We start from the raw sequence: 144179 nt of genomic DNA on the forward strand, positions 1-144179 counted from the left end.
ACACACACACACACACACACACCTGTCCCAAAGCAACAGACACAACAGCCGCTCTGCCCCTGACGGTCGAGCAGCACAAACCCGTCTTTGTGTGTTAGCAAACTGCTGACCACTCAATACACAGACTTTGCACACATACCGTCAGCTGAGCAGTTAAAGGCCGCAGATGGGTGTGTTAGTGTAAGGCTTTAACATGCTCGAGCATGGCACGGACCACAGCTTTCATTCCACACAGAAGACAGATGGCTATATCACACACTACAGGTCACCAATTCATTTGACTTGGGTTTCAATCCCAGGCAAGCATGAAAGATTAAGGAACAGTAAACTGGGCTGTGCTGTGGCAACCGAGTAGGTTCTGTCCCTCACTGGGTGCAAACCAGTTACGTTCTGCACAACAAGACTTTGATTCCATATCAGCTATTATGTACAGATCTAGGATCAGCTTCCCCTACCCCAATCATTAGTGGGGGAAATGCAAAACTGACCCAAGATCAGCAACTTCATTCTACACCACATGAGCTACACTGTCATAAACCAATAACCCGCTTAATTTTCAGCAAACATTTAGTATACAGTGGAGAGGGGATGATTTCCATACTTTATACATTTTGTACACATTTATTTCACAAATATTACAAATACATATACAGTGCCTTGCGAAAGTATTCGGCCCCCTTGAACTTTGCGACCTTTTGCCACATTTCAGGCTTCAAACATAAAGATATAAAACTATATTTTTTTGTGAAGAATCAACAACAAGTGGGACACAATCATGAAGTGGAACGACATTTATTGGATATTTCAAACTTTTTTAACAAATCAAAAACTGAAAAATTGGGCGTGCAAAATTATTCAGCCCCCTTAAGTTAATACTTTGTAGCGCCACCTTTTGCTGCGATTACAGCTGTAAGTCGCTTGGGGTATGTCTCTATCTGTTTTGCACATCGAGAGACTGAATTTTTTTCCCATTCCTCCTTGCAAAACAGCTCGAGCTCAGTGAGGTTGGATGGAGAGCATTTGTGAACAGCAGTTTTCAGTTCTTTCCACAGATTCTCGATTGGATTCAGGTCTGGACTTTGACTTGGCCATTCTAACACCTGGATATGTTTATTTTTGAACCATTCCATTGTAGATTTTGCTTTATGTTTTGGATCATTGTCTTGTTGGAAGACAAATCTCCGTCCCAGGCTCAGGTCTTTTGCAGACTCCATCAGGTTTTCTTCCAGAATGGTCCTGTATTTGGCTCCATCCATCTTCCCATCAATTTTAACCATCTTCCCTGTCCCTGCTGAAGAAAAGCAGGCCCAAACCATGATGCTGCCACCACCATGTTTGACAGTGGGGATGGTGTGTTCAGGGTGATGAGCTGTGTTGCTTTTACGCCAAACATAACGTTTTGCATTGTTGCCAAAAAGTTCAATTTTGGTTTCATCTGACCAGAGCACCTTCTTCCACATGTTTGGTGTGTCTCCCAGGTGGCTTGTGGCAAACTTTAAAGGACACTTTTTATGGATATCTTTAAGAAATGGCTTTCTTCTTGCCACTCTTCCATAAAGGCCAGATTTGTGCAATATACGACTGAGTCTCCCACCTCAGCTGTAGATCTCTGCAGTTCATCCAGAGTGATCATGGGCCTCTTGGCTGCATCTCTGATCAGTCTTCTCCTTGTATGAGCTGAAAGTTTAGAGGGACGGCCAGGTCTTGGTAGATTTGCAGTCGTCTGATACTCCTTCCATTTCAATATTATCGCTTGCACAGTGCTCCTTGGGATGTTTAAAGCTTGGGAAATCTTTTTGTATCCAAATCCGGCTTTAAACTTCTTCACAACAGTATCTCGGACCTGCCTGGTGTGTTCCTTGTTCTTCATGATGCTCTCTGCGCTTTTAACGGACCTCTGAGACTATCACAGTGCAGGTGCATTTATACGGAGACTTGATTACACACAGGTGGATTGTATTTATCATCATTAGTCATTTAGGTCAACATTGGATCATTCAGAGATCCTCACTGAACTTCTGGAGAGAGTTTGCTGCACTGAAAGTAAAGGGGCTGAATAATTTTGCACGCCCAGTTTTTCAGTTTTTGATTTGTTAAAAAAGTTTGAAATATCCAATAAATGTCGTTCCACTTCATGATTGTGTCCCACTTGTTGTTGATTCTTCACAAAAAAATACAGTTTTATATCTTTATGTTTGAAGCCTGAAATGTGGCAAAAGGTCGCAAAGTCCAAGGGGGCCGAATACTTTCGCAAGGCACTGTATGTATGTATGTATGTATGTATATGTATATGTATGTATATATATATATATATATATATATATATATATATATATATATATATATATATATAAACGGAATGTTGTAGAGTACTTTAAATATTTTTTTGTTAAGTAATTTACACAACTGGACTTGAAAGGAACGTTGTTACAAATGAAAACTTGTTGTGAACCTGGTTTAACAATATTGAACCTGTGCTGACACCTAGTGGACATTAAGAACTACACCACACACACACAATAACCTTAAAACAGATGGATGCTTTACATTCATTGGTCGTTTTTTATTGGACACTACTATATCTTCAATAAAGACATTCAAAAGTCAGAATGTAAAGCACAAACGACTGGAAAGTTCTTCAAAAGCAGCTGTAGTGAGTCAAGCATCTTGAGGTTACCTGAAATAGGTAAAAGCATATCTTTTTTATTTTCTAATTTATTTAATATCTATTTAACTAGACAAATTGAACTCAACAACATCGACACAGACACACATTACCTGCTATATTTAGCCAACAGGATTAACACAGAGAGAACTTGTCAAAATGCAATGCATGCTTCTGTAGTACGAGTAGGCTGGTATATACAGCATCATCGGTAACAATTGTGTACAAGCCACCTAGCTTGTAAAAGAATGGAGCTAGCGGTCATTAGTTACATTTCAACCATAGCGATAGTTTAATTGAGGCGCAATAGAGTTCACCGGCGAATTTCGAAACACCGGAAATAATAACCAAACCAACGAACGAGAAATGGTGGAGGCTTCCAGAATGAAGAGAGACATTTGGCGAGTGAAAAACTTAGTTACATCGCCCACTCCCTACCAGATCTCTCATTATACCGCTATATGACTTTGTATGCGTTGTTTGTTGGCAACCTTGTTACGGATTCCTGTTGGAACGTTCCACAAATTACACACACCCCGTTTAATGATTGGAGTAAGGACAGTGGATTAACCATTTATGTTTGGTTTATAATTAATATTTTTGGATTGCTGATTAAGATGTAGCATATTGAATGCTAACGAAATGTACACTCTTTTCCAGAAGAGGGGTTTCATTATCTCGCTTTGGAATGTTTCCCGAGACTGTGGTTTTGGGTAGGGTAGTGAGTGAGATTGAGGCCGTAAACTACCAAATTAAATAAAGCCTGTCCGTTTTTACCTTAATTAGAATTACCGGATAATTGTGAAGATACGCGTGGCATGTGATGTCTACTATATAAAGTTCCACTCCACATGTAACTCTAAATGCCTACTGCTTGCTAAATATATTTTTTCAACAATATAATGAATGTTTATTTTAGACATTTTTGCAAATTTATTGAAAATCAAATACAAAAGGTGAATGTGTCTCCCAGTGTAGGTTAAAAAGCAGACTGAACCAGGTTTTCCTCTTGGATTTTGCCTGGTGTTGGATTTACCCCAAACGTAACACTTTGTATTCAGGACATAAAGCTCCTTTCTTTGCCACATTATTTGTACTTTAACTTTGGTGCCTTTTGCAAACAGGATGCATGTCTTAGAATATTTTATTATGTACAGGCTTCGTTTAATTATTATTTTATTTAACTAGGCAAGTCAGTTAAGAACAAATTCTTATTTACAATGACGGCCTACACTGGCCAAACCCGGACGACGCTGGGTCAATTGTGTGCCACCCTATGGGACTCCCAATCACAGCCGGTTGTGATGTAGCCTGGATTCGAACCAGGGTGTCTGTCGTGTGTTCAATTAAAACTTCAGAAAATTCTATGTGTGTGCGTGCCCCTTTAAGATACCTTGGCACGAAGACACATGTAAAACTCAGTAAACACGTGAAAAAAGAACACTCACAATAAATCAAACATAGTATTTTAAAACACCAACAAATAGTCATAACTGTGTTGTGTGTGTGGGTATTTGCAAACCTTAAAAATATAAAACACTGCATCATCATTTGTCGCGATAAAGAAAGTAAAAATAAAATGACACCCCTGTCGAAACATAACATTTTGTTGATCTTTACTACGTCTCCTAATGCCGCTTCCATTACATACGTCACAGTGTTTTTTGAGACGATGCTTTTGTTGAATAACCCTGGGTCAATGGAAACCGGCCTACTGATATGCATAATACGTTATTGCAGTGGACAACGGTGTCCATTATTTTCAGCATGGGGCACTAACAACGTTGGTTTAACTGCTGCAACAATTTAAGATTGGCAACTCTGACAAAACCAAAGTTCAATGTCCTTCAATGCAGTCTCGATTCAATGGCCTATCAATAATGAAAAATAATCAGCCATATTTATATCTCCCAGTTAGATATACAGAAATGAGTGAAGTTGCTGGAGCTTCATCCAGGAATGAGCGAGTTGCTAAAATGGACTGCTCACTTAGTCATTTATGTAACTAAATAGAGAGGTGTCGTCATCATATGACTCAACTCTGTGAAAGAAGGCATACATCATCCTGCAAGTAACCCAGTAAACGATACTCAATATTAAATGTTTTCCATTGCAAACATGATGGTAGATATACTTTAGGACGCTGATACTTCCTCAAATCACAGGTGTCAAAATCCATTACTGAAGGTGCCATTCTGCACTGCAGGTTTGTCTTCTTTTCCTTTGAAAAGCTCTGCATTAGACCTGGAAAAACCATGGGTGTGGACTCCCGCTTAGACCAGTAGTTCCCTACTCCTGGGCCCAATGCAGGCTAAAATATTGGCCCCATGTAGGTTGCCCACGTTGGGCCAATGTACCTTTGCTCATTGGCTCCACATGGGCCCTAAAGCAGTTGGGCCCCAAGGGCATCCCTCTCCATTTGGACTCCAATATGAGTTTATGGTATTGGCCCTATGCAAATGTATCAGTTTTATCTATTATTTATCTACAATTTCTTTACCATTTATTTATTACAATTTAACTAAAATATAAAGTGTACAATTTCCAAGTGTTATAGGTATTTAGTGAACGTGTATCAGAAAGACAATCAAGTTGTTACCATCATACTGAAACTGTATTTGTACAATTTTTATTTTTTTAACAAGGCAAGTCAGTTAAGAATAAATTCTTATTTACAACGACAGCCTACACCGGGGCAACTGTGCACTGCCCTATGGGACTCCCAATCACAGCCGGATGTGATATCGCCTGGATTCGAACCAGGGACTGGCCCCTTGAACCACCTTCTTGAACCGAGGTGCCTTAAACCACTGCGCCACTCGGTAAACCATGAAGTAGCCTATTATCCCTCAATTTACAGTGATGATGGTCTATTTTGAAATGAGGTATGCCTAACTTGGTGTCTTGACGGTATTAAAAATATAACATGTTATTGAGACTGTGGGCATAGGCAGACACTAATTGGAGAATGCATTTCATGGCTAATGGGCAAAAAATGTCAGTACACATTTTGATTGAGAAATGATGCAATAGCCAAAATAAAAAAAATAGCACTACACCACTGCCTAGTACACACCAGCTAGTACCTAGCTTCTAATTCTAAATGTAATTTCACCACCAATGCTGTTGGTGGCTGTAACATACCATCCTCTCTGGCACCATTCAACATCTCATATCGTATCTCTCACTGCATCTGTGGCATGAGAAGGTACACTACATGGCCAAAAGTATGTGAACACCCCTTCAAATTAGTGGATGCGGCTATTTCAGCCACACCGGATGCTGACAGGTGTATAAAAATCAAGCACACAGCAATGCAATCTCCATAGACAAACATTGTCAGTAGAATGGCCTGTACTGAAGAGCTCAGTGACTTTCAATGTGGCACCGTCATAGGATGCCAGCTTTCCAACAAGTCAGTCAAATTTCTGCCCTGCTAGAGCTGCCCCGGTTAACTGTAAGTACTGTTATTGTGAAGTGGAAATGTCTAGGAGCAACAAAGACTCAGCCGTGAAGTGGTAGGCCACACAATCTCACAGAACAGTGTCCTCGGTTGCAACACTCACTACTGAGTTCCAAACTGCCTCTGGAAGCAACGTCAGCACAATAAATGTTTGTTGGGAGCTTCATGAAATGGGTTTCCATGGCCGAGCAGCTGCACACAAGCCTAAGCTCACCATGCGCAATGCCAAGCGTCGGCTGGAGTGTTGTAAAGCTCGCCACTATTGGATGATGAATCATGCTTCACCATCTGACTAGAGTCTCCTGACCCAATGTATAGTGTCAACTGTAAAGTTTGATCTGGGACTAAGGAATAATGGTCTGGGACTAATTTTCATGGTTCAGGCCCCTTAGTTCCAGTGATGGGAAATCTTAACGCTACAGCAAATAATAACATTCAAGATAATTCTGTGCTTCCAACTTTGTGGCAACAGTTTGGGGAAGGCCTTTTCCTGTTTCAACATGACAATGCCCCTGTGCACCCAGCGAAGTCCATATAGAAATGGTTTGTAAAGATCGGTGTTGAAGAACTTGACTGGCCTGCACAGAGCCTTGACCTCAACCCCATCGAACACCTTTGGGATGAATTGGAATGCCGACTGCGGGCGAGGCCTAATCGCCCAACATCAGTGCCCGACCTCACTAATGATCTTGTTCTCGCAGTCGGCATAGCAATGTTACAACATCTAGTGGAAAGCCTTCCCAGAAGAGTGGAGGCTGTTATTGCAGCAAAGGGGGGACCAATTCCATATTAATGCCCATGATTTTGAATGAGATGTGTAGTGTAAATTGAGTACTGAGAGAGACTTGGTCATCTCTTCAAACAATCATACTTATTTAATAGGGACTTAATTATTGCAATAATGAAACCGTCAGCCCAACAGTCTTATATAGTTTATATAGCTAATACCCAGAATGCTTGGTTCCACCCATCCCATATGGATTGGGGGCACCATAAGCCACTTTGGATTCATCCTCTGGTCATCTGCCTCTGGTGCTGTCTCCCAGATCCCAGGATAACTAGGAATACTAAGGCCTTTGTTCTGTTCCTTCAGGCTATCTCGGTTACAACCACCCCACATCCTGTCCATGGAATACATTTTCCTCAGTGCACCACTGATCATAGAATGGAATGTGGCTGTAAAGTGTTATCACCCTCTAGTAAAACCTATTTCCTCGACTCCCAGACTAGCTGCAGGAAGACAGAGTGAACACCAAAAAAACGCAGGCCAGTCTTACTCTTAGTTAAAGATATAATCGTTTACTATTAATATCGAACAAATCAGGTAAGTATGTCATTTTTCTATCACAGATGTTCAATGCCATATAGTGTATCTGCTGGAGCCAGACCTTTTTGAGGAGATGTGAGTATACCGTTGGTGTGTGTGCATGAGAAGTGAAGCACATCACAAAAGCCCAGATTCTTCTCTTCCCAGCCATACCTTCCACTCATCATCAGTGGAATCTCCCTGTTTTGTGTTTTCCCAATGTGGTTAATAAGATGGGCCTTGACAGTCAGCTGTGTATGTATCCATTTATTTTCTCGATAGATTTACTTTGAAAACTTGCTTCCTTTACTCCATGCTTGTAATCCTTATATTTATATTCTGCGAGTAAATTCATTACACACACACACACACACACACACACACACACACACACACACACACACACACACACACACACACACACTGGGTATTTGTTGGGTCATTCCACCAATTAAGTAGCCTACCTTTTTAGGGTAGTGTACCTTTGTAAAAAAAAAAAAACATTTGGTGAAAACCTGGAGAACTGTTGGAGATAAGTGGGTTAAAGTATTCCTAGGAGTCACAGCAGTTTTGACACTTTAGCAAGTCTATAAAGAATCAGATTTACAGTGCATTTGGAAAGTTAGAAACAAGACCAGTTTTTTTGCCGAAATGAGACCGTAAGAGATTAGTTGTTTTGGGGGTTGGTTAATCCGTTTAGGGACTCAGATACTCCCAGGATAATCAGAAGCGGGTCTGGGTCTATTGAAGTCTCCAAAACTTTAGAGAGGATCCCAAAAATTACACACCAATAACCATGCAAGCTAGAGCATAAGGCAAAGCAGTGGAGTAGTGTACTCTGCGCAGCCTGACATTTATCACACGTAGGGGATGCAATTTAGTTTTGGAATAGTGTAATCTGTGTAATACCTTGAATTGTATGAGACGATGTCTGGAATTAATGGAGCAACCCCCCTTGGGTTGTGCCGTGGCGGAGATCTTTGTGGGCTATACTCGGCCTTGTCTCAGGATGGTAAGTTGGTGGTTGAAAATATCCCTCTAGTGGTGTGGGGGCTGTGCTTTGGCAAAGTGGGTGGGGTTATATCCTTCCTGTTTGGCCCTGTCCGGGGGTGTCCTCGGATGGGGCCACAGTGTCTCCTGACCCCTCCTGTCTCAGCCTCCAGTACTCATGCTGCAGTCGTTTATGTGTCGGGGGGCTAGGCTCAGTTTGTTATATCTGGAGTACTTCTCCTGTCCTATTCGGTGTCCTGTGTGAATTTAAGTGTGCTCTCTCTAATTTTCTCTTTCTCTCTTTCTTTCTCTCTCTCGGAGGACCTGAGCCCTAGGACCATGCCTCAGGACTACCTGACATGATGACTCCTTGCTGTCCCCAGTCCACCTGGCCATGCTGCTGCTCCAGTTTCAACTGTTCTGCCTTATTATTATTGGACCATGCCGGTCATTTATGAACATTTGAACATCTTGACCATGTTCTGTTATAATCTCCACCCGGCACAGCCAGAAGAGGACTGGCCACCCCACATAGCCTGGTTCCTCTCTAGGTTTCTTCCTAGGTCTTTCTAGGGAGTTTTTCCTAGCCACCGTGCTTCTACACCTGCATTGCTTGCTGTTTGGAGTTTTAGGCTGGGTTTCTGTACAGCACTTTGAGATATCAGCTGATGTACGAAGGACTATATAAATACATTTGATTTGAGGTGTGGATATACTCCAAGCTATCTTCCCAGTCTGCCACAGAAATGTCAGTCCCTAGTTCTTCCTCCCATTTTGCCTTAATGGAATCTGTAGAAGGTGTGCTAACAGTAATAAAATATAACATTTGGGAGAGACAATCCTCCTTCCATCTTGGATTTACAGAGTTTTTTTTTAACCTATCCTGTGTGTTTTATAATCCCTGATGAAAGGATTGATAATTGAGTCCAGTTGTTTATGAAAGGATTTAGGTATGAATACAGCGATGTTCTAATATAGGTAGAGCAGTTGTGGGAGGAAGACCATTTTAATGGCATTATTTCTTCCGAACAGAGAAATTGGGAGAGTTCTCCAAAATAGTATGTTTGCCTTGAGTTTTTGCATCAGAGAGGGGAAATTATCTTTAAATAGTAAGGAGTATTGTTTTGTAACTACAATTCCTAGGTAGGTACATTTTTCTGAAGATAACTTAACTGGGAGATGTTCTAGCCAGGAGGTGTTTTGCGACCGTATGGGCATTAATTCACTCTTGTTCCAATTTATTCTGTATCCCGAGAAGGTACCAAACAAATTGATCACATCAAGAATAGCTGGGATACTAGCCTGGGGTTCTGTTACATAGAGGAGGATGTCATCTGCGTATAGGGAAATCTTATTTGGAGTATCTTTAGTATTATAGCCGTGTATTGCTGCATGAGATCTAATCGTCTGAGCGAGAGGTTCGATATTTAGGGCGAAGAGCATAGGCGACAGAGCACAACCCTGCCTTGTCCCTCTGTACAGGTTAAATCGGGGGGACAATGATTGGTTAGTGAGTATTCTGGCACAGGGGTTCCTATATAAAAGCTGGATCCAATTTATGAACCCATCTTCAATATTACATTTCTGTAGGACCTTGAATAGATAGGGCCACTCAACTTGGTCAAAGGCCTTTTCGGCATCCAGAGGTATGACGGCAAGGTCGACGTTGGGTAACCTCTGAGAATACATAATGTTGAAGAGGCGCCTGAGATTGAAGAATGAGTTTCTGTTAGGTATAAAGCCGGTCTGATCCGAATGGACCAATTTACCAATTAAAGTGCTAAGCCTGTTAGCAAGAGTTTTTGCAAAAATCTTTTGGTCTGTATTAAGGAGAGATATTGGTCTGTATGACCCTACCTCTTCTGGATCTTTACCCTTCTTATGTATAAATGTAATGAACGCTTCGTCCAAAGTAGAAGGGAGAGCTCCATCCTCATTGGCCTGAACCAACATTTTGTGCAGGTAGGGAGAGAGCATGTTGCTGAATGTTTTATAGAATTCACCAGGGTATCCATCTGGGCCCGGGGTCTTGCCACTCTTTAGAGATTTAATTGTTTCTCGAATTTCATCGAGATATTTCATATTCAGGAAGTTAGAATCTTCCTGGTTCAGGGCAGGAATATTACAGTCCTCCAAAAATGTTTACATAATTAAGGGGTTTAGGATCCACTTTAGATGTATATAGAGTCTCATAAAACTGACGGAATCTGTCATTGATGTCTTTGGGGGAAGAGAGTCATTCCCCAGATGCAGATTTAACTTTGTGAATTATTCGGTCACTCACATTTTTTTGAAGTTGTCTGGCGAGTAATTTGTATGGTTTGTCACCAAACTCAAAATATTTTTGCTTGACATAGAGAAAAGATTTAGCAATTTTAGCTGAGAGAATCTGATTATATTCAAATTTTAAAGAGGTAATTTTTTATGTTTCTCCATAGATGGATGGCTAGCATTCTCCCTATCCAGTAAGTGAATTTGTCCCTCCAGTTCTTCCAGTTTTCCTCTGTTTTGCCTACTCCTGGCAGCCTGAAAGGAGATGATACAGCCTCTCAGATAAGCCTTCAGTGTTTCCCACAATAATGCTGGGGAAGTCTCTGTGTTGTCGTTGGTATCAAAGAAAAATTTAATTTGGTCTTTAAGATATTCACAGAATGTTAGTTCTGTGAGGAGCTGAGAATTCAACCTCCAGACCCTCTCGTTTGGTACAATGTCACCCAATCGCAGGGAGAAGGTGAGTGGACTGTGGTCCGAGATTATAATATCATGATACCTCACATTACAGGTATAGGGGAGTAGTCTAGCATCCAACAAAAAGTAGTCAATTTGAGTGTAAACATTGTGAACATGAGAGTAAAAGGAGTATTCCCTACCCGTAGGGTTAGCGATCCTCCATATATCAAATAAGTTAGAATTTTTTATGTAGGTATTCAAGAATTCACTTGAATAGGAGGTAGGGGTTCGCCGGGTAGAGGATCTATCCAAATATTGGTCTAGCACACAGTTAAGGTCCCCTCCAATGACCAGGTTAGTATGGGAGATATCTGGAATCATGGCAAGGACTCTTTTGAAAAAATAGGGGTTATCAATGTTTGGCCCATAGATATTTAGTAGAGTTACTGAGGTAGAGTGGATTTCTCCTATTACGATCACATACCGACCCTCTTAATCCGCAATAGTGGTTTTATGTAGAAAGGGAATTCCTTTCCGTACCAGAATCGCTGTTCCTCTCGTTTTGGCAGAGAAGTTAGAGTGATACACTTGCCCCACCCACCTACAATTAAGTCTGCTATGAGAGTTATTTTTCAGATGGGTTTCTTGCAAAAATATAATATCAGACGAGAGTGCTTTCAAGTGGGCTAGGACCTTGCCTCTCTTAATTGGTTTGTTTAAACCCTTGACATTCCAGGAAGTGAATGTAAGCCCCGCCCTCCTCTCGTTTGTAGTTCCTATGGTGGCCTGCATAACATGTAACTCGATACAAAGGTAAGAAAGCGCACCAAGCCATCACGATCAGCATATGTAGCACCTACACCCGAGCAGTATCCAACCCACCCCTCCCCCCCTGCTCCCCTAATTTTCCCAACACATACCCCCCCCCCCCCCCATCAACCCCCATTTAACAGGCATGCACAAACAGGAGAGAAAAATAATAATAATAATAAACACATTGTCTGGCCGATGCCAAAGAAGCACGGCGCGACCTCGAACAAGAGGTAAAACCAAAATAAAATCCCAACTATACATTCACCTCTCACTATCCTAGAACTTCTACTAACATATGAACTGAGGAGGCTCCCGAGAATAAAGTGTTCAGTTAGCATCTAATAAACCTAAACAGAATAAGTTGCAACTTAAACATATTGCGCAATTAAGCGTCATCCTGGGTCAATCCCAGAGATAAGCAAGATATAGCCTCACAAGATTATATTGCTAAGCAATGCCGGTCAAAACATAAACCATCCGCAACCGACATAAACAGCCGTACCTTTACATACTGTGGGTCAGGAGATCGGAACAAGGATTTTGCTAAATTAAACGTACCCCCCCCCAATAAATAAAAAATATATTAAAAAATTATACATATATATATATATACACATACATACATACATACATACATACATACATACATACATACATACATAGATATATATATGTATACACACATACATACATACATACATATATATGTATATATACACACATACAGACACATTTCTTTCCTTTTTAAGATTAAATAAATAAAATATATATATATACATATCCAGACACACATACACACACAAAAAAATGCATATATAAAAATATATATTTAAAAAACATGTATATATATATATATACACATACACACATTCATACCCCACTGATTTAAAATATACACATACATAATACTAAAATGCTAAGAGAAAATAGTAATAAAGTACAAATAGTAATTATATGTACGCACACCTACACAGACACAAGCACTACAGGGGGCTGGTGGGACTCTAGTGGGGAGAGCGGCCCACAGCTAGACAAAGGCAGAATGGCACAAAACATGAACTTGCTAACCAGGTGTCTGCATCTGCCCCTTCCCAACCATCACCCCCAGTCCCCTGCAAGCAATAAATAAATGGTATGGTAATAAGAATAGTGTAAGGATTGCAAAATAAATAACGAAACAAAACAAAAAGTGGGGGAATATAAGTATATCCATCCAAAGGTGTCAGTGATCAAACCTGGAAGTAAAAATATGCATCGCTCTGAGCACAGCCGGGATGAAAGTGAATTTAACTTTAAATGAGAGCTCTGACCGCCCTCCATTGGTCTGCTCAGCGTCTTACATGTTCGGGAGCCCTTGTTGAGCCCGTTTAATACGGTTTCAGCCATTATGGTATAGTATGGATTCGAGTCCATGAGCAGACCCTAACACACAATGACAAGGCACTCTAACCTGTACGGGGGATTGGCGTATATTCCCGGATAAACTTCTCTGCGTCCAAAACCGAGGAGAGCCAAATCTTCTCACCGGAAGGCGGGGTAATTCTTAGTCTTGTAGGGAAGAGCAAGGCTGGGCGAAGATGGAGTTTGTAGAGTTTGGTCATGACATCTCTGTAGTCGGTGCGATGCTTTGCCACATCGGGCGCATAATCCTGATAGAAATGGAATGGGTGCCCTTTATGTGACAGGTTGCCCCTCATTCGAGCTTCACGCAGGATAAGATCCTTGGTCTTGAAACTGTGACAACAGATGATTACTGGACGAGGATGTTGACCCGGTCCAGGGACTGGGACAAGGGAGCGATGTGCACGGTCCAGCTGGGGATCCGAAGCCAAAACATCCGATCCCATTGCATCCTTTAATAGCTTGGCGAAGAAGTCGGTGGGTCAAGAGCCCGCCTCCACCCCCTCTGCCAGACCAACAACGCGAAGGTTATTATGTCTGGATCGGCCCTCCAGGTCCACCACTTTCACAGAAAGCCTCTGCACACTATCCTGCAATGACGTGCATAGCTTCTCTAACTCGTCGATCCTACCAGCGTTGAATTCAGAAGCTTTCTCACGGTCCATAATACTCTGGCCATGCGAAGCGACCGTTCGAATGATGCTCTCGATTTTGGTGTCCAGTTCAGCAATAGTGGCCTTAAGATCCTCAGCTATGGCAACACGTAGCTCCCCCAAAGCCCGGGTAAGTTCTGTAAGTGTCACGTTGTTGCATGTGCCTTCCACCATGTCTTTCTCATTGTTTAGTGGGGAGTAGGCCTCCGCTGTGGATTTATTGTCCTTTGGTCGCTTATTACTCGGCATTTTTATATAAAAAGTTACAATCTTGTATTAGAAAGAAACGTTTGTTGTAAAAAGTGCCATAAAGTAGGTTAAATTAGATTATTTCGCAAAAAAGTTGCAGGAGCCTCTCACACACAGCCGTTCACTCCAACATGCTAGCTCCGCCCCACTGGAATACGCAGATTTAAAGAGGAGTCCGTAATTTGCTTTCTAATAATCATGATCTTTTCCTCAAAGAAGTTCATGAATTTATTACTGCTGAAGTGAAAGCCATCCTCTCTTGGGGAATGCTGCTTTTTAGTTAGCTTTGCGACAGTATCAAAAAGGAATTTCGGATTGATCGAGCAGCAGTAAGGGCTCTTCGGTACTGCACGGTACTGTCTTTCCAAGCTAGTCGGAAGACTTCCAGTTTGGTGTGGCGCCATTTCCGTTCCAATTTTCTGGAAGCTTGCTTCAGAGCTCGGGTATTTTCTGTGTACCAGGGAGCTAGTTTCTTATGAGAAATGTTTTTAGTTTTTAGGGGTGCAACTGCATCTAGGGTATTGCGCAAGGTTAAATTGAGTTCCTCAGTTAGGTGGTTAACTGATTTTTGTCCTCTGGCGTCCTTGGGTAGTCACCAAAGATTAGAATATTATCTGCTATGACTACAAGGTCCGATAGGAATTCAGGGAATTCAGTGAGGAACGCTGTATATGGCCCAGGAGGCCTGTAAACAGTAGCTATAAAAAGTGATTGAGTAGGTTGCATAGATTTCATGACTAGAAGCTCAAAAGACGAAAACGCCATTTTTTTTGCTATCGTAAATGTTAGCAACACCTCCGCCTTTGCGGGATGCACGGGGGATATGGTCACTAGTGTAGCCAGGAGGTGAGGCCTCACCTTGCGCAATACCCTAGATGCAGTTGCACCCCTAAAAACTAAAAACATTTCTCATAAGAAACTAGCTCCCTGGTACACAGAAAATACCCGAGCTCTGAAGCAAGCTTCCAGAAAATTGGAACGGAAATGGCGCCACACCAAACTGGAAGTCTTCCGACTAGCTTGGAAAGACAGTACCGTGCAGTACCGAAGAGCCCTTACTGCTGCTCGATCATCCTATTTTTCAAACTTAATTGAGGAAAATAAGAACAATCCGAAATTCCTTTTTGATACTGTCGCAAAGCTAACTAAAAAGCAGCATTCCCCAAGAGAGGATTACTTTCACTTTAGCGATAGATTCATGAACTTCTTTGAGGAAAAGATTATGATTATTAGAAAGCAAATTACGGACTCCTCTTTAAATCTGCGTATTCCTTCAAAGCTCAGTTGTCCTGAGTCTGCACAACTCTCCCAGGACCTAGGATCAAGAGAGACGCTCAAGTGTTTTCTCTTGACACAATGATGAAAATAATCATGGCCTCTAAACCTTCAAGCTGCATACTGGACCCTATTCCAACTAAACTACTGACAGAGCTGCTTCCTGTGCTTGGCCCTCCTATGTTGAACATAATAAACGGCTCTCTATCCACCGGATGTGTACCAAACTCACTAAAAGTGGCAGTAATAAAGCCTCTCTTGAAAAAGCCAAACCTTGATCCAGAAAATATAAAAAACTATCGGCCTATATCGAATCTTCCACTCCTCTCAGAAATTTTAGAAAAGGCTGTTGCGCAGCAACTTACTGCCTTCCTGAAGACAAACAATGTATACGAAATGCTTCAGTCTGGTTTTAGACCCCATCATAGCACTGAGTGAAGGTGGTAAATGACATTTTAATGGCATCGGACCGAGGCTCTGCATCTGTCCTCGTGCTCCTAGACCTTAGTGCTGCTTTTGATACCATCGATCACCACATTCTTTTGGAGAGATTGGAAACCCAAATTGGTCTACACGGACAAGTTCTGGCCTGGTTTAGATCTTATCTGTCGGAAAGATATCAGTTTGTCTCTGTGAATGGTTTGTCCTCTGACAAATCAACTGTAAATTTCGGTGTTCCTCAAGGTTCCATTTTAGGACCACTATTGTTTTCACTATATATTTTACCTCTTGGGGATGTTATTCGAAAACATAATGTTAACTTTCACTGCTATGCGGATGACACACAGCTGTACATTTCAATGAAACATGGTGAAGCCCCAAAATTGCCCTTGCTAGAAGCATGTGTTTCAGACATAAGGAAGTGGATGGCTGCAAACTTTCTACTTTTAAACTCAGACAAAACAGAGATGCTTGTTCTAGGTCCCAAGAAACAAAGAGATCTTCTGTTGAATCTGACAATTAATCTTAATGGTTGTACAGTCGTCTCAAATAAAACTGTGAAGGACCTCGGCATTACTCTGGACCCTGATCTCTCTTTTGAAGAACATATCAAGACCATTTCAAGGACAGCTTTTTTCCATCTACGTAACATTGCAAAATTCAGAAACTTTCTGTCCAAAAATGATGCAGAAAAATTAATCCATGCTTTTGTCACTTCTAGGTTAGACTACTGCAATGCTCTACTTTCCGGCTACCCGGATAAAGCACTAAATAAACTTCAGTTGGTGCTAAATATGGCTGCTAGAATCCTGACTAGAACCAAAAAATTTGATCATATTACTCCAGTGCTAGCCTCTCTACACTGGCTTCCTGTCAAAGCAAGGGCTGATTTCAAGGTTTTACTGCTAACCTACAAAGCATTACATGGGCTTGCTCCTACCTATCTCTCTGATTTGGTCCTGCCGTACATACCTACACGTACGCTGCGGTCACAAGACGCAGGCCTCCTAATTGTCCCTAGAATTTCTAAGCAAACAGCTGGAGGCAGGGCTTTCTCCTATAGAGCTCCATTTTTAGATGGAGACGCAAACTCGGTCTCAACCTTTAAGTCTTTACTGAAGACTCATCTCTTCAGTGGGTCATATGATTGAGTGTAGTCTGGCCCAGGAGTGGGAAGGTGAACGGAAAGGCTCTGGAGAAATGAACCGCCCTTGCTGTCTCTGCCTGGCTGGTTCCCCTCTTTCCACTGGGATTCTGTGCCTCTAACCCTATTACAGGGGCTGAGTCACTGGCTTACTGGGGCCCTCTCATGCCGTCCCTGGAAGGGGTGCGTCACCTGAGTGGGTTGATTCACTGATGTGGTCATCCTGTCTGGGTTGGCGCCCCCCCTTGGGTTGTGCCATGGCGGAGATCTTTGTGGGCTATACTCGGCCCTGTCTCAGGATGGTAAGTTGGTGGTTGAAGATATCCCTCTAGTGTGGGGGCTGTGCTTTGGCAAAGTGGGTGGGGTTATATCCTTCCTGTTTGGCCCTGTCCGGGGGTGTCCTCGGATGGGTCCACAGTGTCTCCTGACCCCTCCTGTCTCAGCCTCCAGTATTTATGCTGCAGTAGTTTATGTGTCGGGGGGCTAGGGTCAGTGTGTTATATCTGGAGTACTTCTCCTGTCCTATTCGGTGTCCTATGTGAATCTAAGTGTGCGTTCTCTAATTCTCTCCTTCTCTCTCTCGGAGGACCTGAGCCCTAGGACCATGCCCCAGGATTACCTGACATGATGACTCCTTGCTGTCCCCAGTCCACCTGGCCGTGCTGCTGCTCCAGTTTCAACTGTTCTGCCTTCTTATTATTCGAACATGCTGATCATTTATGAACATTTGAACATCTTGGCCATGTTCTGTTTTAATCTCCACCCGGCACAGCCAGAAGAGGACTGGCCACCCCACATATGCTCTCTCTAATTCTCTCTTTTTTTTTTCTCTCTCGGAGGACCTGAGCCCTAGGACCATGCCCCAGGACTACCTGACATGATGACTCCTTGCTGTCCCCAGTCCATCTGACTGTGCTGCTGCTCCAGTTTCAACTGTTCTGCCTTATTATTATACGACCATGCTGGTCATTTATGAACATTTGAACATCTTGGCCATGTTTTGTTATAATCTCCACCCGGCACAGAGAGAAGAGGACTGGCCACCCAACATAGCCTGGTTCCTCTCTAGGTTTCTTCCTAGGTTTTGGCCTTTCTAGGGAGCTTTTCCTAGCCACCGTGCTTCTACACCTGCATTGCTTGCTGTTTGGGGTTTTAGGCTGGGTTTCTGTACAGCACTTTGAGATATCAGCTGATGTACGAAGGGCTATATAAATAAATTTGATTTGATTTATTCTATTACAAAGCCTAAACCTCTGTTTTGGAAGATATTCACTTTATGGCAAAATTAACCCTTTTTTTTGTCAATTTTGCCACTGGAATAAAGGTTTCTGATTCAATATCGATGTCACTTATGCCATTTTTCAACGAGATAACTCAGTTCTCGAGTTCAGTTCTGCTTTAATGTTTCCCAGCAATACTTCTGTAACCCACGTACACTGTCTGTGCTGATCTCAACATACAGAATAAGAGAAGGCAAATGTCAGAATACTTTCACATGTCAAAATCAAATATAAGTATTTGTAAAGGAAAGGATGCTATTTTAGACCATTCATAAGGATCATTTATCTGAAAGGAATTCTCAATTTACAGTAGCGAGACAGATAAGCACAGTGATATACACACACACACAACGCCAGATGCCTCACATCTGATCTAAAAACAAATAATAATAACGCGTTTCATTTTTTTTATTTTTTTATTTTTTTTATTTCACCTTTATTTAACCAGGTAGGCTAGTTGAGAACAAGTTCTCATTTGCAACTGCGACCTGGCCAAGATAAAGCATAGCAGTGTGAGCATACAACAAAGAGTTACACATGGAGTAAACAATTAACAAGTCAATAACACAGTAGAAAACGAAGGGGGGGTCTATATACAATGTGTGCAAAAGGCATGAGGAGGTAGGCAAATAATTACAATTTTGCAGATTAACACTGGAGTGATAAAAGATCAGATGGTCATGTACAGGTAGAGATATTGGTGTGCAGAAGAGCAGAAAAGTAAATAAATAGAAACAGTACGGGGATGAGGTAGGTGAAAAGGGTGGGCTATTTACCAATAGACTATGTACAGCTGCAGCGATCGGTTAGCTGCTCAGATAGCTGATGTTTGAAGTTGGTGAGGGAGATAAAAGTCTCCAACTTCAGCGATTTTTGCAATTCGTTCCAGTCACAGGCAGCAGAGTACTGGAACGAAAGGCGGCCAAATGAGGTGTTGGCTTTAGGGATGATCAGTGAGATACACCTGCTGGAGCGCGTGCTACGGATGGGTGTTGCCATCGTGACCAGTGAGCTGAGATAAGGCGGAGCTTTACCTAGCATAGACTTGTAGATGACCTGGAGCCAGTGGGTCTGGCGACGAATATGTAGCGAGGGCCAGCCGACTAGAGCATACAAGTCGCAGTGGTGGGTAGTATAAGGTGCTTTAGTGACAAAACGGATGGCACTGTGATAGACTGCATCCAGTTTGCTGAGTAGAGTGTTGGAAGCCATTTTGTAGATGACATCGCCGAAGTCGAGGATCGGTAGGATAGTCAGTTTTACTAGGGTAAGCTTGGCGGCTTGAGTGAAGGAGGCTTTGTTGCGGAATAGAAAGCCGACTCTTGATTTGATTTTCGATTGGAGATGTTTGATATGAGTCTGGAAGGAGAGTTTGCGGTCTAGCCAGACACCTAGGTACTTATAGACGTCCACATATTCTAGGTCGGAACCATCCAGGGTGGTGATGCTAGTCGGGCATGCAGGTGCAGGCAGCGACCGGTTGAAAAGCATGCATTTGGTCTTACTAGCGTTTAAGAGCAGTTGGAGGCCACGGAAGGAGTGTTGTATGGCATTGAAGCTTGTTTGGAGGTTAGATAGCACAGTGTCCAGAGACGGGCCGAAAGTATATAGAATGGTGTCGTCTGCGTAGAGGTGGATCAGGGAATCGCCCGCAGCAAGAGCAACATCATTGATATACACAGAGAAAAGAGTCGGCCCGAGAATTGAACCCTGTGGCACCCCCATAGAGACTGCCAGAGGACCGGACAGCATGCCCTCCGATTTGACACACTGAACTCTGTCTGCAAAGTAATTGGTGAACCAGGCAAGGCAGTCATCCGAAAAACCGAGGCTACTGAGTCTGCCAATAAGAATATGGTGATTGACAGAGTCGAAAGCCTTGGCGAGGTCGATGAAGACGGCTGCACAGTACTGTCTTTTATCGATGGCGGTTATGATGTCGTTTAGTACCTTGAGTGTGGCTGAGGTGCACCCATGACCGGCTCGGAAACCAGATTGCACAGCGGAGGGACGGTGGGATTCGAGATGGTCAGTGACCTGTTTGTTGACTTGGCTTTCGAAGACCTTAGATAGGCAGGGCAGGATGGATATAGGTCTGTAACAGTTTGGGTCCAGGGTGTCTCTTGGAACGTTGCCCGAACATTCCTGTGTCCATGGACGTTTAAAACACAGGACATTCTGTCATGGTCCCCTGGAGGTTTTTTGTTTAGTTGCCGGCTTGTTCCGGGTATGTAAAGACATTTTCAGGACCTCCACCGATGGTCCTAAAGAATCGTCTCCAAAAAAAACGTTTCATTACACATCACCCCTTGTTACTGTTGCCGAGCCCAGCAAGGCCCTGATTGGTGAACCACTAATCCATTCACAGCTCTTCGTCCGTTGGTAATGTTAGGTACACCCCCCACACAAACAGCACTTTCAACATACAGCGTTTGTATGTTGAAAGTAGCAAGAGGTGGTGTGTAAAGAAACACATTTATTTTTAGAATGTTTCTTTGGGACCATTAGGTGTTTAAAAAAAACACGAATTTAGGCATGTCCCCAGAACAAGCTGGGAACTAGACAAAAAAAAACATGGGATCATGAGAGAACGTCCTATGTTTTAAATGTAATTTGACACAGGACTGTTCTTGCACCTTTTGCCATGAAACATGTCTAGAACACTAATATCTTATATTCTGAGAACATGGCAACCATGTTCTGTGTGTGTTTGGTGTGACATTGTGAGAATGGTCTGTTGGAAACAGCCCTTGGGAATGTTTATTTTTGGGAAGTTGGTGTCTACATGTCAGCTAAGCCTAGTTATTTCTACTTGTATGTCTTCATTCCTTAAAAACAACAAAATATAATATAATGCATGATTTACTAACTTGATAACAATTCATCCTATGAGCTCTACTTATTTGGTTTCTTCTCATTTGTATTATGGATGCTCGATGCTGATTGGTTAAAACCACATTCCAGCAGTTTTTTATCCTGGTTGCGGTCTCTGTTCAGCTATTACATTCCACTCCTTGCCACCTTGGAAAATGACAGGATCGGCAAGGAGTGGAATGTAAGCTAAAAAGACTGGTACCCAGACTAGTAGTTTCGACACCAAACAAAAATATAAACACAACATGTAAAGTGTTGGTCCCATGTTTCATGAGCTGAAATAAAAAATCCCAGAAATGTTCCATACACACAAAAAGCGCATTTCTCTCATATTGTGTGAACCCATTTGTTTACATCCCTATTGGTGAGCATGCTGGAGAGTATTCTGTCTGTAATAAAGCACTTTTGTGGGGAAAAACTCATTCTGATTATCTGGGCCTCGCTGCCAAGTGGGTATGCCTATATGCCCTCACAGGCCCACCCATGGCTGCACATCTGCCCAGTCACCCCTAAATTAGAGCCTAATGAATTTATTTCAATTGACTGATTTCCTTATATGAACTGTAACTCAGTAAAATTGTATTTTTGTTCAGTATATTTCATGACTACCTATGATGACGAAATGCCTATCTGCTGTTCCATCTAAAAAGTAAATGTGTATCCCTGTCACATCAGCCCAGCCAGGCAATTGATGAACAAGATCTCCACTTTAAAAAAACATCTAGACAATATCTCCCCTTGCTTTTGGCTAGCATTTGGTTTGACTCACTGTCATCACAACCAATGTCACTGCTACACAGAGAATATGCTAATAGTCGGTGACAATAATTTGGCCTAGGTGGTGACCTTCTTTCCCGGTCAGGGTTGTGCTGAGGTCCAGCTCCTAGTCTGCTTTCTGACAAATACAGTATCACCTTTGTATGTGTGTGTGTGTGTTCTATGTGACATGATTTGTGTTATGTCCCAATTCGTTACCTCAGGGGTTCAGCTTGATAACCAAATGAGGAATTAACTATCCTACAACGACCCAAGTTAAGAACAAATAGTATTATATGTGATTATAAATTTATTAACTCGTGACCTACCTCTCACATGCCCAGTGCCCACTTTGGATACCCGACCCACAGTTTAAGAAACTCTGCTTTACCTCCCTAAGTGTGCACTAATGGCATACCTCATCATTGACTTTAAAGCATTGGATTGCTTTAAAGAACCCTGATAATAGTACTTATATAATTAAGAACTCTTTGTTTGGTTTACAGATATTGGAGACGTTTGCAGAGGAGATTGCAGAGTGAGCGAGCACTTGACTCCCCTGTACCATAGATGGTGTCCAGACAATTGTGTAATCCGGTGTGTGTGTGTGTCAATCAGATTGCAGATTTTTCCAAACCCGTTTGGAAAAAATGAATTGTTGAAATTATAAATGTGTTAATTATTCATATTTAATTGGTGTAAGCCTGTGTGTTGTGTGTTCGTGATATGTGTGTGCCAATAAGATTACAGATTTCTCCAAACCTGTTTTAAAACTGAATTGTTAACTGAAATTATAAATGTGTTAATTGTTTATATTTAATTGTGTAATCCTGTGTGGTGTTTGTGTGTACACATCTTCAAAATAAAATGTTAGATATATTTTGTTTAATTCATGCATAGTTATGAGAAAGTTAAGAACCATGTATGGGAACATTTAGGGAGTTCCTTACTTTGTAACCTTCAGAGAACATTCCCAGAATGTTCCTACTTTGTAACCTTCAGAGTGCGTTCTTAACTTTAATGTTCCCAGAACGTTCCCCACTACCTTCAATACAACCAAAGGAGAACGTTCAAAGAATGTTAAGAAAACCATCTATTTGAACCTTTAGGGAACATGGGTGCAATGACCAGGGAACATTACCACAACCTTCAGAACCAAAATGTGTTATCTTGGTGTTACTGTATAGAGCAAGTTCTCAAGGTGTTTGTGGAGGCTGCGCATTGCGGTAATTTGGCCATTCTAAGGCTCTGGTGGAATTTTCTATACAGCTTGCCGAGTGCGGGCGAGATCACGGTTCTGGTGGCATTTCGGAGAAGCCGATTTTGCTCAATAGGAAAGCTACAACAACAAAAAATGCATCGGGTCAATGTTGTCACAGTTGCTTCTTGTTGAAAAAGCAGCTGCTAGCGTTCGTTTGCTATAGCTAGCTATCCTCATCCTCCATTTCTGAGTGAATTTGTGTCAACTTTTTTTCTACCTAGCAAAATAAGTGAGCTAGATTTTTTTTGTGTGCTACAATATGTTGATAACATTGCTATCGACTAGTAAATATCTAACTTCTCATGGACAGATTCTTGTGGACAGATGAACTGGCCATTGTTCTCTGAAGATCCTCTCAAGCTCTATGAGGTTGGATGGGGAGTGTTGCTGCACAGCTATTTTCAGGTCTCTCCACAGATGTTTGATCGGGTTGAAGTCCGGGCTCTGGCTGGGCCACTCAAGGACATTCAGAGACTTGTTCAAAAGCCACTCCTGTGTTGGCTGTCTGCTTAGGGTCATTGTCTTGTTGGATTGTGAACCTTCACCCCAGTCTGAGATCCTGAGCGCTCTGGTGCAGGTTTTCTTTAAGGAGCTCTCTGTACTATGCTATGTTCATCTTTGCCTCGATCCTGACTAGTCTCCCAGTTCCTGCCACTGAAAAACACCCCCACAGCATGATACTGCCACCACCATGCTTCACCTTAGGGATGGTGCCAGATTTCCTCCAGACGTGACATTTGGCATTCAGGCCAAAGAGTTCAATATTAGTTTCATCCGACCAGATGATCTTGTTTCTCATGGTCTGAGATTTTAGGTGCCTTTTAGCATTCAGGCCAAAGAGTTCAATATTAGTTTCATCAGACCAGATAATCTTGTTTCTCATGGTCTGAGATTTTGGGTGCCTTTTAGCAAACTCCAAGCGGGCTGTCATGTTCCTTTTACTGAGGAGTGGCTTCCATCTGGCCACTCTACCATAAAGGCCTGATTGGTGGAGTGCTGCAGAGATTGTTGTCCTTCTGATAGGTTCTCCCATCTCCACAGAGGAACTCTGGAGCTCTGTCAGAGTGACCATCGGGTTCTTTCTCACCCCCCGAACAAGGCCCTTCTCCCCCGGTTGCTCAGTTTGGCTGAGGAAGAGTCTTAGTTGTTTCAAACTTCTTCCATTTAATAATGATGGAGGCCACTGTGTTCTTGGGGACCTTCAATGATGAAGAAATGTTTTGTTACCCTTCCTCAGATCTGTACCTCGACACAATCCTGTCTCGGAGGTCTATGGACAATTCCTTCGACCTCATGGCTTGGTTTTTGGTCTAACATGCAATGTCAACTGTGGGAACTTATGTAGACTGGTGTGTGCGCCTTTCCAAATCATGTCCAATTAATTGAATTTACCACAGGTGGATTCCAATCAAGTTGTAGAAACATTTCAGGGATGATCAATGGAAACAGGATGCACATGAGCTCAATTTAGAGTCTCATAGCAAAAGGTCTGAATACTTATGTAAATAAAGGTATTTCTGTTTCTTATTTTGAATAAATTTGCACCAAAAAAATTGTAATTCATTTTAGAATAAGTCTGTAAAGTAAAAAAATGTGGAAAAAGTCAAGAGGTCTGAATTATTTCCGAATACACTGGCTGTGATTACGAGCAGCAGTTGTTCCTGGTTTTGGGTTTTGGGTTTTCATCATTGATTATTTGGACGAATCAGGATTGGAGCGAATGCATTTCCTTTTGGCCATGATAAACACGAGTGAAATTAGCGGACGGGAGGGGTTTGGCCTAAAGTTTCCGTCAGGGTTGCCAGGTCTAAGCAAAAATGTCTAGCCCAATGACCACTCAACCTGCACAAATGGCCTAAAAAGTATCCCCAAAATTATTTTCACAGCAAGAGACGAGTTGCCATATTTATACAATAAGACCTTTTTCCATGACGTTATCGAGCAAATTAAGAAGGAATATCGTAGTAACTTGTAACGACGTTAGAAGCTAAATGAGGTTTTCCTAAAAATAATAATTGTGAGCTATGAAATGCGTTATAAAGGAATTTGAATGCAGTACCAGTCAAAAGTTTGGACACCCCTACTCATTCCAGGGTTTTCTTTATCTTTAATATTTTCAAAACTATGAAATAACACTAGGAATCATGTAGTAACAGTGTTAAACAAATCAAAATATATTTGAGATTCTTCAAAGTAGCCACCCTTTGCCTTGATGACAGCTTTGCACACTCTTGGCATTCTCTCAACCAGCTACACCTGGAATGCTTTTACAACAGTTTTGAAGGAGTTCCCCAGTGCTGAGCACTTATTGGCTGCATTTCCTTCACTCTGCAATCCAACTTATCCCAAACCATTGCAATTGGGTTGAGGTCAGGTGATTGTGGAGGCCAGATCATCTGATAAAGCACTCCATCACCCTTGGGCAAATAGCACTTACACAGCCTGGAGGTGTGTTGGGTCATTGTCCTGTTGAAAAACAAATGATAGTCCCACTAAGCTCAAACCAGATGGGATGGCGTATCGCTACAGAATGCTGTTTTAGCCATGCTGGTTAAGGGTGCATTGAATTCTCAATAAATCACTGTCAGTGTCACCAGCAAAGCACCATCACACCTCCTCCTCCATGCTTCACTGTGGGAACCACACATGCAGAGATCATCCGTTCACCTACTCTGCGTCTCACAAAGACACGATGGTTGGAACAAAAAATCTCAAATTTGGATTCATCCTTTAATTCAAATTTGCCATGGTTTGCTTAGATAAAGTCAGTTAGCCTATAGCTCCTGATAGGCCTACACCTAATTTCAGATAGTTTACAGTAGCCTAGACAAGATGTAGGAAAGATGTAAACTGAACGATTTAGCAGCTTGCTTAGTTCAAATTAACAGACTAATTTGTTCAACATGAATAGCGAGACAATTTCGAGGTTATAAGTGCTTATGTTTCCCAATAGCCTGCTGGAAGGCTACTGAGGATAGGGTCATCATTTCAACACTTAATAAAATATTAATAGTATGTACATTACCGTTCAAAAGTTTGAGTCACTTAGAAATGTCCTTGTTTTCCATGAAAACATACATGAAATGAGTTGAAAATGAATAGGAAATATAGTCAAGATGTTGATAAGTTAATACAATTATTTCAATTGAAATCATTATTTGTCTTTCAAACTTTGCTTTCGTCAAAGATTCCTCCATTTGCAGCAATTACAGCCTTGCAGACCTTTGGCATTCCAGTTGTCAATTTGTTGAGGTAATCTGAAGAGATTTCACCCCATGATTCCTGAAGCACCTCCCACAAGTTGGATTGGCTTGATGGGCACTTCTTACGTACCATACAGTCAAGCTGCTCCCACAACAGCTCAATAGGGTTGAGATCCGGTGACTGTGCTGGCCACTCCATCATAGACAGAATACCAGCTGACTGCTTTCTCCCTAAATAGTTATTGCATAGTTTGGAGCTGTGCTTTGGGTCATTGTCCTGTTGTAGGAGGAAATTGGCTCCAATTAAGCGCCGTCCACAGGGTATGGCATGAAGTTGCAAAATGGAGTGATAGCCTTCCTTCTTCAATATCCCCTTTACCCTATACAAATCTCCCACTTTACAACCACCAAAGCACCCCCAGACCATCACATTTCCTCCACCATGCTTGTGAGATGGCGTCAAGCACTCCTCCAGCATCTTTTCATTTTTTTCTGCGTCTCACGAATGTTCTTCTTCAAATCAAATCAAATGTTATTTGTCACATACGCATGGTTAGCAGATGTTAATGCGAGTGTAGCGAAATGCTTGTGCTTCTATTTCCGACCATGCAGTAATATCTAACAAGTAATCTAACAATTTCACAAAAACTACCTTATACACAAGTGTAAAGGAATGAATAAGAATATGTACATATAAATATATGGATGAGCGATGGCCAATCGGCGTAGGCAAGATGCAGTAGATGGTATAAAGTACAGTATATACATATGAGAAGTAATGTAGGGTATGTAAACAATATTTAAAGTGGCTAGTGATACAATTATTACATCCAATTTTTAATTATTAAAGTGGCTAGAGATGAGTCAGTATGTTGGCAGCAGCCACTCAATGTTAGTGATGGCTGTTTAACAGTCTGATGGACTTGAGATAAACAACTTCTAACAGTCTCTCGTTCCCAGCTTTGATGCACCCATTTTGACCTCGCCTTCTGGATGATAGCGGGGTAAACAGGTAGTGGCTCGGGTGGATGTTGTCCATGATGATCTTTTTGGCCTTCCTGTGACATTGGGTGCTGTAGGTGTCCTGGAGGGCAGGTAGTTTGCCCACGGTGATGTGTTGTGCAGACCGCACTACCCTCTGGAGAGCCTTATGGTTGTGGGTGGAGCAGTTGCCGTACCAGGCGGTGATACAACCCGACAGGATGCTCTCGATTGTGCATCTGTAAAAGTTTGAGTGTTTTTGGTGACAAGCCGAATTTCTTCAGCATCCTGAGATTGAAGAGGCGCTGCTGCGCCTTTTTCACCACACTGTCTGTGTGGGTGGACCAATTCAGTTTGTCCGTGATGTGTACGCAGATGAACTTAAAACTTTCCACCTTCTCCACTTCTGTCCCGTCGATTTGGATAGGGGGCTGCTCCCTCTGCTTTCCTGAAGTCCACGATAATCTCCTTTGTTTTATTGACATTGAATGTGAGGTTATTTTCCTGACACCAGACTCAGAGGTTCCTCACCTCCTCCCTGTAGGCCGTCTCGTCGTTGTTGGTAATCAAGCCTACCACTGTAGTGTCGTCTGCAAACTTGATGATTGAGTTGGAGGCGTGCATGGCCACACAGTCATATGGGTGAACAGGGAGTACAGGAGAGGGCTGAGAACGCACCCTTGTGGGGCCCCAGTGTTGAGGATTAGTGTGGTGGAGATGTTGTTTCCTACCCTCTGGGGGCGGCCCGTCAGGAAGTCCAGGACCCAGTTGCACAGGGTGGGGTCAAACTTAATGACGAGTTTGGAGGGTACTATGGTGTTAAATGCTGAGCTGTAGTCGATGAACAGCTTTCTTACATAGGTATTCCTCTTGTCCAGATGGGTTAGGGCAGTGTGCAGTGTGATTGCGTTGTCTGTGGACCTATTGGGACAGTAAGCAAATTGAAGTGGGTCTAGGGTGTCAGGTAGGGTGGAGGTTATATATGGTCCTTGACTATTCTGTCAAAGCACTTCATGATGACGGAAGTGAGTGCTACGGAGCGAGTCATTTAGCTCATTTACCTTAGCTTTCTTGGGAACAGGAACAATGGTGGACATCTTGAAGCATGTGGGAACAGCAGACTGGGATAAGGATTGATTTAATATGTCTGTAAACACACCAGCCAGCTGGTCGTTGAATTGCGACTCTACTTTGTCTCTATACTGACGCTTAGCTTGTTTGATTGCCTTGCGGAGGGAATATCTACACTGTTTGTATTTGGTCTGGTTTCCAGTCGCCTTGCCCTGATTAAAAGCCATGGTTTGTGCTTTCAGTTTTGCGCAAATGCTGCCATCAATCCACGGTTTCTGGTTGGGGAAGGTTTTAACAGTCACTGTGGGTACATCATCAGAAACTTAGATTAGTCTGTCCATAACACTTTTTTCAAATCTTCTTCTGTCCGGAGTCACCTCTTCACTGTTGACGGTAAGACTGGGGTTTTTGAGGGTACTATTTAATGAAGCTGCCAGTTGAGGACTTGTGAGGCGCCTGTTTCTCAAACTAGACACTAATGTACTTGTCCTCTTGCTCAGTTGTGCACTGGGGCCTCCCACTCCTCTTTCTATTCTGGTTAGAGACAGTTTGCGCTGTTCTGTGAAGGGAGTAGTACACAGCATTGTACGAGATCTTCAGTTTCTTGGCAATTTCTCGCATGGAACAGCCTTCATTTCTCAGAACAAGAATAGACTGACGAGTTTCAGAAGAAAGTACATTGTTTCTGGCCATTCTGAGCCTGTATTCAAACTCGCTGATGCTCCAGACACTCAACAAGTGTAAAGGTCAGTTTTATTGCTTCTTTAATCAGAAAAACAGTTTTCAGCTGTGCTAACAATTTCAAAAGGGTTTTCTAATGATCAATTAGCCTTTTAAAATGACAAACTTGGGTTAGGTCACTCAACGTGCCATTGAAACCACAGGAGTGATGGTTGCTGACAATGGGCCTCTACGCATATGTAGATATTCCATTTTTTAAAAATCAGCCATTTCCAGCTACAATAGTCATTTACAACATTAACAATGTCTACACTGTATTTCGGATTAATTTTATGTTATTTTAATGGGCAAAAAATGTGCTTTTCTTTTAAAACCAAGGACATTTCTAAGTGACCCCAAACTTTTGAATGGTAGTGTAGCTTATTAAATCATGTCTCAAAATACAACACTTCCCTTTTAAGACATAAGAAAGCTCTCTGGGTAGAAATACACGTGCTTTTATTGGAAGCAACCACTCCTCCATTGTTGCATATAGGCCTACTGCACCTCTGATTGGTTATGGTGCACCGGTCTGTGCAGAGTACGGGCCTGAGTTGTGCCTGTCAATGCAATATCATCCTACTCCAATGCGCTATGCCTACAGGAGATCAAAAGGGGGGTGAGTGTAGCCGATGTGAAATGGCTAGCTAGTTAGCAGTGGTGCGCGCTAGTGGCGTTTCAATCGGTGACTTCACTTGCTCTGAGACCTTGAAGTAGTGGTTCCCCTTGCTCTGCCAGAGCCGCGGGTGACTGTTGACGTGTGCAGAGCGTCCCTGGTTCGCGCCCAGGTCGGGCGAGAGGACGGACGTAAAGGGATACTTTGGAACAGATTTCCAAAATTTGTATCACTTGGAGCCGATTTGCTGTACTTTGTTTTATGTCCAGCAATAAAACATAAAAAATAAATGTAAATGTTTACTTAGAAAAGTTACAATTTCACCCCTCCGCTGGTTGGGCCACATAAAATCATCCGTGGGCCAAATTTGGCCAATGGGCCACCAGTTGGGGAACCCTGTTGAAGCATGTCTGTCATTCACCATGTCCATAATAAGAGCATTATTCATTTTTACATTTTGTCCATTAGCAGACACTTGTCCAGAGCGACATACAGTCAGGACTTTCAACTAAGGCAAGACAACCCAGTCATTATTCCCATAAATAAGGTCATTTCAACAAACATCATTTCCATTTTTTCTTTCTTTATTTCAATAGATTTTACACTATCTTGCTGTAACATAAAATAGCACAAACTATACGCACAAAGAAAACAGAAAAATGGTTACATCAAAACTAATAATCCAATGAGTCTTGTCTTTTTCTCTATATATATTTTTTGTAAAGTAGATACTGCATTTAAAAGTAGAGAAAAGTAAAGTAGTACTGCATTTCTGATGACAAAGCAGTCTCAATTCATTACCTGGGTAATATTCAATAGTGAACACCGTAGCTAAACATTTTGCAACATTAAACAAAAACAAGCGTTTCTTATTGGACAAGTTCAGTTAGCCCCTTCCCGTCTCAGCACATTTGCTTCCTTGTGAATACGACCCTGGCTGCAGTCCTTTTCGGGACCATTCAGCATGACATGATGGCCACAACCCTCATTGTCAAGCTCTCTACAAGGACAGAATAGGGCCCTGTTCCAATACTTTAACAAAATGCATCACTGCTTTCCCCCTTCCTTGAAGAAATACCTAATCTGCCATGGCTGGATTAGAGAAAGCAATATGATAGAACTGTTGCTTAAATTTAACAAATTGTGTTAGATCAGAAAGTAAGGAAGGAAGGGTGTGTTATTAAAGTATTCGAATGGGGCTTTAGGACACAACTGCTTTTTGTACAGCAGTTGATCCTTTTGGCCTCACCTTTTAAAAACGCCAAAAAATACTAAACTTAAAACGATATTTAATTTATGTGTATAAATAAAAATATAGTTTTAAGTTTTTACTTTTTTATATACACACACACACAACCGTTCAAAAGTTTGGGGTCTTAGAAATGTCCTTGTTTTTGAAAGAAAAACACATTTTTGTCCATTAAAATAACATAAAATTGATCATTAAATTGATTCATTAAATAGTACCCGCAAAAACCCCGTCTTACCGTCAACAGTGAAGAGGCAACTCCGGAATGCTGGCCTTCTAGGCAGAGTTGCAAAGAAAAATCCATATCTCAGACTGGCCAATAAAAAGAAAAGATTAAGATGGGCAAAAGAACACAGACACTGGACAGAGGAACTCTGCCTATAAGACCAGCATCCCAGAGTCGCCTTTAAAACTGGTGACGTTGAGACTGGTGTTTTGTGGGTTCTATTTAATGAAGCTGCCAGTTGAGGACTTGTGAGGCGTCGGTTTTTCAAACTAGACACGAATGTACTTGTCCTCTTTCTCAGTTGTACACCGGGGCCTCCCACTTTTTTTTCTTTCAAAAACAAGGACACTTCTAAGTTACCGCAAACTTTGTGTGTGTGTGTGTGTATATATATATATAAAACGCAAAAGTCTTCAGTAGAGACTAGTTTATAGCCTTTAAAAGTTTATTTTTAACAGCTCTGGAACATAAAACCTTAAGCACGATGGACTAACGATAAGGCAAAGTGTTTGGATAAGCTGTCTGCTCAGCTGACCCAAGTGCTTATATATTTTTCATTTTAATCCAAGAACAACTTGGATTTTTGTCTCATGTGCAGACTATCTTTTGTGTTTTTCGGTATAACTAGAAACATTCAGTAAATTATTGTTTATTAATAAAAACTTTTTCCCATGCAAGATGCTCAAAGGTTATTTCTCTGATACAAACAGGTAGTGACTATTATACAGAATTACTGGTGTATAGTAAATTCGCAAATTTCATTAGGTATGGCATCGGTAATAATGAAATGTTTTACTTTACCGGAAGAAGTGCAATCCTTAACTGATGATAAACAATTTAACAAACTACATTCATAAATATTTTTCCATTGGTGTGCATGAAACCAGTGGTCCTTTCTCAGGGGAAAAGTTGTACATCTTAACTATTCAATTAATAGATAATTTGTTATAATTTCATCCTAAATAACATTGGTAACTCTGTCTATTACATCTTAAGTGTTAAAGTTACACCTTTACAGAGGCTGCTAAGGAAAATTGTCATAATCACGACAAATAAGACATGTTGAAATCTGCTTTACAATCTAGTGATGTGTGCAGTGTTCTAGAAAAAAAAGTCAACTTAATGATTACATAATTTACAAAAATACAGAACTTTAGTAATTGCAACTTTGTTGCCACAGCAACAACTTAATATTATGAAATACTAGAGTGAAAAGTACATATTTAAATCTTTTTTTTGGTAAAATTTCACCTATACAATTAACATTCTTATTTTCTTTTTTTTTGTTGAACAATAAGCAATTCTAAAGCCTTGTTCATTACTGTAATGCGATGAACTGTGTTGACGACAAGACAAGGGAGATCCAGTAGCTTTCTATTGGTGGCTTTTTAAGACTCCACCCCCTTGCTTCTGATCTGCATCTCATTGGCTGACCAAAGAGACACGACCTTGTAGGTATGCACAGCGCAATAAATTACATTCATTTCAAAATAGAATAGGTTACATCATTCTGACTCATTTGACAAAACATTAAAATACGATAAGTTACCAAAAAATACCTTCGTTCACCTTCCACCAAAAATTACATTAAAACTGTAACCTTTTAGAAGAAAATCTCAGTGAAAGTGAACAAAAATAAACAAAAAACGAAATACTAAGACCAGTGCCTTATTATTTTTGAACCAAAGGTGTCTCGTTGTGGATTGTCTGTTGATCAAGCGCCATGAAAATATGTCATGATTCTGATCCTTTTTGTTGAACACAAGGAAAATAATTGGTTGTGTAGTGTCGAGAAATGTGATTGAGAGTCGAAATACATATCTCATAAACCATTAGGTAATAACGTGGAGGTTGGTTTAAAACAATGCTAGTACACAATTAACTATAGCATGGCATAAAATAACAGACTGTTCTGGTGACACACTTATTTTGATGCTTAACATCATAAAACAAATTGAAATAAATGTGAATACATTGCTGCTACAACCATGATTATAAACTCTCAAAGTAAGAAACACGTTACATACATTACACAAGTCACAATTTCCTGTATTCTCAATCACTGTTTTCAATGTAAACTACTAAAAACCTATGGTAAGAACAAAATATTACATCATGAAATGTTTAACAAACATTCTACCAAGATATCTTGGTTAGTTTATATATATTTTCTATTCAGAAAGTTATTTTTTGTTGTGTTAAATATATGTTTACAATAACACTAGGGTACTGATTTAACCATGGCATCTGCATGAAAAGTGAATAGTCTTTTCTCTAAATAGGTCAACATACTATTGGGAACTTTGCTTGAACCATCCTTTAATATATTCTTATTTTTTCTTTGACAGAGTATGTTTCTCCAGATGCTTGTTGTTTTAAAGTTAAAGGATTTTTAGGCACTTCTACAGTTTTTCTCAAATAGAAACAGGATTCTCGGTGATAGCAGGGTGACGACTGACAGTCACAGATAGCCCTCCAGTCAATGACTTCACGTCATCTCACAACGATGACTAGCATCTTTGAATGCACCTTTTTGAGTCGTAGCACTTGTTTCACCCCTCGCCGATCTCACCCTTATCCCTCCTTCTAGCCCCACTCCCCAAAAGGCCTCGTCCCTGTGGTCTTGACTTTGGGGCCTCTGGTGGACTTACAGTCGAGTCGGTCTGTTCCAGTCTGCTGGCAGAATCCATGGCTTGGCCCATTAGGCTGAGGCTCTCTCCCACCATATGCTTTCGGCCAGCTTTTGTTAAGCCCTTGGCACACAAACCGGGGCCATATAGGCTAGTAGCACTCCCTGATGCCCAGTATAACTCTCCCCAACACCGACCCCTCTGAGGCTCCCACCCAAACTCACACAACCCAAATGTCAGCACCCATCAAAAGTAAAACTGAAATTTAACGAAGGAGAAGAAATTCTAGGTTCTTTTTTCCCCAGACGTGCACAAAAACGAGGCCCGACTGCACATTTTGGCCACGAAGCTGTTCCACGTCTGTTCCCTTGCAGATCGACTCCGATCGCTTCTGTCCGTTAGTCTGTCAGTCGCGATGACTTTCGTTTGGCAAGCCGTTGGTTTTCCAGAGATTAAATGTTGGCAAATGGTTCATATGGAGTGCATACCACACCATTTTAAAAGGGGTGGTGGTGATGGGGTGGGGGAACACGTTCAAACCATCATTAAGAGGACAGTCATTGAGTAAACATGTCGTCTTCCCTAACATTTGTCTTTTTAAAATAATTAGAACAAACAAAAAGTAAAACAATCCCTTCTAGCTTGATCTGGAGCGCCAGTTGCAACCAGGGGCTTCTCTGTGACTCTCCTGTTTAAAACAATGAAGCACTTTTGACAATAAGCACTAGTTCTCTTGTAGTGCAAATAAGGTGTTTTCAAAGGGTGAACATTTGTGCAGATCGAGGTTCTGTTTTGAAAACAAAATATAAAAAAGGACCCATATTACTTTAACAGAGAAAACAATCGTTAAAATGAACTCATCGCCATCTCTCCACTAAGTGTATGTAGTTCAGTACATATTCTTTTTTGTCATAATTTTTATGGCAATAGTTTCCTAGCAATACATTTACATCTTTTTGTTGTGTGTATCATCTTACACCAGCACTCAAGTCTTATGGTTAATTGGTAGTATTACACTCTTAGCATGCAGGTTGTTGAAGGGGAAGGTAGTATGTACAGAAAAAGGGCTGTTTTGGGCTTTGTAGTGCAGCTTCTTGACACTCCATTTCCTTCCTGACAGTTACTTCAGGATGATCTGTGGGAGAGGTGAAGAAAAATGGAGAACAAAAACATCAATTCATTGCCTAAACCTTTTCAACTGATAGGCTCCATCTCATTTCATCTTTCCGTGATTCCTCACATCTGATCCCCTCACCTTCTTCTCAACCATATTGGAGGAGAAGAACCAAGTTTCCTCTGACTTTCTCCAATGCGAGTAGAGAGGATGCAAGGAATCCAGGAAAGATTGAGCAAGAGACAGATTCTCTTCATAGGGTGGCTAAAAAGCCAATCCCTAACATACACTACATGACAAAGTAAGTGGACACCTGCTAGTGGAACATCTCATTCCAAAATCATGGGCATTAATATGGAGTTGGTCCCCCCAATTGCTGCTACAACAGCCCCCACTCTTCTGGGAAGGCTTTCCAATAGATGTTGGAACATTGGAAGCAAGTCCCTGCAGCATCCAGCCACAAGAGCATTAGTGGAGGTCAGGCACGGATGTTGGGCGATTAGGCCTGGCTTGCAGTCCGCGTTCCATCGAACACCTTTAACATCCCAAAGGTGTTTGTTGGGGTTGAGGTCACACTGATCTCGACAAACCATTTCTGTATGGACCTCGCTTCGTGCACGGGGGCATTGTCATGCTGAAACAGGAAAGGGCCTTCCCCAAACTGTTGCCATAAAGTTGGAAGCACAAAATCATTTAGAATTTCATGGTGCTGTAGCTTTAAGATCTCCCTTCACTGGAACTAAGGGGCCTAGCCCGAACCATGAAAACTGTCCCAGACCATTATTCCTCCTCCACCAAACTTTACAGTTGGCACTATGCATTTGGCAGGTAGCATTTTACTGGGATAATTAAAACCAGATTAGTCCAATGGCGGCGAGCATTACACCACTCCAACTGACACTTGGCAGTGTGCATGGTGATCTTAGGCTTGAGTACGGCTGCTCGGCCATGGAAACCCAATTAATTTATGCTCCAGACGAACAGTTCCTGTGCGGACATTGCTTCCAGAGGCAGTTTGGAACTTGGTAGTGACGGTTGCAACCGAGGAGAGACGGTTTTTACAAGCTACGCGCTTCAGCACTCGGTTCTGTGAGCTTGACTAGCCTACCACTTTACGGCTGAGCCGTTGTGGCTCCAAGACGTTCCACTTCACAATAACAGCACTTACAGTTGATCAGGGCAAATCTAACAGAGCAGAAATTTGACAAACTTACTTGTTGGAAAGGTGGCATCCTATGAAAAGTCACTGAGCTCTTCAGTAAGGCCATTCTAATGCCAATGTTTGTCTATGGAGATTACATGGCGGTGTGCTTGATTTTATACACTTGTCAGCAACGGGTGTGGCGGAAATAGCCAAATCCACTCATTTGAAGGGGTGTGCACATACTTTGTATATATAGCGTGTGTGTGTATGCAATGTGGATCCTGCAAGCTCATAACAAGTCCTTTTAATGACACGAGTGGAGTCATTTGACTTGAAGAAGAAAGAAAAAAGCTGAATGTTATATTGATGTTGTGTGATGTCCCGTTGGCTCCTAGTTGCTTACTGCTGGTTACCCAGACAGAGGCCCTCTGTGGATGCCTGACCCACAATAAAATAAAAGCAAACATCAGATGATGTTGTTGGAATAAAATGTGTGTGACACTGATTGCACTGTTTGTTTTTTTGTGCTTCTGATGGAACTTTACATAAATCCTTACTGCAGACAGCAGCCCCAAAGGGGACATTGTACAATCATCCTGCAGATATGTGATATGTTCCCAATTCAGCCAGAAGAGGGCGCCCCCACATCCGCGTCAGGGCAGTGAGAGGCTTGACCTGCAGGTACTTATGATCAGGACTATTGTCTGTGGGGCTGACGCCAATTAGTCGACCTGTCGATTGTTTGGTAGTTAGGCTGTTGGTTGACCGAGATCGTTTTAGTCGAGCAGTAACAAATATACACTACCGGTCAAAATTTGGTAAAAGACCAAGTCAGAAACCTTCTGTCCAAAAATGATGCAGAAAAATCTATCCATGCTTTTGTCACTTCTAGGTTAGACTACTGCAATGCTCTACTTTCCGGCTACCCGGATAAAGCACAAAAAATTTCAGTTGGTGCTAAACACAGCTGCTAGAATCTTGACTAGAACAAAAAATGTGATCAAATTACTCCAGTGCTAGCCTCTCTACACTGGCTTCCTGTCAAGGCTAAGGCTGATTTCAAGGTTTTACTGCTAACCTACAAAGCATTACATGGGCTTGCTCCTACCTATCTTTCCAATTTAGTCCTGCCGTACATACCTACAAGTACGCTACGGTCACAAGACGCAGGCCTCCTTACTGTCCCTAGAACTTCTAAGCAAACAGCTGGAGACAGGGCTTTCTCCTATTGAACTCCATTTTTATGGAATGGTCTGCCTATCCATGTGAGAGACGCAGACTCATTCTCAACCTTTAAGTCTTTATTGAAGACTCATCTCTTCAGTAGGTCCTATGATTGACTCTAGTCTGGAAAAGGGTGCGAGGGTGACCGGAAAGGCACTGGAGCAACAAACCGTCCTTGCTGTCTCTGCCTGGCCGGAAACCCTCGCTCCACTGGGATTCTCTGCCTCTAACCCTATTACGGGGGCTGAGTCACTGGCTTACTGGTGCTCTTCCATGCCGTCCCTAGGAGGGGTGCGTCACTTGAGTGGGTTAAGTCACTGACGTGATCTTCCTGTCCGGGTTGGCGCCCCCCTTGGGTTTGTGCCGTGGGGGAGGTCTTTGTGGGCTATACTCGGCCTTGTCTCAGGGTAGTAGGTTAGTGGTTGAAGATATCCCTCTAGTGGTGGGGGCTGTGCCTATGCAAAGTGGGTTGGGTTATATTCTGCCTGTTTGGCCCTGTCCGGGGGCATCGATGGACAGGGCCACAGTGTCTCCCGACCCATCCTGTCTCAGCCTCCAAGTATTTATGCTGCAATAGTTTGTGTGTCAGGGGACTAGGGACAGTCTATTATGTCTGGAGTATTTCTCATGTCTTCTTCAGTGTCCTGTCTGAATATTCTTTCTCACTCTTCCCCCCCAGGTTTTTTTAACTAATTAAACAACAAAGAATATGATCCACATGATCAGTCACTTTGTGTAAAATAAAAAGTGGTTAATGTGAAAGCAAGCAGTTTGCATACGAATCACGTAGGTCACCTATTTTGGATTCAAAACGGCGAATTTCGCCGAAAGGTTTGCATCCCTGCAAAGTTCATTTTATGGCAAAAACAACTCCAATAAGCAAAGAAATATGACAGTCCATCAATACTTTAAGACACGAAGGTCAGTCAACGCGGAACATATCAAGAACGTTGAATGTGCAGTTGCAAAAACCTTCAAGCGATATGGGTCATACGTAAATGCCAACAAAGCCGAAAAAAAATGCTTCACAGAGTTCAAGTAACAGACACATCTCAACTAGGGATGCACGATATAATCGGTGAACATATCGGAATCGGCTAAAAATGAAAACATCAGTATTGGCCCGATGTATAATTTAACACCGATGTTTAAAATCCATGTCAAAGCTACCGTGCACAGCATATTACGTATTTACATGACGTAATAACGCCACGTCAAATTTTGCTCTACACGTGCAACACAGCATTCCTAACCTAGCCCACAATGTCTGCTGTGTGGATCGAGCAGCCAACAAGTCGAGCAGTCATTTGAAAGAGTTTAAACATTTCAGCGAGACAACTCAAAAAGGCTAAATCCATTAAAGCCAAGATAATGGTATTCATTACCCTTGACAATCAACCGTTCTCTGTCGTGGGTGATGTTGGCATTCGCCGACTGGTCGAGCACCGGTACGCACTACAAAGTGCGCTATTTTTCAGATGTTGCCCTACCGGAGTTACACAGTAATAGTGTCACTGTTATTAGCTTCATGACATACATACTATGGAACGCCATTTGGGTCTTTTCATGTCAAAAAAGATACAGTAGCACTGTCAAAGCTGTACAAAAAAAGTCTGCAAACACCGGCCACAAACGATGTGTTTACAATGCCGCGTTGGAAATAAAGCATCATTTGTTCGACTGCAAATTTTGGGTAGCTATTTATTTCATCAACTGAAGTTCAATTTCAATAGGTGAAAAACAAGTGGCAACCTAGCTAATAGTCACAAGGGTTCCTAAATTATTGCTAAGAATAATGAAAATGACTGCAGTTTCTACTGGTCATCGTTTTCAGGCTGGTTGTATTGGTGCTAGCTAGTTATCAAGCTAAAGATAGCTACCCTTAACCCCATTACCATGTTTTACTGGTAATGGGGACATACGTAAATGTCAACAAAATAACTTGTTGGTCAGTGTGGTGTGTGTGTAACCTTTATTTAACTAGGTAAGTCAGTTAAGATCAAATTCTTATTTACAATAACCCCAACCCCAATCACAGCTGGATGTGATACAGACTGAATTTGAACGAGGGACTGTAGTGACACCTCTTAAAGGCCACTAAAATGTTTTAATATTGCTTATCGGTATCGTTAGTTTTTGGCAAAGAAAATATCGGATATCGGTATCGACCAAATATGTCATATCGGTGCATCACTAATCTCAACTGTTCAGAGGAGACTGTGTGAATCAGGCCTTCATGGTCGAATTGCTGCAAAGAAACCACTACTAAAGGACAGCAATAAGAAGAAATGACTTGCTTGGGCCAAGAAACTCGAGGAATGGACATTAGACCGGTGGAAATCTGTCCTTTGGTCTGGTAAGTCCAAATTTGAGATTTTTGGTTCCAACCGCCGTGTCTTTGTGAAACACAGAGTAGGTGAATGGATGATTTTTTAAATGTGTGGTTCCCACCGTGAAGCATGGAGGAGGTGTGATGGTATGTGGGTGCTTTGCTGGTGACACTGTCAGTGATTTACTTAGAATTCAAGGCACAGTTAACCAGCATGGCTCCCACAGCATTCTGCAGCGATATGCCATTTCACATCATTTGTTTTTCAACAGGACAATAACCCAACACACCTCCAGGCTGTGTATGGGCTATTTGACCAAGAAGGAGAGTGATGGAATGCTGCATCAGATGACCTGGACTCCACAATCACCCAACCTCAACCCAATTGAGATTGTTTGGGATGAGTTGGCCTGCAGTGTGAAGAAAAAGCAGCCAACAAGTGCTCAGCATTTGTGGGAACTCCTTCAAAGCTTTCCAGGTAAAGCTGGTTGAGAGAATGCCAAGAGTGTGCAAAGGTTTGATTTGTTTAACAATTTTTCTGGTTACTACATGATTCCATATGTGTTATTTATATAGTTTTGATGTCTTCACTATTATTCTACAATGTAGAAAATAGTCAAAATAAATAAAAACCCTTGAATGAGTAGGTGTGTCCAAACTTGATTGGTACTGTATATCACCAGTAGTACATTTACTGTTAATTCCTATCATTTCTAATCTACAATGTTTGTTACTTTGTTATGGTAATTTCTGTTAATGCATTCAAATATCATTATTCCAGTCTTCTCGTTATCATTGTCCGAGTGGACACAACCTATTATACACTTGTCAGAAACAAGTTCTGTTTCATTTCATTCCATTTACCCATTTTTTTCAATTGAGTTATTGTCTTTTGTTTGGACCGCTCCTGTCAATGTTGAGAGTAAGGACGCGCACACATAGAAGTTGGCCTAAAGAATACCTGGCCGGTATACCTGTCGGTACTCAGCCCCAGTGAGCTCCTGCCCAAGTCAAGCACTGCTTCTTGTCCCTTGCGCAAATAGCCTACAACTGTGTCTGTCCCGTGCTCACTGGCGTGGGAAACTGAGGGCCCAGAATATTTTATACAATGTTTCAAGTTAGCTAGTGCAAGCTTCAGCCTGAACCAAGTTAATAGTTGATACAATGTTTCAAGTTAGTTGCAGTCAGGCCATCTGTAGCCAATGTGATTTATAGGATATATATATATTTTTTAAAATCGGGATATTTTGTACCTGCAGTCTGCAATGGTTTTATTTGTTGGCTTTATGTAGGCTATTTTTACATCGTTGGCAATGGCAATAGAAGTTACTTTCAGTTTATCATTTTCATTTAGATTTGGATAGAATTTTGATTAACCACAAGACAATGACTTTGACAGTGACTGTTTCATGAAAATGTGTATATGAAAACCATAACTGGCAAGCAGAATGGTAGAAATGTTAAGATAAATTGGCATTCCACATGAAAAAAAGGTCAGTGTAGCCCATTACCGGCAACTTCAGGAGAGTAATGGCAGAATCTGCGAAAGCCAGCAGGAGGAGAATAGGGTCAGCTAAGTATTATTATTTTTTACTCTTTCTTATTGGTCTATTAACACATTTACCGCCTGGTGATGTTACCAGGCCAAAACTCCATCCGACCAAAACCGGCAGAAATTTCAGCTAAAAGGGCATGATCATAATCTTCGCAATTTCACAGTATTATTCCAAACTCATAGTGCGGAAATATATATAAAACACTTTAAAAATCACATTTTTGACTGCACTGGGCCTTTAAAAGAGGGTCCATGTCAAACACGCTACTCCAAACCAAACCAGTACATTTTTTACTGTGAAAACACAATGTATATGATATATTATAGATAGACAACTCATGTAATACTGTAGCTGGGTTGTGTCTGGACTGTGAAGGCATATACCCTGAATCTCTATACATTGCTTACACCTATCCACTCCGCTTAGATCTACACAAGTGCATAGGGGTTAGGGGTTGATATGGGATTCAGGTTTGTCCCCCACATTGAACCCTCTTCCCTGTATAGTGCAATACTTTTAACCAAAGCCCAAGGGACGGACGCAGGATGCAGACAGAGAGAGGGCGTGTGAGGGGAAGGCTATGGCTGTCTCTACAGCTCCTGTAAGACATATACACAGTCACAGCCGGCAGCTGTTAGCTAGTGTCCATGCATATTATGATTAGAGCCATGTGTTTCACTAGCTCACTGCGATGATGAGTCAGTGATGATGACGAGATCCACATTGGAACATCAAAAGTGGTCCCTCCCTCAGTTTCTCCCTGCCACTCTCTCTTCTACTCAGACACACTGGACAAAGCAACACCATCTGAGACTGGGAGGCTGTGTGTGTTTGTGTGTGCCATGTGTCCTCCCCGACGCGCACCTCTCAGTCTCATCTTCAGCTGCCCCACCAGGTGTGCTACTCTGAGGGTGGTGTGATGTTAGGGATGCGTCCGAAACGGCACCCTATTTCCTGTATAGCGCACTACATCACCGATCAGGGCTCATACGACTTTATGTGCACTGTAGGGAATAGAGTGCCATTTGGGACGCGCCATAGGGAGAGGCTACAAAATGGCGATGGGTGTGTGTTTCGAAGGTAATCATTAAAAAGCTTTTCTCCCTGATCATGGTCCAAAAATAGAACAATATCAAGGAAATTGCTAGTCATGAATGATAAATAGCAAGTGGGACTGAGTTTTAAGGAAAAGGGTAGAGAGACATGCATAATAGTAGGCCTACAATAATAAAACATTACAGGTAGCAATAATAGGTAATGTGCTAGTAATAAATTTTCATCCATTTTGAATTCAGGCTGTAACAACAAAATGTGGAATATGTCAAGGAGTATAAATACTTTCTGAACACGTAAGAGTGCATTTTCTGGTCCATTTTTTGACCAAATAAAGCCTGGGATTGAATGTGTAATGATGTGAAAACTAACAGAAAACCAACCATCACTTTCTCTCAATATAAACCAATTCGAGGGAACAGTGTGAAACAATGATGATTCACCGACAACCGGAAGTCTTGATGATCATGGATCGACATCATCCGTCCAATACGTTTCTGGGAAAGCTCACTGACCACTGAGATGTAAATCAAATCTCATCAAGCCTGTAACGTGGCCCAAAGCTCAAGGCCTTTCTAAGTGGGGTTAATGGGAGGATTGCTTGGTTTGCTGAGGGCGCTCCACCTGGCAGTGCGCTGTAATTGTCAGGTTTAAAAAGGAGTAGTGTGTGTGTGTGTGTGTGTGCGCACACGCGTCACCTGACTTCCGCACCAAACTGCACCTTCCCGGCCCCTGCTGACACAGAGCCATGCGTCTAACTAGTAACTGTGCTTATCTGGAGCCATTTTAGGCCTTTCCGGAGACGTCCTTCATGTCTCTTGTAACACTAATATAGCAGACATGTCCACCCTGGATCGACAGTTTCCTCAAGGCTTTCGTCCTCACCCATCACCGCCAAGCAGAAGAGGAAGTCAGAGAGTGAAGCTGTGTTTGCTGACAGGAGCCAACATGGTGGATGGAGAGGCTAGGTTTTTTTAGGTGGAAAAAAAGTGTATGTGCGTGCGTGTCACAAAACACACAGGTGATGTATGTTTCTAATGCAAGTGAAGATGGAAACTCGACCACGTAAAGTGGATGAAAAACAACATACATGCAAACCAAAACCTAGCATCTAATGAAACACAAGACAACAATTATTATTTGCAAATGTGAGAGCTCTGAATAAGTGCTTCACTGGGTCATTGTGAAACATGCCCAACAAATTACTAAACATTACTGTACGTTTGTACAAGTATGTCTTTTGAAATAATAGTCAACACATTCTGACACCTGTGGCAGACATACCACAGTAGCAGACTAGAGCATGAATGAGTTGGGACAATAAAATGTGAATTTAATTGAAGGACGTGGAGGTTGGGCTCAGCCATAGAGTTGGATAGAGGGCACACAAAGAAATTGACTAGTTCAATTGAAATGATAGAAGATGAGCTCTATGGTCATCAAGCACTTATTTAGAGCTCTGGGACTGGATGAAAAAGCTTTAAAATGAGCAAACCTGATTGGCTGGCGCTGCTGCTGCGTAGGGGACACTTGTGACAGGAGTTGTTGTTGCAGAGATAGTAGCAGGCGTAGCACTGTACATCATGGGTACTTTTTCAGGAAGGGGGGGGGGGGGGGACATGGAAGCAATGAACAGGTAGGCAGTGTGATAACAATGGCAACGGGTGTTGATTGTTTGGTTGTTGTTTTTGGGCATGATGCATATTACAGAGGGGCGTTAGGTTAGCCCAGCGGAAGGTGTGCGCATCACAATGCAAAAGCGAGAGAAAGCATGGGAGAAAAAAAAAAAGAGGAGAAAAAGCTGCATTACAATCACAAGTAAGGAAATTTGGACCCACAATCAGTTGTTCCCAGAGGACTGAGTGAGATATGATGAGTGGTATTATAAGATTGAGATTAACTAGAAAACAATTAGAGCCCCATCAAGATCGAGAGCTTTTCTACCAATTGTGTTCACCCTCTATCTATTTTTCTCTGGGATCAACACAGCACAGTAAAAAGCACAATATCTACTTTTCAACAAACAATTCATTTGGAATGCCATTTTTTTTATACTAGTAATACAGATAATGTTAAGAATAACACTTCACATTTCATAATTAGGGTAGAAGACAGTAAGTAGCTAAGTAACAAAATATATTACATCCTAATTGAGAATCATCTCTTACAGGTGAGTTCAAATTAACATGTAAGGACTACGCATTACTTTGTGGCGCTTTTCAGTAAAAACAATCATGCACTCTAGCCCAATGTTCTACAACCGTGCCTCTCACTGTGTCACAACATCCATGAACTTTGTGTCACCTGTAATCGCTTACATCTCCCGGCCTGTTCCCGCTCTCCCCCCAATTTAAAGAGGCTCCATGGTGAAGTTCCCCCTAGGTACAGATCTAGGATCAGCTTCTCCTCCCCCAATCCTAACCTTAAACATTAGTGGGGACCCAAGATCAGAGTCTAGGGGCAACTTCACCCTATTCCTTTAAAAGCATAGTGAGAATGAAAAAGGGAAAGGAAGGAACCTACCAAGGCTGCTAGCTGGAGTCATGCACAAGACTGACCCTGTGTGATCATGCAGTGGAAGAGAGTGAACAGAGGGTTAAATAAGGGGAGGAGAAAAACATGTTAAAGAGGAGACAGAGATTTTGGTTGTAGCCTGGTTCCAAATCGGGTTGTACGGTATGGCATGCCATTGACCATAGGAGTCGGCAAGCGAGTACAAACAGATCTGGGACCAGGCTAGAGATTTTGGTAGCTAGCTATATAAACAACATGCCTTTAAACAAATTTCACAAGCCTGCAATTGGTATGACTGCACTGTGCAGTTTGACTCCATTTGTAGTCTTATGCCATACATTATGCCACACATCTGGCCGTGATTGGGAGTCCCATAGGGCGGTGCACAATTGGCCCAGCGTCGTCCTTGTTTGGCCGGGGTAGGCCGTCATTGCAAATAAGAATTTGTTCTTAACTGACTTACCTAGTTAAATAAAGGTTCAATTCAACAACAAAAAAAAAACAAAAAAAAGTCTGGTCTGTAAATAAATCATGAAAAAAAAAATGTTCTGGGGGGGTGGGAAGGTAAGATCACACATACTACAAATGAAACTTTTTAAGTGTCAGAGGTTTATTAGCCTCATATGTGTGTGCCATCTTGCCAACTCCTATGGTCTCTGTCACAGCAGACACATGGTGTGACAATGGCAATAGGAGCTGGCAAGACAGCACACACATTTCTGGGATCAGGCTAGAGAAGGTTAGGGGCTGGATGCTTGAACCATGCAGTGAGAACGAATCAGACCTGGGTTCAAATAGTATGTCTTCTTTCAAATTACTTTATGCGTTGGACCTGGAGTGCCAGATGGGCAGCGTTTGGACTTTTGGTTCAATAAAGCACAGCTAGAATATTCCAAGAGAAATCGTTATTAATTGAACCCATGTGTGGTGTGGACACAGCATTCTGAACATGTTTCCTACACTGGGAAAGGAGAGGAAGGGTGTAAAGGCCATGGAGGATGATAACACTAAAGAAAGGAGTAGGTAGGGAGGGATAGGGGGTTAGAGGAAGGTAGTCTCATCCACAAGAAGCTTAAAGGGATAGTTCGGGATTTTGGCAATGAATACCTTTATTTACTTCTCCAGAGTGAGATGAACTCATGGATACCATTTGTATGTCTCTGCGTCCAGTATGAAGGAAGTTAGAGGTAGTTTTGCGAGCCAATTCCAATTGCAATCTTTGAACAGGGCCCATAACAACTTGAGGAAAAGCGGTTGATCACACTGTTGGTTTAAAGAGAGACTGGCCTCAAACTTTTGGAGAAAATATGGGGAATATCCCATTTCTTCACAAGCTCACCTGGTGAAACCTTTTAAGGGTTATATACTTGAACTTTGCCCTTTGATGCTTTTATGGGGAAACGGAAAGTTAGGGAAGCTCTATCCAGCTTGTGTCTACATGCTACATGGGTGTGTATCTGTGTCCATAAATGTGTATAGGGGTGTGTGTGTGTGTGTGCCTACATGCGTCTGTGTGCAGGTGCATGTGTTGTGGGCAGGTGTACTCCCTACCTGTGGGAAAGCCACAGAAAGCCGTCTGCTGTTGCAGCTGTGCGTTGGCCAAGGCCTGCTGGTAGTGCAACATACTGGGGTGAAAGAGCGAGCTGGCCCCGTTGCTCTTCTCAAGTGCTTGTCTCTTTGGTAGGGGCTGCAGGCAGCCGTGGGGGAAAGCCTGTACGGGAGGGACGAGGAGACGTTAGATACAACGAGGCGGAGGCCTCAAAAATGACTACATTCATATGACTATTCTCTATACTATCACACTGTTTCTCTGGGTCTTTTGTGGCTACTAGCTACAAAACAGCACAAAGTTACAACAGAGAAGTCACAATGGCAACTTGGGTTTAAATAACCACATGGGGACAATAAAAGGAACTACACACAATATCTAGCAAGGCAATTATAAAACAATGATTTACAGTAACAAACAAATTGATACTTGGGAATTAACATTCTCGTTGTTATACGATCAATCAATGTAAAGCATACTAAAATAATAACTACAAGAATCATATTGGTGGATATTAATTGCATAATACAAATACTTGGACATTTAAAACAGCAAAAAGCCAAATTAAAATTATTGTGAGTTGCTACAGTACATTAAAGAAGCTACATGCAAAGCAAAAGGTGAAAGGTCAAAGTACCAGTTCTACAGTTGCCTCGAGGGGTCGCTTCATTGCTTTGGCAGTCGACTGAGTCTTTAAATAGCAGGCAGCGAGCACATGATGGCAGTGGGCCAATGGGAGTCAAGCGTATTAACATACAGGTAACAGCAAGCAGAGGTGCGTCATGGGGGACAGCATTGCATTGTGGATAGGTGAGAAGGAAAAACAAAAACAAAATAATCTGAATGCAGTATACCACATACAAAACAATAGGCATGCACATAAACAAAAAATAGTTTGCTGTTTGTTTAAAGAAACATATCACTAAAGTTCTGAATTAGTACAAAAGCAAAAAAAGCATCTCCTATAACTTTGGTTAAAAAGTTCAATAAATACAAAGATTTTCAAATGCACTTATGAAGTAAACAAACTATTTGGATTGCAGTTATTAGTTCTGTAAAGCTAGTTACGTCTTTACAAGTAAATCAGTTATCTAATCAATCTATGTATCAACATATGTTGGGGGTATTATTGATAAACAATTGACATTCAGTTGGGCCAAATCCTAACTAGAGATCTGTGCGCATAACTCAACATTTTTTCATAAATCTCCATTTGAAATCGTGATTTACGTGAAAGTTTGAGTTATGTATACAGATCTAAAAAAAGGTAGGATTCGGCCTCTTCTGTAAACACACCTGTACACTATCTGCTGTATGGAATATTGTTGGCTCTGTTTTTGGTGCTTTGGTGTGACTGGCCACCATGACAGAATAGGATGTGAGTGCAACAACCATTTCTCACAGAAAAACCCTAGTCTTTGCTCTAGCCCTTACTATTGTGTTCATAGAGCTAAAAGGACTGGATAGGTGAAAGCAATAGGAAACATATTAGAGGGCTAGGATGGAACCATCACCATCGCATAAACCTATCCAGTTCTTTTAGATATGAGAAAACAAAAAAACAAGGGGCTAAGGGAATGGGCTATACCAGGGACTAGATGTTCTCAGCAAGTGAGAGTTTCTGATCAATGTACAATGGAGAATCAAGTATTGTTGATTGGACAATGAAGGACCACATGTCTTGTTGATTGGACAATGAAGGACCACATGTCTTGTTGATTGGAATTATTAGCTTTTACAATAAAAGCAGTGTAATTTGGAACCAAAGCACATTTTATGGAGGCCATTATGACCAATGGTTTGATGAAAGATGCCCTATGGCAGACAATGGTAGAATGGACAATGTTTTGGCAGCCGGTCGGTCACATCCATTTCAGTCACGGGGTAAAATGAAATCTGATTTAGGTGGTAAAAGCAAAACTATTATTTTTCTTTCCATAACTACACTAATAAATGAGTGAACCCAAATGTGTAACTTGTTAGTGTGTGGTTAATGGGCAACTTTGTAACAATATTTGTTATTAGGAAAGTCATCACAAAATGTGGAGCTCTGTTTATTCTACATTCCTCTTTGATTATACAGTAAAAAAATATATATATATTTGCTCAATGCAATAACATTTGAAGAAGAGAAAACGTATGTTTTTTTAGCAAGGCTTCTGAATGAAACCAAATCGATGACATTGCACAAAGGAAACATCGATGGGACAACCAAGGCACTTATGATTACTAAGGCCATGCACAAGCATTTGCTTTATGTGTAGGAGAATACTAAGATTATTCGGTAACACTTTACATTAATGTACCTTTTATAAAGATATGAGATATTTTATAAAGTGTCACCGATCATTCCAAATGAATACACCTCAGATTCAGTGTTAGATTTAGACTGAAATGTTATGTTAATGGAAGCAAACGGAGGGGAGGGAAATATGACAGCCTTCAACTTGCGACACAACAGGCTATGGAAGGCAGAAATGGAGCTAAATTCAATCAAATGACACCTCGGTGTAACTGTATAGTCTAAAACTCAACACATAGCAGGATCTAACCTCCACCTGTTGTTTATAATCTTATGTACTATAAACTTGGTTCTGTCTGGGGTTTCCAGATTAACAAATCTTTGGGTAATGTAAGCTCATGATACATGTATTGTTGGTACAGTTGTGGGCACTAAAAAGTTACACAATGCATGAGCAACATGGCACTTGGTCTCCTTTTGATAGTTTGTCACAAAAATAACTGTACTATGGTACAACTTTTCAGTGCTCGTAACTGTATCTAACTTAGGACAAGAGTCTGGTTGAGTGGTTAACCCTCTCGCTTCCGGAACCATACGCTTCCCCCTTCGGGAGGGATCTAGTTTTTTTATCCTGCTAATATCCTAAAAATAATAAAATATACGAAAGTTCTCATTTATAAAAAACTAACACAGTATCTAACTTACTGTACCTTGTGCCAATACATTGTAATGGCTGTATAGTACATGATACATTTATTCAGAGGATTGCAGTGGGGAAATGCTCCCATAGAGCTCACTAAAAAGCTTTGTCCTCTGGTAAAGCATAAACCCCATCGCCCCAATATCTTATCTAAGGTCACACCAGCTTAAGGAAACAAAGCGCGAGTTGTCATTAACTCATAATCATGTCTTCTGCACTGGATGACGTGTGTTTTCCTATTGTTTTGTGTCCTTTAGGGTGTCATTTAAACCCTAACTGTGCTCAAGTCATCTTTTCACCCAGTATCAGTGGAGGTGCGTGCGGTTGGGGTTTTAGAGAGCAAGCAGCGATGGAGGAGCAAGCTGATGAGACGAAAAGCATGCTGGACGATGCCATGGAATCAGACAGCAGCGCGAGAGCAGTGACAGCAGTGTGAGTGGCAGCGGGCAAGACAGAGCCAAGTCTACTCATTCAACAGCCACTGACTCGGACCAATGTTGACAAAGAGTATAGAGAGGGGGGAGGGAGGGTCACAGTCAAGTGAAAGTCCTATTACCAAAACCTGCCTGCCTCTCTGCCTGCCTGCTTCTCTGAAGGGGGAGGGTCCAATAATGATGGAGTGGATCAATGACCAACCAGAGCCCTAATGTCAGTTTGGCCTCGCATTCTCACCCATCTCTCTTGATTCAATTTGTACTGATCTACAGAGAGCTACACTTATCATTGAGAGGAGGGAGGGCATTGTCTTTGTTTGTATGATCAAGGGCGAATAAAAGAGCTCCTAGCCTGAAGCTAATAATAGACTGCGTCCCAAACGGCACTCTATTCCCTATATAGTCCACTACTTTTGAACAGAGGGCTCTGGTAAAAAGTAGTGCACGATATAGGGAATAGAAACCATTTAGGACGCAACCATAGACTGTTGAGGTCGTGATATACATTCGCTTTACCTTCTCTAAAGCCTGATAACTATAGAGCCTTTACAATGACCTGAGTGTGGGTTGAGTGGTCACATTTACGTGAATTGTATAGAAGCATCCATAATAGTATTCTAGGAAGGTGGTATATCAACTGTATGGAAAAATAAAGCAGTGCTCCACATTTTATGTACTTGTGTTATTTTCTAGATGTGTAAAGTAGAATATTTAAAGATTCTAGTGTGTGTACTTTACAAAACTAGTTGTCTATAGTTGATTACATATTATAAACATTAGAAATGATATTTTTTGATCTGGCCCTTTGTCAGGTATGCTGTCTGACATTGCTGGGGCTACAAAAGTCTTGTAACTTTCCCAAAAGTCCAAGGTTTTCCAGAAATTACAGTTCAAGGATTCCCTCCTGACTTCAGGAATATTTCAACCAGGATTTCTGGAAAACCAGGGAATTTGGAAAAGTTAGCAGATTTTTGAAACCTACTTTAGTGCGTGTGCTGTGCTCATTACTCTACAGGCTGTGAGGGTGGCGGAGGGTCTCACCATGGCAGCAGCTTGCGCGGCCACGGCCGTCTGGTTGGCCTGATGCTGCGCAGCCTTGATCTTGGCCTGCAGGTGGGCCGGCGGGTGGAAGTACTTGCACTTCTCCCGGGAGCAGCGTGACTTGATGTAGTCCATGCACACGGTCACTGTGTTGTCACTAGTGTCAATCATAGGGCTGTCGCTGGGGTGAGCGAAGCGGCAGTCCGTCTCGCCACGTGCGCAGTTGCCCCGCTGGAACTCCCGGCACACCTGGGGAGGAGGGTGGGGTGCACACGGACAAACAGACATGCACACGGACATACATGGACAGACACACGCATAATCACACACACACACACACAAATGGACAGAAATGCACAGTGACAGACAGACAGACAGACAGACAAATATTAGCTTAATATATCATACAATATAATACACATACCAATAACATATCAACAACTTATCATTATGTTTATAACTATGGGCTGAATAATGAACAGACTGAGATGTTAATCTATTCAAAGCCTGGGCGTAGTCAATCAGAGGGGGCTTCACTCACAGCCTGGGATGTAAAACATAACACCGCACACTCACTAAGTGTGGGGAGAGCACGCACGCACGAGCACGCAAACACACACACACGCAAAGACACACAAAGCATGGAGAGAACACACACAAACATGCAGAAGGCGGTAAACAGTCTCACTTAGTGTGGGAGTATCCCCATTCCTCAGTGGAACATGGCCTCTCATTAGCAACCACATCGCTCTGTTGCTAAGTGACGGTACTTTGAGGAAAACACACAATACACCTACACTCTCAGGTCTGTCTGTGCTTGCCATCCTTCCAAGGCTATTCTTTGTTTTCATTAACTCACAATTGCCTTGGTGCTTTGTTGTGGTATAAACAAACCCCCCATTGAAATAATCTCATCTATCTTAAGTAGATTTTTAAAATATATATTTTTTTAATTTAACTAGTCAGTTTAAGAACAAATGATTATTTACAACCACTAGGCTACCTGCCGCACCGTTAATCAACGGTGAGGTATAGAATTCTGTTGGCCAGCGCTCAAGTTCTTAAAGTGATCTATTCTTTTAAAGTAAAGGTGTTTGGAAAGGGAGTATGTAAAATATAAGTTTTACATCTCTGATAGTTAGGACTAGGGAAAATAAGATCTGTGATAAGGGGTAACTTCCACCTCAACCTAGGTGGGTAAGGATGGTGTCGTAAGATAATTATGGAGAGGCTTTCCCAACCCGCTCGAAGGGCAAACTCTTGATTCCTCGTATCGTGACTGCCCAGAGGCCGGCTCTCCCAACTCCTGGTATTGTACTTGGTTAGTTTGTGATGTCTCCTAACTGCTAATATACTTCAATATACTATGACTTCTGGTATTGTTATTGGTTGGTGGTGGTGTACCTCCAGCTTGTCCGTGCGTAGAAGCTTCTGGTTGGAGGAGGAGCTCTGCATGGAGCAGGGAGGGCTGCCGGGGACGATGATACTCTGGGTGCTGGGCTGGAGCATCTCGGTGGGCATCATGCCCATGCTGTGGGTCATGTGGGTCAGGTAGGGAGCGTAGCTCAGCCCCGGGCTGGAGCCCAGCCCCTGGCTAATAGGAAACGACTGCTACCGAGAAATAGGGGGCGAGATGGGAGACCGAGAGGGACAGAAATGTTAAAGGGGTGAGAGAGAGAGAGAGAGACGGCAGGGGGAGAGAAAGGCAGAGAGAAAAGAGGTTGGATGGAGGAAGAGAAAGGGAGAGATCCCAAAAGTTAGAGTAAGAAGAGAGAGAGAGAAAAGAGAGGAGAGAAATAAACAATTGTACACATCAGGGGTAGTAATGCCTAGTAGTCCGTTACTCACCATGGTAGGCTGCATGGTCGTGCCAGGGAACATGAAAGGCATCTGTTGAGCCAACATGGCTGCTGCAGTCTTCTGTTGTATGAGGTTGTTGCGGCCGTTGATCTCCAGCTGGGTCTTCAGGTGGGCCGGGGGGTGGAGGTATTTGCAGTTCTCCCGCGTACATCGGCCCTGAAAAAAAATACAATAAAAAAAATATGGTCAGAGGTGAGGTTAGGCATATGGTCAGAGGTGAGGTTAGGCATATGGTCAGAGGTGAGGTTAGGCATATGGTCAGAGGTGAGGTTAGGCATATGGTCAGAGGTGAGGTTAGGCATATGGTCAGAGGTGAGGTTAGGCATATGGTCAGAGGTGAGGCATATGCAGACATTCTTCAATACATTGAATACTGAGGGGCACATTGATATTCACAGCTGATGCTTTTGCAGCGGCTAATGGGGATCCTAATATCAAATGACGAGGAGTTGGGCGTATTGACCTCAGCAGCCCAGTGGAGCTGCGAGTAGCAAGCTCAGAGGTTTGCGCTTGATGGCTAGCTGCTTCAATAAAGGATCTTTAACACCTTACAATGTGTGGCTTTGGCTTCAATGTGTGTTAGCAAGATAATGACGCCAAAGATAGAACAAGGCGCCAGATGCTTCACCAGATGTATAAATCTGAAGCATCCGGTATCCATCTCCTGCTGTTGAAACACCTCACCTCAACACCATCAGGCAGTAAGGGAAGAGCAGTGACCCAATTATCAATGCCCCAGTCACAGGTCTATGCTGAAATAGGACAGCCTCCCTAACAGTCCACTGACAAACAAGCATACAGCCAGCCGCTCTCCATGCGCACGCTGCCTAGCTGGCTCTGACCCCCAAAATAGTTCCACTGTGGTTACTACTGCAGTATGCTAACAATATTGTATGGTGTGCAGTAAATGTTAGGATGAGCCTAATGATGACCTTAGACGTGCTTTGCTTGTGATTATTTTGGATTGAGCCGCTAAACATTCCCTAAATGAAGGCTGAAGGGATCTGTGTTGCCAGTGGTGTCATGTCCATACGGGGCAAAGGCACGTGCTCCCTCAGATTTGTCATGTTTTAACATTCTCAGATGTTAAATTACAATTTTTTATTTTATTTTTAAGCCCACAGATATTTTTTGAAATAATTATGATACTATCAGTGGTATTTTGAGGAAGGTGCCCACTGACTGGACCAGGCAAAGAGTACCCCCCCACACCCCATTCCCCCTAGTAAGTGGTTCCTTCCAAGGTGCACAGAGCAAAGGGATGCCTAGGCAAGACACTAGATACTCAATGGAGGAGGAGATAGGGAGTAGAGTGACACACACAGCATTTGTCTAGTCATTCCTTCGCAAAACTTCGTAAAACAAATGTTTTGTTGTGTCTCTGCAACACTAGCCACAAAGCAGTTTTATGAAGTTGGCTTTAGCTAGCTAGATTGGGAACCTAACTTCATAACTAGCTATAAATCAAGTCAGAGTAGCTTTTCTAACTATCTTAGTTGGCATGTCTGCTGGCAAGGTTGCATAATGATTATCGCTCTAGATTGCAGGGGGGAAAAAGCCGTTTCAGATGTTTGAAAAATTAAGTACCAAATAATGGGTACATGACGCCTCTGCTTTTAGCCAAGGCAACATGCTGCTGCTCCAGTTTCAACTTCCACCTGACTGTGCTGCTGCTCTAGTTTCAACTGTTCTGCCTTATTATTATTCGACCATGCTGGTCATTTATGAACATTGAACATCTTGACCATGTTCTGTTATAATCTCCACCCGGCACAGCCAGAAGAGGACTGGCCACCCCACATAGCCTGGTTCCTCTCTAGGTTTCTTCCTAGGTATTGGCCTTTCTAGGGAGTTTTTCCTAGCCACCGTGCTTCTACACCTGCATTGCTTGCTGTTTGGGGTTTTAGGCTGGGTTTCTGTACAGCACTTTGAGATATCAGCTGATGTACGAAGGGCTATATAAATAAATTTGATTTGATTTGATTTGATTTGATTTGATGTCAGAGAAGATGAAGTGGACCGCATTCTTGATGACCGAATATTTTTCTTGACATCACATGTCAACTCTATAAGGGTGGTTGTAAATCTGAACCACGCTTTATTTATGGTTCCCCCGTTTCAACATCCAGATTATTGTTCTGGTCACGAACATGAGCGGACCTTTATTCAATGAGGGGTTATTTGACCCCGGGGAGTCCGCAGAACAAATAACGTGTAATCACGCTGGTCAGCCGGGTGTTGTCTTCCCGAGGCAAAATTAGAAACCTGATGAAAAGTGCTTGTTTTTTACCCCACTGTGATAAAAAAGCACCAGTGAGAGCATCAAACTGAGAGCAGGCATTCACACTGATTTGGGACAGGAAGTTGGACATAGAAGGCCAACCCCGAACTGAGCCCAACAAAGCTGTATGTGTGAAGGTATGCCTTATTTATGTAAGAAACTAGCTATAGCTAGATATAATACTAAACCCATCATACAATCATCTCTAAGACAAGTCTGGGGCAAAGGAGGCTACACTGTTAAAAACAAACACTGATAGTTATCTATCATCATGGGATTAATGCAGAGTTATTTTTTTGCGTCGGTGGATAAAACATGATTGTGTTCCTTTTACATCAGGCCTATCATCCTTCAAATAACTAATATTTCAGGATATGAACATAATTTTCCCTAGTGGTGGGGCACAGAGGTCTTGGTTTAGTGTGGGGGAAGTCAAGTCACCCGTCGGATGGGGTGCCACAGGGCTGCACTCTACGCTCCTTTCAGTTTCTACAGATGGTTCGTGCCAGTGCTGCACTGTACTCCTTCTCAGTTTCTCCACTGGCGCAGGATATCCCTCCTCCTCCTCTCCACTCCATCCCCAGCCAAAGAATAATGTTATCGCTGTGCCTCGCAGCCAAGAGCCTGAGAGGTGTCAAAACCAATCAGAGCCTCTCTCACTGACGCCGCTCTAGGCAGACAGACTCCATGGCGACTGCTGGGAGGGGAAGAGTGATGGGGGATGCGGTGCTGCTGAGCTTTGGATGCCTTCCCTGTGACTGTGAGGATGGCTTGAAGGGCATTAGAGAGTGCTGTGACCCCTGACAATCACACGCATGAGTAGGGCTGTGACCACCTTGACCAAACCCCAGAACCTAGTTATAGCCTATTTTCTGTGGTCAGGGAAAAACTCAGAAAATCCTGGGTTGCTTGCTTAGAAACAAGCCACATGACAACAATGCTTTCTTTGTGACATTTTGCTGCCAATGTCGTGATTGATTCAATGCATTCGGTGCCAGTTTAGAGCATCGTTACTCACCATTTGAGGGAGGAGTTAAGCAGCCTTAAAAACACTTGGGGAGAGTGTTTCATTTGACACATTAGAAAGGAGGGGGTTATATTCATAAGTGTGTGGCACAGCGGTCAATATGCTCTCCCTCCACATTACTTTACTTCTGCTTATTAGCATTGACGGAGCGGTGTAAATTTTAACAAGCATTATTAAATGATAATCACAGGGTCCTTTTCACTCAGGTACTAATTAACTTACAGCCCACTGGCTCTCTAAGTCACAGCGATGCTGGCTAGAACACTTATGCAGTAAGTACACGTGAGATGACGCAAGCAGGGTCGGTCTGTTCAGAGGGAGTCGTGCCACTGACTCTGCAGATAAGAGACAACTAGAGGAGCGTTTCTGGCTGGCTCCGCTCTCTGAGCAGAGCTGCCGGAGAGCGCCCCGGAGCGTTCCTCGTGTAACAATGACAGTGCTAAAAAGCTGCCCGTCTCAGATGATGAAAAACTGAGCGAGAGGCTGTCATTAGAGCCCGAGTCAGATGTTATCTTGCCCAGCGGGGGAATAGAGAGAGGCCTGTTGTCTTAACCACCCACACTGACGGAGCAAGAATTTATTCATCCTCACCATCGCATCGGAGCACGCATTTATGAAAAGGGGCTTTTGAAACCTGAGGCACATGATTACCCCTTTAAAACAAGCCCATTTCAGACGCTACATCGTTCAGCTGTAATGACACAGTGGATCCCTTCTGATAGCTGGGTCTGTCTCAAAATTTCAGCACAAAGTCAAGGATCTATGCATCTAGCTAACTTGTGATACTAGGCCTAATAATATAATAGGGTTAAGAAGATAATTATCTCTTCGGGGTTTGAAAAGCGATGACAATGAGGCCGGGAGTATAATACTAATAAATGCTGGCCCCTTTTTTACATATTTAACCACAGGACCGAGCTTTCTTGCCACCCACTTTTAAAATGATGGCTCTAGGGAGACTAAACCTTCCTTTTTCTACCCAGTTAGCGGTCCACCTTTCCCTAACCAACTGAGTTTCTATGAACAGCCCATGTACATTAGATTAATCCCAGGGGGACGCAGATGAACGTTTGTAATTTCATGAACAGATTAGGATTATGCTCACTTAACCCATTTAGGCCCGTCCCCTTGGAGGCTAATTACACCAATTAATTGCCCATGTGAATCCAAAGTCTTTAACACCGAGAAATTGGGGGTTTCACATGCATGTTGTGATCGAATCATGGCAAGTCATTCAATCATGGTAGCACTTTTCCCTTGTCATATTGGGGTAGTCAAACGGAGCCAAAGTTGTTTCCCTCAAGAATCTCAATAATAAACTAGCCTAGTTAGTCTCTTCCCACAGCTGCTGTGAGTTTGGGGCAAGCAAGACTACGAGTACACTGTATGATGCCTGGTGTAGCTATACCATTGTGCTACATTACCAAAACCAGACACGGCTGCCCTCGAAGAGGCCTTGGTGAGGAGGGAAAAACATGTACCCTTAAGGCAACACTGTGGCTAACTGCTGCTGTACTGGCATGGCCCCGCCTGCCTAGAAAAAAAAATACCTCCGACCCTCCCCACCTTCTCAATCAGCTGTGCACTGAATCGAGACAGTGATGACTGCGTGTCTGTGGGTGGCACAGCACAGAGGGCCGCAGAACGGCGATTCAGTTGAGGCCTCCGCTAACTACTGGCCATTTACATTTTCCTTTCAATGGGGCTCTATTCTGCCTCGCCCCGAGGTTCACCATCCCTTGAGCCGACAGAGGTGCAAAAAAAATAAATTCTAAAGTAAAGCTAGACCCTAATTCAGGGAAGGCTGGGTGGCATGGCGGCCCCTCTCGTTATGTGGGTGGTAGGGGTTCAAAGCCCCCCCTCCTCTCAGTCCATCATTCAAACTCTTGCTCGCATACATAAATCGGTACTGGTACTCCTTGTGTATATCCATGTTATTTTCTACTCCCTATGTATATCCATGTTATTTTCTACTCCCTATGTATATCCATGTTATTTTCTACTCCCTATGTATAGCCATGTTATTTTCTACTCCCTATGTATATCCATGTTATAGCATGTTATTTTCTACTCCCTATGTATAGCCATGTTATTTTCTACTCCCTATGTATAGCCATGTTATTTTCTACTCCCTATGTATAGCCATGTTATTTTCTACTCCCTATGTATAGCCATGTTATTTTCTACTCCCTATGTATAGCCATGTTATTTTCTACTCCCTATGTATAGCCATGTTATTTTCTACTCCCTATGTATAGCCATGTTATTTTCTACTCCCTATGTATAGCCATGTTATTTTCTACTCCCTATGTATAGCCATGCTATTTTCTACTCCCTATGTATAGCCATGCTATTTTCTACTCCCTATGTATATCCATGTTATTTTCTACTCCCTATGTATATCCATGTTATTTTCTACTCCCTATGTATAGCCATGTTATTTTCTACTCCCTATGTATAGCCATGTTATTTTCTACTCCCTATGTATAGCCATGTTATTTTCTACTCCCTATGTATAGCCATGTTATTTTCTACTCCCTATGTATAGCCATGTTATTTTCTACTCCCTATGTATAGCCATGTTATTTTCTACTCCCTATGTATAGCCATGTTATTTTCTACTCCCTATGTATAGCCATGTTATTTTCTACTCCCTATGTATAGCCATGTTATTTTCTACTCCCTATGTATAGCCATGTTATTTTCTACTCCCTATGTATAGCCATGTTATTTTCTACTCCCTATGTATAGCCATGCTATTTTCTACTCCCTATGTATGGCCATGTTATTTTCTACTCCCTATGTATAGCCATGTTATTTTCTACTCCCTATGTATAGCCATGTTATTTTCTACTCCCTATGTATAGCCATGCTATTTTCTACTCCCTATGTATAGCCATGTTATTTTCTACTCCCTATGTATAGCCATGTTATTTTCTACTCCCTATGTATATCCATGTTATTTTCTACTCCCTATGTATAGCCATGTTATTTTCTACTCCCTATGTATAGCCATGTTATTTTCTACTCCCTATGTATAGCCATGTTATTTTCTACTCCCTATGTATAGCCATGTTATTTTCTACTCCCTATGTATATAATTTATAATATAATTGTTGAAATAATGACCTGTAAGTAAGCATTTCACTATTAGTCTAGTTTACACTTGTTGTTTACAAGGCATGTGACAAATTCAATTAAATTAGATATACATGACTTCAGGGAGAGAGATTATGTTGGTGAATGAGAGGGGGCTTTAGTTATGGAGGGAAGTGGTGGGGTTCTCGCTCTCTTTGTGTGACTAGGGTCAGACACAAGCTACTCATTCACCCTCAGGAGAAAGGCACTGTACAGGGTTCGCATAGCTGAAACCCACATTATGACATTATCACCATCCTGACAGCTCGACAGCCAGGATCGATGGCCTTTTGGAGAAGAGTGACAGACGAGAAGGCCAATAAGACTTAATGTCAGTTCAATCAAGGGAGAAGAGTCGTGGGGGGGAATAAAAAAATGAGGCACTGGTGAGACATAGTGGAACGCCGCGGGCTAGGCTTCTCTCTGTATGGTACAGTTAATGCGCTAAACATTATTTCTTCATGCCTTTGCGTTTCCAGAGACATCCACCACAACTCATTGAGATGACGCCACCTCCGGAGAAACTCTGACAACACAAAGTCCTTTCTCTTTATCCGTTTGTCCTTCTCCCCGACGACGACTTTGCTCACTGTGAAAACTGACACTAATTTCTCTGACAAGAAGCAGGGAATATCTGTAATCCCTTTACACCATATCAGAGGGGCTTGTGTCTCCACTGACCTGGTGGCCTCTTTTCCTCTCAGTCACTCTCCCTCTCTTCGTCTTTCTCGCTCTAGGTCTCGCTCTCCATCTCTCAGTCCCTCTCTGGGCATTAATGGCTGCTGGCATGTCAACCTTATTCCCAGTCAGGTGCGACATTTAAGCAAAACCTCATGCAATGAGAACCCAACAGGATGGGCACTTAGGGAACACGTTAAGGCCCAGAAAAAGCAGGTCCTGACACCACTCTGGAAGAAAGCAGAAGGGTTCTCGTTGCTGGATGCACACAGACAGGAGGTCCCTTCATCCTCCTTAGTGGTAGTAGTGTCCCTTTCCGGTGCCCTATTCCACTCAAGCCCACTGTAACAGGTTCACCTTAGCCATGAATACTACTCAAGGTGCCATGACATCCGTAAGCAGTACTGGGCACCATAGCTGCAAATGGCTCTCATGTTGAGGCATTCAACTCCACGCACACAGGTCTTCTAAAAGGAAATAAGCACTAATTGAAATGCTGTACTTTAAAATACTGAAATTATATCCTATGGCTTTTAATCGTGACATTTGAGAAGATGAACTATACCTATTAGCATTTCCTTTAACGTAAGAGTTTCTTACACCATAGAAATAGTCAAAAGTACAAATCGAAGAAAAAACGGTAGATATATCTGTAACAAACCTTGCCCATTTTGTATTGGCCTACATGTCTGGCGAGTCTCATCATAAGGCTATTATGCGACAACACAAATGAGAGCCACCATTAACAAAAATAAATTATGGAACAAAGGCCTGTTTTTGCTTTTTGTCACACACACGTCTCCCGTTGCATTCACGCGCTGCCTACTAGATTACAGCGTTGTCTCGGCGGTAATTACATATGCCTTTGTTTGAACACCCGTAATCCTAGAGATGGGCGAGCGGTGCTACGGCTGACACGCCTGAGATTACCCCAGGAGTGTGGCAAAGAGCCTCCTAAGCCTCCTGGCTTTCCACTACAGAGGAGAGAGGAGCGAGAAAGAGGGAGGGAGGGAGGGAGGGAGAGTGAGTGAGAAAGATAGGTGATAATACCCCCCTCCTGTTCTCTCAGACGCAGACACAGTGTCATCTGTGTAGGGACACTCCTCAGCAGGGGTCCCTCTCCCACGGGCCCACACACAAAACACACACACTCCCAAAAACACACATCTCCATCTGGGGAGAGGGCATTGCATAAAAGTGTGGCAGGCAGTACTGTGTATGAATCAGAAATAGATCAACTCATTCTAATTCTTTGACTGTAACATCAATGAGAGTGTATTCAGAGTGAGGTGCTGCCTGGAACATTGAGCACACACACACAGTTTCTGTGAAAGAACACAGCTTGAAAATAGCAGGGTGGCACTTAAAACAAATGATGAACCTTGAGATACAGCAGAAATAAACACACAGTCTGACTAAAAGCAAGTCTAACTTATGTGCTTGTTGAAAAAGGACTGTCTAACATTGTATTGTATTATTGGACGAGTTATGAGGGAGCGTCCAGACTTAAGAGCGAGGGCAAGTTTTTTTGTGCATGTATGTTACAGAGTGTGTGTGTGTGTGTGTGTGTGTTCTGCTTGCCTGTCAACATAGAGATAGGATTTGTGTGTGTGTGTCTTCAATGCTCTTACAACTCTCTTGCCTCCCAGGTCTATGCTGTAGCCCAGTATCCTGGGCTGGTAATCCAGTGAGCCCTGCCTACTCCAGTTAATCTGATCATCTGTGACCTGCTGAGACATGAAACCCACCCTGTTGAGCTGCACTAATCTAATCACACACACACACACACACAGGCGTGCACACACGTACCATCCCAATCTCTTTGTTGACCGGCTGAGGTAAAGGACTGAGGCAATATTCCTGACAACTAAGCCTAACTGTCATGAGCACTCGGAGTCCATTTCAGACACTTGCGTACCAGTTGTAGATTGGCCTATTTGTCACTGACACCTTCTAGGAGGAAAATAATTGTAGAATAAATACTAGCCAACGTCAAGCAGCAACTAGAGAAAAATAGCCATTGAGAGAGAAAATGAACAACAATTGCTAGCCTATCTACAGTGCATTCGGAAAGTATTCAGACGCCTTGACTTATTCCACAATTGCTTAGTTTTTTTTTTTCATCGAATAAATGAAATCTTGCATTTACATAAGTAAATCAGACCCTTTACTCAGTACTTTGTTCTAGCACCTTTAGCAGCGGTTATAGCCTGGAGTCTACTTGGGTATGATGCTACAAGCTTGGCACACCTGTATTTGGAGAGTTTCTCCCATTCTCATCTGCAGTTCCTCTCAAGCTCTGGGGAGTGTCGCTGCACAGCCATTTTCAGGTTTCTCCAGAGATATCCGATCGGGTTCAAGTCCTGGCTCTTGCTGGGCCACACAAGGACAGTCAGAGACTTGTCCCGAAGCCACTCCTGCGTTGTCTTGTGTGCGTCGTTGTCCTGTTGGAAGGTGAACGAACCTGCACCCCAGTCTGAGGTCCTGAGCATACTGGAGCAGGTTTTCAAGGATCTCTGAACTTTGCTCCATTCATCTTTCCCTTGATCCAGACAAGTTCCCCAGTCCCCCCACAGAGGAACTCTGGAGCGCTATAAGTGTGACTATTGGGTTCTTGGTCACCTCCCTGAACAAGGCCCTTCTCCCCCGATTGCTCAGTTTGGCCGGGCGGCCAGCTCTGGAACCGCCAAGGCCCTTCCTAAACTTCTTCCATTTAAAAATGCAGGCCACTGTGTTCTTGTGGACCTTCAATTATGCAGACATGTTTTGGTACCCTTCCCCAGATCTGTGCCTCAACACAATCCTGTCTCGGAGCTTTACGGACAATTACTTCAACCTCATGGCTTGGTTTCCGCTCTGCTATGTACGGTCAACTGTGGGACCTTATATAGACCGGTGTGTGCCTTTCCAAATCATGTCCAATCAACTGAATTTACCACAGGTGGACTCCAATAAAGTTGTAGAAACATCAAGGATGATCAAAGTTAACAGGATGCACCTGAGCTCAATTTCAAGTCGTTTTCTATTTATATATATTTTTTTTTTATAAAAACCTGTTTTCGCTTTGTCATTATGGGGTAATGTATGTAGATTGATGAGGAAAACATTTACTTAATCAATTTTAGAATATGGCTGTAACGTAACAAAATGTGGAACTAGTCAAGGTGTCTGAATACTTTCCAAATGCACTGTATACTGTTGTTTAGAAACAAACACCAAAATCCCCATGGGATTCAGTTCCAATCTATTAGCTAGATGCTAGTTACTTCTTAATGGGGTTTTTCCCTGAAAATGATAGGGCAAAAATGGGTATGAGTGTTTCCTTGCATACCTCCGAGACTCTGACCAGCTCCACAGAGAAGTCCTCTTTAAAAGGCATACTGAAGGACCTGGCCAAGGAGGGCTGCACACAACCTCCTGTATGCCTAAGTCTCCAACCTGGATTACACTATATTTGCACATTATTATTATTTTCATTCATCAAGCCCTGTCAAATTGGTTGTTGAACATTGCTAGACAGCCATTGTCAAGTCTTCCCATGTATTGTCAAGCAGATTTAAGTCAAAACTGTAACTAGGCCACTCAGGAACATTCAATGTCATCTTGGTAAGGATCTCATGTGGATTTGGCCTTGAGTTTTAGGTTATTGTCCCGCTGAAAGGTGAAATCATCTGCCAGTGTCTGTTGAAAAGCGGACAACCAAGAATTTCATCTTATCAAATCAAATGTTATTTGTCACATACACATGGTTAGCAGATGTTAATGCGAGTGTAGCGAAATGCTTGTGCATCTAGTTCCGACCATGCAGTAATATCTAACAAGTAATCTAACCTGACAATTTCACAACAACTATCTTATACACACAAGCGATGGCCGAACGGCATAAGCAAGATGCAGTAGATGAGATTGAGTACAGTATTTACATACGAGATGAGTAATGTAGGGTATGTAAACATTATATAAAGTAGCATTGTTTAAAGTGGCTACTGATAGATCCATTTTTTTATTATTATGGTGGCTAGAGATGAGTCAGTATGTTGGCAGCAGCCACTCAATGTTAGTGATGGCTGTTTAACAGTCTGTTGGCCTTGAGATAGAAGCTGTATTTCAGTCTCTCGGTCCACGCTTTGATGCACCTGTACTAGAGGTCGACCGATTAATCGGAATGGCCGATTAATTAGGGCCGTTTTCAAGTTATCAAAACAATTGGAAATCGTTACTTTTGGGCTGCGATTTGCCGATTTAAAAAAAATATATTATTTTTAATACTTTTATTTAACTAGGCAAGTCAGTTAAGAACACATTCTTATTTTCAATGACGGCCTAGGAACGGTGGGTTAACTGACTTGTTCAGGGGCAAAATGACAGATTATCACCTTGTCAGCTCAGGGGATCCAATCTTGCAACCTTACAGTTAACTAGTCCAACGCAATAAACGACCTGCCTCTCTCTCGTTGCACTCCACAAGGAGACTGCCTGTTACGCAAATTCAGTAAGCCAAGGTAAGTTGCTAGCTAGCATTAAATTGATCTTATAAAAGACAATCAATCATAATCACTATTTAACTACACATGGTTGATGATATTACTAGATATTATCTAGCGTGTCCTGCGTTGCATATAATCTGACTGAGCATACAAGCATCTGACTGAGCGGTGGAGCGGTGGTAGGCGCGTAAACATTCATTCAAACGGCACTTTTGTGCGTTTTGCCAGCAGCTCTTCGTTGTGCGTCAAGCATTGCGCTGTTTATGACTTCAAGCCTATCAACTCCCGAGATGAGGCTGGTGTAACCGAAGTAAAATGCCTAGCTAGTTAGCGCGCGCTAACTAGAGGAACGGAAGCTATACTGTTACACGGGCAATACTAAATTGCCTATAAGAACGTCAAAGGTTAATGAAATTCAAATGTTCGAGGGAAATAGTCCTATAATTCCTATAATAACTACAACCTAAAACTTCTTACCTGGGAATATTGAAAACTCATGTTAAAAGGAAGCACCAGCTTTCATATGTTCTCATGTTCTGAGCAAGGAACTGAAAGTTAGCTTTCTTACATAGCACATATTGCACTTTTACGTTCTTCTCCAACACTTTGTTTTTGCATTATTTAAACCAAATTCAACGTTTCATTATTTACTTGAGGCTAAATTGATTTTATTGATGTATTATATTAAGGTAAAATAAGTGTTCATTCAGTATTGTTGTAATTGTCATTATTATAAATATAAAAAAAATATTTAAAAATGGCCGATTAATCGGTATCGGCTTTTTTGGTCAGACAATATTCGGTATCTGCGTTGAAAAATCATAAATCGGTCGACCTCTAACCTGTACTGACCTCGCCTTCTGGATGATAGCAGGGTGAACAGGCAATGGCTCGGGTGGTTGTTGTCCTTGATGATCTTTTTAGCCTTCCTGTGACATCGGGTGCTGTAGATGTCCTGGAGGACAGGTAGTTTGCCCCCGGTGATGCGTTGTGCAGACCTCACTACAATCTGGAGAGGCTTACGGTTGTGGGCGGAGCAGTTACCGTACCAGGCGGTGATACAGCCCGACAGGATGCTCTTGATTATGCATCTGTAAAAGTTTGTGAGTGTTTTTGGTGACAAGCCAAATTTCTTCTGCCTCCTGAGGTTGAAGAGGCGCTGCTGCGCCTTCTACACCACACTGTCTGTGTGGGTGGACCAATTCAGTTTGTCCGTGATGTGTACGCCGAGGAACTTAAAACTTTCCACCTTCTCCACTACTGTCCCGTTGATGTGGATAGGGGGCTGCTCCCTCTGCTGTTTCCTGAAGTCCACGATCATCTCTTTTGTTTGTTGACATTGAGTGTGAGGTTATTTTCCTGACACCACACTCCGAGGGCCCTCACCTCCTCCCTGTAGGCCGTCTCGGCGTTTTTGGTAATCAAGTCTACCACTGCAGTGTCGTCTGCAACCTTGATGATTGAGTTGGAGGCGCGCAAGGCCACGCAGTCATGGGTGAACAGAGACTACAGGAGAGGGCTGAGAACGCACCCTTGTGGGGCCCCAGTGTTAAGGATCAGCGGGGTGGAGATGTTGTTACCTACCCTCACCACCTGGGGCTGGCCCATCAGGAAGTCCAGGACCCAGTTGCACAGGGCAGGGTCGAGACCCGGGGTCTTAAATGACGAGTTTGGTGTTAAACTATGGTACTATGGTGTTAAATGCTGAGCTGTAGTCCAACAGCATTCTAGGATTTTGCTATGATGTTTATTTTTATCACAAAACATCCAATGACAAATACCCATAACAGAATGCAGCAACCACCATTCTTGAAAATATGAAGAGTGGTACTCAGTGATGTGTTGTCCTGGATTTGCCATAATATAATAATATGGGAGACATGGGAATATGGGAGACATGGCTGACGCAGGCCAGCGTGTCCAAGGTTACAGTGTTGGGTTGTGTTATGGGCCTTTTCTATCATTCACAATTCATTGAAGGAAAATGCTGCATTAGTAAAATCACTCTCAAACTATGAATTGGCGCTTATAAACAAGACATCAGTCCTCCATATGCGTTGAAATGGCACCATATTCCAGCTTAAGGTCAAAAGTAGTGCAGGTAGGGAATAGGGTGCCATTTGGACACAGACACCCCGATGAAGGATATCATCCGGTAATGTAAAGAAAGATACATTTTTTTCATCAACGTCAACTGCCCTTCAAGAGTGGCTTAGTATATTCTCGCATAACCCAATTCATGCACGTTGGTTTGGCATATACCTTTTCCTCTACCCTGTGCATTTCCGTCATCTTTCTATAATATGCCACTTTTGATCAAAAATTACTTGAATTACAACTGAGCCACACAGGACCACAGGAGTAAGAGAGTGATTGGGGAGACACCTTGTGCGAGCATGACAACCAAGCGAGGACAGAATGCATACAAAATATTGTTTTCTGGTTGGGATAGAGGTTCCCCTGGTGACAGATATCCACCTGTAGGGCTGAACTCAAGAGCCTCTGAGGGCTTAGAGATGTCGTGGCAGTTCCTCTCCAGGGCCATGTTCATAAGGAAGCAAAAAAACATTAAATGGACTGAAACAGGGATGGACTACCTGGACTTATCCAATGAGAAATACAAATGTTTGTTTTCCTTTGCAAAGTGTTTTAAAATTATGCATGCCCTAATGAACATGACCCAGAGGAAGGTAGCTAGCTAGGTAGGTACTGTATGTAGGCTCTCTGGTGATGTTGGTCTTCTGGTTCTAAATATAAGCCCAAGGTTGCCTCGCGCTACAGGAAGTGAATTAGAGCCCAAGAGCGATGACTCACACAAGCCACTCAAGTGGAGTAAGCACACCTTTTATTTCTACCGTCAGCGTACACACACGCCAGAATGACCAAGCCAACACTCGTGTATCGGGAATAGAGGGAGAGAGGGGCAGAGCAAGACAGAGAAACCCCTCCAGAGAGTTTGTGTTTCTATGAGTAAAGCCTGTCTAACAGAGACAATAAATTAGTCTCATTTCATCATTTGTTAATGAATGTAAACGTTGAATTGCATTGGTCTTTATTAAACAATGACAAATGGAAGTATAAGAGTTTAGAATTCCTGTGTCACCCGAAGAACACACACTCACTCCTTCCCTCCACCATATATCACTCTCCTACCTCTCCATCCCTCCACCATATCACTCTCCTACCTCTCCATCCCTCCACCATATCACTCTCCTACCTCTCCATCATATCACTCCTACCTCTCCATCCAAACTACTTTTTCCCTCTCGCCCTTGGTCCCACCTACCTCTCCCTGCCTTCCTCCCTCACTCCTTACACCTAACTCTCCCACCTCTCCATCCCTCCACCATATCACTCTCCTACCTCTCCATCCCTCCACCATATCACTCTCCTACCTCTCCATCCCTCCACCATATCACTCTCCTACCTCTCCATCCCTCCACCATATCACTCCTACCTCTCCATCCAAACTACTTTTTCCCTCTCGCCCTTGGTCCCACCTACCTCTCCCTGCCTGCCTTCCTCTCCCTCACTCCTTACACCTAACTCTCCCACCTCTCACCTACTTTTCCCCTCCAGCCCTTGGTCCCGCCTACCTCTCCCTGCCTTCCTTCCAACTACCGCTCCCTCCCGCCTAGGGTAGTTATAATTACTACAAATACAAACACACCATGAGTTTTAATTAACTGCAACAGTATATGCGCTGCCAATGTGTTCCCCCCCCACCACCACCAATACTCCCATCCATCTTTCCCTCCCACTGTACACCCTTCTCTCTCTCCATGGGAACATCTGAGTCTGGGGAAGTGTGTAGGCATCCCAAATGGTACCCTATATAGAGCTCTACTTTTGACTAGAACCCATGGTGCTCTGGTCAAAAGTAGTGCACAATAAAGGAATAGGGTGCCTTCGGGATACAGGCAGTTTGTGGGCCCTGACCCTATGTGCGCTGCCAATTAGTATCCTCCACCTGTCACTGCGGGTCAGTGGCGCAGGCATCTGCTGGGTGTGAAATTGCCCATCTCAATTTCATCCCTGAACTCTGCATGCCCCCCCACCCTTGCTCCTACCACCAGCAGCATCTATAGACCTTTACCACACGACCATACACTGGGGGGAGTGGAGGAAAGGCATGCTGCTGGAGTATATGGTAAACTGGGCCGTATCATTAGTACATACCAGTGCAACATTTTGCAATGAAAGCAGGTGTTTCTTATTGGACAACTTCAGGTAGTCCCTCCCCATTTTGGTCCGTTTTATTCCGTTTGGTTTTCTAGTGATTACAACCCTGGAGTGTGTAGAGCACTGGAGAACATGGAAAACACGGCTGTTGACCGAAAGGCTTCTCAACCTCGCCGGTCGAACCATATCACTATAATAACGACTCGTCTAATCTAGTATTTGTAGTTGTCAGTTATGTAATTATGAGGTACTTTGTTCATGGTCAAATCATTAGGCACCCTTAGTGCAGTTGAAATGGTAATCAATCTGGCCTCTGTGATCATTGGAACATTATCCACAATTGAAAGGCATGTGCACAGCGTGTGCACAGCGCAGACTTTGACAGATGCTATCCTGTCACATAAAGTTCAAGGCAACAAGTAAACATGTCATTCCCCACGAATGATGCAGCAACACAACCCCCCCCCCAGCCAATTGAGATATCACGTGACCAACCCATTTCAGTTAATTACTAAAGCTCACGCCTTGGGCCAATCAGTGTAATTTTGTAAATGCTGAATCTCTATGGCAAGATGCATCATTCACCGAAGTTTCTCAAAAATCCATCCAGTGCCATCTGAGATATGGCGTGTGACAAACGTACGGATGGAGACAGATCCACAGTCCTCTCCCCGAAATGTGACCTAACGGTTTACAAGTTCAGCGATTGGAACCGTTGTAAAGCATTCCCTGACGGATATATTGTGTGTGCCAAATGGCACCCTATTCACTAAATATAGTGCACTACTTCTGATCAGTCCTATGGGTCGTGGTCAAAGGTAGTGCACTACTCCGGTCAAAAGTAATGCACTATATAGGGAATCGCGGGCCAATTGGGACACAGTATTCATGTGGTATGGTTGTTCAAACGTCGAGGGAGTTTAAGGTAAGATTCAGTGGGCAAGAAAGAAAAACACCAGCTCATTACAGAGGTGCTATTTTGGTGGCCTCCACATCTGGTTTCACCCGCTTTGTTCATTAATCACTGGTGCACTGCAGACACTCACACGACAAATGAAGTAGCTTCCACATGAACAGCTTGTTGGGTGCCCACCACTGCAACCCACGGTCAGTATGATAACAGTAAGCTGGGGTGTATTCGCATTAGCTCTGCAACATAAAACATGTTTCTTATTTGACAGATCTGGGTAGGTCCCACCGCGTTAGCTTCTGTATGACTCCAAATTAATACTTCCCTGGTCAGTCACCTTAAGGGGAAATTCATATCATATTGCATATCTATGCATTCAGATAGGATATAGGCTCTGAATTGCATTCCAATGAGTTTAAAAGTATAGTCAAGTTAAGCCTACAGGAAAAAGAAGGTCCAACGGAGCCATCCCTTTATCGCAAAATCCTTTCAGGGTAACAATTAAGTACCTCTAGGTGAGGTCGCATCTTGGCACAGAGCAATTTCTCAAGAAATACATTTGCTAGGATTGTCTGGGAAAGAAAATCTCAAAACTAGCCATTATTAGCAAAGAGGTTTGGAACTCTTTGGTCTATTAACTCATTTACAGCTTGGTAACATCACTGGGCAGGCCAAAACAGGCTGGAATGTCAGGTGGTTTTTACAAACAGTTCTTACACTAAAAGGGCATTATCATAATTTGCACAGTATTATTCCAAACTCAGTGTGGTAATACAGTATATAAAACACAGGGAAATGCATTTTTCTTTTACTGCAATGGGACTAAGGCTACCTCACCTGACTAAAACAAAAGAGTGCTTCACTTCAAGGGTTAAATCACGCCAAGATGGCCGCCTCACGCCTTTGTCAATGATCTACACAAAATACCATGTAATGTCAAAGTGGAAGAAAAATTGTCACATGTACACTGAACCAGGATTTCCTCTAGGATTTTGCCTGTGCTTAGCTCTATTCAGGTTCTTTTTATCCTAAACATCCTAGTCCTTGTCGATGACAAGCATACTCATAACACGAAGCAGCCACCACTATGAGTGGTACTCAGTGATGTGTTGTGTTGGATTTGCCCCGAACATAACGATTTGTATTCAGGACAAAATTTTATTCTTTGCCGTTTTACTTTAGTGCCTTATTGCAAACAGGATGCATGTTTTGGAATATTTGTATTCTGTACAGGCTTCATTCTTTTCACCCTCTCATTTAGTTTAGTATTGTGGAGTAACTACAATGTTGTTGATCCTCTTTTCTCCTATCACATCCATTAAACTCTGTTTTAAAGTCACCATTGGCCTCATGATGAAATCCATGTGCGGTTTCCTTTGGATGGACGCCTGTATCTTTTGTGACTGGGTGTATTGATACACCATTAAAAAGTGTCATTAATAACTTGCCCATGCTCAAAGGGATATTCAATGTCTGCTTTTTTTATTTTTTTACCCATCTAGTAATAGGTGCCGGTTGTGAGGCATTGGAAAACCCCCCAGGTCTCTGTGGTTGAATCTGTGCTTGAAATGCCCTGTTCAACTGGGGGATCTTACAGATAATTGTATGTGTGGGGTACAGAGAGGAGAATGTTTCAATTTTTTTATTTTTTTATTATTGCAGAGTGCATGCAACTTATTATGTGACTTGTTAAGCAAATGTTTACCCCTGAACTCATTTAAGCTTGCCATAACAAGGAGTTGAATACTTATTGACATTTCAGTTTTCATTTTTTATTAATTTGTAAAACACTCTAAAAACATAATTCCACTTTGACATTATGGGTTATTGTGTGTAGGCCAGTGACAAATCTAAATGCAATCCATTTTAAATTCAATACATTTGGAAAAAAGTCTAGGGGTGCGAATACTTTCTGAAAGCACTGTACATCTCGGTGGAGTTGAGTTACGACGACTGAGCAAAATGTACTTCCGACAACATCGAGTCCCTGTCAGTCGATACGAGGAAACAGTCAGTGGTTATAATTGACAAAAGTTTTACTTAAAATATATATTTCATCAAACAATGAAATGCACGCAGCAACAGAGGACAAAAGGTACACACCAAGGGTTTAAGAATTAAATTTTTACACGTATTGACCGACAGCGATTCGATGTAGTCGGAGGTTCAGTCCACCCACAGTCGTCTCTGCTCACCTCCATCGAGTTGAGGAAAAACTTGGCTACTTCCCAAATGGTCAAAAGTAATGCACAAAATAGAGAATAGGGTGCCAATAGGGATGCAGCCCTAGTCTCTTCTGGTAAACCTCAAAGACCTCATAGCAGCTCTTATATCACATGGGCTTTCAGATGATAGCTTGTCTGCTAAAGATGAGTCATACTGGTCCGTCATACTGGTCCACTAAGTCTACATTCGTACACTAAGTCACTCAAGGACACTCTTGGGATATAATAGGCCTGCTGTATAAAGCCATGATTGAACATAGTGTTTTGTCTGGATCAAAAAGAGGCTTAGGTGGTGGCGTGGCAGGGGGTGTGGCAATGGGCACGGCCGACTTGTCAATGTGGCTGAATTGTGAAGAAAATTCAAAAAAGAAATTGACATGCAGCTGAGAGAACATGTTGCAGTTTTAAGTTAATTCCCTGCAATTCTATGCATTTTGCCATGGCTAACACTGTGTTATTTTGCTCAAACATAATAAATCCATGCTGCTAAATTCATTGTTTTTGAAAGGACAGTACACATATTTTCCTTTTTTTGGGGTAAGGGGCTCACCATTAGAGATAGTTAAGCAGGAAAATGATGCTTTTTCAGCCTGAATAGAAGATACTTTATGCATGAGTAGGGCTACGGGACACACAAGTGTATTACATCAAACCTAGACGAGAGTGCAGATCTAGCGGTCACTATTGGCTGCCTAGGCTAGCTCCATACCCAATGGCACCCTATTCTGCATGGCACTAAAGCTTACCAGTCAAATTAATTGGTCGTGGTTGTGCCTCAGATTTTATTTTCTATGGCCAATTAAAATAAGGCCCGTGGCTCATTAAAGGGACTCAATCCTCTCTGAAGACAGCTGTGGCTGCCTGTCTCCTAGCTGCTCCCAGACTGGTTACATTCTGTATCACCAGATCCCAAGGCTCACAAAACACAACGAGGAAAACAAAGTACCTAGGTGGAGTGTAGGTCATTGAACAAACAAGAAAAAAAATTCTAAATGTTAATTTAGCTTAATTTTAAAGTTATGTAACAAAGAGCACATGTTCAACTTCATAACAAATACTTCTTCCCAGAGGTTAATAAATACATAAAAATACTATAAAAAAGTGACTACAAAAAAGAGACAGGGTTGACAATTTCATCTTAAAATCAGCCATTAATCCCCTTGTGACAGAGGGGATGGAAGCTTGTTGTGTGCAACATCAAGGGGAAACTGAATACAAGCTTAAAGATGCATTCTCAAACTTTTGTATTAATTTCAGCTAGTAGTTTTGAAAAGTTGTGCTAATGAGCCAAGTGGTCCCTGTTTTTTGTGTACAAAAAAAAAAAAATCAAAAGTTTATTGGTCGCGTACACAGATTCGCAGATGATCTCGCAGGTGCAACGAAAAGCTTGTTTCTGTCCAGAAGCCTGCGTTGTCTCGGCTGTGTGCTTAGGGCAGTTGTCCTGTTGAAAGGTGAACCTTCGCCACAGTCTGAGGTCCAGAGCGTTGTGGAGCAGGTTTTCATCAAAGATCTCTCTGTACTTTGCTCAGTTCATCTTTCCCTCGATCCTCGCAAAAAAAAAAGAACATACCCACAGCATGGATGCTGCCACCACCGCCTTCACCGTAGGGATGGTGCCAGGTTTCCTCCAGACGTGACACTTGGCATTCAGGCCAAAGAGTTCAATCTTGATTTCATCAGACCAGAGAATCTTGTCATGTGCCTTTTATTGAAGAGTAACTTCTGCCTGGTCACTACCACCTGATTGGTGAAGTGCTGCAGAGATGGTTGTCCTTCTGGAAGGTTCTCCCATCTCCACAGAGGAACTCTAGAACTCTATCAAAGTGACTATTGGGTTCTTGGTAACCTCCCTGACCAAGGCCCTTCTCCCCTGATTGCTCAGTTTGGCCGGGCGGCCAGCTCTAGGAAGAGTCTTGGCGGTTCCAAATTTCTTCCATTTAAGAATGGAGGCCACTGTGTTCTTGGGGACCTTCAATGATGCAGAAATGTTTTGGTACCCTTCCCCAGATCTGTACCTTGGCACAATCCTGTCTCGGAGCTCTATGGACAATTCCTTTAACCTCATGGCTTTTTGCTCTGACATGCACTGTCAAAACTACTATAGACCAGTGTGTGCCATTCCAAATCATGTCCAATGAATTTAATTTACCACAGGTGGACTCCAATCAAGTTGTAGAAACATCATGGATGATCAATGGAAAAAGGATGCATCTGAGCTCAATAGAGTCTCATAGCAAAGGGTCTGAATACTTATGTAAATAAGGTATTTCAGTTTTTATGGGGTGTTGTGCGTAGATTGATGAGAAGAAAATAATGATATACATTTTAGAATAACGCAATCCACTCATGGAATGACAAGTTTTCTATTTTTGACATAGGGGAGAAAAAAATGTTGCTTAATCCCCATTCCACCTCCAGCAAAATTCACTGAATCAAAACAAAAAATTATTTATATAGGGAACACTAAAATAACACATCCTAGATCTGAATGAATGAAATATTCTTATTAAATACTTTTTTCTTTACATAGTTGAATGTGCTGACAACAAAATCACACCAGTGGCAAATTTGCCAATCTTGGTGTTCTCTGGCAAATGGCAAACGTCCTGCACGGTGTTGGGCTGTAAGCACAACCCCCACCTGTGGACGTCGCGCTCTCATACCACCCTCATAGAGTCTGTTTCTGCTGCTGGGTTGTTGCCCTCCTACGGCCTCCTCCACATCTCCTGATGTACTGGCCTGTCTCCTGGTAGCGCCTACATGCTCTGGACACTACGCTGACAGACACAGCAAACCTTCTTGCCACAGCTCGCATTGATGTGCCATCCTGGATGAGCTGAGCCACTTGTTTGGGTTGTAGACTCCGTCTCATGCTACCACTAGAGTGAAAGCACCTCCAGTATTCAAAAGTGACCAAAACATCAGCCAGGAAGCATAGGAACTGAGAAGTGGTCTGTGGTCACCACCTGCAGAACCACTCCTTTATTGGGGGTGTCTTGCTAATTGCCTATAATTTCCACCTGTTGTCTATTCCATTTGCACAACAGCATGTGAAATGTATTGTCAATCAGTGTTGCTTCCTAAGTGGACAGTTTGATTTCACAGAAGTGTGATTTACATTGTGTTGTTTAAGTGTTCCCTTTATTTTTTTGAGCAGTGTGTGTGTGTGTGTGTGTGTGTGTGTGTGTGTGTGTGTGTGTGTGTGTATATATATATATATATATATATATATATATAAAAATTTTATCCAGTGGTTTATTTGTCTAGGATGTGGTAGACAAATTATGTTGTAAACTGATGAGGGACGGCAGAGTATCAGAAAAAACAAGGTGCCTTGTAAGGGTAACTCGATTATGCTCAAACCAGTTGAAGAGAAAAACTGCTACCCAACAAAAGTGAATGACCAAAATCTAGGGCCGGGGCGGCAGGGTAGCCTACTGGTTAGAGCATTGGACTAGTAACCGAAAGGTTGCAAGTTCAAATCCCCGAGCTGACAAGGTACAAAATCTGTCGTTCTGCCCTTGAACAGGCAGTTAACCCACTGTTCCTAGGCCGTCATTGAAAATAAGAATTTGTTCTTAACTGACTTGCCTAGTAAAATAAAGGTAAAAAAAAAATATATAAAAAAAAATCCAGTATCGCAATATTTTTTCCATGGCAAAAATGAAAACATGAAGCAGACAACTATTTGGTCCTATAAAAACCTGCTGTATGTAAAATATTGTGTGCTATAGTGTCATGTCTACTCCCGCTCCTCCCCTCCGGCGTTCAACATCGCCGGAATACTAACCACCGGCCCTAGGATCCAGCATTACGCACAACTGGCATCAATCATTACGTGCACCTGCATGTCCTTATGATAGTCACCTGGACTCCATTACCTTCCTGATTACCTCTCCTATATTGGTCAGTCCCTTTGGTTCTCTCCTTAGTCAGTATTGTTCCGGTGTTTATGAGTAGACACCACTGTTATGTTGTCTCTTTTCATGTTTTATTAAACATTTCACCTGCACCTGCTTCTCAGCATCTCCATTACATATAGCTTGAAAAACAAATAAATGTGACTCTGGATGACAGCATAAATGACAACATTTAGGGCTGTTTCCCAAAATAAGTTAAACATGCTTGTGTTTTGTTTCCTTGCCACGATACTAATGACTACTGCAATACTTGTATCATCCCAGCCCTAACAAAATCATGTATAAATAAAATATATATATTTTTTTTTATAAAAAGGAAAAGGCACAATTAAAATGTGCATTAGGCTCATTTCAGATCAATAAGTAATGACGATGGCTACGTCCCAAATGGCACCCTATTACCTATATAGTGCATTACTTTAGACCAGAACCCAATGAGCCCTGGTCAAAAGTTGTTTACTACATAGGGAATAGGGTGCCACGTAGGAAGCAGACAACGGCATAAAGGCCAAGCGTGTAGCAAGATTCCGGCCTGCCTGCCTTGCACTCACTGGATCTCCCCTTGGTCTGCTGCAGTGAATGTTTACCACATCCCACAGTGGATGGATGGTGCAATTAACAAGTGTGAGGGATACTGTAGAGGGATACATTCCACAGAAGAAATTCTTCAAGGAAAAAAGCATTTCTCAGAGAGTTTTATCAAAAGAAGAGAGAGAGAATGATTTAGAGCCAGTGTGGGAGAACTAGGTGAAGCCTCTGTCCTACAGATAGATTTTTTTTCTGCTCTGGCTCCCATTATTGGCTTGGTAGTAATACTGGGTCACTAACACCCTATGCTGAATCTTTGTATTACATCATGAAGGGGAAGAAATCAATACAAAATGACTATGCTTTAGTTCCCAATAACAGACTAAAGCAGCCAAAGCTTCAAACAGCCTAGACCAATTTTGCAGAGGTCAGAGCGGGGGCTGTGCTATATCAGTGGTCTGACCTATTCTCACAGCGTAATTTGTGTTTAGGAAGTCCATTCCAGGACTGTGGTTTCCAGCCCACAGAGACTGTCACTGGTCCCGCACTGCGCTATACTGCACTGTGGAGAGGAGCAGGCGGGCGGGCGGGCGCACACACACACGTCAGAACTGTGGCCCATTTAAGAGGGAAACACTGGGCAAATCAGCTGCAGCAACCATCTGCGCCAACTTAACCTTCGCCTCGTCCCATTAACTGTCTGTCTCGGGTCACAAGACAGTAGCAGGGAAGAATGACGTCACAGGGACCAAATTAAGTCTGGCGTGATTGAGTGTGTGTGTGTGTGGGGGGGGGGGGGGGGGGGGGGGGGGGTCAAGAGGCCTCTGTTAAGAGGGGATGCTGCCTGCGGGGGGATCATCAAAGCCTGGCCTCCTCCCCACCGGTTGCGCTAGACCTACCGTTAAAGCTCAGGTCAGCAGCCAGCGCTTCTTTGTTGCTGTGAATGACCCTGGGGGGGAATCACTAGCTTTACTATGCTTTGCTGCCTGGCATACATTCCCCCATCCATGCGTGTTTGCTCAGGCGAGGGTGTGGCCCAGTTTAGGGGATTACCCTGAGGAATGCATGTCCTCCCACCATCCCCTAGAAAAAAAGTTTGCAAGCTTATATATACACACACACACGTGAGAAGTCAAGACGAAGACGAAGTGAAGCATTCCTTCCTCGTACGCAAACGTAGCAAATAGGCGAGGTATGATTTTGATCTAAATTAAAAAACAAGATTTGAAAAGTGTGCCAAGTTAAATCCATGCTCCACTGCCCAGATCCTGTACTGAAGCATGAGGGAGTGGCTGCTGCACAGAGCTCAAAGATGTCAGGGGACGTTTTTGGTTGAATCCGAGTCAAGATCTTTGACAATTGGTTTAAATCTTGCACCAGGCTTCCTGCCTGACTGCACATGCTAAGATGTTCTTACAGGGGAGATAAAACAAAGGCATGTTCACACGGTGGAGCTATGTCAGTGACCCAAATGGCACCCTTTCCCAATATAGTGCACTATGTACTAGAGGTCGATCGATTATGATTTTTCAACGCCGATACCGATTATTGGAGGACCAAAAAAGCCGATACCGATTTAAAATCGGCCGATTTATATTTGTACCTTTTTTTGAAATATTATTTGTAATAATGACAATTGCAACAATTCTGAATTAACACTTATTTTAACTTAATATAATACATCAAAAAAATCAATTTAGCCTCAAGTAGATAATGAAACATGTTCAATTTGGTTTAAATAATGCAAAAACAAAGTGTCGGAGAAAAAAATAAAGTGCAATATGTGCTATGTAAGAAAGCTAACGTTTCAGTTCCTTGCTCAGAACATATGAAAGCTGGTGGTTCCTTTTAACGTGAGTTTTCAATATTCCCAGGTAATAAGTTTTAGGTTGAAGTTATTATAGGACTATTTCCCTCTATACCATTTGAATTTCATGAACCTTTGACTATTGGATGTTCTTATAGGCACTTTAGTATTGCCAGTGTAACAGTATTGCTTCCGTCCCTCTCCTCGCTCCTCCCTGGGATCGAACCAGCAACACAACGACAACAGCCACCACATCGAAGCAGCGTTACCCATGCAGAGCAAGGGGAACAACCACCCCAAGGCTCAGATCGAGTGAAGTTTGAAACGCTATTAGCGCACGCTAACTAGCCAGCCATTTCACTTCGGTTACACCAGCCTCATCTCGGGAGTTGATAGGCTTGAAGTCATAAACCGCGCAATGCTTGATGCACAACAAAGAGCTGCTGGCAAAAGGCACGAAAGTGCTGTTTGAATGAATGTTTCCACGCCTGCTTCTGCCTACCACCGCTCAGTCAGATACTTAGATACTTGTATGCTCAGTCAGATTATATGCAACACAGGACACGCTAGATAATATCTAGTAATATCATCAACCATGTGTAGTTAACTAGTGATTATGATTGATTGTTTTTTTATAAGATAAGTTTAATGCTAGCTTGCAACTTACCTTGGCTTACTGCATTTGCGTAACAGGCAGTCTCCTTGTGGAGTGCAACGAGAGAGAGGCAGGTCGTTATTTCGTTGGACTAGTTAACTGTAAGGTTGCAAGGTTGGATCCCCTGAGCTGACAAGGTGAAAATCGGTCTTTCTTCCCCTGAACGAGGCAGTTAACCCACCGTTCCTAGGCCGTCATTGAAAATAAGAATGTGTTCTTAACTGACTTGCCTAGTTATATAAAGATTAAATAAAGGTGTAAAAAGATATATATAATAATAGGCAAATTGGCACCCAAAACTACCGATTTCCGATTGTTATGAAAACTTGAAATCGGCACTAATTAATCGGCCATTCCGATTAATTGGTCGACCTCTACTATGTTGTCAATAGGGTGCCATTTGAGACTCAACCGATGTTTATCTGACATGAGGAAAACACAAACATAAAACAACAATTACTACTAGCGTAGCTAACCGCTTCTGTTTAAAACTCTGAAATCTGATAGGCTGAGGCAGCGTTGGAAAACAGGTTGGATGTAAACACTCAAGTCAGACATGGTGGTCACCGAGAAGTAGCGCTGATGGTGAAGATAACAGGCATGGAGGCGAGGGAGGAATAATCCAACACCTCACAACAACATTCCGCTGGCACTGTGAGAATAATGCGCAGTTTTGACTTTTAAAATCACAATTAATAAGAAAATATGGACAGGGGGGGCCTGATCATATATCAGCACCTCTACTCTGAGATACTTATTAAATTTGTCCCCTCGTCATTTTCATTCTAAGGAATCCCTTCTTGGTATTCAAACCCCTTGACTTATTCCACATTTTGTTGTGTTATAGCCTGACTTCAAATGGATTAAACAAAAAAAAAACATCTCACACATCTACACACAATACCCGATAACGACAAAGTGAAAACATGTTTAGAAATTTTAACACAATGTATTGAAAATGAAACACAGAAATATCTAATTTACATAAATTCTCTTAAAAAAAAAATGCCTCTTTGGCAGCGATTACAACTGTGAGTCTTTCTGGGTAAGTCTTGATAGCTTTCCAAACCTGGGTTGTGCAACATTTGCCCATTATTCTAATCAAAATTCTTCAAGCACTGTGAAATTGGTTGTTGATCATTGCTAGAGAACCATTTTCAGGTCTCGCCATATAGTTCCATGTAGATTTAAGTCAAAACTGTAACTTGGCCACTCAGGAACATTCACTATCTTCTTGGTAAGCAACTCCGGTGTACTGTAGATTTCGCCTTGTGTTAAGCAATTCCAGCGTCGATTTGGCTTTGAGTTTTAGGTTATTGTCCTGCTGAAAGGTGAATTGATCTCCCGGTGTCTGGTGGAAAGCAGACTAAACCAGGTTTTCCTGTAGGATTTTGACTGTGTTCGGCTCAATTCCATGTTTTATCCTGAAAATCTCCCCAGTCCTTAATGAATACAAGCATAACCATAACATGATGCAGCCACCACTATACTTGAAAATATGGAGAGTGGTACTCAGTAATCTGTTGTATTGGATTGGCCCCAAACACTTTGTATTCAGGACAAAAAAATGAATTGCTTTGCCACATTTTTTGCAGTATTACTATAGTGCCTTATTGCAAACAGGATGTATGTTTTGGATTATTTGTATTCTGTACAGGCTTCCTTCTTTTCACTCTGTCAATTAGGTTAGTATAATGACCTACAAACAAGCAAGATTTCTGGCTCTCACAGACCTGTAACTTCTTCTTTAAGAGGCTCCTCTGTCCTCCACTCGTTACCTGTATTAATGGCACCTGTCCACAACCTCAAACAGTCACACTCCAAACTCCACTATGGCCAAGACCAAAGAGCTGTCAAAGGACACCAGAAACAAAAAATTGTAGACCTGCACCAGGCTGGGAAGACTGAATCTGCAATAGGTAAGCAGCTTGGTTTGAAGAAATCAACTGCGGGAGAAATTATTAGGAAATGGAAGACATACAAGACCACTGATATACTCCCTCGATCTGGGGCTCCACGCAAGATCTCACCCAATGGGGTCAAAATGATCACAAGAACGGTGAGCAAAAATCCCAGAACCACACGGGGGGACCTAGTGAATGACCTGCAGAGAGCTGGGACCAAAGTAACAAAGCCTACCATCAGTAACACCCTACGCCGCCAGGGACTCAAATCCTGCAGTGCCAGAAGTGTCCCCCTGCTTAAGCCAGTACATGTCCAGGCCCGTCTGAAGTTTGCTAGAGAGCATTTGGATGATCCAGAAGAAGATTGGGAGAATTATATTTTGGTTTCATCTGACCATATGACACTTTTTGGTAAAAACTCAACTCGTCGTGTTTGGAGGACAAAGAATGCTGAGTTGCATCCAAAGAACACCATACCTACTGTGAAGCATGAGGTGGAAACATCATGCTTTGGGGCTGTTTTTCTGCGAAGGGACCAGGACGACTGATCCATGTTAAGGAAAGAATGAATAGGGCCATATATCGTGAGATTTTGAGTGAAAACCTCCTTCCATCAGCAAGGGCATTGAAGATGAAACATGGCTGGGTCTTTCAGCATGACAATGATCCCAAACACACCGCCCGGGCAACGAAGGAGTGGCTTCGTAAGAAGCATTTCAAGGTCCTGGAGTGGCCTAGCCAGTCTCCAGATCTCAACCCCATAGAAAATCTTTGGAGGGAGTTGAAAGTCCGTGTTGCCCAGCAACAGCCCCAAAACATCACTGCTCTAGAGGAGATCTGCATGGAGGAATGGGCCAAAATACCAGCAACAGTGTGTGAAAACCTTGTGAAAACATTTGACCTCTGTCATTGCCAACAAAGGGTATATAACAAAAGTATTGAGAAACTTTTGTCATTGACCAAATACTTATTTTCCATCATAATTTGCAAATAAATTCATTAAAAATCCTACAATGTGATTTTCTAGATTTTTTAAAATCATTTTATGTGTCATAGTTGAAGTGTACCTATGATGAAAATTACAGGCCTCATCTTTTTAAGTGGGAGAACTTGCACAATTGGTGGCTGACTAAATACTTTTTTGCCCCACTGTACATATATGTTCAATCTAACCCTGGAATGTAATGAAATTCCAAAGATCCTAAAATCAGCATTTGTCCTACCACTTAAAAAGGGGAGATCCAATTTTTAAAAATAATTATAGACCAATATCAAAGCTGTCACCCCTGGCGAAAATACTTGAAACCCTTGTGAGTGAACAGCTAAAATAGTTTTTAATTTACTAAATCTATTTTATCAATGTACCAAATCGGGCTTCAGGAAGATGCATAGCACAATTACAGCAGCAATGAAGGTTTTAAATGATATCACTGAAACCATTGACAAAAAACAGCACTGTGTCTCATTTTATATTGATCTCGCTAAGGCATTTGATACAGTTGATCATGCTATACTAAGGCAGAGATTGTCGAGTGAAGGTCTTCCAGAGCATGCAGTTGCATGGTTTGCTAACTATCTGTCTGATCAAACTCAGTGCACTCAATTTGATGGGCTTATGTCTGTTAAATTGTCTGTCTTTAATGGTGCGCCTCAAGGCTCTGCACTTGGTCCTCTCTTATTCACCATTTATATAAATGATTTAGACAAAAATGTCCAAAATGCGCAACTTCATTTTCATGCTAATGATACTGTTATTTACTGTTGTGCCTCATCTCTTACAAAAGCTATCCAGAACTTGTAAACTGCTTTTTATACTGTTCAACATACCCTGTGTCAATTGAAGCTTATCCTCAATACTGACAAAACTAAACTAATGGTCTTTTCTAAAGCAAGACATAGACCTCTGAACCTTTCACCTATTACTACCTGTCAGGGCAAGGAGATTGAGGTTGTAACCTCATAAATATCTTGGAATTTTAATTGATGACGGCCTCTTTTAAATTGCATATTCAACAACTTACAAAACAATTTAAGCTGAAATTGGGATTTTATTTTAGGAATAAGGCTGTTTTTTCATTTGAAGCCAGAAGGAGGCTAGTATCAGCTACATGACTATGGGGATATTTTATATATGAATGCTTCCGCTCAGTGTGTGAGATCAATTGACACCTTTTACCATGGCACTTTGAGATTTGGCTCAGTCACTGGTATACTTTTATTTACAAAGCCATTTTGGGGTTACTACCTTTTTATTTGGGCATGTTTACTGTTCAGAAATGTGGTGGGTACTCTCTTCGTTCGCTGGACTTTATCCTGCTAAATGTTCCAAATGTCCGAACTAAATTTGGTAAAAGGGCTTTTATGTACTCTGCGCCATCGTCTAGGAACGCCTTACAAAATACTTTTCAACTGGAAGAACTTGTCCCTATTGGTATTTTTAAATCACTGATGAATGATCTTGAGACTGACTCCCTGACTTGTCAATGTTTTTAATTTGCTGTTTTTGATTTTGTTATACTCTTGTGAATTCTATGGTTTTTACTAGGATTTTATTAGGATTCTTTCAATGTTTGAATATCCAGTTTGTAATCTACTGGGGAGCCAAAATGTCCCCAAAGGCAATGGACAAAAATAGTGTATTGCCACTGCTCAACGAGAATGGCCTACGCAGCTGCCGACACAGTTACACTGAAATCACTCCAGTATTCCTACCACCGGAGAAAGACGGAAACGTAAAAAAAACAACACAAGCAGAGGATTCTGACCGGGACAAAGATGTTAAGAGTGATAGGTATGTTTATAGCCGTGGAATGCGCCCATTCTTGGTGGTTGAGAAGAATAGGGAATTTCAGCACCTCGTAAAAGTGCTCAAGCCACCTTATGAACTTCGCCCTCTCGCACCCATTTCAGCCTACCCACCTCTATAAGGAAGCTTAAGCCGAAGTTGTAAATGAATTGGCCAATGCACCCTGTATTGCACTTACTACAGGTTTATGGACCTCCAGGGCTTAACAGGGCAGACACGCCCCCTTTATGAGTAACATATTGTAGCATAGGCCTATATAATGTCTGAGTGATGTTTACATATTGATGTCACACAGATATTGCACTTTATAATACTGTTGTTAATCGTGCGTTTTCATTTAAGAAAATCTAAAGTGTTGGTATTCCTGATGGTGCTCCCATCAGGCATGATATGACTCATGATCATATATGGAAATCAGGAATACCAACACTTTTCATTTTCTTAAATAAACAAAAACTACAGTAACGGTTGGCATTTTAAATGTTCCCGCTGTACCGAAACCAAATCATGGGTTTGGTAACTGTTATACCCCTAGACTTGTCAGTAACAGGCGGTACTCAACAACAGGCTATTCACTCACAGCCACCGTGACACAATCACATGACTCCGGCATTAGTGTTTTCATAGATAGCTTCTGTCCTTCAGTGCTGTCCCCCAATCCCTCCTCCTTCACGGTCATCGTTCCCTTGGACAGTAGTCTGACTGTTGCCAGGTTAGTTCAAAGCAAACCTGTAGCCTATGCCACAAAGCGTGAGAGGAGTAAGTGAGCCAATTTAGGCCAATTCTGAAATCAAAACCGGATAACCGTTATCACGAAGGTGGCTCACCTTTTAGCCAGGTAAATTGCTATGGCAACACATCATTCAGCTCTAACCTGCTCTGGGGGAAGGCTCACTCCAATTAATCCTGAATGTGTTTTAGCTCAAACCAAACCTAGTTTATAAACCCAGATTATTTTAAGGGACAGTTTTGCCTACAGTAATGATAACATATTGTGCTTTACACACAAAGTGTGTATGCGACACACAACTTCTGTCCATCAGGAGAGAAAAGTACCTGAAAGGACGCACGCAATCCACAAGACCGTATGAAATGTTGAGAGCAGCAAGACAAAGTCACAACGGCACGGTGAACATAAACGATGCCTGTGACAGAATTTCTCTTGCACTTCTTAAAAATGCAAAGCACACAGAGGTGGGAGAATGCAAAGCCTGTTGTTCAAACCTGCCTCTGCAGGTCAACCCTGCCAGCGTTTATCTGGGCTCTGCTGCCAGTGGCCTGACTGGCATCTGTCTCACTGCCCTGCCCCCGCCCCGTGGAACCTCTTGGTCGGGTGACTGTCATGCCTCTGGGAGTTTGGCGAGAAGGCTGAAAGGCCTGGCTGTTCTGTTCTCGTCTCGCCTTATGCCTCTATGCAGCAGAGTATCTCTACCTCACCTCTCTGAGGTTACGCCTTTGAGTGGATCCCTTCAGATCTCCCCGTGTCACGCCTCGCACTACAGACAGGCTAGATAACCTTGGTCACAGATGGGGTGGCGGAGGAGGATCCAGGCAGGCAGACATAATAGTAGACAGCTCGGACTCTGACATTGGCCTGGTGGTGATGTCTCAACAGGCTCCCGAGGCACATGAGGATATGCCTCGGAGGGACAGGTCAGCAGAACAGGGCTCCCCCAGATAACCACCAGAATAACACTGAGTTTACAATGAGGGTTAGGAGGACACACCGTTTCAACACAGCCTTGCAGTTAGTTCCTTCATATTTGACTCTGTGGCATCTCAGTATCTGTTTTACACTTTATATGAACAATAACATCGCATTTAAATGTCAGTGACAAATCAGACATTTCAATGCAGTTTGCGTCTCGACAGAACGTAGGCTAACACCCAGAGAACGGACATCAGGTCCTTACGCGGCACGATTACAAATCGATCCCAATTGGAGTCAGCTGTAAACCCATTAAGCTGTTGCAGGGTTTGACGGAGCCGGGCACCTGTAATAGACCGCCAGTCAATTGGCCGATTGCTCTGCAATAACTCACAGGGATTTACAAATAACAAGGGGGTTGCCAAGAAAACAGCTGATGTCCCCATAAATACAATGCCATTTTCAACAGCGTGTTGCCTCTAAATGACATAGAGCTGCCAATACTCATGTAGTTATAGAGTGGTTATTGGGTTTGGTTCTGAACTGAAGCAGGCAGAAATCCACACATGCCAAGGAGGTGGTGATCATTACAGATGATGACATACACAATTTGCAAATGAAAAGTATAGTATATTGGCCCTAAATCTTGCTGGACAGAGAGTTTGTATCATGTAGAACCTACATTAACCTTAACCCACATTCTTAAGGGGTCAGCGACAGCGGGAACAGCCCCAGAATAATAACAGACCCACAGTGAGTTCACAGTATTGGTATCATGTAAAAAGCGCATCTCACGCTTATGTGTGAAACTCCTCCTCTGCCTTTGACCCAAAGCATGACCTTGAAGATTGTGTTATAAACACCGCATAACCTTCTGGTTGGTGTCCCTTTAAAATTGCTGCAATAGCTCACACTTTCATCTAAAAAGCTAAGGCATTGTGACGTATGACTATTGTTCGGCAAGATACCTGCTCCAGTTTCTCTGGTCATTCATCATTGTCACTGGGTAGGTTTCCAAGGTTTATTGCAGCTACTGCTGCCGCTGTCTTAAAAAACAAGGGAGCCTGCACTCCCCCACCCCCACTGCAGTAGTTCGCTGTGTAATGTTATGTAAGGGGACCTGCTTTTAATATGAGGTTCTTGTCAGGTTCTTTCATCTTGAACTTTCTCAGGGATTTAGTTGTATTTGATTTTCTTATTGATTCCCTGTTGAATTATTGGATTACGAGGCACCATGATTGCAGTATCGGCCTAGGTCTTTTCAATGTCTAAAACAAAATGTTTCCACAGTGTAGAAAAAAATATGGATAAATAAACATGAAGCATAAATCCTTGAAACACTATCTGGATAGTGCCAAGTAGATGTTCAATAAGGGTCAACAACATTTCAACTAACTATCTACCAGCCCCAAAACTAATCCTAAAATTAACCCTTAACCTAGCCCTTACCCTAACTCTTATTCGAAACCAAACCATAACCCTTTCGTAACAGTCGCAAGCATTTGCTGATCAACAGATAGTGTGTTTATCGTATGACTATCATCTATATGGGACTATCCAAATAAAGTGACCATGCAGCATACTCTTGTAGTTTTATGCTATTGCTATTACAACAACTGCTTGCATAAGCTAAATAAAAACCATTCACCTTATTCAACATGTTGTTTTGTGTAACAGCTGACACAGTCTAGAAATAGAACCATCGGACACCTCTACACCGATCAGATGTTAGACACTAGTATAAAGGATGGACGTGGAATGGTAACAGAGCTAAACATATAACCCACAACTGGTGGCAGTGATCACAACAGAAGACCTCTGACATTTCGCACTATAGGTCAAGACTCTGGCATTGCGTGGAGAACACACTCTAATTTGAGCACCCCCCCTAGCATTGGAACAGCAAAATGTTAAAATCAGGTGTACTTACATGTTACTGTGGTATGAATGATCTATAGCACATGTTTATCCATTACCTGCTCCAGAATGAGTCCCCTTATATTACAAAGTTGTTACGTAATAGGCCAAGCTAATTTGCTTCGATTGAATATATAAAGATACCTTCACTTCTTTGGGACTGGGGGGCAGTATTGAGTAGCTTGGATGAATAAGGTGCCCAGAGTAAACTGCCTGCTACTCAGGCCCAGTTGCTAATATATGCATACGCCCTGCACTTTCACTGGCTGTTGTCGAGGTGGGACACTACCATCCCGAATATCCCAGAGAAGTTAACAGGCTGTTTTAAACTTACTATAATTAGGGAGTTGTTTAAAAATGATTAGGCCTACAGCATGACAGATCTATTAAAACCAGTGCTGTGCTTGCAGAGGTGCATAATATGCTACAACCCTAATCAAAAAGTATTTCAAAATTGCAAATAACAAAAACGTAGGTAGGTTGTTGTAACATTTAAACTTAAAATATGTTTATAATTTTCCACACTGCATGGATCACAGGTAGTTGAAAGCAGCTGTATGTTGCTATAACGGGCCTATAGGTTTACCCTTTGCATGGTGTTTTGTTGCATGTTTAGTTTTTTGTTTATTCATTGTCAAGCTTTAAAAAACTGAAGCCAGACTCCAACATTTTAGTAGCCTAGGACTGTGGCATGTGTCCATGCACTTTTTCTCCACTGCGCACTTTGGGAGCGTATCAAACTGTTGACTCACCACACTCACATGTGAATCCTTTATCTAATAATGTCATATTGGTTGACAAAAAGTTGTCTGTAGTACAGCAATTGCCTGGTTCTGACAACACGCTTAAATTGGTCAGTACCATTAAGGAGAACAGTTGGGGATGCTGCAAATGTTTAGTGATGATATGCTACAGCACACTGGCTGGCTCATGGGTAGGTGTGTGTGTGTGTGGGTCTCTGGGAGGAGGAGTGTGTGGCAATGCACCGCCTTTGGCGCACAGAACGGGCCTGACAGAAATGTGTCATGGGTCAGATCCTGCCTTGTGTTTGACACATGTGCTTTAGAATAAATACTTCCCCTTTATCTGTGCTCTGCATTCCTTACCTTTAGCGAGTCAAAGCAGGCAATCACCCTTCCGTTCTCCACCTGACAGCTTTTGGGCGGGTGCGCAAATTTGCATTCCTCGTCACTCCGCGAACATGTCCCCCTCTGGAACTGTCGGCACACCTCCAGCGTCAGCCATTTTGTGTCTCGCATCGAAGCAATATTTAAAGCCATAGCAATGCCGGGGTGGGGTAAAGCTAGCCACTTGTTTAAGGAGAGGCTATACTCTAATGGCTCTTCAGTGTGCTAAAAAAACGACTAAAAGTGTAGCGAAAAAAGTTGTGTGGGTCAGTGAAAGTCGTTTGCCCTTGCGGACTTCAGAGCAGCAGAGTTGGTGGACTTGCAACCTGGATGTGGGCGTAGCTTGGGAGATGGCGGCTATCAGAGAAGCTGTCAATCAAGAGACGTCGCTCGTCAATCAGTTAGTCCCAGGTGCAGGCCACTGACAGGTCAACGGGGGCATGCTCAGAGGCAGGGTGGACTGACGGACCGTCCAAATGTGGTGGTAGTGGGAAGAAAGGGGGAGGGGGTGGGGAAGATAATTGAAACTGGTGCTATTTCTAGGGTGATGGCACTGCTTGGGCGAGAATATAAATTTGTGCAGACGGTGGGTTGGGTATTGACTAAACTTCTCCGAATGGGTCAGTCAGCACTCTGTTTTGGCAGAGAGTCCAGCCAGTTCCCCCAACCGCTGCAGTTAAATATTTCTGCTTGGGTTTCTGAGGCAGCGCAGCGACAGAGCCAGATAAAGATGAGTTGGTAGGGCAGGGGCTGAGGTTGAGCTATCTTCTGTCACAGTGAGGGAGGGAATGTTGCATGCTTGGTGGAGGTGACGTGCAGGCAGGCAGCTCAAGTAGGGATGTCTGACAAGGCACTTTCTGTCGACGATCTGTGTGTGAGAGAGAGAGGGGTTATTTTCAGAGGAGTAGTTAAACAACTGCCTGAGGCATTAATGCAGTCTTTTTATTTTTATTTTAAGCTAAAACAGTTCATGAAATAAAGTGGAAACTTATTGCTGGGGACAGCATTATTTCCCCAAATCAATTAGTGGACAATCAATTAGAAAACTCTAGAATAAAATGGCAATAAATCCACTGTTGACAAGATAAAGCTGTAAATGTTCTTTAACAATACAGACCCATAGGCAAAAGTATTCAGAGATATTTCTGCCTTTGTACTGCTTGGGCAGGCCGCTAAAAATGTTTCTATTTCATAACATTTTTGGGATGGAAAAACGCTTTCAGTGGAAACTTAAATGACTAAAACCAGACATAAAAGTAAGCTATGTAGAAAATAATAGAACATTCAAAAAACTATTAATTTAGAAATATTATACATTGTTATTATGAGAAAGTAAAATAACAGCATCAGCCATAGCAAAATGCATAGAATTGCAGGAAACTGGCTTTAAAAATCATAACAATATATATTTCAACTCGATGAAGAAATTTTTAGAACTGCAGAAAATTTGCTTGAAAATTCCAACATTTCTATACACCGCCAAGGGGAAAATGTAAAACAAAATGTCACGCAGACAGGCTGCCAATATAATCCATTGTCAAGAATTCGGTCAAGCCCTCCAAATTGGAACAAGCTTAAGCTATAAGAACATTTTATTATGTCAATTTCATGGCCTATTCTGTCCTGTCCTAACTTTAACTAGTAGACTTTACCAGTAGTGGAAAAAATATCCAATTGTCATACTTGAGTAAAAGTAAAGATACCTTCGTCGAAAATGACTCAAGTAAATGTTTTAAAAAGTCAGCCAGAAAAATACTGCTTGAGTAAAAGTATTTGGTTTTAAATATACTTAAGTAACAAAAGTATGAATAATTTAAAATTGCTTATAATAACAAAATCAGATGGCACAATTTACACTCCAACGCACAGACATTTACAAACGACGCATGTGTTTAGTGAGTCCTACCGATCAGAGGCAGTAGGGATGACCAGGGATGTTCTCTTGATAAGTGAGTGAATTGGACCACTTTCCTGTCCTGCTAAGCATTGAAAATGTAACAAGTACATCGTTTTCTTTCGGAATCTAGTGAAGTCAAAAATATAAAATGGTAAAGTACAGATACCTAAAAAAAACGACCACCACTGGACTTGACCCCCAAAACTTAAGCCTGTGCCCTAGAAATGTAGTGCCAAAGCCAAACATTGAGAAATGTTATAACAGTGTTTAGCCTATCATATTAAGAATAGGAGAATAATATGGCTGTCGAAAACACATTGATATACAGATGACTGGCGCCCTGTTTTTAGTGGTGTGAGTGTGAGTGCGAGAGAGTGAGTGTGAGAGTCTGCGTGCGCCCTTGTTTGTGTGTGGCTAGGTAGGAGGAGGCTGGCTTGAAGTGTTGTGTAAGCCAACAGAGGGCAGTTGCGAGGTTATTCAGCTGCCACTTGGTCTGAGTTCCCGATCATTACTTTGCGTCATTGTGCGCCAACTCGCCCGGCGCAGCCATCAGGCGTGTTGAATACAAAGCAGAGCGGAGAATGGCAACGACCCCTGTGCAATGAGACAGCAAGAGTGCAGTAAGCCAAGCCAGTGCGGGACAGGAGGGACAAAGCCCCTGGGGTCCACTCACCCTGTCGAGTAATGCCGTGACGAGAGCCGCTAGCTAATAGAAAACGTGCAGCGCAGCAGTATTCCGGGAAGCCATCCAACAGGCAGAGCAAGAGAGACCGAGACAGATGCATGTGCCAGACACGATTACGCCACTGCCTGGGTACCTAGAGTGCCTCAACACCCATCAGACAAGACCAGTCAAATTAGACGTCAGATCATTGATACGGCCAGTGGATTTTCAATTCACAGAGAGAGAATAGGAGTCTCGCGCCTCTCGCTCTGCATCTGTTTTCAGGCAATGTCCTCCGGCTACTCGGGTTGGGGAGGGGGAAAAGGACTTGATAGATCAAATGTAAAAAGGGGCCTAGCCTTTAGCTTGCTTTTTGAATCCATTACAAACTGACTACCGTGCAGGGAGCCTCTTTCCCTTAGAACATCTGGAAATACTTTCTGGTGATAACTGGGAGAAGGAAGTGGGGGTAGGGCAGGCGAACAAGGGAGGGAGGGTTGTAAAAAGCTGCAGCTGCTGTTTAGAATTCTCTTCACTGTTTCATATCCCACAGATCCCTCCATTCAAAGACATGGGACAAAATAAGTACAACAACACTAGCATAGTGAGCATACTGCACTCCACAATGAACAAGAGACATTGGTCGGACTCCATACAAACAAATAGACCTATGTACAAATCATAGTCAAAATTTTGAGGGAGTAGATTTAGTGGTCATGAAAGAATACGAGTCCAGGCAGTAAAAGCCATGGCAGTAGTCTACTGTAAGATAGACCGCCTATCTTTGATCGCTTGGCTCGATATCATGGGCAGTTGTCACATTCAGGTCTGCTTAAATATAAAGTTAGAATAAAAATCCATATCTACAACTATAACCATGCAACAAGCTGCTGGTGCTAAGTTAAAGTAGGCCTAACCATTATCAGCCATGATGCTCCATTTCTGGACCTGGAAACCAACATATAGGCATACTTTATGGGCGAATTTACAATATTATAGTCACATTCTCATTAAACAATCTTTAGAAATGAATGGTAAATAATGTATGGTGTAATTTGAGTCACTTATTGTAAGCAAAAAAATATATGTTTCGAAACACTTCTACATTCATGTGGATGCTACCATGATTTACAGCTAATCCTGAATGAATCGTGAATAATGATGAGTGTGGAAGTTAGACACAAATATCATACCCGCCCAAAATATGCTAACCTCTCCTGTTATTTTAATGGCAAGAGGTTAGCATGTCTTGGGGGTATGATATTTGTGCATCTGTTACTTTCTTATCTAGTTTAGAAACATATTCTACACTTATTTACAATAAAAGGTGACTCCAAAATGACACAATATATACCATTCATTTCAATTGGGCACAAAATAATCTACAACAACCAAATCAAACAGCAAATGCATCCAACCAATTTGTAGAGTCACAAGCTTGATATAGTCATTAGGAACGCTAGGAACATGGGACCAAAAACAAACCTTTTACTACTTTAATACACAGACAAATTTCTCCCAATACTTTTGGTCCCCTTAAAAATGGGGAGACTGAACAAAAAGTGCTGTAATTGCTCAACGTTTCACTCAATATCGATTAAAATTAGGGCGGACTTCATTTAGTCGTTTCTAATTTAGGGTAATGCATTCAAAGTATTATTATTTTATGATTATTAATTACTACTACTACTGTCTTTCAGTTGTCATTGTTGGAATGGACATGTTATTTGCAGAGCGCACAACCTAGGCTACACTTGTGAGAAACAAGTTTTGGTTTATTTCATTCAATTTACGAGTTGTCAATTTATTAATTGTGTTTTGTTTGGAGTGCTTCTGTTGAGTAAGGACATGCATCTGATTATGCATAGAAGTGGACCTAGGCTACTTGGCCTGCGCGCAAATGTAGACTTAAAACATCTTTCTGCCTTATTATTATTATTATTATTATACGACCATGCTGGTCATTTATGAACATTTGAACATCTTGGCCATGTTCTGTTATAATCTCCACCCGGCACAGCCAGAAGAGGACTGGCCACCCCACATAGCCTGGTTCCTCTCTAGGTTTTGGCCTTTCTAGGGAGTTTTTCCTAGCCACCGTGCTTCTACACCTGCATTGCTTGCTGTTTGGGGTTTTAGGCTGGGTTTCTGTACAGCACTTTGAGATATCAGCTGATGTACGAAGGGCTATATAAATAAATTTGATTTGATTTGATTTATAAATGTGCCCATTTGGAAATCTGATAGTATTTCTGATCGTCTTAAATCTAAACCACTAATAAGCTGTGGAACTTCCCAAATAATTTTCCTTCACCTCAAACAGCAAGTAAACAAAGTCTGCTTTAACATCCATTCAGAATGACAATAATTCCTCAATGTCCTCAATTTTTTTTTATCTCCCTTTCCATAACCACTCAGCATGCCTACAGCTGTGTCTGTCGCGGGAAACTGAGGGTCTAGAATATTTTATACAAGGTTGTAAGTTTGTTAGCTTGACTTCCTACTGGACCAAGTTGATACAATGTTTCAAGTTCCTTGCAGACAGGCCATGTGAAGGCAATGTGATTAAAAAAAAAAATATATATATCAGAATCTTTTCTACCTGCAGGCTGCAATGTGGTTATTTGTTGGCTTTATGTTGGCTATTTCTGCATAGTAGGCAATGGAAATAGACGTTATGTAGATTTGTATAATTTTTATTTAGATAGAATTTATATTAATCACATGACAATGGATTGAGATACAAAGACTATTATGAAAGCAATGAAACTGCTCCAAGAAAATGTGCATCCGAAAATCATAATTGGCATGCAGATCAGTAGAAACGGTAAGATAAATAGGCACTCCAAAATGTTGCCAACCCCTGGCGTAGCCTATTACCGGCAACTTCGGGAGCGTAATGGCAGAATCTGCAAAGGCCAGCAAAAGCGGGAGGTAGGTGAAGGAACAGTTTTTTTTTTCTGACCATTGACTCCCCCCAGTCATTTGTGTGTCTAAATGATTTAAATCAGTGTGCTTAAAGCATCAGACAACATATAGTTGATCATATTAAAACACATAGGTCGTGTCTATATAGAAAAATACAATTTCGAAAAGTAGATTAGTCGAAAGAACAGACGACTCTTGGTCGACCAAGCGTTTTATTAGTCGTGGATAGCCCTAATGAAAATACCTTCAAATTAAAGCTGACAGTCCGCACTTTAACCTCATAGTTATTGTATCATTTCAAAAGAGCCAAAATAACAATGTCACTGTCCCAATACTTTGAGCTCACTGTCAACTTCTTCCATGACAACACTGTTGATCGCCATTTCTTCCCCATCAACGTCATCAGAACTCTACAATGTCTTCTTTCCTCGTAACAGGTTATGGCACATGAAAGTTCACATGTATTTTGATCAAATATTTTTTACATTCAAACGGCTCTCCTGTGAAGTCGTGACTTGCGACATACGCCTAGTTCCTGAATCGGGTCACATATCGTCCCAACCCTAGTTGTGTGTGTGGTAAAACACAATCCTGTCATCTTGGAAATTGGCCCACTTTAGAACCGTACTGCAAATATGAAATGAGATGCATTTTCTCTCTGACACCAAGACTGCAATCCCAAAGGCAGGATTTCATTTCACAGCATCTCCCCCGGGGACAAAATGGTCGCTATGAAAGAACCAGGTAAGAATCATGTCAGATGTGACCTTTCACTATTAATACCTTTGTATTTTTTGAATCAGAGAGAGGCAAATGTATTTGTTACATTGTAACATACTATACTAGGCTACAGTATAATTCAAAAACAAATATGCCTTAAAAGGGAAATTCAGGATTTTGGCAACAAAGCACTTTATCTACTTCCCCAGAATAAGATGAACGTGCGGATATAATTTTTTATGTCTCTGCATGCAGTTTGAAGGAAGTTACTAGCTAGCATTAGTGCAATTGCTAACTAGAGTTATCGCAATGACTGGAAGTCTATAGTATCTGCTAGAATGGTAGTAGACACAGTAGCATACATAGACTTTGAGTCATTGTGCTAACGCTAGTTAGCATTGGTTTGCAAAATTACCTTTCAATTCCTTCATAACTGGAAGGAGAGACATTTTCTTATTTTTTTCTTTACAGATAGCCATGGGCACACTCCAACACCATTTACAAAACATGTGTGTGTTTAGTGAGTCAGCTAGATCAGAGGCAGTAGAGATTACCAGGGATGTTCTCTTGATAAGTTGGTGAAATGGACCATTTCCTGTTACATTTTGAATGTAACAAGTATTTTTGGGAGTCAGTGAAAATGTATGGAGTAAAAAGTACATAATTTTCTTTAGGAATGTAGTGAAGTAAAAAGAAGTTTTCAAAAAAAATATATATATATAGTAAAGTGCAGATACCCCAAAAAACAACTTTAGCAGTACTTTAAAGTATTCTTAAGTACCTTACACCACATGTAATACAGTGTAGGGTGAATTTGCTGATCTTGGGTCAGTTGAGCATTTTCCCAACTAATGCTTAAAGTTAGGATTGTGTAATGCAGTACTCCATTTCCTCACCAGTTTATTTTTCTATGTTTTTATTTGGCTCAGAAAACACATTTCTGAATCATCATCATCATCATCATCGCTTAGAAGTGAAGTATTTCTTAATTTCCCGGCATCAGCAATTCCCACGAATCTATGTGTTATTTGAATAACTGTCTGGGTTACAATGTGAGTGCGGGCAAAGTTTTTTATTGTAATGGAATTTTGCTAAAAGATTCAAACAAAATGTCAACACAGTGTCTTCTTTCAATGTATTATGACCCCATATCAGGGTGACATATGATAAATGCCTTTCTGCTTTATCTATCAGGTTACCAGTTTAATATCTTATTGGCCTACTCTAACACTTATTTCCTGGTTCAGAAAATACAAAGAACACAGCTAAGATACCTAGTAGCCTAAATATCATGGAGAATGCCCTAGAAATCAGGTTACTTGAGCGAGAGAGAGCTCATTCAGCCATATGATATAGCACAGCTTAGCCCTAGCATATTACTGAGCCCCGTGTTTGTACTGTAGCCTGGCCTAAGATAGCCTATATACTGTGCATGGGCTACATAAGGGGCGGCAGGTAGCCTAGTGGTTAGAGTGTTGGACTAGTAACCGAAAGGTTGCAAGATCAAATCCCCAAGCTGACAAGGTAAAAATCTGTCGTTCTGCCCCTAGGCTGTCATTGAGACTAAGAATTTGTTCTTAACTGACTTGCCTAGTTAAATGACTTTTTCAGCTTGAATTTAACATTTTGATTTGTTTCCACTGGCCTGCACACAATACCCCATAATGTCAAAGTGGAATTATGTTTTTCAAAATGTTTCAATTAATTCAAATAAAAAGTTAAAATGTCTTGTATCAATAAGTATACAACCCCTTTGTTATGGAAAGCCTAAATAAGTTCAGGAGGAAAAATGCTGAACATTGCATGGACTCACTGTGTGCAATAGTGTTTAACATGCTTTTTTGAATGACTGAATATCTGTAAGGTCACTCAGTTGAGCAAGTGCATTTCAAACACAGATTCAACCACAAAGACCAAGGAGGTTTTTGAATGCCTTGCAAATGTAAACTTAATTTAACTAGGCAAGTCAGTTAAGAACAAAATCTTATTTACAATGGACGGCCTACTCCAGCCAAACCCGGACGATGCTGGGCCAATTGTGCGCCACCCTATGAGACTCCCAATCACGGCCAGATGTGATACAGCCTGCAAAGAAGGGCACCTATTGGTAGATGGGTTAAAACTTGTTTTTTAAAGCAGACATTGAATAGCCCTTTGACCGTGGTGAAGTTACTAATTATCTGAGCAGCTAACCGATCGCTGCAGCTGCACACAGTCCATCGGTAAATAGCCCACCCAATTTACCTACCTCATCCACATACTGTTTTTATTTATTTACTTTTCTGCTCTTTGCACACCAGTATCTCTACCTGCACATGACCATCTGATCATTTATCACTCCAGTGTTAATCTGCTAAATTGTAATTATTCGCCTACCTCCTTATGCCTTTTGCACACAATGTATATAGACTCTTTTTTTTCTTTTTTTCTAGTATGTTATTGACTTGTTTATTGTTTACTCCATGTGTAACTCTGTGTTGTAAATGAGAACTTGTTCTCAACTAGCCTACCTGTTTAAATAAAGGTGAAATAAAACACTTGTAAAATTAAAAATTATCATTTGGATGATGTATCAATACACCTAGTCACTACAAAGATAGAGGTGTCCTTCCTTAACTCAGTTGCCAGAGAGGAAGGAAACCGCTCAGGGATTTCACCTTGAGGTCAATGGTGACTTTAAAACAGTTAAGAGTTTAATGGCTGTGATAGGAGAAAAATGAGGAAGGAGCAACAACATTTTAGCTACCCCACAATACTAACCTAATTGACAGGGTGACAAGAAGGAAGCCTGTACAGAATAACAAGACACTAAAGTAATGCTGTAATTAGATATTTATGCGTTTCATTTTCAATAAATTTGCAAATATTTCTAAAAACGTGTTTTTACTGTCATTATGGGGTAAAAGACTAAAGCAAATATGTTATCAATTTTGAATTCAGAATGTAACAACAAAATGTGGAATAAGTCAAGGGGTATGAATACTGAGGCTAGCCTAGCGGACACACCTCCAGGAAAGAGTGCTGATGAGGACGAGTGGAGGGACAGATGGTGCGCAGATAGGTAGGGCCATGCGACACCCTTGTTGTGACCTGCACAGATCAGTCCTGTACGCCCCTGCCTAGCTCTCTCTTGGTGCTTTCAGGACAGAGTGATGTGTGCAGTGCTCAACAGTCAAACTTTTTTGACTTTCCATCTACAAAATAAAAAATGGCATATGCAAAAAATATATATATGATCCCACTAGGTACACTGAAATGCGCAACCTTTAAAAAAACTGTACTTTTCCTTGAAAAAAGAGGCAGGCAAAACCATGCCATCCAGTAAAAGTTCAACATTTTAACAAAGAGCAGCTAGCCTAACCAGCCAGGAAAGGAGATTTAAAAGCAGACCAGAGATTTGTGGGGACTGGGGAAAGCTCCATGTTACGACTAGACCTTCATGGATTCCAGTTACGAAAGCCAGCCGGCCAGGCATTATCGTGGCCATCTCCTAATTTAAATGAGAGCAGGCCAGTGCAGGGTTCTCTCAAGTAAAAGTCATTAGCTGACGTCTGAACACCACCCACATATCCTATTAGCTGTGTATGCGGTGTTAGTCTCTCCTGGATGTTGTCACCCTGAGAGAAAGGCCTAGCAGAAACTTTGCATCGTTTCCATTTTACAGACAATCTTCTTAAAGCACCAGCTAGCTGTCAAACAGCAGGTCTATAACAATCAAGCAAATGAATACCTGCTCTTTTGAATTTATTATAATGCAGGAGATGGCAATCCACCATATATTTGCATATGGCCAAGAGAAACACGAGTAGGCTACATTTTCCATGGCAGCAAAGAGTGCGAGTGTGCTTCAGTGTAATGAAAGCAAAAATGTCCATCTCCAGTTGGTTGTGGGAAAACAAGAGTAAGTGTTGTTTTTTATGATCAGGCTAGTTTAAAATGATTCCTGACGTGTTTACCATCCTAATAATAATGGTTCTAAAAAGCATATTTGATGAAGGCATTTTGTTCTGAATTTCCATATGGTCAACTGCCGTATCGTGCAATCCGTTTGCTGAGAATTCTGCCTAAAAATATAGGTCTAGGCTACTTATTTGAGCTGCAGATTTCTCTTAAAAAGATCTTGTTAAATTTACAAATTTAAGTACATTCACATCACACGGGAACGTATTTAAATAAGCTAAACTTGTATATCACAATTTCCTGGAAGTCTACACAAATGTCTTAGCAATGCATATTTTCGAAGCTCAACTCATAGGCCTGCTATTCAAATATTAGGCTAGTATTAGGATGGAAATTAAAGTATGTCATCCTGCAAATTGATATTGGCATTAGCTACAGCTCCTGGAGCTTCAAATTATCAAATGTCATTAGCGTAAGGAGAAATGAGAGACACCTAGCTAAGCAGAGGTTAGCAGACTAAGCTAAGCAGAGCTACTGGGAAGGGGCAAAGCAGAGAACATTTAACAAAGTCAGCAGAAATGTGTGCCTCATATCCTAATAGCCTTAACTAAAACTTGGTGACCCGCAATGGTCATCTCATGCCACTGACAGGGGGAACTGGCCTATAGGATATTTAATCAATCCCCTGCCCTGATTAGCCTATCTACAGGTCAATATATATCTGATAGCCAATGAGAGGACTGGATGTTAAGTGTATGTAGCCTGTAACAGACAGAAGACCCATTTACTGTGACTGTCAATTACTTTCCAGAATCGAGTACTAAAAGATATGATTGCAACTGTGCATTCACACAAAAGTTACTCAGGAAGAAATGCTGTGACACTATTATATCATCCAACTTCAGATGATCCTCTAATAGCCTGTCTGTCTTTTTAAATTGAGCATTTAGCTAAATTAAATCACTTCCCGGTAGTTCTGGAAGAGAAAACCCTTAAAAACAACTCAACTGTCAAGCTATGACTCATGACCAACTAGCAGGCTAATTTTCAAATGGCTTCCAATGTGGCCTGTTCATTTTAAAGTAGAATGATCCTTTCACTGAAAAGCCATGCTAATGTGAGGGCCAAATGATTCAGCTTTCTTTTCCATCCATCACAGCACACACAAAATCGGTGCTTGGACATAAAGAGCTTATTTTGAAGGTAACGTAGATTGTTATTGTTTAAAAGGTCTGGAGGAAAAATACATTGCTAAAAGCTCCCAATCCTTTAAAAAGGCATGGCTAATTACCTTTCTGTCAGCAGTGACAACCCGCTTGTGAATCAATTTAGGGAGGGAGTTGCTCAGGCTTGCAGCCCTGGCCTTCCTAATGAAGAGCCATTGCATGTCTGTGACGTTACTGTTTTTTGTTGTTTCTTTTTTGTAAACAGGAAGGGCTTAACGGTCTTCCATTTCAGAAAACACCCACTTCGTCCTCCACTTCCCCCCACGACTGCCAACTGTTAGACAGACACCTTTCAAGTGTTTTCCAGCTCGTTTCCAGCCCGCACCGGTCAACATTTACAGCTCCCTCCCATAATAGCACAGTACAGAGCAGTGGATAAAGAGCTTACTATGGAGTGTGGCTGTGGACCTCCTCTGTGATAAAAGACGTGGGACCTCCTTAAAATAGTAAGGCTAATTAGGGAGCCAGCCCTCAGCTCTGTTTCATGTCCACCTCCAGTACAAGCAAAAAATATTTTATCGACGCCTATGAACTGCATTGAAAGTGAAACTCTTTTCTGGCATAAAAGGAAAGTTTGAAACAGCCTATTGGAGCGGGCTACAAATAAATCAGACAAATCTTTCTCTCTCTGGCTAGTCCATGTGCTCTGAACTTCATTTTTTTACATCATGAAGGGAAGGGAGAGGCACTGTCTATCTGTGGTAGTTAGTTTCCCTAGTCATCAACAAGTCCCAACACAAGCACGAGAAATTCAAGAGGTTGTAACCAGCAAAGCGTTCGTTAGACTGTACCAGCGAGCTCCCCTCACCCATTTGTGCTCCCCCTCTCTGTAGCTCCCTCTCCAACACAGCCTCTCTCTCTCTTTCCTCCCTACCCACCCAGGATGGTATGCACCATACTGCAGCAAACTACTTTTAAAAAAATAGATCAGAGAGACGTTCTTCCCACCTCGTTTTTTGCTGAGTCCTGTATAGCTCTGTCGTGCCTCTCTCTTTAAGCCACAGCAAAGAGACACCAGGTGCAGCTGCTGTGCCTCGGAGTAGTTCCCCTGCTTCAGAGTCTGGAGCTAATGACCATGTGAACTGTTGTCATTCCCTGGGAGGAGCTGCAGAGCTCTGCAGCAGCCAGAGTCCCATGCCTAGACAGAGATATTTTTTTTCTTTCTCTCAGCCACGGAGGGGAGGGGAGCGAAGCAGGCAGGAAGCAGAGCAGTGTCTGCTCAACTATCTGGCTAAAATGCATAACAGCCATCCCCCACAGCCAGCCCCTTCCTGCCCACCCACTCCTTGCTCGGTCCAATAGGAAAAGGAATATCAGGTCACAGCTCTTTCCTGGTTGGCTCGCAGGGTACTGACTGGCAGGCAGAACTCAGAACTACCCAATGACACAGACACTGCTGGATCTTAAAGGTATTTCCCCAATTTCATGCCCAGCTTACACACCATCCATCCCCCTTTTGGCCATTCCACAAAGGACACAACATGTAGGCTACTAGGCAACCAACATGAAAACATCACATCATCCTCTGTATCACCATAGGCAAAACATAAACACAGTTTAAATAATAAATATGAAATTATCTGATGTAGAGCATAAGCTCTCCCCACCTGCACTGTAACATGACATAAGCTTAGCAGCAGCCCCTCAGGAAAGAGAACATTGTCCCTCCTCTTCTCCCCACCCCAGTGATGACACAACCAGCAGCCTATTTAGTATCACGTGAGATGTTGTGGATGGAACGGCGGCAGCACAGAACTGATGAGTCAGACAGAGCCCCTGCTTCATGATTTTTCAAATCGAATACAACACAACAGCTGTATTCGCTCCAATTCTCTATCCAACTGTCCCTCTTTTTATCTCGCTCACCCTCTGTCTGTGTTGAGCTCCCACTCCTATACATGGACAGCAGATTATGTGGTAGCCTGAGTGCTTCATCAACATCAATGAGGATAGATATGCTCTTTCCAGTTCACTGCCAAATAAACCTGATAACCCTCAAGGCTAGCTCGGACAATAACACCTAGTGCTCTAAATCTGTGGTATGGTGTGAATCTATCTTCCTAAACAAAGTGAATTGTGTATTCTACCTCAGCAGTTGACAGACTAAAACATTTATGTTAGCGCCATCCACCAATGTCACCTTTGCATGCGACCCACCCATAGACCGTAATAGGGGACCCAACTTAAAGAGTCGTATTCATTAGTGCACATTGTAGCAAAACATTTTACAAACGGAAACATAAACAAGCGTTTCTTATTGGACAGATTCAGGTAGGTCCCTCCTTGTTTCAGCTTGTTTGCTTCTGTTTGGTTTTAGTGAATAACCCCCCCAGGTGATATAGAATCAGTTGGTGCTCTACTCTCATTCCTATGCTTGGGGGGGAGGGGGGCTGGAAATGCCTTGAACAGACAGCAAACTCACTTGACAGCTATGCTTGACAACACTAGAAAGTGCTTCAGACAGAGGTGGAGGGGAGATGACTGCTGGAAAACAACTGGAAAATATAGCCTAGGAGGCTATTGGGGAGCAAGTGGTCCTAAACAAAGTCCAATATTCTATCTTAATCACTATGTGACGATGGTATACTAGCCATAACAAAAGTAATGTTGCAGAAACAGATTTCCAACAGGAAAACAAAAGCCTTGCGGACAAACAAGTCAGGCTACTTTCTTCCCACCATGGTATCCCCTCCTTAACCCCTGTCCTGGTTCACCCTTGTGCCTCGCTGTGATATTAAACAACAGGCTATAAACTGCACAAGTGACTTTCCAATGAGTAGGCTAAAGAAACAAAAACAACCAACGCAGAGATATACAACAAGGTATTTTTTTAAAAATAAAATAGGCTTAACAAAGGAAGGTTTAGAATTTTAATTGCACCCTGTGCATATGACAAACATTGATATAAATTTGATTTATATAGCCTATGGCTAAGAGGCATGCGCACCAATTGTCCACATAAAATAAAGGGTGTGGTATCTCTCCATTTCAAAGATTTTAATAAAGAAAATAATAGAAACCAGTGAAAGATCAATGATAGGCTACTGCCTTCCTGTTGTTGGCTGTAATTAAATAGCAAAAGGCAGGAGTTGTGTTTCACTTTGAATCCCTTGGATGGACTTTCTGCTGACCAATGAATACTTGACTGAGTAAAATGTACAGAACACTATATAATAGAGCGAAATGAGAAGGCTTACCCTACATCATAATGCAGCATCGTTCAGATGACTGACAATACAAAGAGGCTCCATCTTGTTGAATTGTTTATTTGCCCCTGCAATGTTGCAGAGCTTTAAGTCTCAATCAGCAGTGGGTTTCCATGGCTACCGAAGATGGACAAAACAGATCCACGGATAGACCCAATATCCTCTGTGAATCTCATCAACAGTTCTTTGCAATGCATATTCATTTCAGGATCTCTCTTTTTGTAAGACAGACGATAACATGCTACTTGAAGGCTAGGCTATACCATTAACTTCTAAAGTCCTAGCAATTCTCCAGAACACTGAGCAAAATAACATTTGTTAACCTGATTCAATAACTACATTTTTTTTTTTTTTTAAATCAGGCCTAGGCTATTGCATTAGTTGAGTCTGAAATCTGTATTCTGCTCTGCAAACAATAGCCTGTCTGCAGTGCACACATGAACATCAGAGCATGGAATAAAACAATTATGAGTAATGAATTATGAGTCACATCCATTGCCTAACTGTTTATTGAGCCTTACTATATCATCCTCAATCAGCATCAATCATATTTGGTACATCAACACACAAGCATAGCCTATTGACCTTCACTCACACTAGAAGAAAATTGTGTGAGTTTTTGTATTTCTAAGTCATAAAATATGTTATATGTCAAAGTTAAATAACCTACATTATGTTTACTTAACCTACAATGTGATGCATGTACTGTTACTGTGGGTGATAATGTCTGCAACACACTGTCATTTGGATCTAACTTGCTCAACCTATCCTAGTAACGTTAATGTAAAATTGGACCAATATGTGGCCATTGAATATATTTCAGGTAACTAGCTATTTTGCATCGGCTTTGGTATGGCAACATTGGCTTGCCAAAGCCAACTAGTTAGTTAGCTAGGTAGGTAGGTACAACAACTATCAAGTCAATAACAACATTAATAACGTTAATGACACTGACTGCCACCTGAAGCTTGACAGCTCGATAACATGTTCGCCTGCCGTGAAGTTAGGGAACCGTTCTTTGCCAATAACGTTAGTTGGAAGCGACCTCGTGGGGGAATTTAGTGCTAGCTGACAACATTGGCTAACTGAAGCAATAGTTTCTACAAAATCTGTCAACTCACTTTGAAAGCCTACGAGATGCTAGCTAGTTAACGTTAGCTAGCATTCCTGTTGAAGTAGCTGCGGCAAAACGAACTAACGTTAGTTCGCGCTGGTATAATAACATAGCTATCTATGTTGGCAACCACATTCACATAGCCACGCACAAGGTGACGAAGTAAACAAACTGGCTAGTTAGCAGGTAACTAAACACAATCGTAACAACCCAAGTATGAATTTAGCTAGCTAGCTATTCTATGCTAGCTGGCTACCTGCTTACCTGTCGCATCCAGATGTACTTGTCACCGCGCGCAGGCAAGAGACTTCCAACGGCCCACGCGGAACTACTATCAGGAAAGGTAATATCGAGTTGCAAACATTCTGATCGGAAAATAGAAAATCGGTATGGCAGAAATGACTTTTTCTCACAACTAACTACTTTACAGTAAGGCTATCGTGTTGCACAAGCAACAAGCTATTTTGCAGTTCAGTCACAGCCAGAAGGGGTAACCCAGACACGTCACAGGGATTATAAAACTGAAGCATCCGTTTAGAACGTTTTCTCTTTACCAAATATGGTAGTGAGAGGAAGTCCAGTGGAAGTTAGAGATGATGGAACGAGGTGAAATTGGGCCAACATTCTTCTAATTATCTCATCGATTAAATATCTGATCTCAAAACTTTTTTCTGTTTCCAAAACTATAATCTGTTACGAACACAGTGCACTACGTTTTTATAGACTTTACGCTTTGCCAAAGTTTAAAATTGCATTGTTTAGAACGAGTGGGGTCGTTTGTGCACACACACGCACTTTACAGAGAAGGCGGAAATATGCTAATTCATGCTACAACGAGCGAATGGGATCTCGCTAGCTCGTGCTTGGATTTGCCCACCTCCTTGCTTGTTCTGCCCCCTATGCTTCATTTGCTCCCACTGTAAACGACACAGATGAACTATCTTATGTTACTTATAAATATCTTTGGTTCAGGGATGGCCAAATTATGGTAAAGAAGGATGCACTTGACTACAGGGGGGTAGTGATATAATTATGCATTGCATGTATTAACACTCTATTTAGTTTGTAGTGATTAAAAAAATTTCCAATGTCAATTTAATTTGTTGTCCAACTTGCACGTTTAAATATATTATGTTTAGATAAATATCCCCGTCATCCTACCAATAGCTGTACTTGGTATGGTCCAAAATAAACGTCAGCAGCACTCGGAAGGGCAAGGGATCCACTTGTTGCCTAGGAAACAACTGTGAATCTCCTGGGACAAAATATGTAGATAGCAAGCTACAGATTTTAATAAACAAAATCAAATCAATCAAATGTATTTGTCACATACACATGGTTAGCAGATGTTAATGCGAGTGTAGCGAAATGCGTGTGCTTCTAGTTCCGACAATGCAGTAATAACCAACGAGTAATCTAACCTAACAATTCCAAAACTACTACTTTATACACACAAGTGTAAAGGGATAAAGAATATGTACATAAAGATATGAATGCGTGATGGTACAGAACGGCATAGGCAAGATGCAGTAGATGGTATCGAGTAGAGTATATACATATGAGATGAGTAATGTAGGGTATGTAAACAAAGTGGCATGGTTTAAAGTGGCTAGTGATACATGTATTACATAAAGATGCAGTAGATGATATAGAGTACAGTATATACATATATATATGAGATGAATAATGTAGGGTATGTAAACATTATATTAAGTAGCATTGTTTAAAGTGGCTAGTGATATATTTTACATCAATTTCCATCAATTCCCATTATTAAAGTGGCTGGAGTTGAGTCAGTGTGTTGGCAGCAGCCACTCAATGTTAGCGGTGGCTGTTTAACAGTCTGATGGCCTTGAGATAGAAGCTGTTTTTCAGTCTCTCAGTCCCTGCTTTGATGCACCTTTCAGTGCCACTGAGATTGATATTCAGGATTTTTGCAATTAATTTAATATTCATCATTTCGTAATGTAGTGTGCTTAATCGACACTGAGCTCAACATTGATAAATAAATCAATAAAAATCACAGCCCATCATCACAGCAAAACTATAGGTGTCGATTATTATTCGTCGATTATTATTCGACCATGCTGGTCATTTATGAACATTTGAACATCTTGGCCATGTTCTGTTATAATCTCCACCCGGCACAGCCAGAAGAGGACTGGCCACCCCACATAGCCTGGTTCCTCTCTAGGTTTCTTCCTAGGTATTGGCCTTTCTAGGGAGTTTTTCCTAGCCACCGTGCTTCTACACCTGCATTGCTTGCTGTTTGGGGTTTTAGGCTGGGTTTCTGTACAGCACTTTGAGATATCAGCTGATGTACGAAGGGCTATATAAATGATGAGTTATAATTTGATGAGTTATTAAAAAGATAGTGGATATCAGAGCACCTTTATTTATTTTTTCATAATTTTTTTAATTCCTGTACAATTTATTGATTGAGATTCTATTTCTGTGTTGAGTATTTTTTTTTTGATTTTACACAAACAGCCTACACACACGCACACACACAGTCGTTTATTTGCCATTTTCAAGTATTAAGTAATACATACATTGGAATGTTTTGTTGGAGCTCTCTCACATATAGGACACTACATACTAATACAGTAAAAAGATCATAAAAATAACATCAATTTAAAAAGTGTTTTGTGGTAAGATCATTAAAAACAGTTCAGTCATGCTAAAAATAGCTCAGGTTGTTTGGTTTAACCATTTAATTAGGAATTAGAATACTAGAACGGACATGAACCTTGTTATTTAATTTGATTTAACTAGGCAAGTCAGTTAAGAACAAATTCTTATTTACAATGACCGCCTACCCTGGCCAAACCCGGACGATGCTGTGCGAATTGTGCGCTGCCCTATGGGACTCCCACGGCCGGATGTGATGCACCCTGGATGCTGCATCACATAAACAAAAAATGTAGAAAACAAAAATGTTGACATTTATGGTCTGTTTACATATATTGTAGAGGCTATTTATACAGAACATCTGTATTAAACCCCTATAAACTGTATTTATAATTATATTACAATATTTTAGGTTGAGAAATATTCTATTACACAATTTCTGATCTATCACATGCCTTACATTTATTTTCCTGCAAAGTAAAATCAGGATTAGACCTCTACTGTCATTCATTCAGACTGGTTTGGATTTCTCCCTGACCAATATTGCTGCCATTTTAACTGCATTCTGATGCTGTGTTCTGGGGTTTATGACATAGTCCCTGAGATCTCTATGGGTTTAACAGACACACACACACAGACACACACACACACACCACTGTGTGTGCTCTTGTAGTTAAAGTAAGGTTTTGACCCGTAAGGCCTCACTTGAAATGGACACCTCTGTCACCTTCATAGAGTAGCTCCCCTTCTATTACATTAGCATATTCCTCATGCTCAGATGCTCTGCAATATCTCCCACTTGTTATGATATTTTACAATGTTGCCAAAACTGGATTTAGCATCCATCTGCCACACAAACACTACTGCCCTCAGCAAGTTGCACAAGTCAGGGAGGACCATGTCAAAAATATTCATGGAATGAGCAGGGCATGGATTTGGCTCTTCTGAGTCCTACCCACGCCATGCCTAGGGCCTATTGAGTGAATGAACAATGAGCCAGCTAGCGCTAGCATGCACTGTGCTCAAGACCAAAGGGCCAGCATAGTGAAATGTGTGTGAATCCTAGCACATGATCAGCAGCAGATGAAGGGGGAACATTGACTCATCTTTAGGGATTGTCAAGGTCATCCTTTACAACTGTATAGTAAAGGCATGCTTTTTATGGTTAAGTAAATAGAATGAATTATATGGGCAAAACACTGAACATTCGTCCATTTAAAAAGATTATGGAATTGTAGCCAACGGCGACAGTAAAATGTAGATATTGTAGTACAAAATATGTGACACATGTTTCATTATGCTACTACGTGTAAATACATCACTGTAAAAGGACTTGTAGAGAGAATACTACAGACACAGTGGAATCATTGATCAAAATATGACAATTATTGATGAAATACAATAAAATCATAACATAGGTTTCTTTGAAACAAAGCAAAAATAATTAGCTACAAAAAAAGAAAAAAACTACAGTAAAACGTCAATTGCAGTGTTCCTCACCTGGCTTACTGTAAAAAGCAAAACAAAGGATTGATTACTGTACTTCTATATTTCCCTCAACCCTGTCTTGTGGATTTGGCCATAGGTTCTCATCCACATCACAATGGATGTTTTCATTAGCCAAACATCTTGGGAAGAATCTTCGGGCATGGCAAATCCAGGCCTGACACTGGTCTGCCGTGATGTCATTGCATGCTTCATCCATGGCCTGGAGAAGGGTGGCTTGTTCATGAGGGCGCCTATCATATACCTTCCACCTCCATGTGTAGAAAAATTCCTCAATCTGGTTAAAGGAAAGGAGAGTATGGGGGTAAGTACAGGGTGGTAAATTGTGGTTGGGCCTGAAACCATGCTTGCACCATTTGAGCATGGTGGAACCTGACATTATCCCACTCAATGACATAGGTCATGCCATCAGCTCTACAGACCTGATTTAGCTCATCAAAGAAGGTTACATTCGAACAGCAAATCATGTGGCTGCCTGCAACTCAATATATAGAGTATATACTGTAGAGCTTTAGATGTTGTTCGACCAAACTTTAGAACAGGCAATCTAAGCAACTTTGACCGTGGTATGATTGTTGATGCCACACATGGTGATTCTAGCATCTCAGAAACAGCTGCCCTCCTGGGATTTTTCCGCACTACAGTCTCTAGAGTTTACAGAGAATGGTGCGATAAACAAAACACATTCAGTGAGCGGCAGTTCTGTGGGCAAAAACACCTTGTTAATGAGAGAGGTCAGAGGAGAATGTCCAGACTCATTCAAGCTAACAGAAAGGCCACAAATGCTCAAATAACAGCTGTTTAAAACAGTGGTGTGCAGAATACAACACCATGAATAATTCAGGCTGTTGTGGAGGCAAAAGTGGGTCCTACCCAGTACTAGATATGTGCACCTAATAAAGTGGCTGGTGAGTGTACAGTAATGTAAAATCTGAAAACATGGTCTGAAAAAGTGGTACATGGGACCATAGAAACAGTGTCTGATAAAGAATGATGATGAAATATTACAGCCATAGATAATGTAGTCCAATTGGTTCATATTCCACGGTAATTGGTGTCAATGAATCTCGTTATCCTGAAACTTTCATGATCTAAACATGAAATATTGTTCTTCAGTTTCCATAAAACTATGCATTAAGAGTAATGCAACAGCTACTTATCATTTTGAGCAGTTGTATCAATTGATAGTTAGATCATTGTAATGAAATGAATAGACAGTCATTTCAGATGTAATGTGTGAATTGCATTTTGAAATGGTAATACTTTGATGTTAAGTTGTGTCATTTTGAACAGGGGATTTTAGTTCAATGAACAAATGAACTTAGCTTTATGTGTATTGTATCCAAGCAATTGGAAAAAGTGTTAGCGTTTTGAAGAATTTGCATTTTGATCATTGGTTGTGAGTTTTGTGTCTAGAGTTTTGAAACATGAGGTTCCGAAATTAGTGCCAAAGTGATTGTAAAAAACTGTAAGTAAGCTTAATTCACAAATGGGACTTCGTTAATTATCCGTTTGTCATTGGAATTTCCTTAGCAAACAGAGCAAGTCAGTGTCTGTGTCCCAAATGGCACCATATTGCTTTTATAGTGCAATACTTTTGCATGGCACCCTATGGGCCCTGGTCAAAAGTAGTGCACTACAAAGGGAAAAAGTAGTGCACTACAAAGGGGAAAGGGTGCCATTTGGGACATACACAGTGTCAGATATGTGGAAAGTATTTTACAATAGTGCTCATGTTTGAGGGTACTAGAGTCAGATGTAGTTTGATTCTGCTGACTGTGAACATACCCTTACATACACAGCCTGTTACTTCTACGTGTGTGCGTATGTGTGTGCATACCTGCATGTGTGTGTCACAAGTTAAAAGGTTTCACAAATAATGTGCATCATTCTTGTAACCTTTTCAGTTAAGGATTTCATGGTAGTGGAAGAATTACTCTTTATTTTGACACAATGTGCTGAATTCGCCTCTGAAAACTCAAAATGGGGCTCATGTGCTTTTCCTTAAGTGGAAAGTGAAGATTGTCCGACAACGAAAATTAACAAATACATCCTAGACTTTTAACCCCAGAGAATGATGTTAACACTTAAGTGGTTGATAAATATATGTTATTGCATGTCAGGTATGCAACTGCATGGATAACAACACAACAAAATGTTAATGAATCCCATCTATACTGTATTTCTCTATTGTGTGTTACAATAAATAAGTATATGAATGGCCTCATGGTATTATAACAGGGAGTTATTGTAAATACTTTGTTTAATGAATTTGAGGGTAGATTTAAGGGTATCCTCTTCACCCCAGAAAGACCACTAGTGACAACTAGAGCACCAACTAGGCTACCAGCTAGTGAGAGGAATCCTTTATACTGGAAGATATAGATTCATCACAACACCTTCAATATCCATATGTTTGACATTGAAATTAAAGTTTGATATTCAAATATTATACTGAATAAAAATATAAACACAATATGTAAAGTGTTGGTCCCATGTTTCATGAGCTGAAATAAAAGATCCCAGAAATGTTCCATATGCACAAAAAGCTTATATCTCTCAAATTTTGTGCACAAATGTATTTATCCTTTGCCAAGATAATCCATCCACCTGACAGGTGTGGCATATCAAGAAGCTGATTAAACAGCATGATCATTACACAGGCGCACCTTGTGCTGGGGGCAATAAAAGGCCACTCTAAAATGTGCAGTTTTGTCACACAACACAATGCCACAGATGTCTCATGTTTTGAGGGAGTGTGCAATTGGCATGGTGAGTGCAGAAATGTCCACCAGAGCTGTTGCAGAAAAAAATGACATTTCTCTACCAATGTCGTTTTAGAGAATCTAGCAGTACGTCCAACCGGCCTCACAACCACAGACCATGTGTAACCATGCCATCCCAGAACCTCCACATCCGGCTTCTTCGCCTGCGGGATCGTCTGAGACCAGCCAGCAGGACAGCTGATGAACCTGAGGTGTATTTCTGTCTGTAATAAAGCCCTTTTCTGGGGAAAAACTCATTCTGATTGACTCCCCCATTGGGTGGGCCTAAGCCCTTCCAGGCCCGACCATGGCTGTGCCCCTGCCCAGTCATGTGAAATCCATAGAGTGGGGCATCATTTATTTAAATTGACTGATTTCCTTATATAATGAACTTTAACTTAGTAGACTCGTTGAAATTGTAGCATGTTGCGTTAATATTTTGGTTCAGTACCCTCCAAATAGGTTCTTTGATTATTCCCATATCAGAACCCTATTTGGTTCCAGATAGAACCATTTTTATTCCAGCTAGAACCCTCTGTGGAAAGGGTTCTAAGTGGAAACCAAATAGGTTCTACCTGGAAACAAAAGGGTTCTGCCTGGAATCAAAACAGGTTTTTAAACGGGGGATAGTCGAATAACCCCTTTAGGTTCTAGATAGCACCTTTCTTTCTAAGAGTTTACTACACAGCAAATGAGACAACAGACTAAATCTGTTTATCAAAATGTAAAAAAGACTCAAAACACATCGATGAGAGACAAACGCATAGGAGTAGTTTTATACTGACAGTGGTAAGACCGTAACAATGACTAAGAAAAACTGCCTATGCCTGAGTCACGCTCATCTCTAAGGGTCTCCCTATTGATTTCACTGCAGAGGAGACTTTACCGTAGTTTTGCAAATACCTCTCTGTGCCCCTATATGTTTTCAGGTGTTGAATTGTAATTGTATGGGTATGGATAGACCATATGTTAATGTAATTTAATTATGCCAATGTGCTTTCATTAATTGAAAACCCTTCATCTATTTTATGAGAATTTGTAAGAATCTTGTTTGCATAAAATAGACGCAGACCAGTCTTTCAATAATAGGTAACAGAATTTATTCTCGGAGCGCGCTCCCACTTAATCACGAGCAACAGTTTATATACAGATCATGACATCATTTCATTGCTTTAACAGAATCCCCTCCTCTCGACCGGGACAAAGTGAGGTGAAAAGTTCATTCTAACATAACATAACACACTCCCAGGTAACTTTTGACCCCTCAACATTATCAATCACCACTGAGCTGACAGTTCTAATTAACAGAAAACTTAGGAATGCACTCATTGTCTTATCTAAAAACCCCAGAGCTAAGTTTCTGTAGGGTCAACCATAGGCTAACGACCTTATCTGTTTTCACAGTCCACAACCCATTCCTTTCTTCCTAGTTGAAATGGTGTAACTTTAATTACTCCTTGTCCGTGTCTCACAATCCCTTCTTATGAACTCATATTGTTAATCAGATATAATAAAACAGAGTATAAGTTTTACTTAGTTACAGTTCCATTTAAAATGATTTGTTCAGTCATTTAATCATAATTTTACCAACACCATATAATTAAAAAGAACACAGAACAGGAATATAGACCATATAATTAAAATGAACATAGAACAGGAACATAATGTACTGTACAGTATCTCAATATCTAAATATCTAAATTAACATCATATGGTTCTCCACAACTGAAGTACAGCACCCGTAATTGATGGGTAGTATCTCCCATATGACATCCTGACCTACTAGCCTGGACAACACCGGCTCCGACACTCGTCGGATGTGGCAGGGCTTGCAAACTATTACAGACAACAAAGGGAAGCACAGACGAGACCTGCCCAGTGATACGAGCCTACAAGACGAGCTAAATTACTTCTAAGCTCACTTCGAGGCAATTAACACTGAAACATGCATGAGAGCTACAGCTGTTCCGGACGACTGTGTGAGCACGCTCTCCGCAGCCGATGTTAGTAAGACCTTTAAACAGGTCAACATTCACAAGGCCGCAGGGCCAGACAGATTACCAGGACATGTACTCCGAGCATGTGCTGACCAACTGACAAGTGTCTTCACTGACATTTTCAACCTGTCCCTGACTGAGTTTGTAATACCAACATGTTTCAAGCAGTCCACCATAGTCCCTGTGCCCAAGAACAATAAGGTAACCTGCCTAAATGATTACCGACCCGTAGCACTCACGTCTGTAGCGATGAAGTGCTTTGACAGGCTGGTCATGGCTCACATCAACATCATTATCCTAGGAACCCTAGACCCACTCCGATTTGCATACCTCCCCAACAGGTCAGCAGGTGATGTAATCTCTATTGCACTCCACACTTCCCTTTCACACCTGGACAAAAGGAACACCTATGTGAGAATGCTGTTCATTGACTACAGCTCAGCATTCAACACCATAGTGCACTCAAAGCTCATCACTAAGCTGCCAGGACAACAACCTCTCCCTCAACGTGATTAAGACAAAGGAGATAATTGTGGACTGCAGGAAAAGGAGGACCGAGCACGCCCCCATTCTCATCGACGGGGCTGTAGTGTGGCAGGTTGAGAGCTTCAAGTTCCTTGGTGTCCTCATCACCAACAAACTAACATGGTCCAAGCACACCAAGATAGTCGTGAAGAGGGCACAATAAAACCTATACCCCCCCGGAAGACTGAAAAGATTTGGCATGAGTCCTCAGATCCTCAAAAGGTTTTACAGCTGCACCATCGAGAGTATCCTGACGGGTTGCATCACTGGCTGGTATGACAACTGCTCGGCCTCCGACCGCAAGGCACAACAGAGGGTAGTGCGTTCGGCCGAGTACATCTCTGGGGCCAAGCTTCCTGCCATTCAGGACCTCTATACCAGGCGGTGTCAGAGGGAGACCCTAAAAATGGTCAAAGACTCCAGCCACCCAAGTCTAGGTCCAAGAGGCTTCTAAACAGCTTCTAACCCCAAGCCATAAGACTCCTGAACGTCTAATCAAATGGCTACCCAGACTATTTGCTATGCCCCCCGTCTTTTACGCTGCTGCTACTCTCTGTTATTATCTATGCATAGTCACTTTAATAACTCTACCTACATGTACATATTACCTCAATTCCCTCGACTAACCTGTGCCCCCCCGCACATTGACTCTGTACTGGTACTGTATGTAGCCTCGCTATTTCTTTTTTGTTCTTTTTTTTTCTTAAAGCTTCATTGTTGGATAAGGGCTTGTATGTAAGTAAGCATTTCACTGTAAGGTCTACACCTATTATATTCGGCGCATGTGACAAATACTATTTGATTTGACTTGATTAGGTTTGGTGAAAAGGTTACTGTGTGATTTTGTGTGTTGTACTTAGTCAATTGAAAATGTGCTTAACGTTTGGAAAAAACAGCCTTTTTGATGATATGAGTTTTGTAATAAGAGTTGTGAAATTTGAACACAAACTTGTGAAAATATTATTAAAGCGATAAAAAAACTGTAATGCAAAGGAGGCCATACAAGGCAGAAGTGAGAGGTGTGTGTGTGAGTGTGTTTGCGTGTGTTATGTGCATTTGTGTGTCCGTGCATGCATGTTTGCACTTGTGTTTGTGTGCAAGCATTTGTGTGCATGCTTATATGCGTTTGCATGTACAGTATGTGTGTGTGTGTGTGTGTGTGTGTGTGTGTGTGTGTGTGTGTTGTGGGCATCTATCCTCTGTCAGTCACTTTGATTGATTGATCCTAGCTCACCTGGGTATTCCACATCCTAGTTTTGCCATTCATGTGCATTCCCCTAATCACTATGCCTAAGTAATGATGGATTCGCGATTTCCCCATAGTCATTCCTTCTGCTCAAACGTTAGCTGATGTGCTGAGTGTTGAATTCTTGTCAAATGGCACCCTATTCTCTATATATTAAATTTTTTTTTACGAAAAAGGAAAACAAAAATGAGCATTTCTTATTGGACATTTCCTGGTTGTCCTTCCCTGTTTCAATACATTTTCTTCTGTTTAGTGTGTGCTGAACATGACCCTTGTAATTGAATTCAAGACCATAGTGTCACAGCAGATGAGATTCAAGTATGGCTTCCTTCCTCCAGGCTGTCCTTCATACTTTTTCTAAGATCTCCTCTTCTATGCAGTATGTGTGTGTGTGTGTGTGTGTGTGTGTGTGTGTGTGTGTGTGTGTGTGTGTGTGTGTGTGTGTGTGTGTGTGTGTGTGTGTGTGTGTGTGTGTGTGTGTGTGTGCATCAATTAAACATTTATTGGTCACATACAGCAGTAATATCTAACAGGCAATCTAACAAATTCACAACAACTACCTTATACACACAAATGTAAAGCGATGAATAAGATATGTACATATAAATATATGGATGAGTGATGCCCAAACGGTATAGGCAAGATGCAGTAGATGGTATAGAATACAGTATATATGTATGAGATGAGTAATGTAGGATATGTAGACATTATTAAACTGACGTTATTTAAAGTGATTTAAAGTGACACACTGTGCAAACTTGATGATAGAGTTGGAGGCGTGCATGGTCACGCAGTGACTAGTGATACCTTTATTAAATCCATTTATTACATTTTTTAAAGTGGCCAGAGATTTGAGTCTGTATGTTGGCAGCAGCCACTCTATGTTAGTGATGGCTGTTTAACAGTCTGATGGCCTTGAGATAGACGCTATTTTTCGGTCCAGATGCACCTGTACTGACTTCGCCTTCTAGACGATAGCGGGGTGAACAGGCAGTGGCTCGGGTAGTTGTTGTCCTTGATGATCATTTTGGCCTTCCTGTGACATCGGGTGCTGTAGGTGTCCTGGAGGGCAGGTAATTTTCCCCCAGTGATGCGTTGTGTAGACCGCACTACCCTCTGCAGAGCCTTGCGGTTGTGGGCGGAGCAGTTGCCGTACCAGGCTGTATTACAGCCCAACAGGATGCTCTCGATTGTGCATCTGTAAAAGTTTGTGAGCGTTTTAGGTGACAAGCCAAATTTCTTCAGCCTCCCGAGGTTGAAGAGGCGCTGCTGTGCCTTCTTCACCACACTATCTGTGTGGGTGGACCATTTCAGTTTGTCCGTGATATGTACGCAGAGGAACTTTCCACCTTCTCCGCTATTGTCCTGTCAATTTTGATGGGGGGATGCTCCCTCTGCTGTTTTCTGAAGTGCACGATCATCTCCTTTGTTTGTTGACTTTGAGTGAGAGGTTATTTTCCTAACACCACACTCCGAGGCCCCTCCCCTCCTCCCTGTAGGCCGTCTCGTCGTTGTTGGTAATCAAGCCTACCACTGTAATGTCATCTGCAAACTTGATGATAGAGTTGTAGGGGTGCATGGCCACGCAGTCATGGGTGAACAGGGAGTACAGGAGAGGGCTGAGAACGCACCCTTGTGGGGCCCCAGTGTTGAGGATCAGCAGGTTGGAGATGTTGTTTCCTACCCTCACCATCTGGGGGGCGACCTTTCAGAAAGTCCAGGACCCAGTTGCACAGGGCGGGGTCGAGACCCAGGGTCTTGAGCTTAATGATGAGTTTGGAGAGTACTATGGTGTTAAATGCTGAGCTGTAGTCCATGAACAGCATTCTTACATAGGTATTCCTCTTATGGGATAGGGCAGTGTGCAGTGTGATGGTGATTGCGTAATCTGTGGACCTATTTGGGCGGTAAGCAAATTGGAGTGGGTCTAGGGTATCAGGTAGGGTGGAGGTGATATGATCCTTGACTAGTCTCTCAATGAAGACAGAAGTGAGTGCTATGGGGCGATAGTCATTTAGTTCAGCTACCTTAGCTTCCTTGGGACACAGGAACAATGGTGGCCATCTTGAAGCATGTGGGCACAGCAGACTGGGACAGGGATTGATTGAATTTGTCCGTAAACACACCAGCCAGCTGGTCTGCGCAAGTACTGAGGACGCTGATAGGGATGCTGTCTGGGCCGGTAGCCTTGTGAGGGTTAACATGTTTAAATGTTTTACTCACGTTGGCCATGGTGAAGGAGAGCCCACAGGCTTTGGTAGCAGGCAGTATCAGAGGCACTGTATTGTCCTCAAAGCGAGCAAAGAAGTTGTTTAATTTGTCTGGGAGGAAGACGTCTGCGACGGGACTGGTTTTCTTTTTGTAATCCATGTCTGTGTGTGCGCCTGTGCCTGTGTGTGTGCCCGTGTGTGTGTGTGTAATGAGTACTGACATTTACAAGATGCTAGCTGGGAAAATAGACTGGTGTAATTAGAGGAAGACACTCTCACTCCCCCAAATGTTAGTGAAATGCTAATGTCAATAAAGTAAAGTCTATATTGTTTTTTTCGCAGGGTAGTTAGTGGAGCCGGGCGTCTTGTCTCAGTATGGCACCCTGATGCTGCATGGCCACCAAGAAATGTCACAACACACAGCTCAGAATCAGGGCCTACAGTGTATTACCGTAAATTAATTTGATTGGGCAAGCACTTTGAGCTCAGGAAGTAAAACTTTTAAATCCAAGAAACAGGCAATGTGTGTACTCGTCACCATTATCAGTGTCCACTTCTGATATAACTTAGACACAAAGAAATCTATGGCAATTATTGAGTTTCACTCTATTTCCCAAAGAGGTTTCATCCACAGTGTACAGTAAACCTCTTTATATTATGAATGTATCAAGGTTGCATTAATCGTTGAGAGCCTGGAAGTGACTGTGCTCCAAAACCCCACTTCTTCTTCTCCCTCTGCTCCTCTTAAGTGTGTCCTAAATGGCACCCTATTCCCTATATGGTGCATTGCTTTTGACCAGAGCCCTATGGGGCCTGGCAAAAAGTGGAGCACTATATAGGGAATAGGGTGCCATTTGGGACGCATATCAAGGCTATGAACCCTGCTTAGCAGTCTCCTCTTGGCCCTCAGGATTTAGCTTATTTGTAAATATTCAATAAAGCATAAGGATCGGAGAGAATTCGGCTAATTACTATCTGTCGACGTCACACTCACTCATGCTCACTCTGCTCAGCCCAACCCACCAGCCCAGCAGCACACTAGGATGTACAACAGTTAGACAGCAAATGCTGACTGGCGACATGGGTTTTTGTGAATGAAAAATTAATGGCTGAGGTTGAGATTATGCATGATGTGTGTGTGTGTGTGTGTGTGTGTGTGCACATCTGTGTGTGTGTGTGTGTGTGTGTGTGTGTGTGTGTGTGTGTGTGTGTGTGTGTGTGTGTGTGTGTGTGTATGCGTGCGTGCGTGCGTGTGTGTGTGTGTGTGTGCGTGTTTGTGTGTGCGTGGTGTGTGTGCACATCTGTGTGTGTGTGTGTGTGTGTGTGCTTGAGTAAATAACCACTTACATGCCATGCACAGTCTGAGAGACAATAATAACCTGTCTCAAGGCGCTCCATCATTTTGAAATATTGATGGTGCTGCGGCTACAAAGCTGCTGCAATAGGTTACATGGACAGTTACTATGACTAAGGGAATGAGAGAGGCAGAACCAAAGACTGTGGGAAGGACGATGTGCAAGAAATAGACTAGTGACATGAAATATTAAAGTGGAGTGACCTGCATCCCTTTAAGAATAGAAAAAAAGAAAGTCTCCAATCGATCTCAAATTTTTTGAGAACAGCTCGGTGAATAGAACAAACACCAATTTCTTTGTGGCTTTAAGTATGAAAATAAAGTATGTTTTCTCAATCTATCTCTCTATCCACATTACTACAATGATAACGGGCGGAAAGTAGCCTAGTGGTTAGAGCGTTGGGCCAGTAACCAAAAGGTTGCTGGATTGAATCCCCAAGCTGTCGTTCTGCCCCTGAACAAGGTAGTTAACCCACTGTTCCCCTGACTTGCCTGGTTAAATTTTAAACAAGAATGATTGATGTAGTTGTGCATTCAATTGCTCAGTGAATACAACAAACATGAATGAAAGGAAAATAAGCCATGTTCTCTCACGTTACTGAATTGATGTAGCTGCACATTTTAAAGCTCAGTGAATGGAACAATTATAAACATTTTCACAGTCATTAGTGTCTATTAGTCATCATTCAAGTCCAGCAACTACTGTAGTGTTTTACTGTTACTATGGTAATATGCAACAGGTGGTGTGGACCAATAAAAAGGCTATATTTGGTTTATAAATTTACACCCTTGCAGCCACATATTGCTCTAGTTTTTCTATATACATAATATTGATACAGAAGCGAATGGATACAGTATGTATGTAATGGATACAGTAACAAATACTTGCAGTAGCTAATGATGCATGCAGCACCTTCAGAAAGTATTCACACCCCTTGACTTTTTCCACATTTTATTGTGTTACAGACTGAATTTAAAATAGATTTAATTCAGATTTTGTGTCACTGGCCTACACTTGTCAAAGTGGAATGATGTTTTTTGATATGTTTACAAATTAGTTGAACATTTAAAGCTGAAATGTCCACAAAACATGCATCATGTTTGCAATAAGGCACTGAAATAAAACAAAACAAAAATGTTTTGACTTCATGTCCTGAATACGACGCGTTATGTTTGGGGCAAATCCATCACGACACATCAATGAGTACCACTCTTCATATTTCCAAGCATGGTAGTGGCTGCATCGTGTTATGGATATGCTTGTCATTGCCAAGGAGTAGGGATATTTTTAGGATGAAAAAAAAACATTATTGAGCCAAGCACAGGCAAAATCCTAAAGGAAAACCTGATTCAGTCTGCCTTCCAACAGACACTGGGAGATTAATTCACCTTTCAGCAGGACAATAACCTAATACACAAGGCCAAAAAAATACACTGGAGTTGCTTACCAAGACGTCATTGAAAGTTCCTGGGAGGCCTAGTTACAGTTTAGACGTAAATCGCCTTGAAAACATATGGTAAGATTTGAAAATGGCTGTCTAGCAAGGATCAACAACCAACTTGACAGAGTTTGAAGAATGAAAATAATAATAATGTGCAAATATTGTACAATCCTGGTGTGCAAAGCTCTTAGAGACTTACCTTGAGAGACTCATAGCTGTAATCGCTACCAACGGTGTTTCTAACATGTATTGACTCAGGGGTGTGAATGGGTATGTAAATTAGATATATTTTTGCTAAAATTTCTAAAAACATGCTTCCACTTTGCCATTATGGGGTACTGTGTGAAGATGATTAATATATACAGTATATATATATATATATATATATATATATATATATATATATATATATATATATATCATTCAGGCTGTAACACAACAAAATGTGGAAAAAGTCAAGGGGGTATAAATACTTTCAGAAGGCACTGTATATACATTTAATCGATTGATGTGAAAAATAGAGCAGATACTATATGTTGATGTTGTTATTGTTGTTGTGTTTTCCATCTCTATCTCTGGCCAGGCACAACACCAGTGAGGACGGAGTGGTGGGTGGCAGGTCAGTGTGAGAGAGGAGCCAGGAGCGAAACCACCCACACACCTCCCACAAGCCCTGCCAGTCCTGCCAGTCATACATACACACACATGCATCAACACACGCACGCATGTACACCACACACCCGCACACACCTACACACATTGAATTTGTATGTTGCAAATTTTCATGTTGACTTTCTTCAAGTATTAACGCTAAAGGAGCATCATGAAATCTACATGCAAAATTGCCATTTTAGCCTTTGGTACCTGGTACCTGATACCTGACAATGACATCATTAATGACAATGTGTTAACTGTAATATGTAGGCCTATCACCACTTAAATTATCCTTATTCACCTTGTGTTCTTCAAGTCAAGTGTTAAGTGGGATCAAATATTGAATTGGGTCTTAAAAGTCCAGTAGTCAAATGTTGCTGTTTAATTTTCCTAATTGGAGTCTAATTAAATATACTGTTTCAGATACACACAATAGTATAATTCTACTATTGAAAGATGTTTGCAAAATGATATCAAGCTGCAGAAAGCTTCAGTGAACACTTCCATGTTGTTCCCCATCGTTGTTCCCCATCTAGTGGGCAATTCTGGTACTTCTTGTATCATATCGTAAGCTCTAGTTCAGATGTCCTCAATTACGTTCAGGCTTGTGACGATTTTTCCTTGAGCGGATGGTCAGGGGGCCTGAACATAGTGCAAAATGTACAGTGCAAATTGACTGTCTATTTATGCGTGGGAATACTTGGGAACTACAGGAGGCTGCTGAGGGGAGGGCGGCTCATAAGGGGAGGGCGGCTCATAATGGCCGGAACGGCGCTAATGGAATGGCATCAAACCCATGGAAACCAGGTGTTTGAAGTATTTGCTACCATTCCACCTACACTGCTCCAGACTATTCCAAGAGCCCGTCCTCCCCAATTAAGGTGCCACCAACTTCCTGTGTTGGGAACAGATTTCCTAAACAAATTTGTTTTTACAGTCTTTTAGTCCAAGAATGAAATTATTCCAAGAGCAAAAGTACAAATTATTTATTTTAATTGGAAATGGCGCCGGGGGAGATGGCTAACCAACTGTGCTATTTTATGTGTTTTTTCGCGTTGTAACTTATTTGTACATAATGTTTCTGCCACTGTCTCTTATAACCGAAAATTAACTTCTGGATGTCAGAACAGCGATGACTCACCTTGAACTGGACAAAGATTTTTTCTTTAACAAGTCAGGCGCAAAGGTTTTCTCCAGATAACGAACCAGGCCCAAATCACTGTCATTTACATGACGAAAAGACACCGGTACAGGGAACGCAGGTCAGGGTGCCTTGTGAGAATTTGTTGGTGAGTGGGTAACACGCCTCTACCATCCATCCTATTGGCCAACGTGCAGTCATTGGAGAATAAACTGGTTCCATTTAAGACTATCCTACCAATGGGATATTAAAAATTGTAATATCATATGTTTCACCGAGCTGAACGACGACATGGATAATATACAGTTGGCTGGGTTTTCGGTCCATCGGCAAGATAGAACAGCTGCCTCCGGTAAGACAAGGGGTGGCGGTCTGTGTCTATTTCTCAATAACAGCTGGTGCGTGAAATCAAATATGAAGGAAGTCTCAAGCTTTTGCTCACCTGACGTAGAATATCTCATCATCTGATGTACTGAAGGCCACACTATTAACAAAGAGAGTTTTCATCTATATTTTTTGTAGCTAGACCATAATTCTATCCTACTGATTCCTGCTTACAAGCAAAAACTAAAGCAGGAAGTACCAAATCCATGCCAAATCTTTTCAGTCTCCTGAGGGGGAATAGGGGATGTCATTCCCTCTTCACGACTGTCTTGGTGCTTTTGGACTATGATAGTTTGTTGGGGATGTGGACACCAAGGAACTTGAAGCTCTCAACCTCCTCCACGACAGCCCCGTCGATGAGAATGGGGGTGTGCTCGGTCCTCCTTTAACCTGTAGTCCATAATCATCTCTTCTGTCTTGATCACGTTGAGGGAGAGGTTGTTGTCCTGGCACCACACGGCCAGGTCTCTGACCTCCTCTCTATAGGTTGTCTCATCATTGTCGATGATCAGGCCTACCACCTTTGTGTCGTCGGCAAACTTGATGATGGTGTTGGAGTTGTGCCTGGCCATGCATTCATGAGTGAACAGGGATTACCGGAGGGGACTGAGCACAGACCCCTGAGGGGCCCCCGTGTTGAGGATTAGTGTGGTGGATGTGTTGTTACCTACCCTTACCATCTGGGGGCGGCCCGTCAGGAAGTCCAGGGTCCAGTTGCAGAGGGAGGTGTTTAGTCCCAGTGTCCTTAGCTTAGTGATGAGCTTTGAGGGCACTATGGTGTTGAATCCTGAGCACTAGTCAATGAATAGCATTCTCACATAGGTGTTATTTGTTGTCCAGGTGGGAAAGGGCAGTGTGGGGTGCAATAGAAATGGCATCATCTGTGGATCTGTTTGGTCGGTATGCAAATTGGAGTGGGTCTAGGGTTTCTGGGATAATGGTGTTGATGTGAGCCATGACCAACCTTTCAAAGCACTTATAGCTACAGACGTGAGTGCTACGAGTCGGTAGTCATTTAGGCAGGTTACCGTAGTGTTCTTGGGCACAGTGACTATGGTGGTCTGCTTGAAACATGTTGGTATTACAGACTCAGTCAGAGACAGGTTGATTATGTCAGTGAAGACACTTGCCAGTTGGCCAGCGCATGCTCGGAGTACACGTCCTGGTAATCCATCTAGACCTGCGGTCTTGTGGATGTTGGCCTGTTTAAAGGGGTCTCACTCACATTGGCTACAGAGAGCGTGATCACACAATCGTCCGGAACAGCTGATGCGCTCATGCATGTTTCAGTGTTACTTGCCTCAAAGCAAGCATAGAAATAATTTAGCTCGTCTGGTAGGCTTGTGTCACTGGGCAGCTCACGGCTATGCTTCCCTTTGTAGTCTGTAATAGTTTGCAAGCCCTGCCACATCCGATGAGCGTTTGAGCCAGTGTTGTACGATTCAATCTTAGTCCTGTATTTACGCTTTGCCTGTTTGATGAATCCTTGGAGGGCATAGCAGGATTTCTTATAAGCTTCCGGGTTAGAGTCCCGCTCCTTGAAAGCGGCAGCTCTATCCTTTAGCTCAGTGGGGTTATTGCCTGTTATCCATGGCTTCCAGTTGGGGTATGTACGTACAGTCACTGTGGGGACGACGTCATTGATGCACTTATTGATGAAGCCGGTGACTGATGCGGTATACTACTCAATGCCATCGGAGGAATCCCTGAACATATTCCAGTTTGTGCTTGCAAAACAATCCTCTAACTTTGGATCTGCTTCATCTGACCACTTTGTTATTGGGCGAGTGGTACTGGTACTTCCTGCTTTAGTTTTTGCTTGTAAGCAGGAATCAGGAGGATAGAATTATGGTCAGATATGCCAAATGGAGGGCTAGGGAGTATGTGGAGTAAAGGTGGTCTAAAGTTTTTTTCCCCTCTGGTTGCACATTTAACATGCTGATAGAAATTAGTTCAAACGGATTTCAGTTTTCCTGCATTCCCCACCTCCTCTGGATGAGCGTTTTCCTGTTTTCTTATGGCCGTACACAGCAAATTCAGTGCAATCTTAGTGTCAGCATCGGTTTGTGTTTGGTAAATAGACAGCCACGAAGAATATAGATGAAAACTCTCTTGGTAAATAGTGTGGTCTACAGCTTGTCAAGAGATACTCTACCTCAGGCAAGCAAAACCTTCCTTAGATTTCATGCACCAGCTGTTGTTTACAAATATACATAGACCCCATACCCCTTGTCTTACCAGAGGCCACTATTCTATCCTGCCGAAAAGCGTTATACCCACCAGCTGTGTGTTATTCATGTTGTCGTTCAGCCATGACTCAGTAAAACATAAGATATTACAGGTTTTAATGTCCCATTGGTAGGATAATCTTGATCGTACGTCTTTGATTTTATTTTCCAATGATTCCATGTTGGCTAATAGAACGGATGGCAGTGGGGGTTTACCCGCTCGCCTGCAAATTCTCGGAAGGCAGCCCAACCAACCGCCCCCTTTTTCTCTGTCTTTTCTTCACGCAAATGACAAGGATTTGGGCCTGTTCTCGAGAACGCAGTATATCCTTTGCATCGGACAAGTAGTATGTGCCACATCTTTGGGTTTGCAAGAATACAATGAAACTCCCTGTCTTTTTCCCCCATCCCCTGTCCGTCTACAGTATCTATACCAATTATATCTCCTTGATGAGACATATGATATAGGATGCATCTCCTTGTTTTCTGTTCTTCATCTTTACTAAGAGGAGAATCCTATCTTCCACTTAGGTAACATTTTGACTTGTTCTCCCAAAGACATCAATGCATGACTAAGTGAAAATTCAATTAAAAGTTAGGATTTGCCCCTAATATATATTTTTTTAAAGGACAGGTGAAAGCAATATGGAGGATCCCTACCTGGAAAGTGTTTTCCCCTGTCCAATTTCTTTCCCATTACTGCAGATGAAGGAATGTAGTGTAGGAGATGAAGCAATATGGGGATGCACCCACGTGTGAATTTTGTTTTTAACATATAGTGCTTGAGCTGCAGGGGGCAATATTGCTCTTCTCTACAGATTTCACTGCATTATCATCCCACACAGTTATTGAGCTGTGAGGGAACAGTCGAGGTGAATCTGCATTCACTGTATGAGAGTGATATGTTTATTGTAGGCTATACCTGGAACTGGATAAAAGACTGATAAACACTCAAATACTAAAACAATACTCATTTAAATATAGTTGACCTTACTTACTCACTCACTTAAATCAGAGAAAGACACTTGACAGGTAGTCTATTGTGTAAACTATACACTGAGTATACAAAACATTAAGAACGCTGCTCTTTCCATGACATGACTGACCAGGTGAATCCTGGTGAGGTGAAAGCTATGATCCATTATTGATGTAATTTGTTAAATCCACCTCAATCATTGTTGATGAAGGGGAGGACAATTGAAACAACTGAGGCATGGATTGTGTATGTGTGCCCTTCAGAGGGTGAATGGGCAAGACAAAAAAATGTAAGTGCCGCCGAAAGGGGTATGCTATTAGGTGCCAGACGCACCAGTTTGAGTCAAGAACAGCAAAGCAGCTGGGTTTTTCACATTCAACAGTTTTTTGTGTGTATTAAGAATGGTCCACCACGCAACTCCGTGTAGACTGTTGTTGTGAAAACTGATTGTTTAATTTGAATTACAGCAGAGATTGATGGTGATACAGAACCCCCCTGCCGAGGATACTACAGGACGGTATATCACTGTGTTGTGTGCACATTTGCTTATTTTCTGTCTCTCACCGTTTCTCCCCCTCACCTGAGAGATCGATATGTCCCGGCTTTGTCGTGGCTTCAGCCAATCGGACAATAGCCATGTGTCTCACTCCTGTGTACTCTCTAGCCATGCAGTCTATCTAGGCCCTGATTGGCTAGTAGCCTAACCCATTCTCTCCAAGGGAGTAAAATATTCCCCATACCGAACGGTATTTTTCCAGTATGTGAGTGTAGGTGGACTTGTATACATAGGATGATTGAGAACATGTACATTTGTATCACTATTGTAATGCTTGTTAGACGTGTTACAGACGTGTTTACAACATACATTGCCTTCAGATAGTATCCATATCCCTTGACATATTCCACATTTTGTTGTGTTACAGCCTGCATAGAAAATATATAAAATATTTGTTAAAAATCTCATCCATCTAAACACTTTCCCATGATGACAAAGTGAAAACATGTTTTAGAAATATTTGCAAATGAAATACAGAAATATCTCATTTACACCCTAGTCAATCATTTGTAGAAGTACCTTTCTGAGAAAGTCTCTAAGAGCTTTCCACACCTGGATTGTGCAACATTTGCCCATTATTCAAAATTATTCACGCTCTGTCAAATAGGTTGTTGATCATTGTTAGACAACCATTTTCAGGGCTTGCCATACATTTTCAAGTACATTTCAGTTCAAACTGTAACTTGGCCACTCAGGAACATTCCCTGTCTTCTTAATAAGCAACTCCACTGTAGATTTGGTCCTGTGTTTAAGGTTATTGTTCTGCTGAAATGTGAATTAATCTCTGTGTCTGGTGGAAAGCAGACTGAACCAGGTTTTGCCTTGTTCTGAAAATGTCCCCAGTCCTTAACGATTACAAGCATACGCATAACATGATGCAGCCACCACTATGCTTGAAAATATGGAGAGTGGTACTCAGTAATGTGTGGTATTGGATTTGCTCCAAACTTAAGTCCGGGAAAACTCCAGGGCTGGATGGCATACCAGTTGAGCTATACCAAACCTTTCTTACTGGACTCAGAGGATCGTAAAAAAATGGTAGATTATCAGATACTCAACAAGAAGGTATGATTTCATTATTACTGAAACAGGACCCAAGTGGTAAATATAAAGATCCAGTGCATGAAAAAAAATAGAGGCCCCTTACACTTGTGATGCAAAAAAAATCAAGCAAAATGCATAGCGCATAGAATTAAAAAGATATTATTCATCCTAATCAGACAGTTTTCTAAAATGGACGATACATTGGGGATAATATAAGACAAGTTATGGAAACAGTAGAACACTATGAAAAATCTGGGAAACCAGGCCTGGTATTCATAGCTTTTGATAAAGTATGCCTGGAATATTTTAATTTTGGAGAATCTCTTCTACAATGGATGTCATGAATCCCGCCGAAGATGGTGCCTCTTCCTGTTCGGGCGGCGCTCGGCGGTCGTCGTCGCCGGCCTACTAGCTGACACCGATCCCCTTTTCTGTTTCATTTAGTTTTGTCTGATTAGTTGCACCTGCTTCTTGTTTAGGTTTTGGTTTTGGGCTATTTAAACCTGGTAGGCCCACCAGCTTTTGTGCGGGCTTGTTTTCTGTTATTTTGATGTGTGTGATATTCTGTGGAAGTATTTTGTTCTCGATCCGTTTCAACCTGTAGTTTTGGACTGGGTCTTATTGTGCCTGTGTGTGTGGCGTTGACCGACACTGCTGTTTTGGGAATAAACATTCCACATATCAACTACCCTGCTCTCTGCGCCTGACTCCTCCACCCACTACTTCTAGAAGTACATGACAGAAGCCCGCACCATATCCACCCCTCTTCCATCGATGGGGGAGCATGTCCCCCATGTTACGCACGCCTCTATGAAGAGGGAACGCAACACCCTGCTACAACTAAACTCTCCGTGAAGCGAAAAAGGTATGGACTGTAGGTGCAAGTAAGGATGACAACAGGCAGAATGTGGTACCGTTTACAAGGACTTTATTCCTTTACACTGTAATATGGGGAAAAGGGGCTGGACGGAACCAAAGCAAAGAAAGTAAATCTCAAAGCCCCCCCCTCTCCTATCTTACCTGCCTACCCACTACTTACCTACTTTAGCACCACCTGATGCCCTAACCAAAATACAAGGGGTGGTCCGCCCAGGTCTTACCTAGTGTGCCTAGACAGCGAATATGCTACGGGTATATGTATGCCCGCGGGCCTCTTGCCTAAACACTCCCAAGGTGCCTTCCCCTTCCCCCCTGGGAACAAATGAAACAGAATATAAAACAATTTCACAAACAAACTAAGAAACAAAGGACATCAAATAAGCTCTATCTGAGCAACAAACTCACAGAACATACCACTTTCCAGCAATGTACTCCCAGCAAAATCAACCTCTATCACAATCAATCTCAGCAATCCCTACCTCCAGCAAAATCTCTAACAAATCTCTAACAAATCTCTAACAAATCTCTCTAGCAAAATCTCTCTCCAAAAGGATCTCCCTCCTGAACAGAACACTGGCTTTTATATAGCTTCAGAAGGAATGGGTAATTGTAGACAGCTGCGTCTTGACGAGGGGGCGGGGTCAGCTCTCCAATTAGCCCTGGAGTTGACCAATCAGCTGCTTGAGGGATTTCAGGAAGCCATTTCCTGAAATAAACATGTAAATACACAAACTACAACACATAATCTGGGGAACGTAACACCCCATCATACAGCCGTCCTCCATTGGATCGGTTCGGCGATGGACCTGATGATGGAGAGGATGGAGCGATGGGAGAGGAGTGGCCTCCCGGCATCCACCCCAGCTCCCCCACAGAAGACGCAACCCACTCCTCCACCGTCATAGTCTGGTTCCAGCGCGTTGCGTCTCACGCCCCCGAGGGAGTACGACGGCTGGGTGCCAGGGGTTTTTGCTCCAGCTTGAGCTCTACCTGGCTACCATTTGTCCGACTCCCTCGGGTGAAGAGAGTGTGAGCCTCCTCGTCTCCTGTTTGACGGGTAGAGCCCTGGAATGGGCCAACGCTGTCTGGAACGGCCCAGACTCTGCTCGGGACCACTACCCGGAGTTCACCCGCCGGGTGAGCGACTGTTTCACCTCAGACAGGAGACGAGGAGCGCGCAAGACTTCGCCTTGGAGTTCCGGGCCTTGGCTGCTGGTGCGGGGTGGAATGACAGGGCCCTGATGGACCACTACCGATGCAGCTTCCGGGAGGACGTCCGCAGGGAGCTAGCTTGTTGGGACACCTCACTCTCCCTCGACAAGCTTATAGACATGTCTATCCGACTGGACAACCTGCTAGCTTCCCGCGGGCGTTCAGAGGGGGTCCTGTCAGTTCCACCTCCCAGCCCTCCCTCTCCAACTCCGATGGAGGGCCACTATGAGTACCTCATCATGCCGTATGAGTTAAACGGCATAATAATTTGCAAATAAATTCATTAAAAATCCTACAATGTGATTTTCTGGATTTCTTTTCTCATTTTGTCTGTCATAGTTGAAGTGTACCTATGATGAAAATTAAAGGCCTCTCTCATCTTTTTAAGTGGGAGAACTTGCACAATTGGTGGCTGACTAAATACTTTTTTGCCCCAGTGTACGTCAAAGCTGAGAAATGTGTGTTCTCCAAACGAGCCGTTTCCTTCATGGGTTATCGCATTTCCACCTCGGGGGTGGTGATGGAGTGTGACCGAGGTTAACGCCGTGCGTAATTGGCCGACTCCGACCACGGTAAAGGAGGTGCCAATTAGGGTTTGCCAATTACTACCGGAGGATTATCCGGGGTTTTGGCCAAGTGGCGGCGCCTATTACCTCACTGCTGAAGGGGGGGGCGGTGTGTTTACGGTGGTCGGCTGAGGCAGATGGAGCTTTCAGCCAGTTGAAGGCGCTGTTTACTGACGTGCCGTGTTGGCGCATCCGGACCCTTTGTTAGCGTTCATAGTGGAGGTGGATGCGTCCGAGGATGGGGTTGGAGACGTGCTGTCACAGCGCTCGGGCACGCCACCGAAGCTCCGCCCCTGTGCTTTCTTTTCTAAGAAGCTAGGTCCGACGGAGCGGAACTATGATGTGGGGGACCGGGAGTTGCTAGCTATGGTAAAAGCCCTGAAGTTGTGGAGACACTGGCTTGAGGGGGCATAGCACCCTTTCCTCATCTGGACTGACCACCGCAATCTGGAGTATATCCGGGCAGCGAGGAGACTGAATCCTCGTCAGGCTAGGTGGGCCATGTTCTTTACCCGATTTAGATTTACGATCTCTTATAGACCAGGTTCCCTCAACACTAAGGCCGACACGCTGTCCCGTCTCTATAACGCTGAGGACCGGTCCATCGATCCTACTCCCATCCTTCCAGCTTCTAGGCTGGTGGCTCCGGTGGTATGGGAGGTGGACGCGGACATCGAGCGGGCGTTGCAGTTGGAACCTGCGCCTTCACAGTGTCCTACCGGTCTCAGGTATGTTCCGCTTGGTGTCCGTGATCAATTGATTCTGTGGGCTCACACACTACCTTCTTCAGGTCATCCGGGGATTGCGAGGACTGTGCGGGGTCTTAGGGGGAAATACTGGTGGCCTACCTTAGCCAAGGACGTGAGGCTCTATGTCTCCTCCTGTTCGGTGTGTGCCCAGAGTAAGGCTCCTAGGCACCTGCCTAGAGGGAAGTTACAGCCCCTTCCGGTTCCACAACGGCCCTAGTCTCATCTGTCGGTGGACTTTCTTACTGACCTTCCCCTGTCTCAGGAGAACACTACCATTCTGGTCGTTGTGGATCGGTTCTCTAAGTCCTGCCGTCTCCTCCCATTGCCTGGTCTCCCTACGGCCCTAAAGACTGCGGAGACTCTATTTATCCACGCCTTCCGGCACTACAGGGTGCCGGAGGACATCATATCTGATCGAGGTCCCCAGTTCACGTCCAGTGTTTAGAGGGCGTTTATGGAACGTCTGGGGGTCTCGGTTAGCCTGACCTCTGGTTATCACCCCGAAAGTAATGGGCAGGTGGAGAGAGTGAACCAGGAAGTGGGTAGGTTTCTGGGGTCGTATTGCCAGAACCGGCCAGGAGAATGGGCGAGGTACGTCCCATGGGCGGAGTTGGCCCAGAACTCACTCCGCCACTCCTCCACGAACATGTCGCCATTCCAATGCGTGCTGGGCTACCAGCCGGTCCTGGCTCCGTGGCATCAGAGCCGCCACTAGGCTACCCTGGGCGGCAGGGTAGCCTAGTGGTTAGAGCGTTGGACTAGTAACTGGAAGGTTGCAAGTTCAAACCCCCGAGCTAACAAGGTACAAATCTGTCGTTCTGCCCCTGAACAAGGCAGTTAACCCACTGTTCCTAGGCCGGCATTGAAAATAAGAATTTGTTCTTAACTGACTCGCCTGGTTAAATAAAGGTAAAAAAAATAAAATTATCATTGTCAGACCGAAGTTCCTGCGGTGGAGGAGTGGGTAAGGCGCTCTAGGGAGACCTGGCGGGCAGTCCAGGACGCTCTCAAGCAGGCCGGTGAACGGCAGAAGAAGAGCGCTGACCCCCACCGCAGTGAGGCCCCTGTGTTCGCACCAGGGGACAGGGTCTGGCTCTCGAGCCAAAACCTGCCCCTCCGCCTGCCCTGCCGGAAGCTGGGGCCGCAGTGTGTGGGGCCATTTAAAGTCCGGGAGAACTTTAAAGTCCTGAGGAGGATAAACGAGGTGTGTTATAGATTACAACTTCCCTCTTACTATCGCATTAACCCCTCGTTTCATGTGTCTCTCCTCAGGCCGGTGGTAGCTGGTCCCCTACAAGAAGGTGAGGTGCCGGAAGACCCTCCGCCCCCCCTGGACATCGAGGGGTCCCCGGCGTACACGGTACGACCTATTCTGGAACGAGCTATTCTGGACTCGAGACACCAGGTGAGGGGCCTGCAGTACCTCGTGGACTGGGAGGGGTGCGGTCCGGAGCAGAGGTGCTGGGTACCGGTGTTGGACAATTTGGATCCTTCCCTCTTGAAGGACTTCCACCGCCTTCACCCGGATCGCCCTGCACCTCGCCCTCCGGGTCGCCCTCGAGGCCGGGGTCGGCGTGCTGCGGGAGCCGCGCATCAGGGTGGTACTGCCATGAATCCCGCCGAAGATGGTGCCTCTTCCTGTTTGGGCAGCGCTCGGCGGTCGTCGTCGCCGGCCTACTAGCTGCCACCGATCCCCTTTTCTGTTTAATTTAGTTTTGTCTGATTAGTTGCACCTGTTTCTTGTTTAGGTTTTGGTTTTGGGCTATTTAAACCCGGTAGGCCCGCCGGCTTTTGTGCGGGCTTGTTTTCTGTTATTTTGATGTGTGTGATTTTCTGTGAAAGTATTTTGTTCTCGAACCGTTTCGTCCTGTTTTTTTGGACTGGGTCTTATTGTGCCCGTGTGTGTGGCGTTGACCGACACTGCTGTTTTGGGAATAAACATTCCACATATCAACTACCCTGCTCTCTGCGCCTGACTCCTCCACCCACTACTTCTAGAAGTAAATGACAGTGGAAAGGAAAATAGCTGTCTATTTGTGGAAGAGCTGCTAGAGTCTCCTGCCTGTCCAGAGCTGCTAGAGTCTCCCACCTGTCCAGAGCTGCCAGAGTCTCTCGTCTGTCCAGAGCTGCTAGAGTCTCCCGTCTGTCCTGAGCCACCAGAGCCGCCAGTCTGCAAGGAGCCGCCAGAGCCGCCAGTCTGCAAGGAGCCGCCAGAGCCGCCAGTCAGCCAGGATCTGCCAGAGCCGCCATTCAGCCAGGATCTGCCAGAGCCGCCATTCAGCCAGGATCTGCCAGAGCCGCCAGTCAGCCAGGATCTGCCAGAGCCGCCAGTCAGCCAGGATCTGCCAGAGCCGCCAGTCAGCCAGAAGCTGCCTGAGCCGTCAACTATCCTGAGCTATCTCTCAGTCCTGAGCTACCTCTCAGTCCTGAGCTACCTCTCAGTCCTGAGCTACCTCTCAGTCCTGGGCTACCCCTCAGTCCTGAGCTGCCCCTCAGTCCTGAGCTGCCCCTCAGTCCTGAGCTGCCCCTCAGTCCTGAGCTACCCCTCAGTCCGGAGGAGTTTGTTTAATGGAGTGGGGCCCTTTGTTTAGCGGCGAGGGTCGCCGTTCCTAGGAAGAGACTAATGCAGACAAAGACTATGGTGGAGTGCGGTCCACGTCCCGCGCCAGAGCCGCCACCGTGGACAGACTCCCACCCAGACCCTCCCCTATGGTCTGAGTGGGTGGGTGGGTGGGTGGGTGGGGGCACTGTCATGCCCTGGCCTTAGTTATCTTAGTTTTCTTAGTCTTAGTTTTCTTTATTATTTTGGTTAGGTCAGGGTGTGACATGGGGAATTCATGTGTTTTGTCTGGTCTAGGGGTTTTGTATGTTTATGGGGCTGTTTCCTTTCTAGGTAGTTTTGTATGTCTATGGTTGCCTAGATTGGTTCTCAATTAGAGGCAGCTGTCTGTCATTGTCTCTAATTGGGAATCATATTTAGGCAGCCATGTTCTTTGGGTATTTTGTGGGTGATTGTCTTCTGTCTTTGTGTCTATGCACCAGATAGGACTGTTTCGGTTTTCACATTTGTTGTTTTGTATTTTGTAGTGTTCGCGGTTATTGTCGTTATTAAATATGTTGAACACTAACCACGCTGCATTTTGGTCCTCCTCTCCTTCAGCGGAAGAAAACCGTTACACATAGACATATGGAAATGTCTGCTCTAACCAAAATTACAACAAACTAATTGCAGCATTACTACAAAAATGGAAGAGGCAAGTGGAAGGGGGGAAAAGTAAGGAACTTGTCTGTCATTAAAGACCAAAATTATTTCAAGAAAATTGTGATAAATAAAAAGATATACCAGTTTCATTAGAGTTAACTGCACCTCACATTGCAGCCCAAATAAATGCTTCACAGAGTTCAAGTAACTGACACATCTCAACATCAACTGTTCAGAAGAGTTACATGAATCGGACTTTCATGGTCGAATTGCTACAAAGAAATCACTAATAAAGGACACCAATAAGAATAAGTCACTTGCTTGAGCCAAGAAACATGAGCAATGGGCATTAGACTAGTGGAAATCTGTCCTTTGGTCTGATGAGTCCAAATTAGGGGTGATGGTGTGGGAGTGCCTTGCTGGTGACTCTGTCTGTGATTTATTTTGAATTCAAGGCACACTTAACCAGCATGGCTACCACCGCATTCTGCAACGATGCGCCATTCCATCTGGTTTGCGCTTATTGGTACTATCATTTGTTTTAAAACAGGACAATGACCAAAACACACCTGCAGGCTGTGTAAGGGCTATTTGACCAAGAAGGAGAGTGATGGAGTGCTGTATCAGATGACCTGGCCTCCACAATCACCTGACCTCAACCCAATTGAGATTATTTTGGATGAGTTGGACCGCAGAGTGAAGGAAAAGCAGCCAACAAGTGCTCAGCCTATGTGGGAACTCCTTCAAGACTGTTGGAAAAATATTATGAAGCTGGTTGAGAGAATTCCAAGAGTGTGCAAAGCTGTCATCAAGGCAAAGAGTGGCTACTCCAAACTCTAAAATATATTTTGATTTGTTTACCACTTTTTTGGTTACTACATGTTTCCATATGTGTTATTTAATAGTTTTGATATCTTCACTATTAGTCTACAATGTAGAAAATAGTAAAAATAAAGAAAAACCCTTGAATGAGTAGGTGTCTAATAGGTGTCTAGTAGGTGTCTAAACTTTTGACTGGTGCTGTACATTTACCCAACAAATATATGGGGGATTGGAAATGATGCAGACAATTACTTTGATGGAAGCCCCAATCTGTCTGGAATATTAAAGCTGATCTACCCCCTAAAAAAACATTCAGGCTGTAACACAACAAATGTGTGAAAAGTCAAGGGGGGAATCCTTTCTGAAGGCACTGTATGTGCTACAAATAGAGATTAGCTCTTTTTGCCATTGATGTTGCCTATTTGGATGTAGCTTCACTGTGTTCTTTGAATGTCATTAGGTAACATGTGTATTGTTAGCATGAGTGCCATTTGTGACTTTTGTTACTCTGTAATACATGGCTATTAGAAACAGTCCTTTGCTCCAGTTGTTCTATTTATTATCATTCCTTTATGCATAACTTATCCCATTCTTTTGCACTCTGCACAGATCGATGCAGTGTATTTATATCCTGTGTATTATATTCATAATCTCTGTCTCTGTTTTCCTTTACAGAATAATCCCCATGTTTATCCTCCTCAGTGTGTTTAAATAAAGTTCCTGTGTGTGTCAACTCTTGGCCTGCTTGATTCCCCTCTAACTGGGAGCGGTGTCAGTGGGTCACAAACCAGTAAAATGCATAGAGCCAGGACACTCTCGTTGGGTCCAGGCCGGGTTACTGTAAAGCGATTTGTGACAACTGCTGATGTAAAAATGATTTTTTAACATTGTATTGATTGATTGACAGATGGAAGTTGTGGCTGGGGACTATGAGGAACAGACAGTTTTAGAGGGTGTAACCAAGGAAAATCCTGTTTTCATACCTGGGTCTTTCAACAAGGTCATAGATTTATCAACTGGTGAAAGATATACCAGCAAAGCAGGAATGGACATTTTGCTAAAAGGTGAATTCTCTAACCTGTGACATAGACACACACACACGCACACGCACACTCACGTGTACAACCACACGCAACGACTCTCTCTCTCACACACACACACACACACACACACACACACACACACACACACACACACACACACACACACACACACACACACACACACACACACACACACACACACACCTCCCTTGGGGCTGAAACCCAGGAGGACAAAGAAAAACAGGATTCCATTTCTCTGTGTAGCAAAGGAAAACCAAAAAAGAAGTGCTGACGGCTTCCTTCACTCAAACCCGATGGGAGCGTTTATCACATTGGTGCCGCAAGATAGAAATCTGCTTTATTTTTTCAGGTTGCCGGTTCATCCTCATTTAAATGATAAGGAATGCGTTGTTATGCTGGCTTGATGCCGTTTCCTATATGCCAATCAGGATTTAAGGTCACACTCTACTAGACATGAACAATATTGGTATATTAGGATTCATAAACGTTGAGCAATTGCACATTTTTTGCTACTCCAGGGAGGAATGCTCTTTAGCTCCCATCTCAAAACGGGGCTCAGAGATAAGTTTCCTATAATCTGCCTTCCTCCTATCTCCCCAATACATACTCGGTGTATTACTGCACCGTACACAGACGCACACACACATACATACATGCACTCGCACACACACCTGGCATCAAAGGAACATTTGCTACACTTTAATCCACCAAAGGAAAGACAATTGCAGACTTTTGCCCAGTGTCTAATACCACATAAAACCACAGTAAAAGTAAGACAAACAGTGCTTTTGGTAGAGGTTGTACTCATAGAGGATGGAGGCAAGGTGCCATGTTTGCTTTGGGATGGATTTCTGCTTTGTCAGAGGAGAAATCCATCTGCTCCACAGTAAGAGATATCTGTGTTAAATTCCCTGTTGCAAACAGTTCCATGGGCCGACCATCTATTTGTGTCGTTACGCTGGCTTCAAGGAGTGTGAGAGGCCTCCACCTTGTGTTAGCACAGCTGATATAGGGAATCACAGGAAAATAGTCTTGCAAGAAATAGGTTCTTCTTCTGTCTTCAGCTGAAGTCTGTGATGATAGATTTACTGTCCAATTGAAATACAAGGAACATATGTATGGCATGTCATCGATATGGCATTGGGAGATCTGATCATACTATGTTTATTTATTTACCTTTATTTATTTAACCAGGTAGGCAAGTTGAGAACAAGTTCTCATTTACAATTGCGACCTGGCCAAGATAAAGCAAAGCAGTTCGACAGATAAAACGACACAGAGTTACACATGGAGTAAAAACAAACATACAGTCAATAATGCAGTATAAACAAGTCTATATACAATGTGAGCAAATGAGGTGAGAAGGGAGGTAAAGGCAAAAAAGGCCATGATGGCAAAGTAAATACAATATAGCAAGTAAAATACTGGAATGGTAGTTTTGCAATGGAAGAATGTGCAAAGTAGAAATAAAAATAATGGGGTGCAAAGGAGCAAAATAAATAAATAAATTAAAATGAAATACAGTTGGGAAAGAGGTAGTTGTTTGGGCTAAATTATAGGTGGGCTATGTACAGGTGCAGTAATCTGTGAGCTGCTCTGACAGTTGGTGCTTAAAGCTAGTGAGGGAGATAAGTGTTTCCAGTTTCAGAGATTTTTGTAGTTCGTTCCAGTCATTGGCAGCAGAGAACTGTAAGGAGAGGCGGCCAAAGAAAGAATTGGTTTTGGGGGTGACTAGAGAGATATACCTGCTGGAGCGTGTGCTACAGGTGGGAGATGCTATGGTGACCAGCGAGCTGAGATAAGGGGGGACTTTACCTAGCAGGGTCTTGTAGATGACATGGAGCCAGTGGGTTTGGCGACGAGTATGAAGCGAGGGCCAGCCAACGAGAGCGTACAGGTCACAATGGTGGGTAGTATATGGGGCTTTGGTGATAAAACGGATTGCACTGTGATAGACTTTTGTAAATGACATCGCCAAAGTCGAGGATTGGTAGGATGGTCAGTTTTACAAGGGTATGTTTGGCAGCATGAGTGAAGGATGCTTTGTTGCGAAATAGGAAGCCAATTCTAGATTTAACTTTGGATTGGAGATGTTTGATATGGGTCTGGAAGGAGAGTTTACAGTCTAACCAGACACCTAAGTATTTATAGTTGTCCACGTATTCTAAGTCAGAGCCGTCCAGAGTAGTGATGTTGGACAGGCGGGTAGGTGCAGGTAGCGATCGGTTAAAGAGCATGCATTTAGTTTTACTTGTATTTAAGAGAAATTGGAGGCCACGGAAGGAGAGTTGTATGGCATTGAAGCTTGCCTGGAGGGTTGTTAACACAGTGTCCAAAGAAGGGCCGGAAGTATACAGAATGGTGTCGTCTGCGTAGAGGTGGATCAGGGACTCACCAGCAGCAAGAGCGACCTCATTGATGTATACAGAGAAGAGAGTCGGTCCAAGAATTGAACCCTGTGGCACCCCCATAGAGACTGCCAGAGGTCCGGACAGCAGACCCTCCGATTTGACAAACTGAACTCTATCAGAGAAGTAGTTGGTGAACCAGGCGAGGCAATCATTTGAGAAACCAAGGCTGTCGAGTCTGCCGATGAGGATATGGTGATTGACAGAGTCGAAAGCCTTGGCCAGATCAATGAATACGGCTGCACAGTAATGTTTCTTATCGATGGCGGTTAAGATATCGTTTAGGACCTTGAGCGTGGCTGAGGTGCACCCATGACCAGCTCTGAAACCAGATTGCATAGCAGAGAAGGTATGGTGAGATTCGAAATGGTCGGTAATCTGTTTGTTGACTTGGCTTTCGAAGACCTTAGAAAGGCACGGTAGGATAGATATAGGTCTGTAGCAGTTTGGGTCAAGAGTGTCCCCCCCTTTGAAGAGGGGGATGACCGCAGCTGCTTTCCAATCTTTGGGAATCTCAGACGACACGAAAGAGAGGTTGAACAGGCTAGTAATAGGGGTGGCAACAATTTCGGCAGATAATTTTAGAAAGAAAGGGTCCAGATTGTCTAGCCCGGCTGATTTGTAGGGGTCCAGATTTTGCAGCTCTTTCAGAACATCAGCTGAATGGATTTGGGAGAAGGAGAAATAGGGAAGGCTTGGGCGAGTTGCTGTTGGGGGTGCAGTGCTGTTGTCCGGGGTAGGAGTAGCCAGGTGGAAAGCATGGCCAGCCGTAGAAAAATGCTTATTGAAATTCTCAATTATGGTGGATTTATCAGTGGTGACAGTGTTTCCTATCTTCAGTGCAGTGGGCAGCTGGGAGGAGGTGTTCTTATTCTCCATGGACTTTACAGTGTCCCAGAAGTTAGTGTTGCAGGAAGCAAATTTCTGCTTGAAAAAGCTAGCCTTGGCTTTTCTAACTGCCTGTGTATAATGGTTTCTAGCTGTGAACAGCTGCATATCACGGGGGCTGTTCGATGCTAATGCAGAACGCCATAGGATGTTTTTGTGTTGGTTAAGGGCAGTCAGGTCTGGGGAGAACCAAGGGCTATATCTGTTCCTGGTTCTACATTTCTTGAATGGGGCATGTTTATTTAATATGGTTAGGAAGGCATTTAAAAAAAATATCCAGGCATCCTCTACTGACGGGATGAGATCAATATCCTTCCAGGATACCCCGGCCAGGTCGATTAGAAAGGCCTGCTCGCAGAAGTGTTTCAGGGAGCGTTTTACAGTGATGAGTGGAGGTCTCTTGACCGCTGACCCATTACGGATGCAGGCAATGAGGCAGTGATCGCTGAGATCTTGGTTGAAGACAGCAGAGGTGTATTTAGAGGGGAAGTTGGTTAGGATGATATCTATGAGGGTGCCCGTGTTTAAGGCTTTGGGGAGGTACCTGGTAGGTTCATTGATAATTTGTGTGAGATTGAGGGCATCAAGTTTAGATTGTAGGATGGCTGGGGTGTTAAGCATGTTCCAGTTTAGGTCGCCTAGCAGCACGAACTCTGAAGATAGATGGGGGGCAATCAGTTCACATATGGTGTCCAGAGCACAACTGGGGGCAGAGGGTGGTCTATAGCAGGCGGCAACGGTGAGAGACTTGTTTTTAGAGAGGTGGATTTTTAAAAGTAGAAGTTCAAATTGTTTGGGTACAGACCTGGATAGTAGGACAGAACTCTGCAGGCTATCTTTGCAGTAGATTGCAACACCGCCCCCTTTGGCAGTTCTATCTTGTCTGAAAATGTTGTAGTTTGGAATTAAAATGTCAGAATTTTTGGTGGTCTTCCTAAGCCAGGATTCAGACACAGCTAGAACATCCGGGTTGGCAGAGTGTGCTAAAGCAGTGAATAGAACAAACTTAGGGAGGAGGCTTCTAATGTTAACATGCATGAAACCAAGGCTATTACGGTTACAGAAGTCGTCAAAAGAGAGCGCCTGGGGAATAGGAGTGGAGCTAGGCACTGCAGGGCCTGGATTCACCTCTACATCGCCAGAGGAACATAGGAGGAGTAGAATAAGGGTACGGCTAAAAGCTATGAGAATTGGTCGTCTAGAACGTCTGGAACATAGAGTAAAAGGAGGTTTCTGGGGGCGATAAAATAGCATCAAGGTATAATGTACAGACAAATGTATGGTAGGATGTGAATACAGTAGAGGTAAACCTAGGTATTGAGTGATGAAGAGAGAGATATTGTCTCTAGAAACATCGTTGAAACCAGGAGATGTCATTGCATGTGTGGGTGGTGGAACTAATAGGTTGGATAAGGTATAGTGAGCAGGACTAGAGGCTCTACAGTGAAATAAGCCAATAAACACTAACCAGAACAGCAATGGACAAGACATATTGACATTAAGGAGAGGCATGCTTAGTCGAGTGATCAAAAGGGTCCGGTGAGTGGAGAGGTTGGTTGGTGATTTAGACAGCTAGCCAGGGCATAGGTAGCAAGCTAGCATAGGATGGAGGTCTGTTGTTAGCCACCTCTTGCGTTCCGTCAGTAGATTAGTGGGGTTCCGTGTGGTAGAGGGGATTAATCCAAATCACACAACAACAACAAAAATAAAAACAATAGATATAGTTATAGAGGCCCAAGAAGAAAACATAATAATAATAATAAATAAACAAAAAAAACAATAATAATAATAATAGAAAAAAAATAATATTATAATAATAATAAATATATAGAAAAAAAAAAACTTTGTTATTCGGGTATGTTCCACGTTTTCCTTATGGCAGTTGGGCTGCACAATTTTTTTATTGTTTTTAAATTATTTTATTTATTTTATTTATTTATTTATTTTTATATATATATATATATATATATATATATATATATAAAAATAAAAATAATAAAAATAATTTTAAAAAATTTAAAAAATTGTGCAGCCCAACTGCCATAAAGACAACCTGGAACATACCCGAATAACAAAGATTTTATATAGGAAAACTAGCAAGGCTGTAAGCTATACAATTGAGGTTATATGCTGCTGATCTAGGTTTATTAACTAAGAGAGTACACTGTGACATGTTGCTCTGGGTTAGAGACGAGAGAGAGAGCAACCTCTGTCAAACGATCTCTTCCAACGATTTCCATCATGGCTCATAATGAACCCTGTTAATTAAGATCCTGGTTAAGGAAGAAAAAGAAAACGGGGTTGATAATGGAGGAAGAGGATCTAATTAGCCTCTTCAGATCCAGACTCACAGGACACAATTAAGGATCTCTTATCCCGCCTTAATGGGCTTCAGTGAGGGAGAGCCCCTCATTCATTCCCTCTTATTTAGTATTTCGCTAATATGCTGATGACATGCTACCACTAACCTCTTTTAGAGCATCAGAAACAGATGGGAATGTGTGTCAGAAGTTGTGGCTAAAGCAGCCTAGTCTATTGGTAGAAAAAAGAAAAGAAAGAAAGAACGGTTTTAAATACGTTGATAAGAGTTCTTCCCGGAGATCATTCTGCAAAAACAGGTTCCCCTCAATCTGTCTTTACTGTAATTTGGCTTGTTTTCATTTCTTCGTCTAGAGGAAATTGATATTGTCTCCAGAATGGAGTATTTTGTGTTGAGTAAATAGAGGGATGGCGAGCTATCCTGTCTCTATCTTCCAGTAAATCTGTCTGTCTGTCTGTCTGATAATCAGTCTCCTGATGTTCTAGTCCCTTTCATCCATCCGTCTGTGTGTGTGTGTGTGCGCGTTCATGTGCGTGCATGCATGTGTTCTTGTGTATATTTGATTGGTGTGTACGTATGTGTGTGTGTGCGCATTTGTGTGTGCTAGGAAGAGAGAAAGGCTGCGGGGCAACCTTCAACCTTTGCCTGCTATAAGGTCACTGTCCCTCCCAATGGAAGGAAGAGGGGTGACTGCCCTAAAGAACCACACCTCATAACCCCCAAAAACATCCCCAAAGGGAGCTGCAAGAATTTCTGTGATCTTTTTTTGGTTTTGCATCCTAGGGTCAATTGATGCTATTGTGAGATTTGTTTTCCCATTCATGTTCAAAGCCATCCATGACCGCTTGATGTTAACTATCCTTTGTTTGGAAAGAATCCTTCCTACTGACAGCAACTTGCAGATTCACATCCTATGTCTCAACCACACTACGCCTCAGGATGACAACTCTGGCTAAAGTGTGGAGAGTAAACATCTCAGGAATCACATTGATATGATGTGCAGCATGACTGCAGTTGAAGAAGACCTGTAATACAACCGGTTATTTGGTTAATGTAATTTATTGGCTGGTGAGCCCATTTATTTACAGTTTTTTCCAATATCCAAAACCATAAGCTATTTCTCAGCCTTTGACTCAGTTGTCAATTGCATAAAACACTTTTTTCACAACACTACACACAATTCTCTACCTAAAACTAAAAACTCACAAAACAGGAAGTGACTTGCTTTTCTTTTCCAAACACAACCAATCAAAATGCTACACTTATTCACCAGGTCACACACACACACTCCTCACATGTGCAAACACTAATAGCTTAACTGATCACTAACCAATCACTGCTTTACTGTAGTATAGGCCTATAAATAGGTCAAAGGTCAGATTACCTGTTTTGAACAATGGATGCCAACAATGGACAGAGAGCAAGAGGAGTAGGAGGGAGAGGAAGAGGAAGAAGAGGACGAGGACAAAGAAGAAAAGGAAGGAGAGCCATCTCTGATGAGATTAGGCCACACTTGTTGATCATGTGATCAACCACGGTTTGACCATGAGAGAGGCACATCCTCCATCACAATGCCACACTGGGTCCGTACAACACCGGCCATATGCTCACTTTTCTGAGCATATGTCCCTGATCCAGATCAGGAGCTTGCTAGATTTGTGGTTTTATGTGACAATGTTAGTTTTCACCTGGCTGTTCTGGTCCAAAACTGGTTTGCCACCCATCCACAATTTGTAGTTTTGTACCTGTTTTGAAAAAAGTGTTTTATGCAATTGACAACTGAATCAAAGGCTGAGAAATAGCTTATGGTTTTGGATATTTGGTGTGTAGTTTTGCACTTTGAGTGAGAGGTTTCAAAAATCGTGTGACATGAAAAGATTTTGTGTGTAAGGAGTTGGAAAAAACTGTAACAGTGTACTTGTTAGCTCTCTCAGCAGATTACTTTTACTGTAGAACATTGCATTGAAATGTAGATATAATCCTATGAAAGACCAAAGAGCTTTAGATTTAGAACAACAGTGTTTACAGGGTATATCAAAAAAATGCCCTTTTATTCAAGTTTGTCATTTGATGCAAATGCTTCATTCTGACATGTGTTTACGGCATTTTGAATGCAGTGTTACATTTTGAAGGAGATGTGAGGCATTTTGCATTTTGTGTGTGCAGTTTTGGGAATTGTGTGTAGAGAAATAAAGGGTTGAGGGTGGAATAAAGGGTTGAATAAAGGGTTTGAAATAAAGGAGACCGTTTTGAAAAAGTGTGTGTAAGCAGTTGGAAAAAACTGTAATCAGCCTTTTTTTATATATTTATATATGAAGAGGTTAGATTTTAGAGTAAAGACCAGCAGACAATGTGCTTCTCTGTGATTGGAGCTAAATCAAAAGAGCCAATGAGCTTGGTTGCAGTACCACCGCTCCCTGGTAAGATTTAGAAGTCGACACTTAAAACGTAATATAGGGCTGTAATTCAATCTGTATTGCTGAAGTATTACTGGTTGCGCAATATAAATGTTAAAGTCATTTACGATTGAGCCGACATGCAGCGGTTACTGTGAATGCAGTCTCCACTAAGGCGGGAACATTGCCTTTACGTTTCAATCACGCTGTACTTCCGCTATATGGATTGAACCCAGCCCATAGACTTTTACTTCACAAAAGCACTTCCTACAGAACCATATTTTCAAAATTGCCATGACCATTACCAAACTAACATTGTCACAGGGTTAGTCTAGGCTAACCTGGTTAATCTTAAAATGGACTGACATGAAGAGTAATTCCATTGTTTTTATTAGTGTACTACAACTTAGAGCTAAAATTCCTGGGGTGGCAGGTAGCCTAGTGGTCAGAGTGTTGGGCCAGTAACCGGAAGGTTGCTAGATCAAATCCCCGAACTGACAAGGTAAAAATATGTCCCCAAACAAGGCAGTTAACCCACTGTTCCTAGACCGTCATTGTAAATAAGAATTTGTTCTTAACCGACTTGCCTGGTTAAATAATAAATCAAAACGATAGTCCAACAAGATGGGTTTCCCTTCTAGTGGCCATCTTTCTTACAGTACCAGCGGCGGTGAATTCATGAAACACGGTGCTTATCATGAACTGTTGCTTACCAGCCTTGGAAGATAATAAAGATGATTAAAAAGACCATAAAAGCAATACTGTGAGCATTTTCTACAGTAATATGTAAGGCCCCACTTTAATTGGGTGTTTGTTCCCGTGTGGCTGGCGGTTTTGGGTGTGCTACACGCATGCTCGTGCCTGCCGGCTGGGTATTTGATTGGTAGTGTATCAGCCATTTTGCCTAACAGGATACATGACCCAGAGGGCAGCCACACATCAAAGACCTGTCACATGTCTTTCAAGCAGAACATTGTTATTGCACCCAGATCGTTGAATATATATTGCTCCATGACGTTGGTATGCAACGGCCATATACACATACTTTCATACCACAGCTGTGTGTGATGACAGCGCCGAACATGAAACACCAGACGGCGTGTTTTTCATCAAACCACAATGTAATAGTGAGGACTGGGATCAGGGCTGGCCTTAAACCAGACTGAACATCGTGCTCTGAAACAGTGAGTCTGTTTCAGTCTGTTTTAACCAGGCTAGCCTACAGCAGGCAATCCTTGGGTCAGAATGTAACTGTTTTGTAATGGCCATGGCAACTTTGAATACAGTTTATGTAAGGGATTTGGTAAAGTAAATGTGAAAGTAGTCAAATCAAATCTAATTGTATTTGTCACATACACATGGTTAGCAGATGTTAATGCGAGTGTAGCGAAAGGCTTGTGCTTTCTCAGTGAGTTACTAGTT

The 144179-nt window shown here is 42.4% G+C and overlaps 1 protein-coding gene across 19 annotated transcripts; it reads right to left on the reverse strand.

The window, feature by feature from the left end:
* Positions 1 to 30398: 30398 nt before the first annotated feature.
* Positions 30399 to 104115, reverse strand: LOC109906646 (muscleblind-like protein 2a). Of its 19 annotated transcripts, none has more exons than XM_031792288.1 (10): positions 100221 to 100494; positions 87917 to 88805; positions 52686 to 52853; positions 52242 to 52448; positions 50838 to 51086; positions 47058 to 47111; positions 46423 to 46582; positions 44881 to 44916; positions 43853 to 43947; positions 30399 to 35072 (listed from the first exon to the last, which is right to left on the reverse strand). In XM_031792288.1, exons 2-10 carry the CDS (start codon positions 88088 to 88090, stop codon positions 35058 to 35060), a joined length of 1158 nt encoding a protein of 385 aa, XP_031648148.1. In that variant the 5' UTR covers positions 88091 to 88805; positions 100221 to 100494; the 3' UTR covers positions 30399 to 35057. The 19 variants fall into 19 exon arrangements, with proteins under 19 accessions (XP_031648148.1, XP_031648149.1, XP_031648155.1 ...); XM_031792289.1 differs by having other exon boundaries at positions 52242 to 52445; positions 100221 to 100490; XM_031792295.1 differs by lacking the exons at positions 47058 to 47111; positions 100221 to 100494 and adding an exon at positions 103857 to 104115 and having other exon boundaries at positions 52242 to 52445.
* Positions 104116 to 144179: the final 40064 nt, after the last annotated feature.

The sequence above is a fragment of the Oncorhynchus kisutch genome, linkage group LG16 (assembly GCF_002021735.2).
Source record: "Oncorhynchus kisutch isolate 150728-3 linkage group LG16, Okis_V2, whole genome shotgun sequence".
NCBI lineage: Eukaryota > Metazoa > Chordata > Actinopteri > Salmoniformes > Salmonidae > Oncorhynchus > Oncorhynchus kisutch.

What these genes read in the sequence shown, in the direction of transcription:
- LOC109906646 (XM_031792286.1), bottom strand. Translation starts at nt 88,090, where the DNA reads ATGGCTTTAAATATTGCTTCGATGCGAGACACAAAATGGCTGACGCTG. An exon ending in CCTGCTTTGACTCGCTAAAG is followed by an intron (nt 52,854 to 87,916) that starts GTAAGGAATGCA and finishes ATTTTTTTTCAG; the next exon opens with GGCCGATGTACGCGGGAGAA. An exon ending in TCGAGGCAACTGTAGAACTG is followed by an intron (nt 46,583 to 47,057) that starts GTACTTTGACCT and finishes CCTCCCGTACAG; the next exon opens with GCTTTCCCCCACGGCTGCCT.